General features: G+C 43.9%; 1 pseudogene; it reads right to left on the bottom strand.

Moving 5' to 3' along the window:
- Nucleotides 1-81,474: 81,474 nt before the first annotated feature.
- On the bottom strand, nt 81,475-116,406 carry LOC141083178 (E3 ubiquitin-protein ligase rififylin-like; annotated as a pseudogene).
- Between the last annotated feature and the right edge of the window lie 27,773 nt (nt 116,407-144,179).

Raw genomic sequence — 144,179 nt, 5'->3', positions numbered from 1 at the left:
CAGGATTGGATCTGTGCACCAGCTGCTGGCCTGGCAGGAAGGAGGAAAGAAGAAACCCACCAAACACAGGCAGAGCCCCTGCTGTCAGTCAGCGCTGGAGAAGAGCAGCAACATGAACACCAACATCATGTACGCCAGCAGGAAGAAGCGCAGACCCATGCAAAAGGCGTAAGTCACACCTGTACCCTGCTACAGGTCCCCGCAGACCTAATAAGGGTTAATAGGAACAACCTGAGAGAGGCAGAGTGCCACTGCTGGCACGGGGGTACAGGGCAGTGCTGGCATGGAGGGGATGGGGCAGTACTGACATGAAGGGGACAGTCAGTGCTGTCATGGAGGGGATGAGGCAGCGCTGTCTGCCCAGTGACAGTGTCTGCCAATGTGTGTACAGTATATAAAAGTTGTGCTGCAGAAAAATGCTGTGTATAAAGGAAGAGCGTGAGGTGCAGGAGGAGGCTGTGTAAAAACAAGGAGCATGATGTGCAGGAGGAATAAGGCCCCTTAACTGCCGCCGTTATTTGTTATAACTAACCACAGTTAGTTACTATGCCCGGGCAACGCAAGGCTCTTCAGCTACTAAGAAATAAAAATCAAATCAATATTTTGTGTGATGCCTTTTGCCTTCTGAACATCATCAATTATTCTAGGTATACTTGAAAAAAGTCAGAAATGTTATAGGATCATAGACAGGTGTATAACTAGGGTCATAATATTCACAGTTGCAAGGTACGAGGAGTAGTCCTGTCGGGACCAGTGGCATTTAAACTGGAGGTGCATCTTCTGACGCATTTATCCAGTTTAAGCTGTTTTGAAGAAGAATTAAGGGATAGACAATGTTGAGGATTGTAGATGCAGGAAACTTTGTGCTGAAGATGAAATACACAACAAGCTACTTCCCCTCAAAAGAATTGGCACCAACCAGTGGCATCCATCAACAGTTTGGAGAAGTCTGGCTATATGTGGTCTTCGTGAAAGAATTGCGACTAAGAAATCATACTTTCAGAATGGAAACAAGGTCATGACTAGTGTTGAGCATTCCGATACCGCAAGTATCGGGTATCGGCCGATACTTGCTGTATCGGAATTCCGATACCGACTTCCGATATTTTTTCAATATCGGAATTCGGCATCGGAATCGGAAGTTCAGTTGATTGACGGCCTGACGTCATCATGATGCGCGGTGTGTGCGCATCATGATGCGCCGTCATTTCGGGCCTTCCGGGGGTCTCTGCCGGCCTGCCGGGGGGCTGTGCCGGCCTGCCGGGGGGCTGTGTGGACTGCCCGGGGTCTGTACCGGCCTGCCGGGGGGCTGTGCCGGCCTGCCGGTGGTCTGTGCACCCTGTGGGGGTCTGTACCGGCCTGCCGGGGGGCTGTGCCGGCCTGCCGGGGGGCTGTGCTGATGTCCGGGGGTCTGTGCAAGCATCGTCCGATGGGACTACAAGTCCCATCGGGCGATGCCTGCTACCATGACAGTGATTGACACATTAGCCAATGATGGGACAGTAGTAGTCCCATCATCCGGCTAATGTGTTAAATGTTAAAAAAAAAAAAAAAAAAAAAAATACTACATACATACTACATGCATGCTACATACATAATACATGCTACATACATACTACATATATACTACATACATACTACATACATGCTACATACATACTACATGCATGCTACATACATACTACATGCTACATACATACTACATGCATGCTACATACATACTACATATATACTACATACATACTACATACATGCTACATACATACTGCATGCTACATACATACTACATGCATGCTACATACATACTACATATATACTACATGCATGCTACATACATACTACATGCTACATACATACTACATATATACTACATACATACTACATACATACTGCATGCTACATACATACTACATACATACTACATACATACTACATGCATGCTACATACATACTACATGCATGCTACATACATACTACATGCATGCTACATGCATGCTACATACATACTACATACATACCACATACATACTACATACATACTACATACTACATATATACTACATGCATGCTACATACATACTACATGCTACATACATACCACATACATACTACATACATACTACATACATACTACATGCTACATACATACTACATATATACTACATGCATGCTACATACATACTACATGCTACATACATACCACATACATACTACATACATACTACATACATACTACATGCTACATACATACTACATATATACTACATACATACTACATACATACTACATACATACTACATGCCACATACATACCACATACATACTATATACTACATACATACTACATACATACTACATACATACTACATGCTACATACATACCACATACATACTACATACTACATATATACTACATGCATGCTACATACATACTACATGCTACATACATACCACATACATACTACATACATGCTACATATATACTACATGCATGCTACATACATACTACATATATACTACATGCATGCTACATACATACTACATGCTACATACATACTACATGCTACATACATACCACATATATACTACATACATACAATACATTCATACAATACATACATAGACATACAGTACATATAACATAGAGTAACATACTTACCAATACTTGTCACATTGTTCCCCGAAGCCATTGTCTTTTCCGGAATAAATATTAACATAACAAACCACAAAAATACTCACCCACGATCCGAAGCAGTCCACGAGTGTGTCCCACGACGATCTTGGGTAGAGAACTGCAGCATCAGATGATGCTGCCGTTCTCTACGGGCTGCAGGAATCCAATGACGGAAGGTAGGTATCCTTCCGCACTGTATTCCTCCGCCACTTAAAAAAAAAAAAAGTCCCTAGTCTCACTTTATGCCATTGCTGTGTGGGAAATTCCCACGCAGCAATGGCATAAAGTGAGACTAGGGACTTTTTTTTTTTTAAGTGGCGGAGGAATACAGTGCGGAAGGATACCTACCTTCCGTCATTGGATTCCTGCAGCCCGTAGAGAACGGCAGCATCATCTGATGCTGCAGTTCTCTACCCAAGATCGTCGTGGGACACACTCGTGGACTGCTTCGGATCGTGGGTGAGTATTTTTGTGGTTTGTTATGTTAATATTTATTCCGGAAAAGACAATGGCTTCGGGGAACAATGTGACAAGTATTGGTAAGTATGTTACTCTATGTTATATGTACTGTATGTCTATGTATGTATTGTATGAATGTATTGTATGTATGTAGTATATATGTGGTATGTATGTAGCATGTAGTATGTATGTAGTATGTATGTAGCATGCATGTAGCATGTAGTATGTATGTAGCATGCATGTAGTATATATGTAGTATGTATGTAGCATGCATGTAGTATATATGTAGCATGTATGTGGTATGTATGTAGCATGTAGTATGTATGTAGCATGCATGTAGTATATATGTAGTATGTATGTAGCATGTAGTATGTATGTAGTATGTATGTAGTATGTATGTGGTATGTATGTAGCATGTAGTATGTATGTAGCATGCATGTAGTATATATGTAGTATGTATGTAGCATGTAGTATGTATGTAGTATGTATGTAGTATGTATGTGGTATGTATGTAGCATGTAGTATGTATGTAGCATGCATGTAGTATATATGTAGTATGTATGTAGTATGTATGTGGTATGTATGTAGCATGTAGTATGTATGTAGCATGCATGTAGCATGCATGTAGTATGTATGTAGCATGCATGTAGTATGTATGTAGTATATATGTGGTATGTATGTAGCATGCAGTATGTATGTAGCATGCATGTAGTATATATGTAGTATGTATGTTGCATGTAGTATTTATGTAGTATGAATGTAGCATGTATGTAGTATGTAGTATGAATGTAGCATGTATGTAGTATGTAGTATGTAGCATGTAGCATGCATGTAGTATGTATGTAGTATGTATGTAGTATATATGTGGTATGTATGTAGCATGCAGTATGTATGTAGCATGCATGTAGTATATATGTAGTATGTATGTTGCATGTAGTATTTATGTAGTATGAATGTAGCATGTATGTAGTATGTAGTATGAATGTAGCATGTATGTAGTATGCATGTTGTATGTATGTAGCATGTAATTTTTTTTTTTTTTTTTTTTACATTTAACACATTAGCCGGATGATGGGACTACTACTGTCCCATCATTGGCTAATGTGTCAATCACTGTCATGGTAGCAAGCATCGCCCGATGGGACTTGTAGTCCCATCGGACGATGCCTGCACAGCCCCCCGGCAGGCCGGCACAGCCCCCCGGCAGGCCGGCACAGCCCCCCGGCAGGCCGGCACAGCCCCCCGGAGCCTGCACAGACCACCGGCAGGCCGGCACAGACCACCGGCAGGCCGGCACAGACCACCGGAGCCTGCACAGACCCCCTGGCAGGCCGGCACAGCCCCCCGAAAGGCCCGTACAGACCCCAGAGAGGCTGTACAAGGGCAGGAAAGGGTTTTTCTTATTCCGATACCGGAAGTCCCATAGACTTGAATGGGACTTCCGGTATCGGAATCGGCGATACCGATACTTTTTTTAAAGATCGGCCGATACCATCCGATACGATACTTTGAAGTATCGGACGGTATCGCTCAACTCTAGTCATGACTCAATTAATCATGAAAACATAGGAACTGGGCTGCAAAAAATGGCAGCATATGCTCTGGACTGATGGGACAGAATGCTAAATAGTTGGCTGCAACAGAAGAAAGTTTTTTGCCAAAGGGCTGGAGAGAGGTGCAATAATGAGTGTCTGCTGGCAACAGTGAAGTAAGGTGGCGGGTCCTTGCAAGCTTTACTCAATGCAGTTGAAGATTTGTTCAGGATTAAACCCTTCCCGATACTGCACATACTAGTACTTCCAATGTCAGGTTCCCCTTCTTTGATACAATCTTAGAACCTGAGCTTGCATACTTGCGGGCAGACGATGGCTGTGTTATTCAGTCATCATCTGCCTCTAACAGCAGCAGATGGAGCAGCGCTGTGCACACTGCTGTTTACTCCTTAAATGCCATAGTCAATCTCTGCGAGCGGCATTTAATGTGAGCGATCTAAGGACATGCCCATCGTCTCTCTGTGATATGATCATGGGGTGCCGATCGGTTGATACATTACCAAGGGGTCAGTTGAAAACCCATATTACTGCCATTGCATTACTTCTGTGACACTGTGGTAATGCAGTTGTCACGCCGCCTGTCACGCCGCGCTTACCTGGGGGCGGGACCTCGGTCCCGACGTCACCTCTTCCGGAGCCGCGGCTGCTTCGGGGTCCCGTCGGGTGTGCACGCGCACCTCTCGTGCTTAGGTGCTTGTGTGCACTATGTTCTGTGTGCGCACGTGCGCTATTCTCAGTTCTGTCTCCAGGCCTGTCCTCTGTATAGTATTGGAGAACTTGACCCGGAAGCCCTAGTGATCATGTGCTATATCAGGCTACCTCTTCCTATGGGAGGTGCCTGATTATTGTTGTACTTCCTGGCTTTGTCTGCCGAGTCCCTGCCTGGCTGTACGCTGTATTTTGGTCCCCTGCCTTGTACTCTGTTGTGCCTCTTGGCGCACGCTCTGAACCTGTACTCTGCCTTGTACTCAATTGTGCCTCTTGGCACATGCTCTGAACCTGCACTCTGCCTTGTGCTCTGCTGTGCCTCTTGGCACACGCTCTGAACCTGCACTCTGCCTTGTGCTCAGTTGTGCGTCCTGGCACACACTCTGTTCCTGTGCTCTGTCTTATACTCAGTTGTGCCTCCTGGCACACACTCTGATCCTGTGCTCTGTTTTATACTCAGTTGTGCCTCCTGGCACACACTCTGATCCTGTGCTCTGTCTTATACTCAGTTGTGCCTCCTGACACACACTCTGATCCTGTACTCTGTCTTATGCCCAGCTGTGCCTCCTGGCACACACTCTGTTCCTGTACTCTGTTACACCTCCTGGCACACCTGCTGCCTAACTCAGTACTCTGACGTGCTCCTTTGCACGCGTCCTGCCTTGCTCACATCCGGACGTAGTAGTCGCTGCATGCCATATGTGCTCTCGTGTACCCGTCTTGCACTATCCTGTATCTAGCGCACTCCCGTGTACATGCCTTGTGTTCCCGAGTACACCCTGTACCGTCCTGTACACCACGTGTCCCTGTGTCCATGCTTTACACGTTCCCGCAGGCTCATTCATTCGTGTCTCTTGTGAGCCGGCCACCTGGTGCCAGCAGTCGTGGTATCTTACCCCCTTGGGCTTGCCCCTGACACTCCCTGTATAGGGGGTGGTCCTCACTAGGTCAGCTCGCCCTGGGAGGGTTGGTGCCACGACCCAGAGAGTCCACTCCAGTAGTCGTCACAGCAGTATGTAATAATAAAATGTAGCTTTCACTTAATTCAGCAATAAAAACAATTGTCACAAAAATCTCTAAAAAACCAAGTGGTTAGTCAACCATAAAACACATGGAAACAATCTGCCACAGATGGAAAAAGATTTTACTATATCAGTGACAGCTAGTAGAAAGACAGATACAATATACAGTAAGTATGTAATCAACAAATCATAAGAAATTGTAATTGAATGTCCAGACAGTGGATATGTAATGGGGGCCGGGTTGAAAGTCATGGTGAGGGGCTGCTGTTCCAACACACCCTGGCGCCCCACTGCATTAACAGTGTCGCTTCTCTGGTGTGATGTGTGTGCGGTGTATTTCACTCTCTTGAGAATCAGAGTCCTCCTCAGCTTGCAGGGTCCTGGTCTTCTGCAGCAACACACAATAATCATCAGAGCCCAAGTTCAATTCAAACGTAACAACTTTACTTTGCTTGTCCAGTTTAGATACAGACACCGCACAGGAATCTTCATACAGGATGGACATTCTTTTCCCTGAACTATCCCTGGTCCTTCCTGTCACCATTTGTTTCCGTACCGTATCCTTCGGTACCGCAGCTCCCTGAGTAGCCGGACTAGCTTGTTTCTGGTGCCTCTTGTCCATTTTCCCCATCCTGGGCAAAAGTAAAGGATGCCGCTGACAATCCTTGTACGTCACGGAAGTGTCCTATAAGCCTAGCCACTGTTTCTCTCATGCTGCTCAAATCTGCTCATGCCCTTGTGTTTGTCCACCCGTAGGGCCTGAATTCATGAGTCTCTGTCATAGCACAGCTCCGGTCAATCACCTCACTGTTCCTCTTCCTAAACACAACTAATTGTACCTCAGGACAAACTCTTCCCGCCACTACACTGGCTCCTCCCACTAGCTAACATCCTATTGGCTTAACTATTTCCTATCTTAACTCAATCTAATCTCCTAATCTAGAGTGCCTCCCACTTCTCTAGGTCCTATATTAACCCCTACTAACACTGGACCTTACTCCATTACTATATCTCCCTATCTCTATCCCTAACCCATAAAGATATATAAACAGTATCATTTTACATGAACATAAGTGCATTGTCTACCAGGTTAATACACAGTAAAACAGGATCACTTGACACTTTACATTACACATAAAATGTACCCAGTTTTATTAAGAAGATGCGCACAGGGATGCAGGGCACAAATTAGCCCCCAACACACCCCCTACAGATAGGCCTACCACAGCAAATATAACAAGTAAATGCCTGCACACTATGTGGACAGTGATCACATACCATCAAAATGCTACTAACCTGCAGATATGGGGTTAATCTGCAGGTTAATAGCATTCTAAAGCTGCGCTGCCACCATACTGAAAGTGTGGCTACTGAGAGGAAATGAAAATCCTACCAGCAGCCTCCGGCTTTCAGTTATATAGGGAACCTCTTATATAAAGGCAACTTGTTGTGTGCCAAAATGCTATTGACCTGAATATATTTGGCTAATCTGCAAGTTAATAGTGCTTTAAAGCTATGCAGCCTCCGCACTGAAAACCTGACCCACAGAAGAAAATAAACTTAGGCTATTGTCCACGTAGCGTTTTATTCCGGACACTAAAAACCGGACTCCTTCCCAGAAATCGCGCGATTTTTTCCTCGTGATTTTACCACGATTTTACCGAGATTATGATCGCGATTTTGCCATGATTTTCGCGTGCGATATTCAAGCACTTTCCAAGTGATATGAAGCATCGCTTGGAAAGTGATTGACAGGTTGGTCACACTCGTTAAACATAGTGTTTGACAAGTGTGAGCAGCATTTTACTATTGAGGCCACCTATGCGACATCAATAGAAAAAGATAGAATGTTAAAATGCTAAAAAAAAAAATAAAAAAATCGGGGTATATTTACCTTCCGGCATCACGCGCTGCATTCCCGGCCTCAGCGTTCCCAGTAATGCCTTGCGAGACCTGTGATGACGTAGTCTCGCGTTGCTATAGCGATCTCGCGAGACCGCTAGAGTCACGCGAGACTACGTCATCACAGGACCTTGCCGCAAGGCATTACTGGGAACGCTTAGGCCAGGAATGCAGCGCGGGACGTCGGAAGGTAAATATACCCCGGTTTTTTATTTTTTATTCTTTTTTTTACAGGGGTATGGTGCCCAGGGCCTGGAGGACAGTCTCCTCTCCTCCACACCGTGGGTACCAACCGCACATGAGACACTTAACTTCCCGCATGGTGGGCATAGCCACATGCGGGAAGTAATCGATTCTCATGCATTCCTATGGGTGCGGAATCGCGGCAATTCTTTGCGATTCCACACAAAAGAATGACCATGCTGCGATTTTTCCGCGATGTGATTCAGCCGCGGAAAAAAGCGCAGCATTAGCACAGCATGTGCGGAATGCCATAGGAATGCATGGGGGGCGTTTTGTACACGATTTTTAAATGTTTTCGCAGCGTTTTTGTGCCGAAAATTGCGGCAAAAACGCTTAAAAATCGCATCGTGAGCACATAGCCTTAATTCCTGCCAGCAGCCTCCGGCTTTCAGTCGTATAGGCGCGGCTTCTGTCTCATCTCAGTACATAGTGAGTGGCGGCTGTAACCCCGCCTCTTGCACTGACTGACAGCTGGCTCGGTACTGATGCAATGCTGAATCCGTGCCAGCAGTGCTTCTATTACTGAAAGTTAGAGGTTGCCAAAAGCAGGAGTAACGTTAATCTCCTCCAAGCAGCCCGGCGCCTTCAGTGTGGCGGCTGCACAGCTTTAGAACGCCACTAACCTGCAGATTAACCCCATACATTCTCTTGAGAGAATTAGATTGATTATGAACTAAAATTCTGAACTATGAACTCTGCTACGAGTTTGAGAAGAGTGCCAGCTTAGAGCGATTCGACTCTCTCGCATGACAATATCGGAATACAGGTGAGGAGAAGATGGAGAACTTAATTTCTCCATCTTCTCCATAGTCTGAGAGATTTTATCCAAATGCAATCCAATGTTTTACATGCACCCATAGAGTTGTATGGGTGTTGTGGCATCCAGTTAGTGGATCCACTCACAACATACTGAATCGGCATGAGGAAAAAGGGCTGATCAGCACTTCCCCCTAGAATAACATTGGTCTGAGTGCTATGTGATAAAACATCGGATAGCCCTCGTCGGATACATACGCTCAAGGGAGAGAGCCGAAAAGCTGACTTTTACAATCAGCAACAGATGTCGGAGATGAAAACAAATCATTTTGGGTTATTTAATGCCTGTGTTAGCAACATTTTTGTGAAAAATTTGTAAATCGAGTTTAGCCTTTTTTTCATGATGACAGGACTGGATTTATTCGCCATACAAGTTTTTTTGTGTTAAATATTTATTTTGATTTTAGTTCATAAAACTAGAACAAAGGTGAATTTTATAATTTTTTTTTTATTTTTTTCATTTCTAATTTACATAAACATTTTTTTTTAGAGGCAACCAGTAAGAAGAACCTCGATAGCAGCTGTAGATGCAAATAAAAAAGATAACATTATAATTCTATATTGGTATAAAATAAGTAATGCAAAGGTTTTTTTTTTTACATTTAATCAAAATGTGATGTACACTGCTAAATGTTAATTACGGCAGAAGTTTGTCTTATATCTCTGTCTTACACGTAGCACATAGCTATTTTATTTGGGAATGAGGTTTAAAGATCTTGAGATTTATTCTATTTTTTTGTTGTCATGGCAAGTTTAATTCTTCCTAGGAAATATTATACAAAAAAAAAAAACAGTTGGAATTTATTATACATGCTAATTTTAAGTACATCTGAGAAGTATAAAGCCATATTTTCTCTCACACAAACAATAAGATTAAGTGAGAAAAAGAATTACAATATAAACCATGTCAAATAACAGTGCTTTAATGGGTTTGTATCTCAGAGTCATTATGAGTTGCTCTGGGCGCAGTAAGCTTTTTTTTCCCCTTAATCTTCTTATGTCTAAAGCCCCTCATGTTCCTGCAGCATACAAAGAGTTGTCAGCATTGTCCTGCACCTACATATGTATTATTATGGGAAATCATGGAGACACTTTTCGAGGACAGTTTTTTGGTCACTATTTTGCATTACCATTTGTAAGTCAAATCTTAAGGTGGAACCTAAAGAGAAAGTATAATGGAAAGTCTTTACCTCTTGTGGTATAGTGACCACTGTGTCCGCTAGGGGGCGCTGTGTGGATGTCCAAGGAGAAAGGTTGAGTGGCAGAATACTGAATGACCGTTATATATCTCAAGGTGGGTGGCCTTGGGATGGAGACTTGTGCGTGTGTTGATCAGCAGTGATACTGCTGAGGTGCTGTTTCAATGTGTTTGGGAAGTCTCCAGGTAACTGGTGAGATGGGTAGGACCAGTTACCTACAAACGCACCCAGGGGTGTGTTTAAGAACGCTGTTGTAAAATGTGTATGAATGCTTGTAGGACCTGTGATGAGGTCATAGCCATGTGACCCGGTGGGCGTGGCTATGGACCATATAAGGTGGCCAGGGTAGGTCACATGGGGGGAATGCATGGACCTGCTTGGTCCATTTTGGAAGGTCCCTTCTGAGAGAGATGAGGCTGTCTTCCTGACAGCAAGTGAGTGCTGTGTTTAACCCCTTCCTGACATCCGACGTACTATCCCGTCCACGGTACCCGGGCCCGTATGACCGTGGACGGGATAGTACGTCTACCGCGATCAGCGGCGCCCACGTGGTGAGCGCCGCTGATCGCGGCCGGGTGTCAGCTGATTATCACAGCTGACACCCGGCACTATGTGTCAGGGGCGGTCACGGACCGCCCCCGACACGTTAACCCCTTGCACACCGCGATCAAACATGATCGCGGTGTACCGGGAGTTAAAGGGAAGCATCGGCAGGGAGGGGGCTCCCTCCGTGCTTCCCTGAGCCCCCCACGGCAGCGCAATGTGCAGCGCTGCTGCGGGGGGCTCCTATCCTCCAGGCCCCCGAATCCAAGATGGCGACGGGGGCCTTCGGGGACCTGAGGAAGCTGGCAAGAGGAAGTCTGCTTCAATGCCTGTGACAGATTGCTGATCTGTCACAGTGATCTGTGATGTGACAGATCAGCGATCTGTCACAGGACAGTGATGTCCCACCTGGGACTATGTAATAAAGTAAAAAAAAAATTAAAAAAAAATGTAAAAATAAATTAAAAAAAATCGCCAAATAAATTAGTAAAAAAAAAAAAATATTCCCCAATAAATTCATTTTTTGAAAATAATAATAATAAAAAAACAATAAAAGTACACATATTAGGTATCGCCGCGTCCGTAATGACCCGCCCTATAAAACTGTCCCATTAGTTAACCCTTTTAGCGAACCCCTTAAAAAATAAAAATAAAAAATGAAGCAAAAAATAATGATTTATTATCATACCGCCAAACAAAAAGTGTAATATCGCGCGATCAAAAAGACGCATATAAATATCCATGGTACCACTGAAAACGTCATCTTGTCCCGCAAAAAACGAGCTGCCACACAGCATCATCAGCGAAAAAATAAAAAATAAAAAAGTTATAGCTCACAGAATAAAGCGATGCAAAAATAATTATTTTTTATATAAAATAGTTTTCATTGCATAAAACCGACAAAAACATAAAAAAACGACCTAAATGAGATATCGCTGTAACCGTACTGACCCGAAGAATAAAACCGCTTTATCAATTTTACAGCACGCGGAACGGTGTAAACGCACCCCCCCAAAAGAAATTCATGAAACGCTGGTTTTTGTTCATTCTGTGTCCCAAAAATAGGAATAAAAAGCGATCAAAAAATGTCACGTGCCCGAAAATGGTACCAATAAAAACGTCAACTCGTCCCGCAAAAAATAAGACCTCACATGACTCAGTGGGTCAAAATACGGAAAAATTATAGCTCTCAAAATGTGGTGATGCAAAAACTATTTTACAATAAAAAGCGTCTTTTAGCGTGTGACAGCCGCCAAACATAAAAACCGCCATAAATAGTAAATCAAACCCCCCGTTATCACCTCCTTAGTTAGGGAAAAATAATAAAACTAAAAAAAAAAGTATCTATCTCCATTTTCCCGTTAGGGTAAGGCTGTGTGCACACGCTGCGGATTAGGTGCGGATTCATCCGCGCGGATTTTGTAAAATCCGCAGGTGAAACCGCAGGTCAAAAGACCTGCGGTTTTACCTGCAGATTGCTCTGCGGTTTTGTCCTGCGGTTTTTCATCTCCTCATTAGAGGAGATGGCAAACCGCAGGAGAATCCGCAGAAAGAATTGACATGTCAATTCTTTCTGCGGATTGAAAACCGCAGATAATCCGCGCGGAAAATTCCGCACCGTCTGCACTGCGGTTTTTGATTCCCATAGGGAATCATGGTACTGTACACTGCAGCAGAAACTGCTGCGGGTCCGCAGCAGCCAAAACCGCTGCGGAACTGCAGCAAAATCCGCAGCGTGTGCACACAGCCTTAGGGTTAGGGCTAGGGTTAGGGTTAGGGTTAGGGCTAGGGTTAGGGCTAGGGCTAGGGTTAGGGCTAGGGTTAGGGCTCAGATTAGGGTTAGGGGTGTGTTGGGGTTAGGGTTGGAGTTATAATTGGGGGTTTCCACTGTTTGGGCACATCAGGGGCTCTCCAAATGCAACATGGCGTCTGAACTCAATTCCAGCCAATTCTGAGTTGAAAAAGTCAAATGGTGCTCCTTCCCTTCCAAGCTCTGCCATGCGCCCAAACAGTGTTTTACCCCCACATGTAGGGTATCAGCCTACTCAGGACAAATTGCAAAACAATTTTTGGGGTCCAATTTCTCCTGTTACCCTTAGGAAAATAAAAAATTGGGGGCAAAAATATCATTTTTGTGGAAAAAAATGATTTTTTTATTTTCACGTCCGAGTGTTATAAACTTCTGTGAAGCACTTGGGGGTTCAAAGTGCTCACCACACATCCAGATAAGTACTGTGGGGGGTCTAGTGTCATAAATGGGGTCACTTGTGGGGAGTTTCAATAGTTTAGGTACATCAGGGGCTCTCCAAACGCACATGACACCCGCAGACCATTCCATCAAAGTCTGCATTTCAAAACGTCACTGCTTCCCTTCCGAGCCCCGACGTGTGTCCATACAGTAGTTTTCTCCCACATATGGGGTGTCAGCGTACTCAGGCCAAATTGGACAACAACTTTTGGTGTCCAATTTCTCCTGTTACCCTTGGGAAAATGAAAAAATTGGGGACTAATTGATCATGTTTCTGGAAAAAATACCATTTTTTTATTTTCATGCCCTGGCATTATAAACTTCTGTGAAGCCCTTGGGGGTTCAAAGTGCTCACCTCACATCTACATAAGTTCCTTAGTGGGTCTAGTTTTCAAAATGGGGTCATTTGTGGGGGGTTTCCACTGTTTAGGTACATTAGGGGCTCTCCAAAGGCAACATGACACCCGCAGACCATTCCATCAAAGTCTGCATTCAAAAACGTCATTACTTCCCTTCCGAGCTCCGACGTGTGCCCATACAGTAGTTTTCTCCCACATATGGGGTATCAGCATACTCAGGACAAATTGGACAACAACTTTTGGGGTCCAATTTCTCCTGGTACCCTTTGGAAAATAAAAAAATGGTGACTAAAAGATCATGTTTGTGGAAAAAATACGAATTATTTATTTTCACGCCCGGGCATTATAAACTTCTGTGAAGCACTGGGGGGGTCAAAGTGCTCACCACACATCTAGATAAGTTCCTTAGGGGGTCTAGTTTCCAAAATGGTGTCATTTGTGGGGGGGTTTCCACTGTTTTGGTACATCAGGAGTTTTCCAAACGCGACATGGTGTCCGATCTCAATTCCAGCCAAAAACGTCAAATGGCGCTGCTTCCCTTCCGAGCTCTGCCATGCGCCCAAATAGTGGTTTACCCCCACATGTTGGGTATCAGCGTACTCAGAACAAATTGCACAATAACTTTTATGGTCCTGTTACCCTTGGAAAAATAAGAATTGAGGGTGAAAAGATCATTTTTGTGGAAAAAATATGATTTTTTAATTGTATGGCTTTATGTTATAAACTTCTGTGAAGCCCATGGGGGTTCAAAGTTCTCACCACACATCTAGATAAGTTCCTTAGGGGGTCTAGTTTCCAAAATGGTGTCATTTGTGGGGGATTTCCACTGTTTTGGTACATCAGGGGTTTTCCAAACGCGACATGGTGTCCGATCTCAATTCCAGCCAAAAACGTCAAATGGCGCTGCTTCCCTTAAGAGCTCTGCCATGCGCCCAAATAGTGGTTTACCCCCACATATGGGGTATCAGCGTACTCAGGACAAATTGCACAATAACTTTTAGGGTCCTGTTACCCTTGGAAAAATAAGAATTGAGGGTGAAAAGATCATTTTTGTGGAAAATATATGATTTTTTAATTGTATGGCTGTATGTTATAAACTTCTGTGAAGCCCATGGGGGTTCAAAGTTCTCACCACACATCTAGATAAGTTCCTTAGGGGGTCTAGTTTCCAAAATGGTGTCATTTGTGGGGGGTTTCCACTGTTTTGGTACATCAGGAGTTTTCCAAACGCGACATGGTGTCCGATCTCAATTCCAGCCAAAAACGTCAAATGGCATTGCTTCCCTTCCGAGCTCTGCCATGCGCCCAAATAGTGGTTTACCCCCACATGTGGGGTATCAGCGTACTCAGGACAAATTGCACAATAACTTTTAGGGTCCTGTTACCCTTGGGAAAATAAAAATTGGGGTGAAAAGATCATTTTTGTGGAAAAAATATGATTTTTTAATTGTACCGCTGTACGTTATAAACTTCTGTAAAGCCCTTGTGGGTTCAAAGTTCTCACCACATATCTAGATAAGTTCCTTGGGGGGTCTAGTTTCCAAAATGGGGTCACTTGTAGGGGGTTTCCACTGTTTAGGTACATCAGGGACTCTCCAAACGTGACATGGCGTCCGATCTGAATTCCAGCCAATTTTGCATTGAAAAGTCAAACGGCGCTCCTTCCATTCTGAGCTCTGCCATGCGCCGAAACAGTCGTTCCCCCCCACAAATCAGGTATCAGCGTACTCAGGACAAATTGCACAATAACTTTTGCAGTCCAATTTCTCCTGTTACCCTTGGTAAAATAAAAAAAATTGAACCTGAAGTATTTTTTTTGTGAAAAAAAGTTAGATGTTCATTTCTTTTTAAATATTCAAAAAAATTCCTGTGACGCACCTAATGGGTTAATAAACTTCTTGAATGTGGTTTTGAGCACCTTAAGGGGTTCAGTTTTTAGAATGGTGTCACTTTTGGGTATTTTCTATCATATAGACCCCTCAAAGTGGCTTCAAATGTGATGTGGTCCTAAAAATAAAATGGTGTTGTAAAAATGAGAAATCGCTGGTCAACTTTTAACCCTTATAACTTCCTAACAAAAAAAAATTTTGGTTGCAAAATTGTGCTGATGTAAAGTAAACATGTGGGAAATGTTACTTATCAAGTTTTTTGTGTGCCGTATCTCTGTGATTTAAGGGCATAAAAATTCAAAGTTGGAAAATTGCGAAATTTTCAAAATTTTTGCCAAATTTCCAATTTTTTCACAAATAAACGCAAGTTATTTGAATGAAATTTTACCACTAACATGAAGTACAATATGTCACGAGAAAACAATGTCAGAATCACCGGGATCAATGGAAGCGTTCCAGAGTTATGACCTCATAAAGGTACAGTGGTCAGAATTGTAAAAATTGGCCCGGTCATGAACGTGCAAACCACCCTTGGGGGTGAAGGGGTTAATGGCTGCACGTGCCTGATAGTTCCCTGGGGGGAATGGACATCTGCGGTGAGCTGAAGCAGCCATGAGGGAACTCTGATGGGGTGAGATAACTGAGGCTGAAGAGCCTGCGTATGGAACATTGCATAACCTGGGTGACCACAGGGCTAACAGAGTGAAACTCTGTCATGGATGCTATGCTGTTTTCTATTGCTTTGATGGTTTATGATGCATGAATAAACCACATGGACTGTGATTGTTTTATGAAAAACCCTTGCTGGATCTGATTATTTGGCTGCCAAGTGAGTGTCCCCTATCTGAATGAAAGCGTTACTGTGGCGTCCCTGAGGGTTCAGTCGCCACAGAGGTATTGCACCTCCTCCTGAGGTGTGGTGTTCCACCAATCAGGTAAGGTGGAGACACCTGACCACGCTCCGACACCTGCATCCCACACAACATAGTAGTGTAGCAAAGCACCCTTTGGTGGCTCCCTGCTTGGAACACGAAGCGTGCTGGGAGGCAGGTGGAGTTTAGTTGGCACCAAAAGAGCGGGAAGAGTTAAGAATTTAGTCAGTCTGACAGAGTCAGAGGAAGAGTGAAGATCCCCTGAGTGGGATGGATGAAGGAAGTGCTGCAGCCGACCTCAGTGACCTGGGTCCGCTGGCACAGGAAAGGGACATTGATAGAAAGCCTGACTCTCTCCATAAGAAAGAAGGATTAGTACGGAACGTAAGGAGGACTAAGGATTAGGGTTAGAGCAGAACCCTTCCCAAGTTCACAGCGCAAGGCAGGGGTCCGGTCCCCCGAGGTTGTATGGATACTAATGGTCCTGCAGCAGACACCGGAGGAATAGAAGTTGTCACCACTTTATTCCCACACAAGACTTGGGGGCACAACAGCAACATGAGTGAGCCAGGACTTGGTAGCAAGGAGTCCCTGAAGCAGGCTACAGCTGTCTGCCGTACAAGTAGAGTTCATAGGAACATCTGACAGGAGGAACTCCAGTGTAACTCAGTACTGTGAGTACTTCACTATAGGTGCAAAAGGGAGACGTTCAAAAAAGGCACATATGTGGGTGGAGCGTTGGAAAGGAGTACTTCATCTTGCCTGGAAGTTGGCTGAGCTCCTGACCCGGAGGACACGGCACGGATGCGGGCACCTGTACCTGCAACAGACTGTGAGCAAAGCTTTGGAACTACATGCCCTGGTGTCCTCCGCTTATTCCTGCGTCAACACACCCAGCACTGCTACATCCTTGTGTCTAGCACTGCACCTTCCACGTCTCTCTCCTATCTCTTCATCTACATTGCCCTGGGACTCCAGCCCTGCCTTTGGAGGGCTACACCATCATTGCTGCACCACACCATCTGTCCCAGAGGATCTGTCTGCAGCGTCGGCGTAACATCTTCATTGCTGAATACCACAGGTGGCGTCACGAATCATTCATTAATAACCTTTATTCCATCACTCAACATTCCCCTTTTACAATGGATGCCCAGGAGGCCACGGACCAGGTCACAGCTACCATGACATCTCCCATTGAACCCCACGACCCACTACCTTACACTCTTCATGGTTTTTCTGGTCTTCTTTACTTTTTTGTAGCAGAAAGCCACTATTGAAGAAGAAAAAAAAAGTCATACTCTCCCTCCTGAATCTGCTCCAGTCCTGCTACTGTAGGGTCGGTAGTGGGGTGCCGAGCTGGGGGGTGGTCCTACTTTTATACCGCGCAGAGATGACAACAGAGACACGATGGAGGCAGATTCTGGGTACAACAGGTCCAAGTTTATTTCTTCACTTGCCGTACGACTGACGGCACACCACGCGGCCCTCCGTTTCCAAAGCCGCTTCTCACACCGTACACTGGAGACGTGTCTGCACACACCGTCCCCACCTTTACTGTCGACGCTCCTGAAAGTTCCGTCACTGTGGCCGCCTTAGGCCCATTAACCAACAGCGCTTCTACTGCTCAGTCGTCGTGTCACATACGGTGTCTTACACCCAGTACCTCGTCTCAACTGCGGTCCTTTCCTGTCAGGACCACCCCCCTGACGTCCTCTCTCCTCAGTCCCCCTGGTCTGGATTCTCCTCACAGTGCACAGACTGTCGTAGTCCTCCTGTCACTTGAGCTCCCCCTGGGGACTGGAACTTTCTGGAACCCTCCCTCAGTATTTATAACTCCCCCGGTTCCTTGAAACTGTCACTCCAACTGTCACCTCGCCCCCCATGACCAACGGTTTCTAAAGCCCTAAGCTGCTGTAAAGTCCTTTGCTCATACTCCTCCCTGCCATCTAATGGTCATCCCAAGGTACTGCACGTCCACTACACTTTCCTAGTTGTTTCCCCACTGTAATCACTGACTCCTACCTACACTGTGCAAACCTATCTTTCTTCACTCTGACTAGTCCGTCCGTCCGTCAGGTCACCTTCCCTACACTCCCCCTTCCTTTGTCCATTGTCGTCCTCGACAATTGTCATCCCTGCCTTCGTCGTTCTGAATCTACACCTACATTCTGTTGTCGGACCAGAAGTTGAGCCAAACCCACTATCTGCGGGGGCCGAACCATACTGGGAGCACTATGCTCTGAGCAGCCTACTGCTACTCACCAGCGCGCACGCCACATGACAACGTCTTTCAAATTGGGCAAGGTACACCCGTATTCTCTCTACGGCGTGAATCTTTCCCCTACTCTCCCCTACTGTTACCTTTCACTATCCGGTACGCCATGATCGAGGCCACTCACCTACCAGATCATTGCCGGCGCCCGCCTTTCCTTCTTCAGGGGTGTCCGTGGTGTTGGGGACCTGACCTAGGACGGCTGTCTTTCTCACGTCTTCCAACTCATTTTCCTTCTTTCAATTACATGTCATGGTCGGCGTCCCGGTCTCCCAGACCTCAACTCTTAGATCCCTACCGGATCTCACACTTTCCTTTGGTCCCGCAGACCTTCCCTTACCCGGACCTGTTGCATTTTACTTTGCATATTATACATCATACAACTTTATAATAGCGCAAGTACCCCATTTTTTATAAATTTTTTTTTTTCGTTTTCTTTTGCTCATTTTAAAACCAACATATAACAACATAACATTGCATGTCTTCTTTCTCCCCCCTTCCTTGGACATGGACACTCCCTCTCTTCTAAGTATCCCCGCTCTGTCAGTCTAACAAGTAAACACAAACTATCCTGTAAGAGGAACATAGAAAAACAGACATAAAAATCACAGATAAACATTTCTTTTTTTTTTTTAAAAGCTGACCGCGAACTGTCCTTTTGACCTGCACAACGGTGCAACGAACTCCTGACAGTTCAATCCTCCTTTCGGTGGTCAGTAGTATGGGACCCCACAACCGTGGAGCTCCCAGGATGCAAGAAGTGTCCCTTTCTGCAAGATAGTATAAACGAGCCGTCCCGGGGGTCGTGCAGCCGCCATGCCAGCCTCTCCCCTCTCATGGAGCAGGTTCCAGACTTCCTGCCTCCTGGCCCTCTTCTTCTCTATAACTCCTGCGACCCAAACAGAGGGTCCGGCATGAGCCCTGGAGTCCGGTGGGCGGGACTTAACCGAGGAAGGACGAGGATCAGAGGCGGCCGATGATTCCTGCGGCTCAACAGCCGCTGGGGCCAGGTGGCAAATGGGGACAACCGGGTCCTTGGAGGCTGGAATCACAAGGCCCACTAAGTCGGCCGCAGTCGACTTCAGCAGCGGCATAACCGCGGCCTCAGGACAGGCCTCATCCACTACTTCCAATGGAGCCGGAGTAACGGCCGGTTCCAACGACGCAGCTGCTATCAGCAGGGGGAACGCAGCAGCGTCTTCTTTGGATGACTTCCGCACTGGCGGCTCCAGGCGGGGTACCTCAGGGACTTGAGCAGGGGCCTCGCACAACTCTGCATACACCACTGGGCCCGATGTACCCAGGCCTTCCGGTGCGCAGGGGGCAGCGTGCTGCGGCGGAATGATGAGGGCCGCTGGCGGAGGCACTGGTGGTGCCGGGGGTACTCTCACCTTCCCCGGCGCTGCGGCCTCCATCACATCAATACGTGGCTTCACCCGCAGCCTCCGTCCCTCGCTCCACTGTCCCGCGGGTTTTTCCCCTAAACTCGGGGGCTCCGCTGAGAAGTCCTCTGCTGGTATTGGTGGCGGCCGTTTTCGCTGACTCCGCTCAGGCTCCGCTCCCCAGCTCAGCATCCCGCTGCTCTCCCGTGGCTCTGAGGGCGACTTCTGGCACAGCTCCATCCCCTGCCGCCACTGCCACTCTAGGCGGCCGATGCCCCGACACCTGCAGAGTCTCATACCGTCCGTTGGGCAGCACTCGAATGGCATCAGACAGCCGCAGCCAAGTTTTTCTTCTGTGCCACTCCCTCTGTGAGGTGAGGTGTCGGCAGGCCTCTCCACCATCCTGTCAGGCTCCAATATATGGAAGCGTCGATTTCCAGGCACATACTGCTTCCTTTTGGGGTACGTTGGAGGGGGTCCCAGTCCATTCAACACGACTGCAAACACCCGGACCTCTCCTCTGCGCTGAAGCAACACCGCCACACTGCACAGTACCTGGTACCGCCCCGGATCCTCTGCTGGCCACACAGATCCGCCACAGCGCTTCCCATTTGTATTCCACAGGTAGGTCATTTGTAATCCACAGGTAATTGTAATCCAAACAGAGTAGTCCAAGTCCTTTTCCATTCTTTGAGGCAGGTCTGCCGCAGAAGATGGGGTATTAGCGGCGGCGATCCTGCCGACTACGCCAAATGTAGGGTCGGTAGTGGGGTGCCGAGCTGGGGGGGTGGTCCTACTTTTATACCGCGCAGAGATGACAACAGAGACACGATGGAGGCAGATTCTGGGTGCAACAGGTCCAAGTTTATTTCTTCACTTGCCGTCCGACTGACGGCACACCTTGCGGCCCTCCGTTTCCAGAGCCGCTTCTCACACCGTACACTGGAGACGTGTCTGCACACACCGTCCCCTCCTTTACTGTCGACGCTCCTGACAGTTCCGTCACTGTGGCCGCCTTAGGCCCATTAACCAACAGCGCTTCTACTGCTCAGTCGTCGTGTCACATACGGTGTCTTACACCCAGTACCTCGTCTCAACTGCGGTCCTTTCCTGTCAGGACCACCCCCCTGACGTCCTCTCTCCTCAGTCCCCCTGGTCTGGATTCTCCTCAGAGTGCACAGACTGTCGTAGTCCTCCTGTCACTTGAGCTCCCCCTGGGGACTGGAATCTTCTGGAACCCTCCCTCAGTATTTATAACTCCCCCGGTTCCTTGAAACTGTCACTCCAACTGTCACCTCGCCCCCCATGACCAACGGTTTCTAAAGCCCTAAGCTGCTGTAAAGTCCTTTGCTCACACTCCTCCCTGCCATCTAATGGTCATCCCAAGGTACTGCACGTCCACTACACTTTCCTAGTTGTTTCCCCACTGTAATCACTGACTCCTACCTACACTGTGCAAACCTATCTTTCTTCACTCTGACTAGTCCGTCCGTCCGTCAGGTCACCTTCCCTACACTACTCCTATCTTCTGGGTCAACCCAAAAGAGATGAAGTCATGACCACCAATCATGAAGTGATAATTATGGGTCTGGCAGACATGACTGGGCAATAGAGTGAATTCCAGGGGTGAGAATGAAGTCTTTTTGGTTTTAAAGGAAGTTTGTCAACACAAAATGACTGTCGGAACCAAGAACAGGCACTTAGTGCGTCCTTGACGTGGCCAAACTATTTAGTTACTCTTCCAACCTACTTGGTTTCCATCTATCCCTGCCTTTGTCTGTCTGTCTCTTGCTGCTGGCAATCAAGGAAGAGGTGATCTAGATAGATGGAGAACATGTAGGTGGGAAGATACACGAAACTGTTTTGCCTTCCTTGCAGGTGCTCGGTATCAAAAGTAATTTTGTGCTGACAGACTCCTTTAAAAAGGGAATTATGGGACCTATCAGACATTTATGGCAAATCCAATGAATGAGATTTGAAAAACCTCTTTAACCAGTTCTCTATATCACAATCATAAGCATATGGCTTGCATAATATTCATTGAAATCATGCACACACACAGCAAAAAACACACACAGACATAGACATGAACACAGACACACACACATAAACATACACACACACACATAAACACACACATACATACACATACATACACAAACACACACACACACACAATGGGTATACTGAACATTAATGAGATATGTTTAAAGATATATTTCTAGAATGCTGTAGAAAGCTTATACCCTCTGGTAATAAAATATCCAGGAATAAAAAGAAACCATTAAATAGGTCAGTACAAAGTAAAATACTACAAAACCAAAAGGCATTTAAAATCTTGAAGGCAGAGAAATCAGAAAATCAGAAATAGCATTTCAGGAGCATAAAGATATCACTAGGAAATGTGAAAAAGAAATCAAGCTGAGGAATTAGTTACAGAGAAACAAGTCACCAATGAGTATAAAATAAATCCCCAAAATTTGTATACATATATCAATGCCAAAAAAGAAAAACATAATCATATATTTATAGGGGACAAAGAGAAGGCTGAGAAAAGTAAGCTGTGTTTGAGAAAATGAAATATGACAAAGCTCCCAGCCAGATGTCATTCATCCATAGATATTGAGGGAATTCAGCTCAGTAATTGACCGACCACTCACTGTATCTCATCTTTTTAGACTCTCTTGTAACAGAGCTAATTTCAAAAGATTGGAGGATTGCTGATGTAGTACCGATATTTAAGAAAGGTAAGGATCCAGGCAACAACCATCTGGTAGGTTTTACATCAGTGTTATGCAAAATATTTGAAGGCATTCTAATAGATGAACTGCAAAATATTGTGACGCTAGGCACTACTCACGGACAAACTTTGAGACTTGGGTAGTCAAGAGGTCCGGGATCAGATACCAACAGGACTCGCCATATACTAAGGGTTAAGGCAAAGGCTTAGTCAGGTTACAGTCTGAGATCAGAATTCCAGGAAGATAGAGCATCAAGACAAATGTCATGCAACAAGCATCAAATACAGGAACACAGAGAACAGAGAAAGTGCACACCATTTGAGCTAAGCTACAACTGGCACTAATTGAAAACATTAAGCCTCCTAAATAGCTGGGTAGTCACCTGTATGGTAGGTATATGCCCTGGCCCTGATTGGACAGCTGAACTTTCACTCAACACACTGACAGCTTAGGACCCCCCAGCATCCGATTGGATATCTGAGCTGTCCATCACTATATTGACAGCTCAGCATGACCCTGTTTTAGATTGGATGGCTAAACTATCACTCACTGCTTCCAGACACACCAGTTCATGTAATATAAGTTGTAGCTGATCAACATGTTGGATTTCTATGAAGAGGTAAGTGCAAATATGGATGATGGTAATGCAGCTGATGTATTTTATCTGGACTTTGCAAAAGCATTTGATACTGTACCACATAACAACCTTATACTGAATCTTCAGAAGCAGGTATTAGAGGGCACTATATGCATATGGGTTGAAGACTCATTAAGGGTCAGGAAGCAAAGAGTAGCTGTGAGAGGTACATTCTATCATTGGGATAAAGTCAGCAATGGGGATAACAAGCATCTGTGTTAGGACCTATTCTTTGTAATGTCTTTATAAATGATCTTGTGGATGGGAATGGGAATAAAGTTTCAGTCTTTGCTGATTACACCAAACTATGTAGAATAATAAAAACTGAGCTTGACTATTTAATCTTACAAAATGATCTGAATGGGCAAACAAATGGAAGATAAATAGTGATGAGGGCAGATGCTTGTTGCTTAAGTTTTGTCTAGGTTGCTCAGTTGTGCACCGAATATCTTGAGTGCTTGAATGACATGTTCGCATCCCCTCGGCCGCATGTTTCGTGGCTGTTAACCACAAAACATGTGGGCATTGCCTGGCAAACAGTGGCAATCCTAGGGTATTTTGTGGCTGTCTAACAGCCACGAAACATGTGGAGAGGGGAAGAGAGTATGTCACTTGAGCACCCACTTTACTCGGTGCATACCTGAGCAACCTAGGCAAACTCCAGTAATGAAAGATAAGTTTTAATGTTGATAAATGTAGAGTAATGCACCTAGGATGAAGAAATCCTTTTGCTGCATGCAAATTAAATGAAAATATACTCAGGATTACAGAACAGAAGAAGGACTTGGGTATTCTGGTTACAGGTGAGCAGTAGTACTCAATGTCAGTCAGCAGCCGCAAAAGCAAGCAAAATTTTAGAATGTATAAAAAGAGAGAGGAAATCCTGTGATCCAAATGTATAATTATCCCTCTATAATTCACTCATAAGGACTTATCTTGAATACGAGATCCAGTTTTGGGCTCCAAATTTTAATAAGCATATTGGGAAGGTAGAGTCAGTTCAAAGATGGGCAGCTAGATTATTACATGGCATGGAAGGCCTCTCATGTGATAAGTTTGTAAAAGCTGGGCTTTTTTTAGCTTAGAAAAAATACTTCTCCGAGAAGATCTCATTTATATGCATAAATATCTATGTGGTCAGCACAAAGGACTGGCGCATGACTTATTCCTTGCAAAAGCCTTACAAAGGACCAGGGGACATTCATTAATTGTGGAGGGTATGAGATTCTGGTGTCTAAATAGGAAAGGGTTTGGAGCGCCCCCAGGCCTGTGGGTTACTCGGTAACGGGCCTGTGTCTTAAAGGGATGAGTCACTGCAGCAGTGACCTGGTCCGTGGCCCTGAGCATCCATGAAAAGTGAGGAATAAAGTTTATCTGTAGATAAATTCATGACGCCACCTGTAGTATCTGATCAAATAGGGACCAGCGCTGCAGTACAGATCTTCTGGAACGGATGGTAGGTTGCAGCAAAGTTGGAATAGCTCTCCACAGGCAGAGCTGTCATCCCAGGGCAGTTGCAGTAGATGTTAAGGGAGATGATGATATAGTGTGAGGTAAAGGTTTTAGCAGTGCTGAGTTGGTGAAACAGGAAGGAGGCAGGAGACACAATTGTATGTAGTTCCCAAAGCTTTTCTCACAGTTCTGGTGCGCACAGTGGCCCGCTTAGTGCTATGTCCTCGAGGTGAGGGGTCCAGCAAACTTCCAGGTAGATGGAGAACACCTTTCCAGAACTCCCTTCAGTGTGTTCCTTTCCTGGCCGTCTCCCTGTGCTAATTTCCTCCCTCCTTCCAGCACCTTCACAAACAGTGTCCTAAGCCAGCAGACTCGGATCTTGTCGGGCATAACCTCTAGGTCCCTGGATCCTATGTGTCTGCCTTTTCAGCTATGTATTTGTGGATTTGGCTGCAGCACCTGCAATGCTCACAGCCTCTGGTTTATCTAGCTGAGTCCAATGCTCGCTCCACTAGTTATAGGGCCAGTCCCTATACTGCGACCTGATCCCTCCACCTGATGGCTATCAACGTGAAACGAGCCCCACGGACAGTTTGGTCGCTGTACCATGCCTCTTGGATCCCTTCCCTCTTCCAGGGAGCTTTCCTCAGTCCCTGTCCTTCCCAGCAGCTCCTTCAGCACAGGAGCTGTTGAACCACATGTCCTCTCACTTCTCCCCCAAGGGGGAAACTGAAACTCAATTCCTACAGTTCTCCCGCTCTCAACCTAAACTCCACCCAACTCCTAACATCCTTTCACCACCCAGGCAGAGATGAGATCCTCCTCCCGTGGGGTCCATCCAGATGCCCTGCTGCTAAAGGGTGGGAGTTGGATGCAGGAGTAGAGTACTGTCAGGTGTCTCCACCTTACCTGGGAAGTGGGATAATACACGTCTGGATGAGGTGCAGTACCTCTGTGGTGACCGAACCCCCTGGGGCGCCACAGGTTCTTTACAGTTAGAGCAGACAGATTCTAGAATGCCCGGGCTGAATGCTTTTCTCACAACAAATGGCATTGTGTTATAAATAAAAGAGAAAGTAGCGCTGGTGGAGAAAGATTGAACTTGCTGCACCTGTATCTTTTTTCAATCTATATTTCAATGGAAGAAAACAAAACTTAGATATACATATAGCACTAAGAAATAGTTATGCGTGCAACCATACACATTTTTTTGCAATTTCCAACAGTGTTTCAGAAGCCCCTCTTATCCTGCCTTAAGTCCCCCAACCTCTCAACCTCCTCACTGCATTAGTTATTTATAAATGTTATCAAATCTATTATTCCTAAATTAGCGTTTGAGGCAGGCCGAGGGTGAGCGGTGGTATTGATCTTCTCCTGTTTGATTACGATTGATTCCTTTTTCTGCTCTGTTTATTATAGATATAATAACTGTATTAATAATTTGCAGCAAACTCATTTCCTGTGGTGCGTACGTGAAGAGATGTAACATAAAAGTCCAGGCTACAGACAGCTTTTGATTTATACAACCCTGCCATTTTATTTTACTTTTTCATTTTCATACAAATTTTATGATAATTTTTCTTGTAAAAGATTATACTCTTAGGAGACTTAGAAGCTAAATGGTGACAAAAACAGCCTCATAGAGATCACATAAAATTTAGGTCAATGTACTGTATATAATGTTACGGCAGGTGGTCTTGGAGTTTGGCAATGTCGCGATTCATTGTACCTGACAACTTTCACATTTGTTTCATTGCCAAATAGTCAGCACTGTTGCCCTTCAGGACTTGATTCTAATCCTATCAAGGACAACAGCTACATGAAATTTTAATGCTCTCCTCATATTTGGGTGGGCTTCCTCCTACACAATTAAAATCTACTAAAATATCATTTATCTTTTGGTTAAATTTCCATGAAATCTTGTGTGAACCTAAAATTGCAAAAGTATGATGTAAGCATCATTGAAAGCATATGATTAGGAAATACGTGCAGTTTAGAAGCTGTGCTGATATATGAGCTAATGAAGACAACAGACTTCATATCCAACCTATATTACTGGGATGGAGATTCCCATAAGAAAATAATCTGAAACTTAGATCAGGCTACAAATAGCATATCAGGGAGTGATAATGAATAGAGATGAGCGAATTTGTTTGGATTTTCGCCCCAAATCTGATTTTGACATATTCGAATACTATTTGGACCGAATATACTGTATGTCTTATGATCGGTTCCGAACATATTCGGTCATTTTTTCTACCTTTGACTCTAATGAAGTTCGGCTGTGTTCGACAAATATTGCAAAAACAATATTCGATTCCAATCGTATTCGGAACCGAATCCGAACAAATTCGCTCATCTCTAATAATGAATGAAGAAATGAAGTTTGAAGGCCAAAACTTTTATTAACTAAAGATTAACATATGTAAAAATAATTTTTTCCATGTCAAATGTGTCCATAACCTATAAACATATACAATGATGCAGTAATTAAATAATAACATGCAATGACCAAAGAACGGCGCCATACATAAAGTAGGCTGCCAGTGTCTATACCTAATCCTAAATATAACTGCTATACAATTAACATTGTTGGTGATGACAAGCCTCAGGTGCTAGGCTATTAGCTGCTCGGCGTGGCTGACGTGCTCTGTGAATACTTGATGACCACTCCATTGACTTTGTGATTTAGAGTTAAGGTTGATGCACACTTCTCTGTAATTAATTACCCATAAAAGTCTATGAAGCTTCACTGCACTCGATATCCCTACCAATTCATTTAAAGGCATACATAGGAATCTGACTGAAAGAAATATTGTCATGCTCACAAAATGGGAAGCATATATACAGCACCATAAGTAAACTCTGTTAATCACGATGACAGCTGGTCCTTTATCATCTTCTGTGCATCAGGTTGCTGCGGAAACCTTATGTACTCTAATGAGGCTAGTCGATTTTGGCTTGGCTTAGGCAGTGGGATGCTTGAGCTGTACATCTACTGCTTTACTCCACTATGTTGAGGTTCCATTCTACTACATTGCTACTCAGACTGCGCTGGGCCAGCTTGCTACAGCAGTCATCGCTTTGCCCAATCGTCTACATCAGTCATAACTGGTCCAGCTCTGCTATAAACTGTTGTCACTATTCCAGCTCTGCTACACCAATTCAGCACCTTCTCTGCAGCCTGTTACATCATTAACACAACCTAACCCCAAGTCAGCCACCCTGCTCTACCAGTGTCACCTGTCTGTGTTGCTCAAAAACTGATCCTCCAGACCAGGGGCTCACCAGATGAGACATAAATGAGTCCATACATGGTCTGACATCTCATTGTATGGAGCTGTTAGGACTCTGTTTGACTTCATCAGATACATAAACCCTCACTATGTCTATTGGCTCTGTGCTCCATTCTGTTGATGATGTGAATAACACACAGAATGTTGATAATTTTGTAGACCTCATCTCTGAATTCAAAATATCTAAGATATCTTGTGTCAATTGGAAAGGTAAGACACATTTTTTGTTAACTTTTACGTTTTACAAAATTAAATTATTTGAGAGTTATATGAAGTTTAATTTCCTTCCAATCAGATGTGGTCAAAGTCATCTTAGACTTTTCTGTTCTTTTCCACTTGGATTATTTTACCCTCACGTCCTCTGAGCAATGGTCTAGTTAATTTTTTTTAAACAGCCTCTACCTCTTCTTCTTCTTCACTTTTTTCATGCACCAGAGACAGAGTAGACATAACTCACTCGCTTTGGCTCTCTGCTAAAATAAACATTCATTTTTCTAGAGAGTGACAGAATATAGACAGTGCCAGCCTACTGAATTCCAGTGCACACGAACAACTCAAGGTCACTGGCACTAGATTTCAGTATCCCGTTTCAGGTTCTGTCAACTTGTCACATGCAGCCTGAAAATATTCTGAATAGGATTGTTTAAAGCCCACCAAAAATGTCTGTTAATGCGTTTTTATAAACTGTGAATGTTCTGGGCAAGACAGCTTCTGTGCCATTAAAACAAGTGCAAAGTACAAGGAGCTGATGGGGATGGCTTGGAAATAACTGCAGAAACAGAATTCAATGTGTGCAGTATGACTCTAAAGTTTGACTTCATGATCAAACAAAAGGCCCGATTCATCAAGACTGGTATTGTTCAGAGACTGAAGTAAGATTTGTGGCATAAGGCATGCTGCAGCTCATCGTGAGTTAGACCTCTGTTCTGTCATACATCATTTTCGGGCATATATGCCCACTGGAGGAGGACACTCAGGTGTAGTAGACTGCATCTGGATTTCTGCCTACAGTAAGCATAAATGATAGAAAATTAAGTACAAAAGAGCATGCATTCACTATGTCTGCATCATTATAGTCAATGGTCCTCTTGACACAAATGCTTGAATCCCATTTTGTGGGTGATTCGGACATAAGCACAAATGGAACCACTGAACGTGGGACAAAGCTCAGTGTGAAAACACCCTTTGGTAAATCGGGGCCAAAGTGTATAGATGTAGACAAAAGACTGCCCTTAAGGCTATAAAAATGGTAAGATGTCATAGTCCTTTTCATCCAAGATGTTGGCAACAATCATGAGGACCCCTCTAACACAATTGTGGTGTATTATATGCCTCTCAAGGCCACAAGTACCTTCACCTTGGATCTGTTGCAGCTTATCTCATTTGCTTGAAGCTCAGTGATCAGTGATTCCAGGGACTGCAGCACTAGCCAGGGTGTAAGCTTCCCTTCATTATTGGTATCTTAATTCTGATCTTTCCAGCTGTCCCTTCTCCCATATAAACTTGCTATTTCATCTGGCACTTTGTTGGGGAGGAAGTCAACTTCTTCTTCCATGCTCTCCATGAATTAGGTAGCACTCAGGCCTAGCATGCAGTAGCCCTGGCTTTCTCCACATTGGAGAATAGCTTCCTGCATGGGGGAGTCCTACTTTCTACAGAAATCTCTCATTCTGCAGGTCACCGCTCTCTCTCTCTCTCTCACTGCTCACAGAAGTTCATGCAGTATGGAAGATCTGCAGCCTTAGCACAATCACAGTCACTTTTCACAACCAAAGGCGATGTTATCCTTCAAGGCCATCACTGTCTCAGCAGATGGTCTCCATAGCATTACTTGCTATGTCGATTCTTCAAACATCTCTCTTGTTCTGCCACAATTAAGAGACTACAGATACTCCCTCAACAAAGCAATGCAAACACTATGGGCACATGCCTAATCTCCCCAAGATGGCACTACTTTTGGCACTTAAATAAAACAGTAGTTCTCATTATGATAATTTTTTGCATTTTGTCATATTTCCAGGAATACTAGATTACCAGATCTCAGATAATTTTAATATTATTGTATTTAGTTTTCTGTTGTGTTGTTCTGGTTATATATTTGCTTTTCTATCGATTACAGCTATAGGAAATGTGGAGGTAGTCTAGGTCCTGATGTTAGAGGGGACTCAAAGAACCCTCTGCCACTTACGAAGACAGTTTTTACAATTCCATCCCTCAGTGTTTCTTAGGGTGCAATGATTGACAGCTCAGTCATCCAGTCTGGTGCAGTGGCATGCTGAGCTGTCTGTGAAGTGATAGACAGCTCAGTTGTCCACTCTAGTGCAGGGGCGTGCTGAGCTGTCTGTGTTTTTATTGACAGCTTAGCCATCCAATCTGAGACTTGGAGGTGCTGAGCTCTTGTCAGGGACTCCCGATTTCCTTGATTGTTCAGCTATTGCCGAGGGTTGGCTGCACCAGATAGCTACCAGCAGTAGCTTCAGCTAAGTGTGGTTTGGTTTCTTTGTGCCTAGTGCCTTGCTTTTTGATCTATCGCTGCGTGACCTTGGACCTTGTCTAAACATCTGTTTGCCTAATCCCTTTGCTCTGATCCACTATCCTCCCGGTATTTTGGCCTTAGATCGTTACCTGACTACGCCTTTGTCTCTTACCTCTGTTTATGACGTACCCTCCTGGCTATTGACGTCGGACTCCTTGACTATCCCGACTCACAGCTTGTCTATGAGAAGTGACTCAGCATCACAACAGCTCTATTAGTCATGACATTTGATAGTTGGGGTGTCCTGTTACAAATTTAGCATTTTGTTCCAGAACCTTCACGCTTCAGGTCCGATGTATAATTTGTGAATCATAACTGTAAAAATGTAATTGTTAGACTTTTCAAATTTATGAAGAGGCTTAATAAAATCTATATAGTTTAGTTATCAACTACATAGAAGTGTGAGACTTCGGTAGAAGTAATTAAAAAAAAAGATTTGTACGGCAGTTCTTCTCCTACACAGTGATTAGGAAGCAACTGAATTGTATGTATAGACCGAGATGAAGAGATGGCTACAGGGTTAATGAAAGAAAAAGCATGGTAGTGAATAGCCAAAACGGAAACGTGGAATTAGTTTTAGTAATGGCAAGAAGGATGTGGAGGGTGTGATATGGGGAGGTACAATGATTATAGACTCAGCAGGAGGATTTTTGTGTAACCATCACTAGTCTTGAGAGTGCAGTATCCCCATAAAACTTTTGCCCCTTACAGGAAATGCCTGGGAATGCCCCAAAGCAATACTTTGGGTGTGGTTTTTCCAAGTCCTACAATTTTTATGATCTAATTTGAAGGACTGTTTCATGTATGCTCTTAAATGTTTTTATAGAGTAGAGGCTATGCTAATAAGACAAGACTGTAAATTTATCAGAAAACATTATCAAAAACTATGGTATCTGCTAAAAATCTCTACAATAGATGAACATTCTGTAAAGAACCGTACAAACTGTGCTATGGACAGTAAAGTAAAGCAAATTGATTTTCAAGACATTGATCAAGTGGCCATCTCAGTATTCTGTGACTGCTGGACAAGAGGCCTGTGAACGTCTACCTTTCTGCTGGCATCGCACAGCTCCTCTTCTGATTAGAAGGCCCAGTACTATGTTATCATTGTTGTGAGAGGCACCCACGATGCGGCACTGGGCCTGGGATGCCAGCAGGTCTTCAAGAGATTTGCAAGCTGTGATCCAGGCCATCTTGTAGCTCAACACTACTAGACGAGGGTTCGAAAACACACCACTATGAGAATTACTACATCATGCACCCACTCCTCATAATTTGAGCTGGTTTTCAAGGTCACAATAGATACTTTTGTACTGAGGATCTTCATTCTTTCAGGCTCCTAGATTATCATGATTTGAAGGAAGCAGGCGGGGAGATCTACATATCAGGAGTATTGAAATTAAATACTTTTTTTTTTAGCCCTAACTAAAAATATTTGGTTGGAATTACTTTTCTGTGATCCAGCATTGCCATCAATATAACCCATTTCGCACCCATGTATCCAGTGATTTACATGTTATATCCCAAACCGAACTCTAGAAATTTCATACCGCAGCCATCTGAATGAGATCAGTGTTAATCTCCTGGCAAATTATCTTATATTCTTTAATCGGACACCAGAAATGTGAAACATTGCTGATAGATGGCATCAATTTAAACTGCTTAGCCATGCAATGTTAATTGAACATCACGACAGAAATGATAGCACAAAATACTATATTTAAGAGGCTTTTTAAACTTTTTTATACAGCTAAACAGTCCATAAAATGGAGTCTGACATGAAGCTGGAGATAAATCAGGGTGGGCCTCCCGCTCACATCTCTGCTGGAAAAGCTTTTATCAACTCTTATCACAGTTGGATCTGGAACGGAAATGATGAGCTTGACGTCGCATTTGCCTATTATTCACATGAGATGGGGCTAAAGGCTGGGAGTACCACCTCTCTTACATGTCTCTGGATGGCGGAGGGACCTCCTATGGGTGACCACACACAACCACACATTTCTCATCTGCACTTCACATCGTGTTTGATAAATATAGGTTTGTTAACTTGTGTTATCAGAATGTTTGTTATAATACATCTCCGAAAATAGAAGAGAAGATGAATATGATGAAATGATGAGTTATTTTTAGCTATTTATTTAGGCGCACGAGAGAGACATTTTTTCAGTCCAAAGGGAATCAGAATAAATGATAGACATTAAAGCTATAATCAGAAACATGAAATCATTGCAGCAAGCAGTTATGTTTTTGTTGAAAGTAATTTTTGGATGCCATGATATCACAAAAGGTTCTGTCAAAGCTGTGCAATCTGAAAAGTTAAAGTAGTGCCTTATTGAAGGACTCGTTCTACTATAAAAAAAGCATCAAAGATGCCCCTTGGGTCTTGATCAGCTCCAACTCCAAGGTTAGAAATCAAGATAGTATCTCCTGTGTTTTCGTGACATCAGTGCCGTGTGTAAAGGTCCGGGCTGATTGTCTCTTTCTAATAGCTATGTCCTTTTCTTTTTCACAGCCCATGCACAAAGAAAAAAGGTCCAGTTAGCCATCCACCATCACATAACTCAAAGATGATGTGCCAACACATTGTGTCTAGCCCAAACTAGGAAGTAGACCTGCTGAGACCCAGGACATCTTCTGATCGGAGCACCATTAATAATTGAGCCTTATTAGTAAATTGAATAATTTTGAAACTGTAAGGATAATATTTTGTTCAAATGTACAATCTTAGAGTTGGTACCAACTAATTTGCAGGATGAAGTACAACAGAAGGTCGGTAATCTGTGGCCATCAGACGGGAGCCCTGAGAACCACTATCTTCCTCCCGGCATTTCCTTACTTTCTTTTGATTAGCCGGTCTGATGTGACATCAACGTTTATAATGCACCAGGTCTACTAATAAAAATAGAGCCACGACTATGAGAAGGGAAGAGGTGGTCCTCAGGGCTCCAATCTGATGTTCACAGATTACTGACCAGTCTGTTGGACTGGATTCCACAAATCGATTTTCATCAACTATATAAAGGAAATATGACACGCCATGGTTTTATGATGCTAGAGCCACTATCTTTCATTTTAAAAGGGATTATCTTCATGAGACAATCCATTTAAGGGTGAAAATGTCAATCAAAAGGGATCCATATTCAAATGTGACAGAAAGTTTTTGTATTTATAGTAACGCTGGCCATACACATTAAATAGCTGAGGGCTATCAGAGTCATCCACAACAAATAAAAGAACAAGGTGATTTAATGCCATACACTCAATCATTATGGCCTCTGATATGATCTGTTAAGGAACAGTGGAGAGTCCCCCATACACATTAAAAGGTCAGCAGATCCTGACGGAATTGGCAGGTTTGACAAACTTTTATCTTTTATGCACACACACTGTTTTTTTCCTGATTGAATTGGAAAACTGCAGCAAAAATGCAGTAAATACCCAGCAAATCCTGTTTTTTTGTAAGCAGCTTCTTTACTTCCAGTAGAGCAAGTTTTACCTGCAGAAAACGCAGCAAAAAAGCATCATGTGAACATAGCCTAAAGGAACCTGTGACCAGAAAAAAAACACCATTATGCTGCAGATATGGAAGGGTTAATTTGTAGGTTAATAGCATTACTAACCTGCCTGGTGAGTTAGCTGAATGCTGCATTGAGAAAATTAACTTTATTCTTCCGAGCAGCGTTCCGGTACCAGTTATGGGGGCGGCACCGAGAGTGTTCAGTTACTGCTTTCATAATACAGAGTGGCGGCTGTAACCATACCAAAAGCCCTGACTGACACTGTCTCTGCATTGAGGCTGTCTGTCAGACAGGGCTGGGGGGGGCGCAGTTACAGCTGCCACACTGTATATTCAAAGCAGTCCCAGCGCCGCCCCTGTGACTGAAACCAAAATGCAGCCAGTAGAGTTGAGCGAAACGGGTCGGCCAAATTCAGAATCCACCGACTTTTGCTAAATTATCCCGCAGAGTGCGACCTTTTTCTCTTGGAAACTACATTCGTCTTACTACGAGGTCAAGCACCCGGGAGTCCTGGATGTGAGCTCTCCGCCTGCTGCCAGCCACGGACCTTAGTACGGTAACAGCGGTGCCGTCCGCTTTCTTGCATTGACTTCGCCAGCTCTGGACTGATGAACAATTGCGAGTCCGTCACTCAACACTCCAGGATTCATTAGTCCGGGCCTCAATCTACCATGAGACCCAGTGGCTATAAACCCAGGTAAAGGTTGCCAGAGTTTACAGTCACCGGTTTCCCTGTAGCTGTGAGGCCTGGAAACCTCATTGGAAACTTTGATGGACATTTTAAGGTTGCTGGAGTTTGTGAACTAAGGTTACATTGGATGTGTATTTTACTGCACTTGTTAATAAATAAATAAAAAACAAAAAACAAGGTGTGGAGTCCCCCGTAATTTTCATAACCAGCTGAGGGAAAGCCGATGGCTGGAGGCTAATGTTAATATTCTGAGAATAACCATAAAAGTTCCCAGGCTATTAATATCAGCTCACAGCTGTTTGCTTAGCCTTTACTGGTTATTATAGGGGTATCCCCCCAAAAAATTATGTGGCGTCCTCCCTATATTCAATAACTAGCAAAGGCAAAACAAACAACTGTGGGCTGATATTAATAGCCTAGGAGGGGCCATAGATAATGGCCCCCTCCCAGACACTACAAACATAGATTCACCAATTCTGGGGCTTATCCTCACTCTTCCCTCTTGCCCTGAAGCTGTGGCAAGGGGGTAATAGTTGTGGGGTTGACATCAAGTCCATAGGTTAGTAATGGAGAGGCATCTATAAAATTACTAATCCCATAGTCAGATAGTAAAAAATACACACACAGCCAGAAAAAAGTACTTTAATTGAAATAAAGACACAGATTCCTTTATTTTAAATAAATACTCCTCGTCCCTCTTTTCCCATTTATTACATTAAAATAAAGCATAATAAACCATCATATTCCTCACCTGTCCACCAAGAATCCCTATGTAATGCTGTCCCTCAAAGAAATCCAGCTTTTCTACATGTGGGTGGTTTGTTGAGTGCTGGCATGATGTTACGCTTAGCAAGCCACACAGAGCACACTGTGACAGGTGTGTGATTACGCTCCTGCAGTGTGTAGCGCTGACGTGAGAAAGATCACAGGAGTTCATAGCTGATGAACCCCAGTCAGCTCACTGATGTCACCGCTTGCTGCATGAGAACTTTCTCTTGATGGTAGCAGTGACGTCAGTGAAATGATTAGGGTTCATCAGGTATGAACTCCAGTAACCTTTTTCACGTCAGTTCTACACACTGCAGGAGCGTAATCATGTTCCTCTCACAGTGTGTTCTGGCTGGCTTGCTAAGCGGTTGCATCATGCCAATGCTCAAAAAAAACACTAAGATGTAGCAAATCTGGAGTTCTTCAAATGGATTGACGTTAGTCGAACAGGTGAGGAATAAAGTCATTTATTATTTTTTAATGAATGGGAAAAGTGTATTTATTTAAAATAAATGAGTCTGTGTCTTTCTTTAGATTAAAGGACTTTAATCTTGTATTTATTCTGTATTTTTTCTGTCTGACTATGGGGTTAGTAATGGAGACATCTTATTACTAGCCTGTGGGCTTGATGTTACCTGACATTGCAAAGCTGACATCAACCCCACAAATATTACTCTTCTTGCCACTGCACCAGAGCAAGTGGGAAGGGTTGGGCAAAGCACCAGAATTGGCGCATCTAATAGATGTGCCCAGGGCCGCCATAAGGGCATTACAGCCCTTTCTGGTGTATGGGGCCCCGTGAATTGGGGGCCTGGCCGCCCGAGCACGCTGGCAGCCCGGGCTGCGCGCTCGGGTCCCCCCGATGATTTGTTCAGGAAGCAGGAAGCAGGCGCTTTAAGCTACGGCCCGCCCCAGTGCATTATGGGTCCCATCCAGCCAGCCTCCCGTGACGTCACACGCTGCTCTGCAGCTCTGCTCCACTTCCTCATTCGGAGCAGAGCGTGCTGCATGTGCGGTGCCGGTGTGCGTGCACATGGGTGGCTGGAAGCGGTGGACCATCGGGCGGCAGACACCAGGAGAGAAGAGGAGGCAGTGTGCGCAGCGGACCAGACGTGGAGGCGTCAGGCAAGTGAGCAGGTGAGTAGTCTCAGGGCAGGGGGGCCCAGTGCAGCCAGCCAGAATACAGCAGTCCCACCATAGCCACAGGGCCCCAGGACAGGCAGGGGCCAGGGGGGGCCCAGCACAGCCAGCCACAATGCAGCAGTCCCAGCATAGCCACTGGGACCCAGGACAGGCAGGGGCCAGGGGGGCCCAGCGCAGCCAGCCACAATGCAGCAGTCCCATCATAGCCACTGGGCCCCAGGACAGGCAGGGGCCAGGCGGGCCCTGCGCAGCCAGCCACAATGCAACAGTCCCACCACAGCCACAGGGCCCCAGGACAGGCAGGGGCCAGGGGGGGGCCTGCGCAGCCAGCCACAATGCAACAGTCCCACCACAGCCACAGGGCCCAAGGACAGGCAGGGGCCAGGGGGTCCCAGCGCAGCCAGCCACAATGCAGCAGTCCCACCATAGCCACAGGGCCCCAGGAGAGGCAGGGGCCAGGGGGGGCCCTGAGCAGTCAGCAACAATTCAACAGTCCCACCACAGCCATAGGGCCCCAGGACAGGCAGGGACCAGGGGGGCCCTGTGCAGCCAGCCGTACGGCAGCATACCCACCACAGCCACAGGGCCCCAGATTAGGCAGGGGCCAGGGGGGCCCTGCACAGCCAGCCGCATGGCAGCAGTCCCACCACAGCCACAGGACCCTAGGGCAGGCAGGGGGGCAGAATATGAGACATGGGGCAGAATGTGAGATGGGGGCAGGGGGCAGAATGCGAGTCATGGGGGCAGAATGTGAGACATGGGGGCAGAATGTGAGACATGGGGGCAGAATGTATGACACAGGGGGCCGGGGCAGAATGGACATGGGGGCAGAATGTGACAGTGAGACACAGGAGGGGCAGAATGGATATGGGGCAGAATGTGACAGACAGTGAGACACGGGGGCAGAATGTGAAACACGGGGCCAGAATGTGACAGTGAGACACAGGAGGGGACAGAATGGCTATGGGGCAGAATATGAGACACGGGGGACAGAATGTGACAGTGAGACACAGGAGGGGCAGAATGGATATGGGGACAGAATGTGAGACACAGGAGGGGGCAGGATAGGAGACACATGGGGCAGGATGGATACGATGTAGACAGATGGGGCAGGATCGCAAGATCATATGGGGGCAGAATGGATACTCATGAGGGCAGAATTGGAGAAAATATGGCTGGAATCAGGAATGAGACAGGATGGGGATATTGGAGCCTAGGATGGGGGATATTATTACCATAGGGGCTAATTAAGGGATATTACTGCAGTGATGTATTTATTTTATTTTTTTGAGGATACTGTTTTAAATGGGGGGAGGTCCTGTTACTGTGCAGAGCAACACTATGTCACCTTTTTTTCTTCATCTGGTGTAGTGCAGAAGTTGGGAAAAAAGTTAAGTAATGTGTTTTGCAAGTGGAGCTCTAGATAACTATGTTATTTCCTGCAGAGATGAGCCCTGGCTGGAAGACGTGATGGCATTCTGTGCTGGATGAAAGATGAAAAGCGAAGATAAAAGACTTCATCTAGTCACGTCACTGGTGAGTCAGTGTGTTGCCTGTACACTGACACTATATACAGAGTGCCTTTGTACAATGTCTCCAGTGATCACTGTATAACCTGTGCACTGACACTGTACACTATATACAGAGATCCTGTATACAATGTCACCAGTGATCACTGTATTATCTGTACTCTGACACTATATACAGAGGTCCTGTTCATAATGTGCAAGTACTGATCTCCTGTGTATAATGGCACTTATGGTGATAATATCATGTTTTTTTATTAATGATCAGTTTTGTAGTATTCTGTCACTGTGGTGGTAAGATGTGGTCTTGGCGTGGTGCGGTGGTATTTGTCCTTTGTATGTGCTATTATTCTGTCACTGGTGGTAATGTGTGGTCTGGTCATGGTGTAGCTGTATTTTTTCTTGTATGTGGTATTATTGGTCACCATGTGGTGGTAATATGGTGTCTGGACATGGTGCGGTGGTATTTGTCCCTTTGGAGGTGATATTATTGGTCATTTTAAAAATTGAAAAATAATATATATACCTAAATTGTATTGGATATTTTAACAAATGTTTAATAGGTTAGAGTAGAGTAGGGCTTGGCCAAAAGAGTCTACCTTGTTGTGGTGGCAGATTTAAAAAATCTTTTGGCCAAAACAAGAGCTGCTGGCTATGAGTGTAAGCTGGAGATGGGAAATGTTAATGTGTGATTGGTGAGAAGTGGGGCTTTTCCAAGAGAGAGCGGTGGGACTGTGGACAGTTCGAGGGGTGGAGGGCGGGGTTGAGGTGTAGCCTGGGCGGAGTCTCAAGGGGGCCCCGAAAATTTTGCCAGTATGGGGCCTCAAAATTCCTAGTGGCAGCCCTGGTTGCGCCTTTTCTTGGACGGCTGAGGGCTGCTGTTTTTAGGCTTGGGAGGAATAATATCTATGACCCCTTCCCAATCTTAGAATACCAGCCCTCAGCTGTCTGCTTTAGCTTGGCTTGTTGTAAAAATGGAGGAATCCCATGCCATTTTTTAAAAATTATTTATTTAAATGATTTAAAAACCAGCCTGTGACCCGTTTATTATTGATAACCAGCCATGATAAAGCTGACAGCTGGGGGCTGCAGCCTGCAGCATTGGTTTTGCCTGTGCTGGTTACCATTAAATTTATTTATTGCACAGGCTCCGGCTGATGAATATTTCCATCATCGTACAACACCCAGGTGTAGGATGATGAAAGTAGTACTGTGATCGGCAGTAACCTTTTTTGCATGACAACGTGCTAACCACAGCCCTCTGTTTGGCAGTAACCTTTTTAGCGCTGATCCAAGCTAGTGTTTCTCACACTGCCACTCATATGACAATGTGGGAAACACCCAATGTTCAGGCCCCCAATTCATTTAAATAGAGTCTGGGTTCCAGAACAAAATCTTTTATTAAATGTTCTGCCGAACCTGCTGGACCCAAACATCCATGGGTTCACCCATCTTTCATTACAACTAAACTATATAGAGTCAATACAAACTGGAGAAACTGGAAGAAAGGACTATAAGACCTGCTATCTATAAGGTTTGGCTACGTGAACACAAGGTGAAGACAGCAGCAAGGAAAAATATGGCAATTGTGGAAAGGAAATTACAAGCCAATGGATTTGACTAGTAAGATCAGAAAGTCTCACTCTGAGATTCCAATATAATTCATTATTATTTGCACATGTTATACCATAAATGTAACTTATATTTCTTCTTAAGTTTTCTTTGAAATTGTTGTTGTCATCATTAATATTACAGTCATAAACTCCTGTGGATCATATAACTCTCCAGAAATGATAGTAGTAACATTGGGAGTGTTATTGTAACCACATGGGTCATCAATGTATCTATTATCTGCTCGTATAAAGCATTCATTGGAAACATTTGTATTGGAAATAAGATATTCCACAAAGCCATGAGACACAATGAAAGTGAATACAGATGGGGACACTCAGAAATGATCCTATAACAAGGCAAACATTTATCTCTAGATTTTTTTTATTTCATTTTTTTTTCTGAAGAGTATAATAAAATGTCATTTCTGCTAACAGTTTAGCCACGCGCTGGTTTCCAAAAGATAAAATATAAGATGGGATAAAGGGAATTGGATGCATGGGGGGTTTTACTTTATATTCTGGAAAGTTAGAAATACCAATATTTTAAGAATAACTGTTTTCACAAAAGTTTATGGGGAGTCCAATTCAGGTACATGCACACAAGAGGACCAGGGAAACAGGGAGGGGAAATCAAATTGCTATTTAAGGGTCCCTGATACCTGTAGACTTGAGGTTTACATGAATTCGGGCAGCTTAGCACTGGCTTCAAATGCCACCAACCAAGGATATCTGTTCTCCCTGTATTTGCGTGGGTTTCCTCCCACATTGCAAAGAAATACTGATAGGGAATTTAGATTTTGAGCCTCATTGGAGACAGCGATTATGTATATAAAGTGCTGGGGAATATAATAGCACTATATAAGCAAAGCATAAGAAATAAATACCGATAACAAGTGAGATTTGAATGCAAAATTGGGACAAAATTGGGTCATGAGTGGCAACAATTAGATCATTTGGTAAGATTATTCATATCTAGATGAACATTTCTATCCAATTCACAAGATAGCTGTCACATATCTCTCGTCATATTACCTGGGGCCAGGGACTCCTTCCATGTCCCTGACACTAGGGGCGCCCTAGCTAACCCTGCTACTCAGATTTCTTCTAATGGTGAACATACAGGGGCCATATACCTTGATGAACTCCTGAATCAGACCTATATCTGTCCCACTTCCCCACCAAGAGAAGTGGCTAGGAGTAGTATATACACAAACCAAACAAACAAGGAAGGACATGCAGGGATAAATGAATATATCATCCATACAAATATGCACTCATAGACAACAGCGAGGAACACTGGATAAAAAAGGTAGGGAAATTAAATAGGAGAGGTGAAACACAGTCTCAGATCAGCCCTTCAAATGCCTCTACCAATAACCTACTCCTCCGCTCCTCATCAAACAGTACAAGACTTAACACTGTCAATCCTTATTGCCACAGGTGAGTATATATAGGAAAGGGGAGTGGCCAATGCTGAAGAGCTGAGATCATCCAAGCAAGGGGGATTCAGAGACTCCAAGCTGAACAGATTAACCCTTGCATTGCTACAGAAACCTGCACCTTTTAATATGAAGGAAAAGTGCTTATGATCAGTGCATTAATACATGAAATCAGATGCTGTGGTCTTCTGAACTTTCTCTGTCACAGTAGACCCGTGACAATAGCTGATAAATGTATGAACTCTGGGGTTCCACCATGTGGAATGAAATGCTGCTCATACTAGTTGCCTTTTCAACCCAAAATCCTCTTAGTTGTGGTTGAATGGTGAGGATACCTTGTTATTTCCATTTGGGTGGGCAAAAATAGAACCCCCAGCAAACATATAATTGTCACTTGTCCTGTGGACAGGTGATACATTTTTTAGCAAAAATACTTTTTAATTGATCTATTGTCATGCAGAGTTTCAGTGCATGAAGCATGACTACCTTTTTATAAAGAGGTTATCCTGAATATCTCATAAATCTCTGAAAGATGTGGGTCCCAATACTGGGATTTAAAGCAATTCACCAAAAAGGACACTGAATCCAGGGCACATCGCAGAAAAAAAAGAGGCCATACTTACCGATAAATAGTGACCATTCCAATTTACTGCAGGATGCAGACAAACCCCAGTGATGAAGATGTCACAGATGGAAAATAATGAAAGACCACCTTTGCGTGTCTGCCCAATGTTTGCATGATATATCCACAGATTACTTAAATTGTTTTTAGAAAAATGATAAAGCCATAATAAGATTTTTAATAGCAAATATAACTTACTTGTTGACAGTTTCCTAGTTTCCTGGTAGCAACCGATTTTGTATTTTCTACAATACACGTAGTGAAAAAAAGACGAGAGTCATATTTATTGACTCTGCATGTAATATTAATCACAGGTAGAGCTTCATTTTAAGGTGTCTTGGCCTTCACACATAAAAACAAAAAGGAGTGCAGCTGGAAGTGCGTGTTATCTGCATCTAGTTTCACAAGCTGGTCTGTTCTAGTCCTAGGTGTGAATGCTGGTTGCTTGCATAAATGAGCGGTCGTAAAGTTTAAGAGAGGAAGAGCTGTTAAGGCAACTATTTCAAGAAAGCAATGAGATGTCTTGAATGGGACTTTGGAGACCACTATTTAAGCTTTAAATGAAAGTGCAGACACTTGCGGCAGCCAAACAAAGATTAAACACATACAAAAACCTTAGTTTCCTAAATGGCTGAAGTCTGTATCAGGAAATTGTGCAGTATGGGAATCGTTGTTAAAATGCTCGTATAGATGATATCCTCCAATTTCATAGTATAATAAATATAATCTCACAGATGCACAGTGGCTCATAGCAGCCAAACCTGGGATCTTCCTGTACACAGCACTGTTTAAGGGTTTTTGCCCCTCATTAGTACAAATTAGTATACTGGATGGCTGAATGAGATGCTGTATACTTATATTTTTTCACCATGGAGCATTGCCTTGTAAATAAGTCTCCATGCTTATCTGCATCTAAGGCATTAAATTTAGCCAACCAATAGTTTGCACTGTACTGATGTGGGGCGAAAACCTCCCAATAGTGTTGTCTACAGATGGCTCTCTTGTTGAACAGGTATGAGCTACTTTGCATATCTTTGAAAAGAACTTTCCATTCTGACTTGGATCTCTAAAATGAGATCTCCACATATCGATCCCTTCATCTCAAGAAATTACTTGTTTTATTAGTTGTGTTGATCTCCTTGTTTCATTGGTTTATTCAAAACATTCTTCAATTTTGCTAGCTTTAAGTCTCCTCACCTCAGAGTAAGAGGCTGCCAGGGCCGTAGTCATGGTTGAGCACTCCGGTGTATCTGTGCCCTGGCCTCCTGTTATGATTGAGTCACCATAGGAGGCAGACACAAAAATAGAAGCTACGTCCAGAAAACCAGAGAAGTTGGCAACTATCAGATTGCAGACCCCTGAACCTATCAACACAACTAGCAGTAGCCGTGGGGGGTTCCTACGGTGCCCTAGACCCCTCGATCACAGCCGGAGAGCTAAATAGCCTAAAGACAGAAAAGGAAATCTAAACTGCCCCAGAGCAGACCCCAAAGTAAAAGACAGCCCCCAACATATAATGACGGTGAAGCAAGATGAAAAAACACTCACACAGACAGAAAGATAGGCTGAGCAAACGATGGGGCCCAAGCTAACTAAACAGAACAGGAAAGGAAGGTTGCTGTCTGCAATCTGCCAAAACCCTATCAAAAACATAAGCCAACAAGCTGATATGGAAAAAGACCCTGAAGCAGCTAGGCTTCAAAAACTACATCAGCACTCAGGTATTTTCAGAAGACAGAGCTAAAGGAATTCAGCTCACCCCAGCAGGGAATGGCAGAAATCCAGAAAAACAAAGCAAAACAAAGTCAAAGCACAAATGCAAAAAGCCAAGCAGAAAACTTAGCTTTAGAAGAGCAGGAATTCAGACTGGTCTCCAAGGATCCCACAGAGAAATCACCCGCAGGGCAGAAGGGCGTCGGCGGCCTTATATCCAGTCAGTAACTCCACTCAGCCAGTCATCATCATTAGGCTCAGGTGTTTGATAATCAGGCTCACTACCTTTCTTTACCAGAAGAGGGAGTTCATCGGGCCTCAGTAGTGAAGGGGAAAATGAACTCACAACAGTACCTCCCCCTTGAGGAGGGGTCACCGAATCCTCATCCATGCCACCAGGGCGATCCGGGTGAGCCTGATGAAAGGCACGCACCAATCTTTTGGCATGAATATCAGAGGCAGAGACCAAGGAATTATCCTCCTGACCATAACCCTTCCACTTAACCAAATACTGGAGTCTCCGTCTAGCCAGACGGGAATCCAGTACTTTCTCTACCTCATATTCCATGTTACCTTCAACCAATACAGGGTCTGGAGGTGCCACCCCCGGAACAACAGGTTCAACAAACCTCTTCAACAAAGATTTATGGAACACATTATGGATTTTAAATGTGACAGGAAGAGCCAAACGAAAAGAGACCGGATTAATAATCTCCAAAATCTTGTAAGGTCCAATAAATCTAGGCTTAAACTTAGGAGAAGCCACCTTCATAGCAATATTTTTTGATGATAACCACACCATATCACCAACCTTAAACTGGGGACCAATGGTCCTATGTCGGTTGGAAAACCGCTGGGCCTTTTCCTGGGAGAGAGATAACTTATCCACCACTTGGTCCCAGATCTGGTGCATTCTCTCCACCACAGTGTCAACACCTGGGCAGGCAGAGGGCTCCACCTGCCCTGAAGAAAATCGAGGATGAAACCCAAAGTTACAAAAAAAAGGTGACATCAAAGTGTCAGAACTAGCTCTATTATTTAAAGCAAATTCGGCCAAGGGCAAAAATGAAACCTAATCATCCTGATCAGCAGAAATAAAACATCTCAAATATGACTCCAAGGTCTGGTTTGTTCTCTCTATCTGCCCATTGGTCTGAGGGTGAGAAGCAGAGGAGAAGGACAACTGAATTCCCGTCTGGCTAGATGGAGACTCCAGTATTTGGTTAAGTGGAAGGGTTATGGTCAGGAGGATAATTCCTGGGTCTCTGCCTCTGATATTCATGCCAAAAGATTGGTGCGTGCCTTTCATCGGGCTCACCCGGATCGCCCTGGTGGCATGGATGAGGGTTCGGTGACCCCTCCTCAAGGGGGAGGTACTGTTGTGAGTTCATTTTCCCCTTCACTACTGAGGCCCGATGAACTCCCTCTTCTGGTAAAGAAAGGTAGTGAGCCTGATTATCAAACACCTGAGCCTAATGATGATGACTGGCTGAGTGGAGTTACTGACTGGATATAAGGCCGCCGACGCCCTTCTGCCCTGCGGGTGATTTCTCTGTGGGATCCTTGGAGACCAGTCTGAATTCCTGCTCTTCTAAAGCTAAGTTTTCTGCTCGGCTTTTTGCATTTGTGCTTTGACTTTGTTTTGCTTTGTTTTTCTGGATTTCTGCCATTCCCTGCTGGGGTGAGCTGAATTCCTTTAGCTCTGTCTTCTGAAAATACCTGAGTGCTGATTTAGTTTTTGAAGCCTAGCTGCTTCAGGGACTTTTTCAGCCTGATCAATGGCATTAGGTTAGTCATACAACAACCCCAAGGCTTGAAAAAATGCGTTCACATTAGTCAGAATAGGATCATCTGCTTTCAAAGAAAACGCCCAATCCTGGGGATCGCCATGCAGCAAAGAGATGACAATTTTAACCTGCTGCGCGGAGCTCCCTGACGAGTTAGGCTTCAAGGCAAAAAATAATTTACAATTATTTTTGAAATTCAAAAATTTAGACCGATCCCCAAAAAATACATCAGGTGTAGGAATCTTTGGTTCAGCAGCATGTGAATGAGCAAGGTAGGCGGAAATTCCCCGCACTTCCGCAGCGAGCTGCTCCACACGATCAGACAATTGCTTTATCTCCATTGAGAGAAAAAAAAATTCCCCCTACGGCCTCAGAGATATAGAGGAAAAAATATACACACTTATTTTTTTTTTTTTTACAATTCTTTCCTGCTATTGAGTACCCTAGGATCTGCGGTATGGCGGGTGATTCTGTTATGATTGAGTCACCATAGGAGGCAGACACAAAAATAGAAGCTACGTCCAGAAAACCAGAGAAGTTGGCAACTATCAGATTGCAGACCCCTGAACCTATCAACACAACTAGCAGTAGCCGTGGGGGGTTCCTACGGTGCCCTAGACCCCTCGATCACAGCCGGAGAGCTAAATAGCCTAAAGACAGAAAAGGAAATCTAAACTGCCCCAGAGCAGACCCCAAAGTAAAAGACAGCCCCCAACATATAATGACGGTGAAGCAAGATGAAAAAACACTCACACAGATAGAAAGATAGGCTGAGCAAACGATGGGGCCCAAGCTAACTAAACAGAACAGGAAAGGAAGGTTGCTGTCTGCAATCTGCCAAAACCCTATCAAAAACATAAGCCAACAAGCTGATATGGAAAAAGACCCTGAAGCAGCTAGGCTTCAAAAACTACATCAGCACTCAGGTATTTTCAGAAGACAGAGCTAAAGGAATTCAGCTCACCCCAGCAGGGAATGGCAGAAATCCAGAAAAACAAAGCAAAACAAAGTCAAAGCACAAATGCAAAAAGCCGAGCAGAAAACTTAGCTTTAGAAGAGCAGGAATTCAGACTGGTCTCCAAGGATCCCACAGAGAAATCACCCACAGGGCAGAAGGGCGTTGGCAGCCTTATATCCAGTCAGTAACTCCACTCAGCCAGTCATCATCATTAGGCTCAGGTGTTTGATAATTAGGCTCACTACCTTTCTTTACCAGAAGAGGGAGTTCATCGGGCCTCAGTAGTGAAGGGGAAAATGAACTCACAACAGCCTCCCCTCACATGAAAACAGCATTCATCAACCAGCATACCTGTATCTTCTCCCACTGCGCCATCAGGGATACCACTGTGGTGGTGAAGCCTTTCTGCAATTGGTTTAGCAAGAATTGAGACACAGTCCGGTTCAAATGCAACATGTGAAACTTTATTTGAATAACTTATCTTTGCTGTGTCACTAACTGCCTCAGTGGATCTGAATCACAGCGTCGGCAAACTTCTAATTGCCAAACACCATGGGTGACGTCACGACTTAATCCCCTATAAACTATCCACCTTTCATTTTATTGCACGGCCAGGGCCACGGACAGGATCACTGCTGCCGTGACATCCCCTGAAGAACTAGCCAGCCTGAACAGACCCCCGTCCCTAGCGGGCATCGCAACTTGGCAGCACATTCTTGTCAGTAACAACATCAATAGCAAGTCCAGGCAGTTCTCCTTCTGCCCTTTCCATGTACTCAGTTGCACGTCCTCCAGTACATTACGGGGTAATAGCGCCTTAGGCGGTACTGCAGAGTTCACCCTGTTCAGACTCACTGTGGTTGGGGATTCTCTAGTCCGTTTCACCCCGGTCCTGAGAGCATCAGCCCATGCAATAATCTGCCACATGTTGAACAATCTGCGCCCTGTACTACCTGTACTATTCCGGACCTCTTTCTTTCTCTAGATTTGAACTGCTGCAATCCTGCTGTTTGATACCATACTTCTGTCCTATAGACTACAAATGGCTACTCTTCTCTTCTTCTAATGTTACGTGACTGCTGTGGGGTCCTGGGCCTAGAGCCCATGTGGACTTTTTGGGTGACCGGGCCCTTCTCACTGCTTAAGGGAATGTTCCTACCTTACTACACAGCAGCCCCTCCTATGGTTAACTCTTTCCTACACTATACACTAACTGAAAGCTCTGTACACTATAATGCCCCATCTAGTGGCCAGTGCAATAACTGCACTTTCCCTATACACTATAAATAGCAGCATTACAATGGTATAACATTATACACATATATACATTTAGGAAGACATGGTAATACACATAACAATGTAGCAGTACCATTGCATAGAAATGGTAATACACTTAATCGTGTAGCAGTACCATTATATATCTAATATATAAATCTCAAGTGTGTGTATGTATGTACAGTGGGGCAAAAAAGTATTTAGTCAGTCAGCAATAGTGCAAGTTCCACCACTTAAAAAGATGAGAGGGGTCTGTAATTTACATCATAGGTAGACCTCAACTATGGGAGACAAACTGAGAAAAAAAAATCCAGAAAATCACATTGTCTGTTTTTTTTTTCATTTTATTTGCATATTATGGTGGAAAATACGTATTTGGTCAGAAACAAAATTTCATCTCAATACTTTGTGATATATCCTTTGTTGGCAATGACAGAGGTCAAACGTTTTCTGTAAGTCTTCACAAGGTTGCCACACACTGTTGTTGGTATGTTGGCCCATTCCTCCATGCAGATCTCCTCTAGAGCAGTGATGTTTTTGGCTTTTCGCTTGGCAACACGGACTTTCAACTACCTCCAAAGGTTTTCTATAGGGTTGGTTGAGATCTGGAGACTGGCTAGGCCACTCCAGGACCTTGAAATGCTTCTTACGAAGCCACTCCTTCGTTGCCCTGGCGGTGTGCTTTGGATCACTGTCATGTTGAAAGACCCAGCCACGTTTCATCTTCAATGCCCTTGCTGATGGAAGGAGGTTTGCCCTCAAAATCTCACGATACATGGCCCCATTCATTCTTTTATGTACCCGGATCAGTCGTCCTGGCCCCTTTGCAGAGAAACAGCAACAAAGCATGATGTTTCCACCACCATGCTTTACAGTAGGTATGGTGTTTGATGGATGCAACTCAGTATTCTTTTTCCTCCAAACACGACAAGTTGTGTTTCTACCAAACAGTTCCAGTTTGGTTTCATCAGACCATAGGACATTCTCCCAAAACTCCTCTGGATCATCCAAATGCTCTCTAGCAAACTTCAGACGGGCCCGGACATGTACAGGCTTAAGCAGTGGGACACGTCTGGCACTGCAGGATCTGAGTCCATGGTGGCGTAGTGTGTTACTTATGTAGGCCTTGTTACATTGGTCCCAGCTCTCTGCAGTTCATTCACTAGGTCCCCCCGCGTGGTTCTGGGATTTTTGCTCACCGTTCTTGTGATCATTCTGACCCCACGGGGTGGGATTTTGCGTGGAGCACCAGATCGAGGGAGATTATCAGTGGTCTTGTATGTCTTCCATTTTCTAATTATTGCTCCCACAGTTGATTTCTTCACTCCAAGCTGGTTGGCTATTGCAGATTCAGTCTTCCCAGCCTGGTGCAGGGCTACAATTTTGTTTCTGGTGTCCTTTGACAGCTCTTTGGTCTTCACCATAGTGGAGTTTGGAGTCAGACTGTTTGAGGGTGTGCACAGGTGTCTTTTTATACTGATAACAAGTTTAAACAGGTGCCATTACTACAGGTAATGAGTGGAGGAAAGAGGAGACTCTTAAAGAAGAAGTTACAGGTCTGTGAGAGCCAGAAATCTCGATTGCTTGTTTCTGACCAAATACTTATTTTCCACCATAATTTGCAAATAAAATGAAAAAAAAACAGACAATGTGATTTTCTGGATTTTTTTTTCTCAGTTTGTCTCCCATAGTTGAGGTCTACCTATGATGTAAATTACAGACGCCTCTCATCTTTTTAAGTGGTGGAACTTGCACTATTGCTGACTGACTAAATACTTTTTTGCCCCACTGTATGTATGTATGCATGTGTGTGTATGTCCAGGATTGGCATCCGCACCGTCGCAGCTACAGCCACAACATTTGGCACAGTCACACGTCTGGACCCCGAGAGCATCCTAGGCTATGTTGTGAGGTGAAATTTTAACGCTGTGCGTTCCAATTCACCAACAATTTTGCCCCTATCTACATAATGGGGAAAAAGTGTGTATCAAGTCCCGCCCCTCATTATGATTTCATAATGGTTGCCATGGCGACGCTGATGTCATCATAGGTTGCAAGCCCCGCCGCTCATTATGATGTCATAATGGTTGACTATGGGATGGAGGATGTGTGATGGGTATATGGGCATTGGACTATGGGATGGAGGATATGTATGATGGGTATATGGGCACGGGACTATGGGATGGAGGATGTGTGATGGGTATATGGGCACTCGACTATGGGATGGAGGATATGTATGATGGGTATATGGGCACGGGCCTATGGGATCGTGGATATGTATGATGGGTATATGGGCACGGGACTATGGGATGGAGGATAATTATAATTTGCTATAACTAACCACAGTTAGTTACTACGCTCGTGCAGCGCCGGGCTCTTCAGCTAGTATGTATATATATATATATATATATATATATATATATATATACTGATAATATACAGCACCAGAATGCAAGAGAAAGGCAAAGGTATTACCATAGTATAGCATACCCCTTACATCAGCATGCTTAATATGTCACTCTCCGCAAGGAGAAACATTACTTCTTGGATCCCGGTCAGACGCCTCTCTCACAGCCAAACCAGATCTCACACTTTTCACTGATGAGGGGCAATACCCAGAAACACAGTGTCTGCAAATTGAGATTCTGGTTCTGGCTTTTATCCTAAGTCGTGTAACAAGGCTCGTTAAAGGTTTGACATTGATTTCTAGGATTGCTACTTTCTATAGGTGGCACTAAAGTACTAGTCCTGTTCCTCTCTGAAGAGACAATTTTCAATTTTGCCAGTAAGCCAAATTTGCAATGGGAGTTAAATAATTTTGCTAGCAGCTCCATTATTGGGAAAAGTTTCGTTTTCATACTGATACCGGCTATGAAAATCCAGTGCTGCCTGTAGCACTTTAGCATGCTTGTAGCATGCTATATACAGTATATGCACTAAATTGGTAGATAATAGGATATCCTTCTGTCTTGTAGAGATTTTATAAACATTTACCTAACGTTACATAAACTAATTGAATGTGGATAAAAAAGAGAAACTCAATTATTTCATGCAGCACTGCTCCTTTTGACAAGTTAAATAAACCTAACTATGACATTTACATGTATTTAAGCATAAGTCAAGTGCATCTTGGGTATGGATTACTCAGTCAATGCTATTGATTAAAGAAACAATTCTATAATATAACACAGAATAACATGTAATAAGCACACATTATTATTGCTGGTTGGCATTGAACCGTGATGGACTAGCATGAGTGTAAACACAAATGGCAAATCTATTAGGCTCGTTACTGCTGGGGTCTTTTTTTTTTTTAGAAAGAAAGTTCATCCGGTAACTAGGAAAAGAATAGTCCAGAATGCTTCATAATAAGACATGTGCAAAATATAATTAGTGTGAGATTGCCCGATGCGCTGATATTTTCTAATGTCTTGTTTCTTGAGAAAGCACTGGAGAGGACTTGCAATGATTAACCATCAAACATCCAATTATTTGTCAAAAAAAGAGAACATTTAACAACTGGTCGAGATTGACCACCGATGATGCAGGAGTTGGAAGATAGATATCCTGCAGTGATATCTATAGGCGTTTTTAGAAAATTTGGGGAAACGTGGGAAAGAGGTACAATATTAGCCAAAGCCTATTGACAAAACTACAGAACTTCTACAATTACTTTGTGATATGGCACTTTTTACTTAGCACATTGACATAAATGATCCAGCACCACTCTTAAAACAAGCTTATACCCCATTGTGTTTTTCAACATCAGAACTATGTAATGCTTCTTTTGACCTGTGGGAGTGCTGTAGAAAAATTGAATACTTGCAGTTACGCTCCCTTACAGATTGCAGTTGATCTGTCTAGCAATCCAGTGATCAACTTATTGTCAGCATTCCCTTTTATTGTCTCAGTTTTTCTTGCACAGGTGCTTTCTGGATTTTTAACAGATACCTACTATAGTCTATGAGTAGTTCAAAAGTCCATTTTTTATTTTTCTCGGACGAAGTGGTCCGTGCAGAATCGTGGAGAGTTTTCCGATTCTCGGATCAAGATCGCCAATACAAGTCGGATGCCATCGGCCTGGTGTCTGACTTTTATGGACTGTTCAGTAAGAGAAGCTTGAGAAGCCTCCAACAAATAAACTCTGATCCTAAGATCTGACGCAAAGTGGCTAAAGAGCTTAGCATAAAAGGAGAAGCAGTTAACTGGATTTGATATTTTGCTCGATAAAACTGAATATTAGTTTGGCAGGGAAACGCAGATGTGTAACGTTATCTAACTGAAAGTACATTAACTCTAAAAGTTTATTTTACCGCTTTGCTCTGTTAGCTGAAGCTTGACTGCACCGGCTCTCACTGAGGCTCTCCCATGCCTTCCACAATTACAGGAGGGAGATGGTTATCACAAGTTCATTCCAGACAGTAATTCAAGCACACCCTCTACATTTCTGCCAGTCCTGGAGGAAATTGTGATTTGGCACATTCTGTCTGTGTTTTTATAGACATAGGTTTATTTATATAGTACACCTGTAGTACATGCAACGCAATAGATAACAGGAACCCACTCTGTAAATTAGAGGTGTTCTCTACTTTTGGGATTTTTAAAAAATTTTTTTTTTTTTACTACTTAAGTGATATTCATGCCAAAAAAAAAACAACCTTTTTTCCATTGGTTTTCATTAAGCTTTTTGCACTATTTGCCTTTTATATGTAACACCCTTCAAGCCTCCTTTGTGTGCATGGTGTCCGCTAGTTGACAGGTCAAAATGGCACAGTGACTCCACCCGAATCGTTCTGAGAGCTCTAGAGAAATGCAGGAGGGTTTTCCTCTTCTACCGGGGGTCGACTCGAGAAACCCCTGTCCAAGTTCTGCACACAGTTACAAGAGATGAGATTGAAACGCTTAACAGGTTTATTTCAAAGTCGATAAATGGGGATAAATGCAGGGGGACTAACAAGGAACAACCAAAAAATCATACCACATGAACTCAGAAGATATCTTATTCTCTTAAAGGTACAAAATGGGCTTTGTGGCAAACTTGAATGTTAAGGATTACACTTTCCCTATATAATCACATTTAACCCATAAATGGCTGCATCAATGCAAATAATGCAGTCCAAAATAGGGACCCGGTTGCCGCGGATGTTTGCGCAGCTGTTGGTACACTGAACACAATGAGAACAAAATCCTCTCATTGGTGGTCCTATTAAAAGCTCTGTGGAACAGCAATTCCCAGCAATACCAACTTAACGGATAGTTCATTTATAACTTCTTCAACCACAAATCCCAGCAGTAGCTACTCACTTGGGATTGCAAGGTCCAGGTGCTTAGTTACTCAAGGAATGGATGGCAGGATCCTCTTCTGAGGTAGACCAGGCCTTGGACTCAGTGTTCACTCACACTGATCTGCAGAACTGTCAGCACTCAACCTGTGCTCCTTTCTTGGATCATCACTGTCTTTTTACAGCAATGGACGACAGCCTACAAGTTCCTCAGTAGAGTTAGCTCCTCTTTTCTTCTTCAGATGATCAGCCAATCAGTCCTTTCTGCTGCTGCTCCTCGTCTTCCGGGTTTGCAAAGAGCAAAGGTTTCTTGGAGTTGTAGTCCAAGGCAACCTAGCAAAATAGAGATTTCTGTCACTATGAACCCCTTGCTCTTAGTTGCAATACTTTCTGCATACCATGCTGTCCCAACAGCGGTTACATATAAACTCTGCATTACACTGTCTATTACTGTGTTAATTACGAATCCATCAGTCATCCCAATATAAGGGTCAAGAGGGAGAGTTCTAACTCTTTTACCTGTATTTTTCTGAACTCCTCTCTGCTGATTTAGTCAACATTAATTGACAGTAAAATAAAGAACCTGTAAAAGAAAAATGGCACAATATGTTGGCGCCCAAAATACATGCACTTAAATAAAGCATAAATTGTCCCAAAAGGTTCACAACCCCTTTTTTATATGTAGGCATTCATAAGGCAGGTCATATACAGCTGGCAAAATTAATGATTCAGGTTTTACTTAAATTTATGTGCAGTAAATAACATTTCTCATCAAATGATATATCTGTGTAAGGGAGGGACAGGACTGTAGTCGTGACCTGAATAACTGCTCTATCCATGTCCAGTCCTTCCCCTACAGAAAAATGTACTTTTCTCTTCAGCCTACCTGCATCTCCAGAATCAGCTTCCTCTGGGCACTTCCCAGGTGATAATGGTCCCTCTTCCAGGCGACCCCCAGTAATGGAGACACAGTCCAAGTGAACTTTAAAATTTTCTTTACGGAGTACTTCACACGTTACATCCACAGTCGATACATCATGACATTTACTGGATTCCTCATATTTCCCTTTCTAGCTGTCGCTTCTGTGCAGTACACGCCCGGACCGTACCGTCCTAGACTGCTCACCAGTTTCTTCCTGGCCTGACCTCGCCTTGATGCCACTTCCTTCAGCCTGTTTCACCCCAGACACGAATTCATCTGTCACTAGGTTTGGTTGTCTCTGGTAAAGCATCTGGCTTGTCTGTACCGATCTCGTCGAAGCTCCAGCTACCTTCATCTCTTTCGTCCAACCAAGTTCTGCCCTAAAAACATCTGCCCAGGCAATAAGACGCCACATGTTTCCTTTCTTATTCTGGCCCACTGCTATGATACACAGTGGCCGCGGGTAGCGTGGGCTACAACGACTTAACGTTTTGTGGCTGCCGAGCTTCTGGGCCTATAGCCCCTGGCCCTGTCTAACCTAACTTCCTTACCATCTCTGCTCTTACTACCCGGCAGCTCCTCTTACAATTAACCATCTATGAACTTCCTACAAGCTATACCTACAAGGCCCACTAGTATGCCCCCATCTAGTGGCCAACAACAGAACTACACTTACCCATATCTATGGAACTATATACTAAAAGTGCCCTCCTCTAATGTCCGCAAAGGATTCACTAACTTACCCTATGCTGTACATAAATATACATAACATTATACAACACAATATATTACAATCTTTACAGTATGGTAACACATATATAATGTGGCAGTACCAATAAGGCGTGCGGTAATACACGTACTCATGTAGCAGTACCGCTAGCATTCAACATATTAAATATCAACAATTAGAGGAAGGGAAGCAAGGAGGTCATGATACTTCACCTCTTTAGGCCTGCTTCACATTTGCGTTCGTCAGAGCTGCGGAGGGCTGCGTAGTTCCTCCGTGAAGCTCCGCCCACTGCCGCACATCCTCCAGTCAGCTCCACCTATGTCTGCATGCAGCTTGCGTACCTATTTTAAACATTGGGTACACAGGCCTTGTGAATGTATGTGAATGCGTCCGCATGCGTCGTTTTGACAATGCGGCGACCTGCGGCGAATGCAATGTGTTGCAATTTTTTTGCGATCGCCGCATCCTCAAAACGATGCATGCGGAGGCATCCACGTACATCTGCATGGCCTGCGTACCCAATGTTAAAGATAGGTACGTGGGCTGCATGCAGACGTAGGCGGAGCTGACCATAGGAGATGCAGCAGTGGTCGGAGCTTCACGGAGGAACTACGCAGCCCTCTGCAGCTCTGCCAAATGCTAGTGTGAAACTAGCAAACAATAGATCAATTCTTTGAGCCGCCACATCATGGCATTCTCATATGGGGCAGTCCTGCTCTACATTTTTTATATTCGCTGTGCCATTACGGCCTCCTAAATGTATTAAAAGCAAAATAATAGTAAATGCAAAATGTACCTGAAGCGTTTCTGAATCACTCCCATGGCGCCAGAAAGGGCAAGCGCAGATAAAGGTAGACCAGGTCCGGACATGGACATTTCAGATCTGACCTCCACACTGCCAAACCATATGCATATGCACTTTATGTATTGCGTTCTCACCATAGGCAGCACTGGCTTCTCCCTTTTTATACAAAATGTATGGCAAAAAAAGTGACAAAGGACAAGGTAGTGTAAAATAAATACCATGGCTATGACTGTGGGAGTTGCAAACAGCAGCAGAAGCACCAGTTACCCCACTTGTTCCAGTCATTAGGGCAGTAGTAGTAGCAAACACAGTTCACAGTTGGCATCAATTGCCTCTGGCAACTGCGCTGATGAGGAGCAGTTGGAGGGCGTGATGGAATATATGGAACATCACTTGTCTCAATCACATCAAGATGATGTTAACTCTGACAGCAACACCATCAGTTTGAGTACATGTTTTGCACAGTATGCTCTGCCTGTTCATAAATGACTAAAAGAGATTTTTTGGACAGGGTTTTAAGTTTAAATATTCCATAAACCACTGAAGTCTTTATAGCTCCTGCTGACAATTCAATAACTAGACACAATGTCACATGGCCCATGTGCTCTAATAACAACCACAGAAAATTATGCTCTTATAGAATTTTTTTTTACTGTGGTCTACTGCTAATGAAGGAGTTGAACACAAGACCTGACAACGCATTGATAGAGTGCCACAGAGACTACAGAGATTCCAGGGAATAAAGGAACCTAAAGTACGGGAAGATTTCCTAAGATATGCTTATTGCAATACGATATGGCGGCACAGTGGCTCAGTGGTTACCACTGCAGTGCTGGGGTCTTAGGGTTCAAATCCCACCAAGGACAACATTTGGAAGGCATTTGTATGTTCTCCCCGTTTTTGCGTGGGTTTCCTCTGGGTACTTCGGTTTCCTCCCACACTCCAAAGACATACTGAATGGGAATTTAGATTGTGAGCCCCATCGGGGACAGTGCCAATAATGTCTGTAAAGCACTTGGGAATTAATGGCGCTATATAAATAAGTAAAATAAATGAATAAAATAATATGTCAACTTTTTAAAAATATGTTCAAACTACCTCTTGACTAAGACTGGCATCAAATTTGGCATTCGACCACTTTGCAACTCAATCATACAGTAAACGATACATCTAGCAATCTATTGCTTATAGAATGTGTTCTTGGCAAGTCCAAACCCAAAATGATGAATAGGGTGTATGATGCCTGATGCTCGTACTTCCATTTTACAATGTAGGACTGCAGATGTTTCATCTTTTAGTAGGTGAATGACAGCCTTGTAGAATAATTTTTTGTGATTTATATTTGATGTTCTAACTTGGCCAGAGATTTAGCTTTGCATTAATAACACATGCTCTTTCAAAAATGCAGAACTACGCTGATGTATTTTGTGCCTAGAGAGTTTGATTCAATGTAGAATAAGTGCATTTTATCACCATCACGGAATTTTTCTGAAGCACAAAGCAAAGCACAGAGGAGAAAGTGCTTATGGCAGTTTCCAAAGCTTACTTTCAGGTTGTATTCTACAACTATAGCTTTACTAGATTATGGCCCGATGCTATCGCATCGGGAGGATGCGATAGCATCACACCTCTTGCCATGGTAACCCTCAACACACACACTCCTCAACACACACTCCTCTCACCTTTCACCATCTCCACTCACTCTTTCACTCCACATACGACCCCTTCTCTCACTCCGTCTCTCATACTCACGCCGTCATCGCCGCTGCTCCACGATCCCCGACATCTTCTTCCGCTGGCGCCATCCTGGATCCAGACGTTGTCCACGCCGGCGACATGTTCTTGCGGCGACGCCATCTTGAGTATCGTGAAATCCCGCGATAGTCAAGATAGCGTCGCCGGAAGAACATGTCGCCGGCGTGGACGACGTCGGGATCCAAAATGGCGTCGGCGAAATCTCGCGAGTTTTCGCCGACGCCATTTTGGATCCCGACGTCGTCCTCGCCGGCGACATGTTCTTGCGGCGACGCCATCTTGACTATCGCGGGATTTCGCCGATCCAAAATGGCGTCGCCGCAAGAACATGTCGCCGGCGTGGACGACATCGGGATCCAAAATGGCGTCGGCGTAATCTCGCGAGATTTCGCCGACGCCATCTTTTTGGATCCCGAGTCGTCCACGCCAGCGACATGTTCTTGCGGCGACGCCATCTTGAATCTCGCGGGATTTCACGAAATCCAAGATGGCGTCGCCGCAAGAACATGTCGGCGGCCTGGAGAACGTCTGGATCCAGGATTGCGGCGGCGGAGGAAGATGTCGGGGCAGCGACGATGACGGTGTGAGTATGAGAAACGGAGTGAGAGAAAGGAACGTATGTGGAGTGAAAGAGTGAGTGGACGTGAGTGGAGGTGAAAGGTGAGAGGAGTGTGTGTTGAGGCGGTGTGGTGTGTTGAGGGTTAACATGTGCGTGTGTGTGGTGACGTCACCGGTTACAACTGGACGGAAGTTGTTACAACCGGAAGCTGCTTAGGGCATTTATTATTATAGATGATGAGGAAGAAGCCGTCTGTTGTTGGCGGTGATGGCGTGTAGAGGCTTCTTCAGCCAATGTAATAGATTTAGAGTTAGGGGATTCGTGTGTGAGACGACGGCGTTTATAAGCCTTAATCTTGTCAAGTCGATGCTGTTTTTCCTCAGGAGTCTCATTAGCACGGCGTTGTTTTTGTCGTAGTGCTAAAGCTGCTTTCCTTTCACTGGCATTGGCATACTGTGCATCGGTATTGAATGGTGGTATTGATAGGGCAGAAACAGATTGCTGATTAGTTATGTCAGTGAACGGCATATGGGATGAAGTGTAGCAGTAAATTGTTCCACATGCTGATGTGGAAGCATCCTGTTGTGAGTCTAATAATAATGATGAGGAAGAGGCCGTCTGTTGTCGGCGGTGACGGCGTGCAGAGGCTTCTTCAGCCAATCTTATGGATTTAGAGTTAGGGGATTCGTGTGTGAGGCGACGGCGTTTATAAGCCTTAATCTTCTCAAGGCGATGGTGTTTTTCCTCAGGAGTCTCATTAGCACGGCGTTGTTTTTGTCGTAGTGCTAAAGCTGCTTTCCTTTCACTGGCATTGGCATACTTTTTGTTATGACTCATGTTGGCACAGGTAAAGGAGTCTATTTGGCAGTTATCTGGCAGTGAAGAAGGCGTCCTGGAGTATTGTAGAGTAAACAGATACTAATTGACCCTGTAATTGCCCAGCAGTAGTTATGAAGTGGTAGTGGCAAATTGGCCCTGTAGTTAGACACCGGCAGAGGAGCAAGGCAGCAGTAGTTATGGCGGAAGAGGCAAATTGGCCCTGTAATTAGACACCGGCAGAGGAGCAAGGCAGCAGTAGTTATGGCGGTAGAGGCAAATTGGCCCTGTAATTAGACACAGGCAGTGAACAGTCAGAGGAGCAAGGCAGCAGTACTTATGGCGGTAGAGGCAAATTGGCCCTGTAATTAGACACCGGCAGAGGAGCAATGCAGCAGTAGTTATGGCAGTATTGGCAAATTGGCCCTGTAATTAGACACCAGCAGAGGAGCAATGCAGCAGTAGTTATGGTGGTAGAGGCAAATTGATCCTGTAATTAGACACCAGCAGAGGAGCAAGGCAGCAGTAGTTATGGCGGTAAAGGCAAATTGATCCTGTAATTAGACACCGGCAGAGGAGCAATGCAGCAGTAGTTATGGCGGTATAGGCAAATTAGCCCTGTAATTAGACACCGGCAGAGGAGCAAGGCAGCAGTAGTTATGGCGGTATAGGCAAATTGGCCCTGTAATTAGACACCGGCAGAGGAGCAAGGCAGCAGTAGTTATGGCGGTAGAGGCAAATTAGCCCTGTAATTAGACACCGGCAGAGGAGCAAGGCAGCAGTAGTTATGGCGGTAGAGGCAAATTAATCCTGTAATTAGACACCGGCAGAGGAGCAATGCAGCAGTAGTTATGGCGGTAGAGGCAAATTAGCCCTGTAATTAGACACCGGCAGAGGAGCAAGGCAGCAGTAGTTATGGCGGTATAGGCAAATTGGCCCTGTAATTAGACACCGGCAGAGGAGCAATGCAGCAGTAGTTATGGCGGTAGAGGCATATTGGCCCTGTAATTAGACACCGGCAGAGGAGCAAGGCAGCAGTAGTTATGGCGGTAGAGGCAAATTAGCCCTGTAATTAGACACCGGCAGAGGAGCAAGGCAGCAGTAGTTATGGCGGTATAGGCAAATTGGCCCTGTAATTAGACACCGGCAGAGGAGCAAGGCAGCAGTAGTTATGGCGGTAGAGGCAAATTAGCCCTGTAATTAGACACCGGCAGAGGAGCAAGGCAGCAGTAGTTATGGCGGTAGAGGCAAATTAGCCCTGTAATTAGACACCGGCAGAGTAGCAAGGTAGCAATAGTTATGGCAGTATAGGCAAATTGGCCCTGTAATTAGACACCGGCAGTAAACAGGCATAGGACCAAGGCAGCAGTAGTTATGGTGGTACAGGCAATGCCAAGCGTCCGCACAGCAAGTCGGCGTGAGGTAAATGACGCAATTTCACAAATGCAAGATGGCGTCGGCGAAATCTCGCGAGATTTCGCCGACGTCGTTAAGGCTGTGTGCACACTCTGCGGATTAGGTGCGGATTCATCCGCGCGGATTTTGTAAAATCCGCAGGTGAAACCGCAGGTCAAAAGACCTGCGGTTTTACCTGCGGATTGCTCTGCGGTTTTGCCCTGCGGTTTTTCATCTCCTCAATAGAGGAGATGGCAAACCGCAGGAGAATCCGCAGAAAGAATTGACATGTCAATTCTTTCTGCGGATTGAAAACCGCAGATAATCCGCGCGGAAAATTCCGCACCGTCTGCACTGCGGTTTTTGATTCCCATAGGGAATCATGGTACTGTACACCGCAGCAAAAACTGCTGCGGGTCCGCAGCGGCCAAAATCGCTGCGGAACCGCAGCAAAATCCGCAGCGTGTGCACACAGCCTCACACCTCTTGCCATGTTAACCCTCAACACACCACACCGCCTCAACACACACTCCTCTCACCTTTCACCTCCACTCATGTCCACTCACTCTTTCACTCCACATACGTTCCTTTCTCTCACTCCGTTTCTCATACTCACACCGTCATCGTCGCTGCCCCGACATCTTCCTCTGCCGCCGCGATCCAGGATCCAGACGTTCTCCAGGCCGCCGACATGTTCTTGCGGGACACCATCTTGGATTTCGTGAAGTCCCGCGATATTCAAGATGGCGTCGCCGCAACAACATGTCGCTGGCATGGGCGACATCGGGATCCAAAATGGCGTCAGCGTAATCTCGCGAGATTTCGCTGACGCCATCTTTTTGGATCCCGATGTTGGCGGCCTGGAGAACGTCTGGATCCTGGATCGCGGCGGCGGAGGAAGATGTCGGGGCAGCGACGATGACGGTGTGAGTATGAGAAACGGAGTGAGAGAAAGGAACGTATGTGGAGTGAAAGAGTGAGTGGACATGAGTGGAGGTGAAAGGTGAGAGGAGTGTGTGTTGAGGCGGTGTGGTGTGTTGAGGGTTAACGTGCGTGTGTGTGTGGTGACGTCACCGGTTACAACTGGACGGAAGTTGTTACAACCGGAAGCTGGTTAGGGCATTTATTATTATAGATATGTAGCATGATGGCTCAGTGATTAGTACTGAACCCTTGCAGCCAGTGCCAGACTAGACTGCCAAGGGCCCACCAATAACATCAACTCCAGAGTCACACTTTTCAGCAACATGCAAATAAGATTTTATCCTCAATTACAAATTTCTATAGCAATAAAATGGGTTGATTGTTGAATAAAAAATATGCTAGCTTTGTCTGTACATAGTGAATCAAGTGTAATGTGCCAAGTACTGCTAATATAAGAGGGTGGTGGGCCACTCCTGCACAGTGTCCACCAGAGGATTCTCCTGTTCTCCTTGTAGGCCAGTCCGAGCCTGCTTGCAGCACTGAGGTCCTTGGTTTAAAACCCACCGAAGACAACATCTACATTACCAGGAATTTGTATATTCTCTCAGTGTTTGTGTAGGTTTCCTCCCATACCCCTAAGGCATTCATTTAGAGATTTACAGATTTAGATTGTGAGCCTCAATGGGGACAGATGATGATGTCTGTATTGTGCTGAGAAAATTAATGGTGCTATAAGAGCAAGCAAAATAAATACAAAACCTTTGTGCTAGGGCTTTTAAAATGCATGATCACTACTCAGACAACCCCTTCTTCTTCCCTTTGTTGCCACCTTGAAAAATCATAACCCCTATATTGACCTCTGGCGCCGGCACGGTTCCAGTAATGTCGGCACTGGTTCTCCCGAGGATCGCGTGACATTTTTATGTCACATGATCCCTTGTTTCACTTCAGTTGTCACCTCCTCTGGATGTATGTGATATGTCTAAAGGAGGGGAGCGTGAAGCCAGTGCTGATTGGCTGCAGGGATCATGTTACATAACAACATCACGTGATCGCCGAGGGAGCCAGTGCCGACGCCACTGGAACAGCATTGGCATCGGAGATCAGTATAAGTGTTATTATTTCACAAGGGGGAAACATAAGGATTCAAAAGGGGTTGTCAGTATAGTGGACAACCCCTTTAAGATTTTGCTATATTTATGGGCATTATAAGACACACTAAAGAGATTCATTGACCTGACTATTTGTGGTGGAAGTCCATAATATAATTTAAAATACTATAAAATTTACATTTTATTTGTCTCTGTAAATATAAATAATTTTATAATATAACTATAAGTATGGTAGTGCAGCCTGTGTAACCCATAATCTCTTAAGCGAATACCATATTTCGAGTTGGTGCCTTCGAATGAAACCCACCAGGGTACCTAAAAAAATGATTCATACCTTTGACATGAAACTACTTTATGGCCAAGATTGAAACTGTGAGGTGTGCAAATGTGGAAGCAAGGGCAAGTTCACACAACCGATTTCTCCACATTCGAGAAAAAACATCTTATTATGCTAATCAGACTCTGATCAGAGTTTTATCAAAGTTTGATCAGAGTTGCATCAGTTTTTTTCCAGCGCTGAGAATAAAAGTTTCTCTACCTTCTCTATTCAGGCAATCCGGGATTTTTTCACTGACCCATAGACTTGAATTGCCGATTTTGATCAGACAATTGAATCAAAGTCATACATGTCTCTGATTTTTTTTCACAGATGACTTGGCCTGAGAAAAAAATCAGATGTATGCATACCCCCATAGAATATCATAGATACGAGTGAAAACCATGGATAGATCTCATCAGAGGAAATCGATTGTGTGCGCGAGCCTTAACACAAAGGCCAAGGTGAGACGAATATTACACATTGCTAAATATAGAAACTTCCAAAGGGTAACAAATAAGACAAACCTTGGAATAGAAACAGGTTTACCATGTGTAGTGCAGCAGTATCCGAAATGTGCAGTTATGAGGCAGTGACCCAAAAAAGTTCAAAGCAAAACGTCTCTTTAATGTTCAACTCACAAAAACACAGCACACGATATCCCCCAGATTGCCGTAGGCGACTACACCGCTATGTTAATGTTCTACTCCCAGCACTACACAGTGCATGATATCCTACAGATCGCAGTCGAGAACCATATTCTCCAGTTTGAAACCAATAAACACGCCAGTCCACCTCCGAGACCTGTTGTCGTGGGCAACTTCACCGCTGGGTACGCTGTGGGTGCCAGGCCTTCTAGATGCCTTGGCTGTTTAGCTCAGCTTGCCTTTGTTGCCTCACACAAGTGGAACTCTGTACTCCTGCCAACACCAGAATGACACTGACACTGAACCTGACCCATCCAAACCCTTTACTGCAGGGTTTTGAAATGGAATCTGTTGCCTTCAGTCACATGGAAAACCCGACCAGTAATGAAACGGACTGCATGACTAACATCCTGCTGTCTGTTTCAAAACACAAAATCCCAGAGCAGGTTTTCCTTAAATCTGCCTTGGACAACTAGCATATCCAAGACCTATACTTAATTTTATTCTGCATTGCAATCACAGCTACGCCTGTGACTGCAATGCACTCCCGTGGCCTCAATATGCATCCGTGCGCATCCTGGGGGGAATACATAGCGACCCTTACAAGTGACACTGGTCACTGCCTCACACATGCTAGAAGTAGCAAAGCCACTGAAGATTTGTGTAAACAGAGGAGAAGTAGGCACCTGGTGTACCAATATCAATATTTAACAGAAGAGTTCAGACACTGCATTGCCACCCAAATTCAGAGACTTTAGTGTTCACCTAAGGAGAATGTTAATTGCTGAATCATTTTTTGTTTGAATAGTCAAGGTGAGATGTGTGAGTTCCTGTGTTTGCCTTTCCCCTATTCAGCCCCAATATTACTATAACCAGCATAACTAATGTGGCCATATTCATGTGCGCTATAATATGCTATGGCACTAAATAAAACATTATCATGCTGCTAATAAAACACAAGTAAAAGGTTTGTATTTTGCTATTTACAGTCCATAAGCAGATTCCTTTATGGGGATACAAAACATTTCATTATTTTAAAGTTAGCAATAAAAACAAAAATACACCCCAAGAATATACCCCAAGAATGAACCTATCTCCCCAGCTACAATCAAGGAGAGTCTAGTGATACAGGCATATGCAAAGATTAAAAAAGATGAGGAGCTACAGTTGTGCTCAAAAGTTTACATACCCTGGCAGAATTTGTCCTTTCTTCAGAGAATATGAATGATAACACCAAAACTTTTTCTCCACTCATGGGTAGTGGTTGGGTGTTATTGTCAAACTACTGTGTTTTCTCTTTTTAAATCATAATGACAACCCAAAACATCCAAATAACCCTAATCAAAAGTTCACATACCCTGGTGATTCTGGCTTGATAAAATGCACAGATGGATTTGAATGGCTACTAAAGGTAACATCCTCACCTGTGACCTGTTTACTTGCAATCAGTGTGTGTGCATAAAAGATGAGTGAGTTTCTGGGATCCAGACAGACTCTTGCATCTTTCATCCAGCCACTGACTTTTCTGGATTGTGACTCATGGGGAAAGCAAAAGAATTGTCAGCGGATCTACGGGGAAAAGGTAGTTGAACTGTATAAAACAGGAAAGGGATGCAAAAAGATATCCAAGGAATTGATAATGCCAGTCAGCAGCGTTCAAACTGTGTTTAACAAATGGAAAATCAGCGGCTCTGTAAAAACAAAACCAAGGTCAGGTAGACCAACAAAAAGTTCATCCACAACTGCCAGGAAAATTGTTCAGGATGCAAAGAAAAACCCACAAATAACATCAGCTGAAATACAGGACTCTCTGAATACTAGCGGTGTGGCTGTTTCAAGATGCACAATAATGAGGCAATTGAAGAAAAATGGGCTGCATGGTTCAGTCGCCAGAAGAAAGCCATTACTGCGCAAATGCCCTAAAGTTTCTCGCCTACAATACGCAAAACAGCACAGAGACTAATTAGGTAATTTGTAGTGATGAGCTCAAATTTGAACTGTTTGGCCAAAACCATGTTTTGCTCATGGACCCAGGAGCTTCAATTAACACCTCTGGTCACATGGAATACTAATTTATTTTTTTAAGTGCATGAGGATCAAAAGTAACATTAGAAAGGAAGAAAATGAAAAATCACCTTGGAGCAGATGTCATCTTTAGCATGATGGTGATGTGTAAAAGGTCTATCTATTTTTTCATATTTCTGTTGTGTTTTCTCTTTTTTCCTCTTGAACCTCAGCCTCTTAATGTTAAACCATCTTCTTGAAGATCCTAAGTTAAGTTCTGAGCTGCTGTCATAAGCAACGATTCCTAAATTCCCCTTTACAGTAAACTGTTCGTTTTATCACTGACATCTGTACTGTTTCTGAAGGAATTTATCCAATTCAATCTCGAGCTTCTCTAATGAATGAGTCTTTGCCATTTACTGTGAAGGCAAATTGAAAAGTCTTATTCCGTGTTCACTTGTCAATCTCAAGCATTCTTTGACGAGTTTTACTGGACTCTTTAAGGACAGATTTCCGTTCTGCTCTAGCAATTTCTTCACATTTCAGTTAATATTTCATTTATTCATTGCAGAAGATCGTAGGTGCTGGCTCTTTAGTTTTAAAAAAACCTTACATAAAGTTACTATATATACTCTCTTGGTCTTGGACAGGTATTGCAAAGTATGGCTCTGTTCTCTTGAAAAATGTTAGATACATCCATAGAGGTTTATATACATATCTACAATTGTATACTGTTGCAGTGTAGCTGCTGGAGAGGTAGTGTTCATTTTTTGAGGCAATGACTCTATGCAGCAGATAAAGAACTGTTTTTTACAGAATTGGGTTGAGTTTAAAATTCTAAATATTGCTTGGTTTTTGGAGTTTGTTGATAGAAGAGTAGACCATCACTCCACCCATACTGATATCTAGCTAGAAATTTGGAGCCAGCTGAAGGACCTTATCCAACAATGCTCAAAGTGTAAAAACACCATCAGGTGTCTTTATAAATCAGTTGGCGATCAGAGCACAATGCGTGGACTACCCGGTGGGTTTCCCAACCTGAACGTGACAGCTATTTTTAATGCAGCTGTCACGCTCGGGTAGGGAGACCCACCAGCCGGTCTAAGGGTTGCGGTCGGATTTTGAACAGATTTACATGGTAGTCTCAGTGCTCCCTAAGCAAGAGGAAGGACAACCTGTGCCAGTGATTATGGGAGTCACCATCATGAGGAATGTCAATGTGCTTTGATTGGAGATGCTGGGCACTAAGAACTCATCAATGATGACAGTTGTAGGTAACGCTAGACACAGACAGCAACCCCTTACTGCAATTGTCATCAGTCTTGCATGGTCTCGCTGATCGTAGGGAGACCAGGCGACAATGATGACAGTAGAATTCAGCACTCGGCATATGGGAGCAACGCGAACTGTACAGCTTTTTTGCCAAGTGCCGGTACGTCACACTAATGACACATGGATGCTATCCATGTGTCATCAGTGTGCACGGGTGCAGCGCACATTTTGTCCCTGCTGCGTTAAAAAAAGAACATGTCTGTGGGTTTTTCAAATGGACACAGAGTCCATGTGAAAAACCTGACATGTGCGCACCACCAATGAAAACAATGAGTTTCCTTATGTCTGCATTTGCGGTCCTTAAAAAATGGACTGTATACGGGCATAAAAACAGAAGACCTAATACTGTGCACATAGACATAGAGCATGTCAAATGCCCTAAATTACTTTATTTCTTGACATCTCATTTAGTAAAGAAGAAATAATCTAATTATAGAATTTGCTAAGATTGCACAAAAAAACCTAAAATTTTTTTTAAAATATTTATTTCTTTTTCCTTAACATTTAGAAGAGCAACAATAAAATCGGTCAGCATTCATGGTGTATGAGTAATGATCATTAGCATAACTTTTCATCTGTTTTTATAGAACATAGCAACGCTTTGCTGTTCCCTGTGGCAATAAATTGGCCATGTTCTGTGTGGGATTAATAGAGCATAAACCTTTTAAAAAGTTGGTGTCCATGGAGCATTGGTATTTTGTTTAACAGAATTGCGTTTTCCGGCTATGATGATGGGACCTTTCATTTGTAAATGGCATTAGCCCTAACTAGATAAATTGCAGAGATGATTCCAGCTGTGAGCAGAACATAGGAGTTTTCTTTATGAAAAAAAATCTACAAAATTAATTTATTTGGTTGTGACATGTAAAATTTGGATACATTAAAATGTCTATTTTTATCTTTCATCTTACATTTTGACTTTCAACTGTAGAAAATAAAAGTTCACTATCTCATTTTCTGCTCATCAAAGCAATATACAATTTGCATGGACAAATGTTTTACAAGAAATTGAGGCTTTTAATGGTTAGCTGATGAGATATATAAAGTGGGGAAAATAAGTATTTGATACACTGCCGATTTTGCAAGAATTCCCACCTACAAAGGATGGAGAGATCTGTAATTTAAACACATGTTCACACACCCAATCACACTCCAAACACTCCACCATGGCCAAAACCAAAGAGCTGTCTAAGGACACCAGAGACAAAATTGTAGACTTGCACAAGGCTGGGATGGGCTACAGGACAATAGACAAACAGATTGGTGAGTAGGTATTGACTGCTAACAGTTAATAAAAAATGAAAGAAACATAAGATGACTGTCAATCTTCCTTGGTCTGGGGCTCCATGCAAAAGGTTGTGGGTCGCCCTCCCAGGGCTGTGGGGTACTCGGTACCGGGCCTGATGAGCTTCAATGGGAGATGTCACGGCAGCTGGGACCTGGCCCATGGCCCTGGGCGCCCATTGTAAAAGGGGAATGTATTCAGTGTGCTTATGATGATTAGAGTTTATGAATGAATGAGTCGTGACGCCACCTGTGGTGTTCGGCAATGAAGATGTTAAGCCGACGCTGCAGACAGATCCTCTGAGACAGATGGTGTGGTGCAGCAATGATGTTATAGCCCTCCACAGGCAGGGCTGTAGTCCCAGGGTAGAGTAGGTGAAGTGACACTTAGATGGTGTAGTGTCGGGCGCAGGGGATGTAGCAGTGCCGGGCAGGTTGACGCAGGAATAAGTGGAGGACACCAGGGCATGTAGTTCCAAAGCTTTACTCACAGTCTGTTGTGGCACAAGAGCCCGCATCTGTGCCGTGTCCTCTGGGTCAGGAGCTCAGCCAACTTCCAGGCAAGATGAAGTACTCCTTTAGAACACTCCGCCAACATATGTGCCTTTTCTGAACGTCTCCCTCGTTGCGCCTTTAGTGAAGTACTCACAGTACTGAGTTACACTGGAGTTCCTCCTGTCAGATGTTCCTATGACCTCTGCTTGTACGGCAGACAGCTGTAGCCTGCTTCGGGGACTCCTTACTACCTAGTCCCAGCTCTCTCACGATGCTGTTGTGCCCCCAAGTCTTGTGAGGGAATAAAGTTGTGACAACGTCTATTCCTCCAGTGTCTGCTGCAGGACCATTAGCATCCATGGAACCTCGGGGACCGGACCCCGGCTTTGCACTTAGAACTTGGGAAGGGTTCTCCTCTAACCCTAATCCTTAGTTCTCTTCTTCTCCTCACATTCCGTACTAATCCTTTTCCTTCTTATGGAGAGTCAGGCTTTCTATCAATGTTCCTTTCCTGTGCCAGCGGACCCAGGTCACTGAGGTCGCCTGCAGCACTTCCTTCATCCATCCCACTCAGGGGATCTTCTCTTACAGACAGACCTCGTCAGACTCCTGTGACAAACTGACTAAATCCTACACTCTTCCCGCTCTTTTAGTGCAGACTAAACTCCACCTGCCTCCCAGCACGCTTCGTGTTCCAAGCAGGGAGCCACCAAAGGGTGCTTTGCTACACTACTATGTTGTGTGGGATGCAGGTGTTGGAGCGTTGTCAGGTGTCTCCACCTTACCTAGATGGTGGGGTACCACACCTCAGGAGGAGGTGCAGTACCTCTATGGCGACTGAACCCTCAGGGGCACCACAGTTGCGTCGTGGAGTAAGGATGATTCTGGGAAAGGTCAGGAATCAGCTGAAAAATGCACAGGAGGATCTGGTCAATGACATGAAAAGAGCTGGGACCACAGTCTCAAACATTACCATTAGTAACACACTACACTGTCATGGACTAATATCCTGCAGGGCACGCAAGGTCCTCCTGCTCATGTCAACACATCTACAGGCAATTTTGAAGTTCACCAATGACCATCTGAATGATCCACAGGAGGCACGGGAGAAGTCATGTGGTCAGATGAGACTAAAATAGAACATTTTAGTATCAACTCCACTCACTGTGTTTGGAGGAAGAAGAAGGATGAGTACAACCCAAAGAACACCATCCCAACTGTGATGCATGGGAATGGAAACATCATACTTTGGAAAGCATACCGTGTTCAGCATAATGGTACACGCCCTCTGGGTCATAATCTCAGGGTCACATCATTTGTGGCATAATGTTGACATGCGACCGCTTGCTTCTCTCCCAGCATGGGCCACCAACAACAGCGAACAGCGCACATAATAGAGGCATACCTTCCAAGACCTTCCCTGAGAGCCATATCATCAGTAACGTGACATGTCAAGTGACCGCAACACACTCCGCAACATGGAGTCTGGCCCATATTGCCGGAATGCCTCTTAAAATACTGTGTTTCTTATGAATGAGGAGGGCGAAACGTCACCCATTGTACTGTACTAGTTAGGCGTGTCATGAGTATTTCTCAATTTTATAAAAAAAAGCAAGTTTAAAGGTACAGGTCAAACATTTAACCCCTTCACACAGCAGCAATATTTTCGTTTTTGTGTTTCTGCTTTCCGCTCCTTCCCAGAGCCATAACTTTTTTATTTTTCTGTCAATATGGCTTTGTGAGGGCTCGTTTTTTGTGCGACGAGTTGTACTTTTTAACTACACCATTCGTTTAACCATGTTGTGTGTTTGAAAACGGGAAAAAAAATCTGTGCGGTGAAATTGCAAAGAAACTGCAATTCCACAACTGTTTTTTTAAATTTTAATTTACCATGTTTACCAAATGCTAAAACTGAACTGCCAATATGATTCTCCAGGTCATTATGCGTTTGTAGATACCAAACATATATAGATTGGATTTTTTTTTCACCATTTAAATAATAAACAAAGTTTGTTAAAAAAAATAATTGCGTCATTTTCCAAAACCCGTAGCTTCTCCATTTTTCATGATATGGGGCTGAGTAAGGGCTTATTTTTTGTGCGCTGAGCTGATGTTTTTAATGACTCCACAATGGTTTGGATGCGATATTTTGATCACCCGTTATTACATTTTAATGCAATGTTGTGGGGACTAAAAAAACGTAATTCCGGCTTTTTGACTTTTTTTTCGATACGCCATTTACCGACCAGATTAATTATTTTTATAGCTTGATAGATCGGGCAATTCTGAATGCGGCGATACCAAATACGTCTCTATATACAGTATATTTCTTATTTGTTTTATTTTGAATGGGGTGAATGTGGGGTGATTTGAGTGTTCACTTTTTTATTTTTTTAATCTATTCTATTATTTCTAAACACTGTTTTTCGGTGATTCATTTGTATCCCAGTTCATACTGCACCCACACACACAAATGATACACCATTTGAAAGGTAAACTTGCCTCCTTCAGCAAGAAAATAGCCAAACAAACCACACATCCACGATTTGATCACAAAATACAGTTTAAACATTAATTTTCAAAACCTGCAGTAAAGAAAAATGACCTGCAGGTGGCACCTCAACCGGAAAACATTTTTTGGCCTCTACTTATCAAAACAATTAATGGTATTACCAATCTACATATATAAATACCTGTCTGTGTTCATCAGCTCATGAAATACATTTACATTTGATCAGCTTGCTTTTTCTGAAATTGCCTGCGCCCCCGATGACCAAAATTTTGCATGGACCAAGCTAGTGTTTCTTAAAACATTTTTTTTACTTTTCACTTGCTTCAATAGCTTCCATGTGAGACTAGAAGCTGTGGTAATCCGATTGCCTCTGCTACACACAGGCGATGATCAGATTGTCTGTGTGTAGCAGAAATACTCACTTGCTATGAGCGCAGACCACCGGACGGCACTCATAGCAATCTGGCTATGACAACCATAGAGGTCTGCTGGAGACTTCTGGTTGTCATGCCAACACATCAGTGACCCACGAACATGTGATGGTGTCACTGATGGGTGGGATTAGTGACTCGCTTCTGGCACTATCACATAAAATGCTGCAGTCAGAGATTGACAGTGGCATTCCGCCGGTGGATTGCTATTCCAACTGCAGCTGTTAGGGACACATGTCAGCTGTTCAAAACTTGGGATGATAGCTGAGCCAACTCAGGAGTGATTTACTTGCCGTAATGTTCCTATAGATTGATGTCACCAGATATCCTTCTGCCATGTTTCTGATGCTCACATCTTGAATTAGAAGTGTATCTGGGCTTCATTCAAATGTGAAGTGCAGCCCTGGGTCATTCTAATTCCGACAGGCGACAATTTGATACAACTTGTCAGGTGAACCCTTCCAAATAAAAAAAATGTTGTCTATGTAATGACTCCACATATCGATCTTATATGTATGCAACTCCTTGCCATCTGTAAAGATGACCATTTCTTCCAACCAGCCCAGGAGCAAATTAGCGTAACTGGGTGCGCACGGGGTACCCATCGCTGTGCCCTTGAACTGATAGTAGTACTTGCCATCAAAGGTGAGGAAGTTTTTGGTAAAGCAAAACTCAAGTATAATGAGAAGGAAGTTCTTGTGAGATCGGTATTAACAACCCCTAGTTCCCTACCGGTCTCACAAGATAGTGTCTGGCAGCATGAAGATCCCTCATGTGTGAAATTGAGGAGTATAGGGATTCCACATCTATGCTCGCCAGAATGCATTCTGTGTCAACTTAAGCACCCTCCAACTTACTCAAGTCCATGGTTTCTCTTGCAGAAGATCAAGGCACGTCATGCAATCCAGGACTACCACATTGCCACCTTTGTTGGAAGGTTTAATGACAGTATGGTGGTCCTGCACAAGACTCCTGATTGCTGCTATTTATCTGTGGCTGCAATTATACCTTGGAGGGGAGAACACCTTTTGGAGGGAATGAAAATCCTCCATTATATTTTAACAAATATGGTGCGCCCGCCTGGGCCGTGGGGTACCTGTTCACTTCTTAAAGGGGCAGTGTCACAGCGGTGATGACGCAATACGTGGCCCTGGGCGTGCAATAAAAGGGGATATATTTACAGGGGATGAAAATAAAGAATTTTTGTGGTAAGAGTTCGTGACGCCACCTGTGGTATCTGGTCAGAGGCAACCAGCGCTGCAATGCAGATCCTCTGGGACTGATGGTATGATGCAGCGGAGTTGGAGTAGCTCTCCACAGGCAGAGCTTAGTCTCAGGGCAGATGAAAGTTGTTGGGAGATATGGTGATGTAATGTGGAGCAAGAGATGTAGCAGTGCTGAGTGGGTTATGCAAGAAGAAGGCAGAGACACAGCTGAATGCAGTTCCAAAGCTTTACTCACAGTTCTGGTGCACACAGATGCCCTTTTGGAACTATGTCCTCCTGGTGAGGGATCCAACCAACTTCCAGATAGAGAACACCTTTACAGAACTCCCTGTCAGTATGTGCTTTTCCTGGCCGTCTCCACAGTGCTGATTTCCATTTTCCTTCCCTTCCTCACAGTCAGTGTCCCAGGCAAGCTGCCGTGGATCCTGTCGGATAACGGACCCAAAACGTATCCTTGATTCTATCTGGCTGCCTTGATCCTATCTGACCGCCCCCCTGTGAGTATAATATAACTCCTTTTTCTTCTCTTTCAGGTTACATCGGGGGCTTATCTACAGCATTACAGAATGCTGTAGATAAGCCCCTGATGTCGGTGTCAGCAGCTCATATTCGAAAAAAGGGGTGACAGATTCCCCTTAAACTACTGAACCTTACCTGAGTGATAAACATTTGCTCTTAGAAGTTCTTGTGATGTGACACCAATTTACCTTAGTGAGGTTCAATTATGAAATTACAACACCACACCTGGGTGCCATCTTTTTATCTATGGTATATATTCATATGCAAATGATCTCTTCAGTGAAGAAGAGGTTAGAACTCTAGAGCCACCTATTGGAAGCAGTGATCCAAAAAGTCAGTATTATCTCTTTAATGAGCCTTACAATATGTCTTAGGTCAAAAGCTAAACTGGAATCTCGATTTGCAGATATGGTGTTTCGGTAGTGTTACCCCTCATCAGTGCTAGGTAGGTGGCACTAGAATTCTAATCCTCTTCCTCTCTGAAGAGACAATTTGCATATTTATTTTCCCAGAGGAGCATGCATGACCAATAAGTCTATTGCACAGAAAATAAAAATAAAAAATGATATTAGATGATAACAACATCTCAATAAAGTGCATGGTGTGGTGTGCAGGAGACAGTGAAGTGAGCAGGTGAACAAGCCTGACGGACATCTAAGTGGCCAATAAGTCTTCTCACTCTGACATTCCAAGCTTGGATTGCACTCTGCACAAAGAGAAATGTTAACCCTTATACACCTACCTAAATGTTCCAAACTATTTGAGGAATCAAGAATTTGATCCTATATCATTTGTCTTTGTTTTTTAAATGTATGAATGAGAAGCAGACAGGAAGAAACATTGTAGAAACATTTCCTGTCTGAAAAGAACAAAAACACGTCTTTCCTCGGCATTTCAGAGATGACTTATTCAAGATGCTTAACCTGGAGTTTGTGTTAACAGGAATGCTGTGCTGCTGAGTAACCTGTCTTCACTGAACAGGACTAGATAGTGGCAGCAAGCTGCTCCTGTTTAACCAGTCTAGACAGCAGGGCCACAGGGTCTTGTGCTGTGTAAACATGAAGTGTTTGTTCTTACTTTATTTCCCATGACTGCAGCCATTTTAATATACAGCATGTACCAGGCAATCTCTGCTATCACTTGAAGAATGAAGAAACATTTCGTCAAAAGAAAATGTTTGGACATGACCAATGGACTTTGTGCCTTAAGGCCCCTTTACATTTAGCGATGCACCAGCGATCCGACCAGCGATCCGACGCGGTCAGGATCGCTGGTGCATCGCTAAATGATCGCTAGTGAGCTGCCACACAGGCAGATCTCACAGCGATGCAGCAGCGACGCAACGCACGATACTCACCTTTCACACACAGCGATCCTGCGTCCTCCCCCCCGCCTCCACGCGTCGCTCGTCGGCGCCAGCAGGAAGCCAGAGCAGGAAGCGGACGACGAGAAATGGAGCCGCCCGATCTCACGCGGTCAGCGATGGACAGCGGGGGAGCCGGTCGGAGGTAAGTATCACACATAGCGATATCGCTAGCGATATCGCTATAGCGTCAAATCGGTGACATTATAGCGATATCGCCATGTGTAAAACCCCCTTTATTCACAGGATAACGGACACTTTAATATGTATATATATATAGTCATGGCCATAAGGGTTGGCACCCTTTTTTGTTCTAGAAAATTTGCTATACACGTTTATATACAGTTTTGTTATATACCTGTTTATTCCCTTTGTGTGTATTGGAAAAACACAAAAAAACCCAGAAAGAATGGATAATTGGACATAATTTCACACAAAACCCTAAAAATCGGCAGGACAAAATCTGGCACCCTCACACCAGGGTCGTTTTCCATTTAGCATTTCTGTTTTTTGCTTCCCTTCTCTTTCCAGAGCCACAAGGTTTTTACTTTTCTGTCAATATGGCCATGTGAAGGCTTGTTTTTTGCGGGATGAGCTGTAGTTTGTACGACACCATTGGTTTTACTATATATTGTACTGGAGAAAAATTCAAAGTGCGTTGAAATTGCAAAAAAAAGTGCAAATTCACAACTGTTTTATGTTTTTTTTTGCTAAAACTGACCTGCCATTATGATTCTCCAGGTCATTACAAGTTTGTAGATACCAAACATGTATAGGTTCCATTTTATTTAAGAAGTGAAAAAAATCCAAAGTTAAAAAATTAAATGAATAAAATTGCATCATTTTCTGAGACCCGTAGCATCTCTATTTTTCGGGATCTGGGGCTGAGTGGGGGCTTATTTTTTTTGAGGGCTGAGCTGACATCTTTTATTGATACCATTTTGGTGTAGATACGATGCTTTGATTGTACGTTATTGCATTTTATTACAATGTGGCGGCGACAAAAAAAAGTAATTCTGTAATTTTTACTTTTTTTCTTGTTACGCCGTGTACCAATGGAAATAATTATTTTTATATATTGATAGATCGGGCAGTTCTGAACGCGGCAATACCAAATATGTGTATTTTTTTATTGTTTTATTTTGAATGGGTCAACGCCGGAGCCCACATCAAAGGACTCCAGCATATGGCACATGTCATGAAGGGGTTACTACAGTATTTGTTTGTACACCTTTTGTATTAAGTAACTGCAATCAATCACTTCCTATAACCATCAACAAATTTATTACACCTTTCAACTGGAATTTTGGAACACTCTTCTTTTGCTCCAGGTCTGTCATATTTGGAGGGTGCATTCTCCCAACAACAATTCTAAGATCTCGCTACAGATTTTCAATGGGATTTAGATCTGGACTCATTGTTGGCCACATTGGAACTCCCCAACACTTTGTTTCTATCCATTTCTGGGTGCTTCTTGAAGTATGTTTGGGGTCATTGTCCTGATGGAAGTCCCATGACCTAGGATGCAAACCCAGTTTTCTGACACTGAGCACTTCAATTGAACCAAAAATCCTTTGGTAGTCTTCAGATTTCATGATGCCTTGCACACAGTCAAGGCATCCAGTGCCAGAGGCAACAAAATAACTCGAAAACATCTTTGAACCTCCACCATATTTGACTGTAGGTACTGTGTTCTTTTCTTAGTAAGCCTCATTCTGTTTTTGGTAAGCAGTAGAATTATGTGCTCAAGCATTCAGCTTTTTCTTGGTCACATCTGTCCACAAGGTGTTTTTCCAGAAGTATTTTGGCTTACTCACATACATACTGCAGTCAAGCTTTTTTCTTGTCTCTGTGTCAGTAGAGGGGTCCTCCTGGATCTCCTGCCATAGCGTTTCATTTAATTCAAATATCGACGGATAGTTTGTGCTGACACTGTGTTGCAGCTGTTTGTCCACCATCCAAACTATCTTGTGTTTCAACTTTTTATGAATTAGATAAGCTCCTGTGCCGTGGGTTGTAAACCTCTTGATGCACACCATGGACAAAAGAACATCAAACTCTCTGGAGATGGACTTGTAACTTTGAGTTTGTTGTTTATTGTTCAACGATTTTGGTTCTCAAATCCTCACACAGTTCTCTTCTTCATTTCTGTTTTCCATGCTTAGTGAGGCACACACAGACACACAATGCAAAGATTAAGTCAACTTGTCACTTTCTTATTCTGGTTTCAAGTGTGATTTTCAAATTGCCCACACCTGTTTCTTGCCACAAGTGAGTTTGAACGAGCATCACATGCTTTAAACAAAGTTTTTTACCCACAATTTTTAAAAGATACCAACAATTTTGTGCTGCCTATTGTATTTTTTTTTTTTAAATTATGTTCAATTTGCCTTTCTATGTCTGTGTTTTTTTGTGTTGCACCAATATTTAAATTACACCTGCAGGAGCTGACCTCCCATTCTATATCCATCTACATAAATATGGAGATGATCCACATTCTGCAACTATAACAGCTCCCACTCTCTTAGGAAGGTTATCTACGAGTTTTTATAGGTGTTAACTTTTTCCCATTCATCCATAAGAACAAATGTGAGGTCAGACATTGATGTTGGAGAACAGGACCTGGCCTACAATCATGAATTTTGATCGTCCCAAAGGTGTTGGATGGAATTGAGGTCAGGACTCAAGTCAAGTGACCAGTCAAGTTTTTCCAAACCGAACTTCCCCAATCATGCCTTTGTAGACCTTACTTTGTGCACTGGGCACAGTCATGGGGAACAGAAAAGGGCCTTCCACAAACTGTTCCCTCAAAGTTGGAAGATACAATTGTCTAAAATGTCTTGATATACTGAAACGTTAGAATTTTCACTCACTGTAACTAATGGACCTGAAAACCTACCCACCAGCATTATCCCAACTCCATTAAACTTTACAGTTGGCACAATGTAGTCTGTCAGGAAACGTTCTTCTGACATTCATCAAACCCAGACTTATCTGTCAGACACCAGGTAGAAGAGCGTGATTCGTAATTCCACCGAACACATTCCACTCCTCCAGAGTCCAGTGGTAGCAGCTTTACACCACTCTTCCTGACATCTGGCATTGTGCTTGATGATGTAAGGCCTGCATGCAGCTATTTGTTCATAAAATACCATGCTATGAAACTCCCGGCCAACAGTTGATGTTAATGCCAGAAGAATCAGAAGAGCCTTTGTGAGTTTTATGCACTATGCTCCTCAGTATTTGGTATTCCTTCTTTATAACTTTCCATGTGGTCCCCATATTGTCACTGAGTTGCTGTGATCTTTCTCCACTTTTGAGTAATACCACTCACAGATTATTGTGAAATACTTGAAGAAATTTCTTGAACTGACTTCAATAATGACACTCTACTACATTAACACAACCCTAAACAGTTGTTCAATACTTTTAACTCCCTCCTCCGCCCACCACTGCCCCCTTCAACTTCCCTAATCTCAGCTGATGACTTCGCCATGCACTTCAAAAACAAGATAGACCAAACACAGCAAGTGTTTATTATTCAACCACCACAACCCCTTTGTATACCAGACCAATGCCCAAACTCCGTAATCTCCCTCTCCAACATCACTGAAGGGGAGCTTGCTCATCTTCTCTCACCTTCACATCTCACCACCTGTACACTCGACCGCATCCCATCCCACCTCCTCCCCAACCTCGCCACCACTCTTATCCCATCTCTAACCCACCTCTTCAACCTATCACTAACTTCCGGTTACCTTCCCTTCTGCTTTCAAACATGCGACAATCACGCCTATCCTCAAAAAGCCAACCCTCGACCCGACCGCTATGTCCAGCTATCGCCCAATAGCGCTGCTCCCATTCGCTTCCAAACTCCTGGAGCAACACGTCCACGCTGAACTTTCCTCCCATCTCTCATCTAACCTGCTCTTTGACAATCTACAATCTGGTTTCCACCTCCATCACTCCACTGAGACAGCCTTGACCAAAATTACTAATGACCTACTTACAGCCAAAGCAAACGGACAATACTCTATACTCCTGCTCCTAGACCTGTCCTCTGCCTTCGACACAGTTGAACACCGCCTCCTACTACAGATCCTCTCCTCCTTTGGCATCAAAGACCTCGCCCTATCCTGGATCTCCTCATACCTCTCCAACCGCACATTCTGCGTCTCCCACTCCCACACTACCTCCTCATCCCACCCTCTCTCTATTGGAGTCCCCAAAGGCTCTGTTCTAGGACCCCTACTCTTCTCAATCTATACACTTGGGATGGGGCAACTCATAAAGTCCACGGATTCCAGTACCACCTTTATGCCGATGATACTCAGATCTACCTCTCTGGTCCAGACGTCACCTCTCTGCTCTCCAAAATCCCAGAGTGTCTATCAGTCATATCCTCCTTCTTCTCCTCTCGCTTCCTCAAACTGAATGTGGACAAATCTGAACAGATCATCTTTCCCCCATCTCACAGATCTTCCTTACCTGACCTATTTATAGCAATTGACGACATCACGCTTTCCCCCGTACCTTAGGTCCGCTGCCTCGGAGTAACCCTTGACTTTGCCCTGTCCTTCAAACCGCACATCCAAGCACTCTCCACCTCCTGCCACCTCCAGCTCAAAAATATTTCCAGAATCAGTCCCTTCCTCAACCCTCACTCTACTAAATGCTTGTGCATGCCCTCATCATCTCCCATCTCGACTACTGCAACATCCTTTTCTGTGGCCTCCCAGCTAACACCCTCGCACCTCTCCAGTCTGCTGCCTGACTAATTCATCTCTCTCCTCCCTACTACTACGCTTCTTCTCTCTGCAAATCTCTTCACTGGCTATCATTCCCTCAGTGTATCCAATTCAAATTACTAATACTGACCTACAAGGCCATCTATAACCTGTCTCCTCCATATATCTCTGAACTGATCTCCCGATATATTCCCTCACGTAATCTCCGATCCTCCCAAGGCCTCCTTCTCTCCTCCACACTTATTCGCTCCTCACCCAACCGCCTCCAAGACTTTTCCCTAATAGTCCCCATCCTCTGGAATTCTTTGCCCCAATACGTCCAGCTATCAACCACACTCGGATCCTTCAGACAGAACCTGAAAACCCATTTCTTCAGGAAAGCCTACAGCCTGCAATGATCCCCGCTGCCTCCTCACACTACTGGAGCTACCGCCTTGCCATCACTGGAGCTGCTGCAACCTCCCAACCTACTGTCTCCTTCCCCATCATCCTGTAGAATGTAAGCCCGCAAGGGCAGGGTCCTCTCTCCACTCTGTATCAGTCTGTGATTGTTAGTTTGTTTACTGTAAGTGATATCTGTAATTTGTATGAAACCCCTTCTCATGTACAGCACCATGGAACCAATGGTGCTATATAAATAATAATAACCTTAGGTTCATTGGGCTGCCATTATGTCATGCAGCTAGAAGGAGGTAGTACCAGCCTTAAGAAATGATTAACACATTTTTTTCTGCAGCTAAAACCTTCATTTTTAGCAGTATAAATGCTATGTATAAAACAGCTTTATGCTCCTCTTTCGGGGTGCAGACTGCATGCTTTAGGTGTCAAGTTTCTCCCACTGCACAGGGGGAGCTTCGAGCCATGTCCTCTGCGGTCTCCCATTCTTCTGCAGCCACAGAGGTTCCTGCTCAGCAGAGATGTCAGTCCCAGCATCTTGCCCAGGATACTGTTAGGTGTTTGCTTGCTCCTGCAGGCTCAGCTATTCTCCCAACCTACTGTCTCCTTCCCCATCATCCTGTAGAATGTAAGCCCGCAAGGGCAGGGTCCTCTCTCCACTCTGTATCAGTCTGTGATTGTTAGTTTGTTTACTGTAAGTGATATCTGTAATTTGTATGTAACCCCTTCTCATGTACAGCACCATGGAATCAATGGTGCTATATAAATAAATAATAACAATAATAATAATAATAATTAACATGCTTAGTAATCTCTTTAGAACCAGCCATTCTATCACAAATGTTAGTGAATGCATGGTGAGACGCTAGATGTTACATACCAATGATAATGCTCAATGAAAAGGGCAGAGCGGTTCCTGTACCACACCATTCCTGTATGGATTTTGAAAGATATGTATTTGTAATAAAGCTTGAAGAATTTGTTATAATTGGATGTGCCTATCCCCCTATTTTCTTGCAATTCAGACATTCTTGTAATAGCTTTTATTTTGTAATTTTATTGGTCACTGTAGTGTGTTCTTCTTGGGAAACCATTGTTTTCTCCTGGCTTACTGACCTTGTTGTTTTGTCCAGTGGTGTAACTTGAAGATTGTGGTCCCCAATGGAAAATCTCCAACAGGGCCCCCAACTATTGCATTTCTTATGGGCTAAACGGAGTCAGTTGGTTACTGATCTCCCTGTACCAGAAGTCCATGCAAAAAAAGTAATTCACCTTATCTCCTGAGTTTCAAATTGTTGCATGACATATAATTATGTCCAGAAAATGTCTTAATATGAAATATAACTCAAACACCACATCTTTCAATATCATAATGTCATATTCAAAATCTCATCTATTTCTTCTTTTGGAAAAAATATTAAGTCCTTGATTCATCAACGCTTTTACGTCAGACTCCTAGTGTAAAAAACGTTGAAAACTCACAACATTTTTGTGCATCATGGGACTATAAAAACATTTAGCAAAATGTCACTGTCTTCAACTCTGAAAAAGTGTCAGGATTGGGGAAATAGTGGATTGTGATAGGCTTATCTAGAACTCCACTCATCAAATTCATAATGGGAAGTTGTGTTCTTTATAATGCTCCAATAGGAGGCATACAAAAACGCCAGTCTTGGTGAATCAGGGCCAATGTATGCAAGCACAGAATTGTCATTATTTGACTAAGTTTTCTGGTTCACAAAATTTTACAAGGTTTAGGTGTTTGGCACATATCTGTATGCATTTAGCGTCAAGTGTAAAAGAGAGAACAGGTGATGGAACTATGCTAAAGAAATGTGTCGCACATGCATGACCCATTTTCGGTAAAAGCATTCTATGTAGACGTGATTGAATCTGCCAAGATTTGAATTCCCCAAATTGTGCAGATTTTACAGGGAAATTCCTTTTGCAGCGAAGTTATTCAATGCAAATTCAGTGTTTCTTATTATGAATGTTCCTTAGTATAATAGACAAAAAAGTAGAAAAGAAAAAGAATTCTCCACTCATTGCTCTCCTTTCCTGCTGTCCCCGAAGCCATCAGGTCCTCCACATTCTCCATCTTTTTCCTCTCCCTCATCATTCCCGTCTTCTGCGAACTCATCATCACTCCAAACTGTGGCTTGCAGTGATGTCAGGGGCCTAGTAGAACCGGAAGCAATGGCCTGGAGTAAAGAGTCCGAAAAGGATGAGTGCGATGAGGAAAAGGGAAAAGAAGAGGTGAAGACCACTGAGCAGTGGGTCACAGGGGCTGGACAATTGGGTGGTGAGTAGAGTTGAGCGATACCGTCCGATACTTCAAAGTATCGTATCGGATGGTATCGGCCGATCTTTAAAAAAAGTATCGGTATCGCCGATTCCGATACCGGAAGTCCCATTCAAGTCTATGGGACTTCCGGTATCGGAATAAGAAAAACCCTTTCCTGCCCTTGTACAGCCTCTCTGGGGTCTGTACGGGCCTTTCGGGGGGCTGTGCCGGCCTGCCAGGGGGTCTGTGCAGGCTCCGGTGGTCTGTGCCGGCCTGCCGGTGGTCTGTGCAGGCTCCGGGGGGCTGTGCCGGCCTGCCGGGGGGCTGTGCCGGCCTGCCGGGGGGGCTGTGCAGGCTCTGGGGGGCTGTGCCGGCCTGCCGGGGGGCTGTGCCGGCCTGCCGGTGGTCTGTGCAGGCTCTGGGGGTCTGTGCAGGCATCGTCCGATGGGACTACAAGTCCCATCGGGCGATGCCTGCTACCATGACAGTGATTGACACATTAGCCAATGATGGGACAGTAGTAGTCCCATCATCCGGCTAATGTGTTAAATGTAAAAAAAAAAAAAAAAAAAAAAAAAAAAAAAAAAAAAAAAATTACATGCTACATACATACAACATGCATACTACATACATGCTACATTCATACTACATGCTACATACATGCTACATTCATACTACATAAATACTACATGCAACATACATACTACATATATACTACATACATACTACATACATGCTACATACATACTACATGCATGCTACATACATACTACATGCTACATACATACTACATGCATGCTACATACATACTACATGCTACATACATACTACATATATACTACATACATACTACATACATGCTACATACATACTGCATGCTACATACATACTACATACATACTACATACATACTACATGCATGCTACATACATACTACATATATACTACATGCATGCTACATACATACTACATGCTACATACATACTACATATATACTACATACATACTACATACATGCTACATACATACTGCATGCTACATACATACTACATACATACTACATACATACTACATGCATGCTACATACATACTACATGCATGCTACATACATACTACATGCATTCTACATGCATGCTACATACATACTACATGCTACATACATACCACATACATACCACATACATACTACATACTACATATATACTACATGCATGCTACATACATACTACATGCTACATACATACCACATACATACTACATACATACTACATACATACTACATGCTACATACATACTACATATATACTACATGCATGCTACATACATACTACATGCTACATACATACCACATACATACTACATACATACTACATACATACTACATGCTACATACATACTACATATATACTACATGCATGCTACATACATACTACATGCTACATACATACCACATACATACTACATACATGCTACATATATACTACATGCATGCTACATACATACTACATATATACTACATGCATGCTACATACATACTACATGCTACATGCATGCTACATACATACTACATACATACTACATGCTACATACATACCACATATATACTACATACATACAATACATTCATACAATACATACATAGACATACAGTACATATAACATAGAGTAACATACTTACCAATACTTGTCACATTGTTCCCCGAAGCCATTGTCTTTTCCGGAATAAATATTAACATAACAAACCACAAAAATACTCACCCACGATCCGAAGCAGTCCACGAGTGTGTCCCACGACGATCTTGGGTAGAGAACTGCAGCATCAGATGATGCTGCCGTTCTCTACGGGCTGCAGGAATCCAATGACGGAAAGTAGGTATCCTTCCGCACTGTATTCCTCCGCCACTTAAAAAAAAAAAAGTCCCTAGTCTCACTTTATGCCATTGCTGTGTGGGAAATTCCCACGCAGCAATGGCATAAAGTGAGACTAGGGACTTTTTTTTTTTTAAGTGGCGGAGGAATACAGTGCGGAAGGATACCTACCTTCCGTCATTGGATTCCTGCAGCCCGTAGAGAACGGCAGCATCATCTGATGCTGCAGTTCTCTACCCAAGATCGTCGTGGGACACACTCGTGGACTGCTTCGGATCGTGGGTGAGTATTTTTGTGGTTTGTTATGTTAATATTTATTCCGGAAAAGACAATGGCTTCGGGGAACAATGTGACAAGTATTGGTAAGTATGTTACTCTATGTTATATGTACTGTATGTCTATGTATGTATTGTATGAATGTATTGTATGTATGTAGTATATATGTGGTATGTATGTAGCATGTAGTATGTATGTAGTATGTATGTAGCATGCATGTAGCATGTAGTATGTATGTAGCATGCATGTAGTATATATGTAGTATGTATGTAGCATGCATGTAGTATATATGTAGCATGTATGTAGTATGTATGTGGTATGTATGTAGCATGTAGTATGTATGTAGCATGCATGTAGTATATATGTAGTATGTATGTAGTATGTATGTAGTATGTATGTGGTATGTATGTAGCATGTAGTATGTATGTAGCATGCATGTAGTATATATGTAGTATGTATGTAGCATGTAGTATGTATGTAGTATGTATGTGGTATGTATGTAGCATGTAGTATGTATGTAGCATGCATGTAGTATATATGTAGTATGTAGTATGTATGTAGTATGTATGTGGTATGTATGTAGCATGTAGTATGTATGTAGCATGCATGTAGCATGCATGTAGTATGTATGTAGCATGCATGTAGTATGTATGTAGCATGCATGTAGTATGTATGTAGTATGTATGTAGTATGTATGTAGCATGCAGTATGTATGTAGCATGTATGTAGTATGTATGTAGTATATATGTAGTATGTATGTAGCATGTAGTATGTATGTAGCATGCATGTAGTATATATGTAGTATGTATGTAGCATGCATGTAGTATGTATGTAGTATGTATGTAGTATGTATGTAGCATGCAGTATGTATGTAGCATGTATGTAGTATGTATGTAGTATATATGTAGTATGTATGTAGCATGTAGTATGTATGTAGCATGCATGTAGTATGTACAGTGGGGAAAAAAAGTATTTAGTCAGTCAGCAATAGTGCAAGTTCCACCATTTAAAAAGATGAGAGGCGTCTGTAATTTACATCATAGGTAGACCTCAACTATGGGAGACAAACTGAGAAAAAAAATCCAGAAAATCACATTGTCTGTTTTTTTTTCATTTTATTTGCATATTATGGTGGAAAATAAGTATTTGGTCAGAAACAAGCAATCAAGATTTCTGGCTCTCACAGACCTGTAACTTCTTCTTTAAGAGTCTCCTCTTTCCTCCACTCATTACCTGTAGTAATGGCACCTGTTTAAACTTGTTATCAGTATAAAAAGACACCTGTGCACACCCTCAAACAGTCTGACTCCAAACTCCACTATGGTGAAGACCAAAGAGCTGTCAAAGGACACCAGAAACAAAATTGTAGCCCTGCACCAGGCTGGGAAGACTGAATCTGCAATAGCCAACCAGCTTGGAGTGAAGAAATCAACTGTGGGAGCAATAATTAGAAAATGGAAGACATACAAGACCACTGATAATCTCCCTCGATCTGGTACTCCACGCAAAATCCCACCCCGTGGGGTCAGAATAATCACAAGAACGGTGAGCAAAAATCCCAGAACCACGCGGGGGGACCTAGTGAATGAACTGCAGAGAGCTGGGACCAATGTAACAAGGCCTACCATAAGTAACACACTACGCCACCATGGACTCAGATTCTGCAGTGCCAGACGTGTCCCACTGCTTAAGCCTGTACATGTCCGGGCCCGTCTGAAGTTTGCTAGAGAGCATTTGGATGATCCAGAGGAGTTTTGGGAGAATGTCCTATGGTCTGATGAAACCAAACTGGAACTGTTTGGTAGAAACACAACTTGTCGTGTTTGGAGGAAAAAGAATACTGAGTTGCATCCATCAAACACCATACCTACTGTAAAGCATGGTGGTGGAAACATCATGCTTTGGGGCTGTTTCTCTGCAAAGGGGCCAGGACGACTGATCCGGGTACATGAAAGAATGAATGGGGCCATGTATCGTGAGATTTTGAGTGCAAACCTCCTTCCATCAGCAAGGGCATTGAAGATGAAACGTGGCTGGGTCTTTCAACATGACAATGATCCAAAGCACACCGCCAGGGCAACAAAGGAGTGGCTTCGTAAGAAGCATTTCAAGGTCCTGGAGTGGCCTAGCCAGTCTCCAGATCTCAACCCTATAGAAAACCTTTGGAGGGAGTTGAAAGTCCGTGTTGCCAAGCGAAAAGCCAAAAACATCACTGCTCTAGAGGAGATCTGCATGTAGGAATGGGCCAACATACCAACAACAGTGTGTGGCAACCTTGTGAAGACTTACAGAAAACGTTTGACCTCTGTCATTGCCAACAAAGGATATATCACAAAGTATTGAGATGAAATTTTGTTTCTGACCAAATACTTATTTTCCACCATAATATGCAAATAAAATGAAAAAAAAACAGACAATGTGATTTTCTGGATTTTTTTTTCTCAGTTTGTCTCCCATAGTTGAGGTCTACCTATGATGTAAATTACAGACGCCTCTCATCTTTTTAAGTGGTGGAACTTGCACTATTGCTGACTGACTAAATACTTTTTTTCCCCACTGTATGTAGCATGTATGTAGCATGCATGTAGTATGTATGTAGCATGTATGTAGTATGTATGTAGTATATATGTAGTATATATGTAGCATGTAGTATGTATGTAGCATGCATGTAGTATGTATGTAGTATTTTTTTCTTTTTTTTTTTTTTTTTTTTTTTAACATTTAACACATTAGCCGGATGATGGGACTACTACTGTCCCATCATTGGCTAATGTGTCAATCACTGTCATGGTAGCAGGCATCGCCCGATGGGACTTGTAGTCCCATCGGACGATGCTTGCACAGACCCCCGGACATCAGCACAGCCCCCCGGCAGGCCGGCACAGCCCCCCGGCAGGCCGGTACAGACCCCCACAGGGTGCACAGACCACCGGCAGGCCGGCACAGCCCCCCGGCAGGCCGGTACAGACCCCCACAGGGTGCACAGACCACCGGCAGGCCGGCACAGCCCCCCGGCAGGCCGGTACAGACCCCCACATGGTGCACAGACCACCGGCAGGCCGGCACAGCCCCCCGGCAGGCCGGTACAGACCCCGGGCAGTCCACACAGCCCCCCGGCAGGCCCACACAGCCCCCCGGCAGGCCGGCACAGCCCCCCGGCAGGCCGGCAGAGACCCCCGGAAGGCCCGAAATGACGGCGCATCATGATGCGCACACACCGCGCATCATGATGACGTCAGTCTGTCAATCAACTTTGAACTTCCGATTCCGATGCCGAATTCCGATATTGAAAAAATATCGGAAGTCGGTATCGGAATTCCGATACAGCAAGTATCGGCCGATACCCGATACTTGCGGTATCGGAATGCTCAACACTAGTGGTGAGGTTAGTAATATTATTAAAAAAATGTTTATTCCATTCCCGACATGACCAATTTCCGTTTTTGTTTTTTTTTCAATTTTATTTTTTCCTCCACATTTGCAAGAGCCATAACTTTTTCATTTTTCTGTCCATAGTTGTACAAGGGCTTGCTTTTTTTATTGGTACCATTTTGGAATAGATATGACATTTTCATTGCTTCTTACAGCATTTTTGTGGTATTGTACTGACCAAAAAACCTGCAATTTTAGCATTTTTAATTATTTTCTGTTTACCAATTGGATTAGGGCAATTATGTTTATATTTTGATAGATCAGACTTTTCTGGACTTGGCGATACCATGTATGTGTATTTTTAAAATTTTTATTAACTTTATTTTTTTATTTATTTATTTTTTTAACTGTTTGCATTGTATTTGGTAGTCCCCTTAGGGGACTTGAATCTGTGATCATGCGATTACTTGTGCTACCGTATATACAGTAATACCATAGTATTACTGCATATATTAACCCCTTTCCGTCGTTGGGCATAATAGTGTGCCCACATCGGACACCCTTCCTTTGACGTGGGCTCTGGCAGTGAGCCCACATCTTTCCCGGGACATGTCAGCTGATTTTTTGCCCGGAATAGCCGCGGGTGGAATCACGATCCTCTCGCGGCTATTAACCCGTTTAATGCCACTGTCAAACTCTGACAGCTGCATTTAACAAGTGCATCCAGCCATCGGGCCGGAAATCACCAGTGGGTTGGCATGACAACTGGTGGTCTCCTGGAGACCTCTATGGTTGTCACTGCTGGATTGCTATGGGGGCCATCTGGTGGTCAGCGCTTATAGTAAGTCAGTAAATCTACTACATACAGGTGATCTGATCATCGCCTGTATGTAGCAGAGGCGATCGGGTTATGGCCGCTTCTAGTCTCCCATGGAGACAATTGAAGCATGCCGAAAGTAAAAAAAGTTTTTAAAAATATAAAAACATAAATACAATATAAAAGTTCAAATCACCCCTCTTTCGCCCCATTCAAATTGAAACAATTTAAAAATCAAACATACACATATTTGGTATCACGGCATTAATAATCGCCTGATCTATCAATAAAAAATTATTAACCTGATCACTAACTGGTGTAGCAAGAAAAAATTCAAAACGTCAGAATTATGTTTTTTTGGTCACCACGACATTGCATTAAAATGCAATAACGAGTGACTAAAAGATTGCAGCTGCACCAAAATGGTGTTATTAAAAACGTCAGCTCGGCATGCAAAAAATAAGCCACCATCAAACACGAGATCATGAAAAATTGTGATGCTACAGGTATCGGAAAATGGCGCAATTTTTTTTTCTTTTTTTGACAAAGTTTGGAATTTTTTTCACCACTTAGATAAAAAAGAACCTAGATATGTTTGGTGTCTTTAAACTCGTAATGACCTGGAGAATCATAATGGCTGGTCAGTTTAAGCATTTAGTGAACCTAGTAAAAAAAAGCCAAACAAAAATTAAGTGTGGGATTGCACTTTTTTACAATTTCATCGCACTTGTAATTTTTAAAACCAATGATGTCTTGCAAAGGTACAACTTGTCTCTCAAAAAACAAGCCCTCACAAAGCCATATTGACAGAAAAATAAAAAAGTTATGGTTCTGAGGCTCTGAGAAGAAGGGGAGCAAAAAATGAAAAAATGCAAAACCAAAAATAATTCCTGTCATGAAGGGGTTAAAAATAATGGCTTCTTTTACAGCCCGACCATAGGCTGGGTTTCAAGGTAGCTCCATGATGATAAGCATGTAGGTCTTCAACAGACCCCCGGCTGTCATAGTAACCCATAGGCACCCCTTTGTCACATCACGGGAGTGTCCATGGGTGTGTAGAATAACAAACCTTATACTGGCGCTCTGTTAGTTTGAAAGTGGCATTTAACAGGTTAACAATCACGAGGTTAGCCCCACCTGTGACTGTTATTGGGAAGGACCCGGTTGTAACACACAGGCTTTACTTGTTGGGTATCGGGCAAGCTCACCTCGTGAGCCTGCTCCAAAAACCTGTTACTAACTTGTGCTGTACATGTACGGCTGATAGGTAAGGCGTTAAGCGTTCGACTGCACTTGCATCATTCAGCAAAATGACACCCACTCCAGGCCACAATTTTGCCAAATTCATAGAGTGAATTGCAAAAGTATTTATTCTTGGGAATATGATTGTTTGTATAATTTGAGGATAATTCAGTTCTTCTGGAATAAATTTGCTCATTTCTAATAGAAAATATGATTAAAAACCAAATAAATCTGTTTTTGTACATAAGGCAAGATCCAAAGTGTGATAATCAAACATCTACTGCTGAATATCCTTCCAGTAATTTCATTTTATCCTGATATATATTCTGGTGATGTCCAAGAATTGGAAATTTCCTTTGTGGATTATTGGTTTTGATTTGTGACAGTACTGATTACAACCCATAAGCTTTTGTGCCGTCGGAGAGTGTCTCCGCTCATTCACAATAATTCTCATACAATATATCTTAAAAGGATTATCTGGGCATTTATAACTGATATCTATCCTTTTGATAGATAATCAATATCAGATCAGTGGAGGTCGCCCACCTTGCACTCCCAACAATCTGCTCCGAGCGAGACGGGCAAATTTGCTCCTATTCTCGCTGCCAGAGCTAATAAAATCTGATTGGTGAGAGCGCTGGGAGTCAGACGTCCACTGATTTTAAATTGATGACCTATGCTATAAATATCCAGACAACACCTTTAATTGCACAAACTCACCAAAGTCATAGTAAATATTAAAATGATATAATCCAGAGGTACAGTTGTGGCCAAAAGTATTGACACCCCTGCAATTCTGTCAGATAATACTCAGTTTCTTCCTGAAAATGATTGCAAACACAAATTCTTTGGTATTATTATCTTCATTTAATTTGTCTTAAATGAAAAAACACAAAAAGAATTGTCCTAAAGCCAAATTGGATATAATTCCACACCAAACATAAAAAAGAGGGTGGACAAAAGTATTGGCACTGTTCGAAAAATCATGTGATGCTTCTCTAATTTGTGTAATTAACAGCACCTGTAACTTACCTGTGGCACCTAACAGGTGTTGGCAATAACTAAATCACACTTGCAGCCAGTTGACATGGATTAAAGTTGACTCAACTTCTGTCCTGTGACCTTGTGTGTACCACATTGAGCATGGAGAAAAGAAAGAAGACCAAAGAACTGTCTGAGGACTTGAGAAACCCAATTGTGAGGAAGTATGAGCAATCTCAAGGCTACAAGTCCATCTTCAAAGACCTGAATGTTCCTGTGTCTACCGTGCGCAGTGTCATCAAGAAGTTTAAAGCCCATGGCACTGTGGCTAACCTCCCTAGATGTGGACGGAAAAGAAAAATTGACAAGAGATTTCAATGCAAGATTGTGCGGATGTTGGATAAAGAACCTCGACTAACATCCAAACAAGTTCAAGCTGCCCTGCAGTCCGAGGGTACAACAGTGTCAACCCGTACTATCCGTCGGCGTCTGAATGAAAAGGGACTGTATGGTAGGAGACCCAGGAAGACCCCACTTCTTACCCCGAGACATAAAAAAGCCAGGCTAGAGTTTGCCAAAACTTACCTGAAAAAGCCTAAAACGTTTTGGAAGAATATTCTCTAGTCAGATGAGACAAAAGTAGAGCTTTTTGGGCAAAGGTATCAACATAGAGCTTAAAGGAGAAAAAAAAGAGGCATTCAAAGAAAAGAACACGGTCCCTACAGTCAAAAATGGCGGAGGTTCCCTGATGTTTTGGGGTTGCTTTGCTGCCTCTGGCACTGGACTTCTTGACCGTGTGCATGGCATTATGAAGTCTGAAGACTACCAACAAATTTTGCAGCATAATGTAGGGCCCAGTGTGAGAAAGCAGGGTCTCCCTCAGAGGTCTTGGGTCTTCCAGCAGGACAATGACCCAAAACACACTTCAAAAAGCACTAGAAAATGGTTTGAGAGAAAGCACTGGAGACTTCTAAGGTGGCCAGCAATGAGTCCAGACCTGAATCCCATAGAACACCTGTGGAGAGATCTAAAAATGGCAGTTTGGAGAAGGCACCCTTCAAATATCAGGGACCTGGAGCAGTTTGCCAAAGAAGAATGGTCTAAAATTCCAGCAGGACATTGTAAGAAACTCATGGATGGTTACCGGAAGCGGTTGGTCGCAGTTATTTTGGCTAAAGGTTGTGCAACCAAGTATTAGGCTGAGGGTGCCAATACTTTTGTCTGGCCCATTTTTGGAGTTTTGTGTGAAATGATCAATGTTTTGCTTTTTTCTTCATTCTCTTTTGTGTTTTTTCATTTAAGACAAATTAAATGAAGATAATAATACCATAGAATTTGTGTTTGCAATCATTTTCAGGAAGAAACAGTATTATCTGACAGAATTGCAGGGGTGTCAATACTTTTGGCCACAACTGTATAAGAATGCCTGGTTCTATCTTTCAGGCAAGGTTCACCACCATGTCTTGCCTTATGTTAAGTGTCTCCGTTAGGGTTACTTCCGAACCTCCGCAAAACAGGATTCGGGCATGTCAACTACCTCTTGTTTCCCATTTCAACTAGGTGTGCATGGCTGAAAATGATGTTCGACAGAGCACACTGTGACTTTGGCTGAATCATAGTAGTCAACGACCCTTTGTACAAATCCTGTTTTGTGTAGGTTTGGAAATAAGCCTTCACGGAAACGCTGAACGTAAAAGTAAAAATGTGATGGGAACCTTGCCTAAGATGTTCAGTAGGGTGTAAGTCTGATTTGCAGGATGGATAACTCAATTTACACTTGACTAACTGAGCTAATTCATTTTACCAAAAAATGTACTGAAAAATGAGGAAAAAAATTCCAAGCGTGCTTAAATTGTATAAAATAATGCAATTCTGAAATAGTTTTTGGAAATTTTTTTAATGGTGTATATTTTGCGGTAAAAATGACCTCACAATATGATTCTTCTTATTAGCACGATTATGACGACACCATTTTTGGATAGATGTAAAATTCGAATAACTAGACTTTTTCATAGGATTGTCATTCAGCTTGCTGATATCAGAGAGGGAGGCTCTCCTTCTTCCAGGCACGAGCAGTTCTTCTGAGTCCGTGGAGTCGTCCTCATCTTCAGGTGGGTCATTTGTCACTACTTGCGGGTGGTCTTTTGATGTTGAAGATACTTTTTGGTTTGCTATTGGAATGTCTTGATTTGTCTGCATTTCCGTTGAACCCGTCATTTGGCTGTTCTGATTGGATGGAAACAATTTAATATTCAACACGTCTGAATAGGGAAGCAGGCCTTAGAGTCAATACAAGCTGCACCAGGTCTTCTTTCTCTCGGTACAAGACTGTGGGTATATCTCTCATCGATAAATAGTCCTGAAGATCCTTTAGCTTGAGTAACTCCTCTCAGGTGAAAGAAGTGGAGTGTATCCTCCAGCACAGCTGACAAAGGCCGTCGTGTAACTGTGCTACACACGTGGTGCAGAAGTTATTCCTACAATCCAAGCATGGGATTTTTCGACTGGTGCTTTGCATCCTGGTACCTCAAACTGTACAGGTAGTTTCTGACACTGGAGGAGATTGTTTGATGTTTTCATTTGGGTGATCAGGTGTTCTTGCATTCTGGGAGACCCGGTCAAGCAGCACACACCTGCTGAGTAGATGTCAGGGGCACAGCAGCCCATCACTGCCCCTGCTCAGAGCGCTACCGCTCACGCATCCATATGGGTCCCAGCAGTGGCATGTTCCGACCACAAGGCAGCAGGAAGAGCCGAGCAGTGGCTGAACGTGGGCGGCAATCAAAATAATGTAGTTTTGGGGTCTTGAATTTTTTTCTCTTTATAGTGTTTATTGATTGGGTTAATTATTTTTACATTTTGATATATTGGCCTTTTCTGAATGCATTGATACCACATATGCATATTTTTGTTTTATCTTTAATTTTAATGCGAGAAAAGTGAGGTGATTTGAACTTTCAAGTTTTTTTTTATTTTTTTTCATATTTTGTAAAACATTTTTTTATACTTTTTACTTTACTTTTTAGACCTCTTAGGGCATTTTAAGCTGAGATCATCTAGTCGCTTGTGCTAGGGAGCTCTGTATTGACAAGTATGGAGGTTTTCAATTGACCCTCTACTGTCTTAGCAACCGATTAGCGATCGGTGATCACGTCACGGGCGCACCGATGATTGCACTGAATAATATACCCCCTGCCGGCGTGTTTTTATGAGTTTGACGCTGCAATTAACAGGTCAGGTTAACAATCACAGGTGATGCTTCACGCAGTGTATATCTACACTGTGTGCAGAATTATTAGGCAAATGAGTATTTTGATCACATCACCCTTTTTACACATGTTGTCCTACTGCAAGCTGTATAGGCTTGAACACCAACTGCCAATTATGTAAATCAGGTGATTTGCATCTCTGTAATGAGGAGGGGTGTGGTCTAATGACATCAATACCCTATATAAGGTGTGCTTAATTATTAGGCAACTTCTTTTCCTTTGGCAAAATGGGTCAGAAGAAAGATTTGACGGACTGTCATGATCTGAATTTGATCTGACAGCTTTAAATTGCACAGGGTGAACTTTTTTTACTTTGGCAAGTGACTCGACTGTCCCCGGTGGTGGTTAGTGGTATCGCACTTTAGGTTTAATGTGCACGTAATTATGAATCAGGTGTGGGGCTCTATAAGTGAGTCTCAGGGTGTGCAATCACTGCTGGTGATATTGATTGATTCATTCTGAGTTTGTGAAGCCTGGGTGAACATGGAGCTGAAGAGGAGTCCTGCGCAGTCAGCCAGAGGAGACGAGTGGCAGCTAATGGTGTCTGCAGGAATTGCTGGCATGGCGTGGAGGAGTCGCAGTTTATGGTGTCGGCGGGAAGTGCGTGCATGGCTTTGTGGAGTGGCGACTATGGAGAGAGTTGCACTCGGCATGCTCGACTTGGTGGCCGAGAGCTGGACTCAAGCATGCTTAGAATTTTGGCAGAGGCTGACTCGTCCTTGGGACTTTGTTATTGGACTGCTGCAACTGGAGATGGACTCTGCTCCAAGGCTGCACTATGGTGTAGGATCCAGGATGGTGATGGATCCAGGTGGAAGAGAAGACGCACGCAGGTGGTGGGGCTCTGTTGCAGGAGCATAAGCACAGAGCCTAAAGCTAAGTGCTGTTTCCCCTGTACTGTCTTCTTTCCTCATGTGTGTTGTTAGTGCAGTGGTGGGATTAGTCTCTGCACCGACCAATTCCCTAGTGAGGGTTTAGGGTCAGGGCGAGCAAGGGTTTAAGGTTCGTGTGCGGCGACAGGTGCGGAGCCTGTATAGGGAATGTAAGGAGTGCAGGGACACTGGCTCAGGGGAGCTAATGAGGTCTCCACGTCCCCATTCCCTATCGCAGGGCCCACCATTGTTAATGTTTCCCAGGTTCACCTTAGGCTACTTTCACACATCAGGTTTTCGGCGTCAGGCGCGATCCGGCGTCGTGCCGGAACGCCGGATCCGGCAAATGTTTAGTAAAACCGGATGTGACGGATCCGGTTTTCTGCCGGATCCGTCTTTTTCTTGACAGACAAAACCGGATCCGTCTCATCCGGTTCATCCGTTTTTCTATCCGTTTTTCGACGGATTACGCCGGATCCGGTTTTTAAAATTGACCCTTGTGGCCTTCCGAACGGGATTGGCTACTGGAAAACTATATATAGCATGTTCCTACAGCCCTTCTTTGACAGGTTGTAGAGGAGAAAGTGCAGGTTGGAGAGAAGAGCAAGTTTACTGGCGAAGATGGATGTTGTCATTGGAAATATTTTGAAGAATTTGGCGGATTTTACAGCGGAGGCAAATCGTTTGAGGGTGATTGTTCTGGAGAAGGAGAGAGCGAGACAGCAGCGCATCAGGCATCGTAGACGACGTTTGTGGATCCACCCCATCACAGCCAAGAGAATGACGCGTGGGGTCTATTCTACACTATGCATGGACCTTCGACGAAACCCGGATAAATTTTTTGGATATGTTAGGATGAAAATGGAGAATTTAGATTACTTGGTGGAGCGCATTGCACACCTCATAAGAAAAGCGGACACCTATTGCAGCTTCTCCGTTTCACCCGCAGAGCGTCTGATGGTGACTTTAAGGTAAGCCACATTTATTGGATATGATCGCATCAGAGCACACTTTCACTGCAATCTTGTTGGTGGTAATTTGTATCTCCAAGTGTTAGGTCAGTTTTGGTATAATGCTGTGATTTAAAACTAATTTATTGTTTGTTAATTCCCCACAGATTTCTTGCAACTGGAGAATCACTTTCGTCACTGCATTTCCAGTACAGACTCGGGATTTCCACCATATCTGGAATTGTGAAGTACACATGCCGTGCACTGTGGGACTCCTTAGCTGAAGAGTTTTTACCAGAGCCCACAACAGAGAGGTGGATTGAAATTGCTGACAAGTTTCAACAGATATGTCAGTTTCCAAACTGCTTGGGCGCTGTGGACGGGAAACATATCCGCATTGTAAAGCCAGCTGGATCTGGATCGGAATATTTCAATTACAGGAAATATTTTTCAATTGTCCTCATGGCCATCGCTGACGCGGAATACAAATTTATTGCGGTTGATATTGGGGCCTATGGCCGCTCCAATGACTCTCAAGTTTTCAAACTGTCTGCCATGGGGCGTAAACTGTATGGCAACACCTTCCAGTTCCCACCACCTAGACCGCTGCCGCAAACATCTGGTCCACCTATGCCATTTGTCTGTGTAGGGGATGAAGCCTTCCAGCTGTCAGAACACCTTTTGAAACCGTACTCTAGCAGAGGATTGACAAGACCAAAACGCATTTTTAATTACCGCCTCACAAGAGCAAGAAGAATGGTTGAATGTACCTTTGGTATTCTGACAGCCAAATGGCGGGTCCTATTGACTGCGATCAACCTCAAGACAGAAACTGTGGACGAGGTGATCAAAGCGTGCGTGGTACTCCACAATTTTGTTATCTGCAAGGAACCCATTTCCATTGAGGACACCTCTGAAGAAACCACCTTGCAAGATTACCATGACATTACCACTAGAAGTTCTGTGACGGTTTCAGTAATGAGGGACAATTTTGCACTATACTTTATGTCACCTCAAGGCAGAGTACACTGGCAGGATGACAGAGTGTGAAAGATTTGTGCCCCAAACTTGTGTACCTTCTGTACCAACAGTATATACCTTTGCCAACCAAAGTTGGCTATCTTGTCATGGTCTCTATTTTTAGCTTTAGGCCACAGGTGTGTACCTGGTTGTGTTTTATGCAAAGTATTTCACCTTTTAACAAAAGTTGTGTACATTGTTAGGAAATCACCAACAATAAACACAACTTTTTAGGTGAAATACTTTGCTTCAAACACAACCAGGAACACAACTGTGGCAAAAAGCTAAAATTTACCCACAGTTATATACCTAGTTTTGAATACCATTTCACCTTTTAAATACCCTGTATTTAACCTTTTTCGCCGCAGAAAGAAATGACAGACAACCAGTGTAAAATAATTTAACTTTTATTGAAAAATGTTTTTTTTAGTAAACTTTTTTAAAATTTTAATAAACATGTTTAATAAAAATTTGAAACTATAAAACTGAAACCATAAAACTGGTCATTTTTATTTAAAAACACACATTATAATTCTGTGTAGTGTGTGGTGGAAATACTGCTGTAGGGGCTGCGGGACACTTCGACACTGGGAGTGTGGAGAGAGGACTGGGATCGTTGTGGGGAAGGAACAGTTAGAGGTGAAGGTGTGGAAAAAACTACAGAATGGGTGGACATGTGGGAAGCAGAAGAGGTGGTGGGTGGTGGAGTGGAGGGTTGGGCAGGGACTGTAGGAGCAGATGATGTTGATGGCAAGTTGTATGGGGAAGGAGTTTGGTACGGGGCAGGTTGCTGGAAGTGGGGAGATGTCTGGTACGGGGCAGGTTGCTGGAAGTGGGGAGATGTCTGGTACGAGGCAGGTTGCTGGAAGTGGGGAGATGTCTGGTACGGGGCAGGTTGCTGGAAGTGGGGAGATGTCTGGTACGGGGCAGGTTGCTGGAAGTGGGGAGGTGTCTGGTACTGGGGAGGTTGCTGGTACTGGGGAGTTTGCAGGTACTGTGGAGGTTGCTGGTACTGGTGAGGTTGCTGGTGCTGGGGAGGTGGCTGGTGCTGGGGAGGTGGCTGGTGCTGGGGAGGTGGCTGGTGCTGGGGAGGTAGCTGGTGCTGGGGAGGTGGATGGTGCTGGGGAAGTGGATGGTATGTAATAGGAGGGGGAGGATGGAAAGTGGCTGGAGGTGGATGGTATGTAATAGGAGGGGGAGGATGGAAAGTGGCTGGAGGGGGTGTAGATGTAATAGGAGGGGGAGGATGGAAAGTGGCTGGAGGGGGTGTAGATGTAATAGGAGGGGGAGGATGGAAAGTGGCTGGAGGGGGTGCAGGTGGAGGAACTACTGTGGTGGGAGGAGGAGGAGGAGGTTGGGAGGTAACTTGCTGGAGAGCAGCGTGGCATGAATGCATTACATGCATCTGCTAGGCAGGAGAGAGCGTTTCCATGCGCTCCACAACAGACCTGAAAAAGGTGTGGTTTGGCGAAGATCTTGCTTCTGAATGCATGGTTTGCAGAAGTGTCTTCACCTCCAGAATGCTGGAGTTGATCTGCTGATAGCCTGCGGAGATTTGCTCTGACAAGACTTTTAGACAGTTCTGGAAAGATGCATTCAGATGCAAGAACTCTGGCGCATAAGTCTTTTCCTGACCCCTCTGCCGCTGCCGCCCAGTACCCGCAGGTGTACTAGAGGTGGCAGGGGCAGAAGGGTGGGGTAAAGGGAAAGCGATCTCCTCACCAGCAGCTTCATGTAATGTAGGCGGCCACGATGCTCCTGTGCTGGTGGATGGGACAGATGGGTCGAATGTGTGGGAAGGCTGGGAAGGTGCAGATGTACCGGGGCGGTCGAAGTGTCCCTCGGTGCCGGTCTCCTCAGGGATCGCCTCAGAAGGGTCCAATCGTGCAGGCTCCCGAGTGCTGCTCACCGTGCTGTGGAATAAAGAGAAAAAAAAACAATTAAAATACTGACATGGTATGGCCCTGGCTGAAAAAAAAATTTACATCTAACATTTTTTTTCACATGTGGTGTGTAATATTTACCTTCTGGTGACCATTGTTTCACGGAGGAACGACAGGGCTTCTGCGTACTTGTACTTGCTCCTGCGTCCTCCAGATCCACTCGGGGCCCGCATCTCTTTATTGAACTCCTTCTTGAAACGATCCCTCACAGACCGCCACCGATTCACAATTCTGTTCCCTGAAACGAGAAAGGAGTGGTTAGTATACAACATCAGTGTTTCCCAAACTCCAGTCCTCATGGTCCCCAGGGGTCATGTTTTCAGGATTTCCATAGTAAATAGAAATCCTGAACACATGATCCGTGGGGACCACGAGGACTGGAGTTCGGGAAACACTGGTTTACATCAAGCAACCGGTACTGTATATACTTACGCTCTGTAATCTGGGCCCGAACATCGAGGTCCTCCCAGCGGCCCACAAGGAGCGAACAGATTTCCTCCCAGAGTCGTCGGGTAACGATCAGGTCAGCGTGGCGGCGGTCAGCCATATTCCAGAGCGGCTCCCTTTCTCTGACAAGATCGATGAGGCGGTCCATATCAATCCCTCCATCCTCAACGTCAGAGTCGGGAGCACGCTGTGAAGGCTGTTAAAGAAAAAGACAAAAATAACATAATTAGCCTCCACAAAAGAAATGAAATAAAAAGTGCAAAAAAACAAAGCAAAAATATTTATACTTACACGCTGGTAACCGCCGCGTTGCTGTCGCCGACGACCCTGGGAGGCACTGCGAGCACCTCTTGGCCAAGCACCAGATTGGGAAGACTAGAGAAGAAAACAAAAAAAGTTATGTCTTTGGATGTAGGCATTTGTTTGCTGTGTGTGGTCTGCAGAACATTGTTTTCTATGTGTTGTGTGTAGTGTGATGTTGTGTTTCTGCGTTTGATGCAAAAAACTTACCAATTGTGAGCCCACTCCAGGTGTCTGTCCACCCCTTCCTTCTTCTTCTGGGAGCTCCTCTTCATCTTGTGATTCCTGTTTTGAAATAAAAGGCCATGAATAGACATATATTACAGAGAAGATGGATTTTGGAAATAAAAACTTACCGTCAAACGCTGACGATGCGAGGGAGGGCTCCCAGAAGATGATGTGCTGTCTTCCTGGTGGCCATACTCCATGCCTGTGGGTGGTGTTGAAGCTGCTGCCATTGCTGCTGCTGCTGCTGCTGCATCTATTGGGCGGCTGTTGAATAAAGAGAAACAAAGGGCCAATGAATATCTTGATATTCAATAGCCCTAGTTTGGAGGAATGGGTTATTTGATAATTACCGTCTCTCCTCTACTGCTGGCCTCCCCTCCTCAGCATGTTCTATTTGCTGCTCCATTTGGGGTGGTGGTGGTGCGGATGGTGCTGCAGTGGTCTCCTGCCTTCTCCTGTGCCTGGTTGCTGTCTTGGGTGGCATGTTGGGTGTGGCTGTGGGTCCCACTGTCTTGCTTTTATATATGTCTTGTGGGCAGAGCTACTGAGCATGCTCAGACCAAAAAACCGGATCCGGCCGCCGGATCAGGCTTTCGCCGGATCCGGCGCATTGCGGCGCTCATAGGCTTTCATTGTGTGAAAAAGCCGGACGCACCGGATCCGGCGTGTCCGGCTTTTTCGCCGGAGACAAAAAACGTTACAGTAGACGTTTTTTCCAGACGCCGGATCGCGACACATTGCGACACATTGCCGGATCCGGCGATAACCGGATGAAACGCATGGCCATCCGGCGCGATCCGGCGCAAATGCAAGTCAATGGGGGGGAAACCGGATCCGGCATTGCATTTCGCCGGATCCGGTTTCTGTCAAAAGCGCCGGATCGCGCCTGACGGCGAAAACCTGATGTGTGAAAGAGGCCTTATTATTTAAATTCGCCACTGGAGGCGCTGTATCCAGGGTCACGTGTGTTATGGGTCCGCCTTGAGGTATCATCTGCGTCCAGACACACGTGACCATGACACGGACTCTGAAAAGTAAAAAATTGTGAGATGTCTTGCAGAGGGATGCAGCAGTCTTGAAATTGCCAAACTTTTGAAGCGTGATCACTGAACAATCAAGCGTTTCATGGCAAATAGCCAACAGGGTCGCAAGAAGCGTGTTGATAAAAAAAGGCGCAAAATAACTGCCCATGAATTGAGGAAAATCAAGCGTCAAGATGCCATTTGTCACCAGTTTTGCCATATTTCAGAGCTGCAACGTTACTGGAGCATCAAAAAGCTCAAGGTATGCCACACTCAGGGACATGGCCAAGGCAAGGAAGGCTGAAAAATGACCACCTTTGAACAAGAAACATAAGATAAAATGTCAAGACTGGGCCAAGAAATAGCTTAAGACTGATTTTTCTAAGGTTTTATGGACTGATGAAATGAGAGCGACTCTTGATGGGCCAGATGGATGGGCCCGAGGCTGGATCAGTTAAGGCAGAGAGCTCCACTCTGACTCAGACGCCAGCAAGGTGGAGGTGAGGTGCTGGTATCGTCAAAGATGAACTTGTGGGACCTTTTCTGGTTGAGGATGGAGTGAAGCTCAACTCCCTGACCTACTGCCAGTTTCTGGAAGACACCTTCTTCAAGCATTGGTACAGTAAGAAGTCGGTATCATTCAGGAAAAACATGATTTTCATGCAGGACAATGCTCCATAACATGCATCCAAATACTCCACAGCGTGGCTGGCCAGTAAAGGTCTAAAAGAAGAAAAAATAATGACATGGCTCCCTTGTTCACCTGATCTGAACCCCATAGAGAACCTGTGGTCCCTCATAAAATGTGAGATCTACAGGGAGGGAAAACAGTACACCTCTCGGAACAGTGTCTGGGAGGCTGTGGTGGCTGCTGCACATTGCAATGTTGATCGTAAACAGATCAAGCAACTGACAGAATCTATGGATGGAAGGAAGGTGAGTGTCATCGTAAAGAAAGGTGGCTATATTGGTCACTGATTTTTTTTTTTTATGTCAGAAATGTTTATTTCTAAATTTTGTGTTATATTGGTTTACCTGGTGAAAATAAACAAGTGAGATGGGTATATATTTGGTTTTATTAAATTGCCTAATAATTCTCCACAGTAATAGTTACCTGAAAAAACAGATATCCTCCTAAGATAGCCAAATCTAAAAAAACCCCACTCCAACTTCCAAAAATATTAAGCTTTGATATTTATGAGTCTTTTGGGTTGATTGAGAACATAGTTGTTGTTCAATAATAAAAAGAATCCTCTCAAATACAACTTGCCTAATAATTCTCCACGCAGTGTAGTTCTTCTTTTTCCTTGTTTCCATTTGCTGCTTATTTGCTTAGGATCCTATTCAGTTATCGACAGCCATCCCTGTATATCAATCACTAAGTAGGACCTCCCACTGGACTCCTAAGCAAACTCTAAAATAACCTAACGTTATACTGAATCTTTTCCTACAAAACTAAATGTTCATCTTCCCGGCTCCTCCAGTGCTACGACCTGACAGATAGAAATGCATATATAATGTGACAGGTTCCCTTTAATCTGCAGAAAGAATAGGCTCGGACATCATATACTGAATATATACTAGTGCAATAGATAAGCTCAGGTGGTTTTATTGTGATTTCAATGGCAGGATCTGACATTTTGTAGATTGCCTAAGTGTCCTGACAACAAAACCCAAAGAAAAGACGAACAGTTCTTTATTGGTCAAGCCGAAGGATTCAACTCACATAGGAGAAACGCTTGTAATCTTAGACGTAAGTTCTAAATATTTCGGTGTAAAACTTCATAAAAAAAATTAACCAATTAAAAGTATTTTCCTTGCTTTTCTTTAGTGTAATTAAGCATTAGAATAACTAGGGGCCGACAGGGAACCAGAATTCTCTAGGAAAACCAGAATACACGGAATTCGGCTAAAGAAAATGCAGACAAGAAATGGAAATCTGAAGATATAGCCATGAAACGCCAATTCTGCAGGTACTGTCGTAAACTCAAATGCAGTAAAATACAATTTAATTCCTACTAAATCCTACTATATATTTCTAAAATATAAACGTAAATTCATTTTTAATTCTTATTTTTTTTTCCTATCGTTTTGACATCTTATTTATAGGTTCTACTGCTATTAAAAAAAATTCCGGCAAAACATGTGGACATAAAATAAAATTTGGTAATGGGATAGTTACCCACAAATTTTCATTATGAGGAGTTATGCCAATGACTATAATACATTTGGCTGCTGTATGGTTTTGGCTGGATTTGGGGATTTCTGTCACGCAGCTACACTGGGGAATCTGTCACCAGAATTTTGATACCCCATTTGATACCCCATAGTATGATGTAGAGGCAGAGAGCCTGATTCTAGCGATATATCATTTACTGGGATACTTCCTGTAGTTTTGATAAAATCACTGTTTTATCTGCTTCATAGGCTGAGCTGTGTATAACCACACCCCCATCACTGATTGGCTGCTTTCTGTGTACACTTTGCATAGGCACAAAACCGCCCAATGAGTAGTGTGGGCGGGGTTCTATTGCGCTCATAAACATGGCAGCAAGTTTACTGCTGCTCTGATGAAAATCTTCTGACAACACTGTGATTCTATGAAAACTACAGCAGGCAGCTTAGTAAATGACATATCGCTGTAGAAAAGGTCTCTGCCCCTACATTATGCTGCTCTCAGATTAGGTGGCAAAATCCAGGTGACAGACAAATCATAATGGGATGTCACTGATGGTTTGGATCCATAATTGCCTCTTCATATGCAACAAAAGAATCAAAAGTTTATTACCGTAATTGGGCAGTATTATATTTGCACTTGATGAAAGAATTTAATTAATCCATCATTACCTGTCTAGTTTTAGTTTTTCCATCAAACGTACTGTAGCCATATGATCATTTGTGTTTTTGCGGGACAAGTTATAGTTTTGCATGTTGCCATTCACTTTACTAGATAATGTATGGAAAAATGGGTAAAAAGTCGAGGGAAATCTTGAAAAAAACAAAATTCCCTAAATTTTTGAGGTTTCATTTTTACATTAAAAATGAACTGGTAACTTGATTCCCTAGGTATGATTGCAGAAACACCAAATGTATATATCTAAAAATAAAAAAATATATATACGGTATTTTGCGAACGCACCAGAACTTAAGACACGTCCAAAATTTTGGGGAGGAAAACAGGAAAATTATTTTTTCAAACAAAATGGTGGTGTGTGTTATAGTCACATTTTATAGTAGCTTACCAGGGTGGGTGGGTGGCAGTGGAGATGGCTCACAGGAGGCAGGATCACTGCTTCAGGAGATTGGCCAGCGGCAGACGGAGTGGGGTGATGCTGAAGGCTTCAGGCTGGGAGGTAGGGGTGTTCTGGCGCTGCAAGGCTGCAGGCACTGGGCTCTCCTAAGATGCTGTTGCTGGCTGCAGTCCTCCTTCCCATTGATTATCCCGTGGTGGGCATCGCGAAAATTGCCACCAGAAGCGGGTACCACAGGGTAATCAATGAGTAGGAGGACTCGGGTCAACGCTGACTTCTCAGGAGAGCCCAGGGCCCACAGCCTCACAGTATCGGGACACTCCCTCCTCCCATCCCGGAGCCCGTAGCATCACCTCACTCTTGTCGCCGCCGACCTCCTGAAGCAGTGACTATGCCTACTGTGACCTCACTCCACCACAACAGCCCACCAGTTTTTTTACCTTCGGATTATAAGACACACCCCCATTTTCCTCCCAAAATTTGTGGATAAAAAAGAGCATTGTATAATCCGAAAAGTACAATGCAGGGGTGGGATTCAGTGGGTTCTCCCCGGATCGGTGGAACCGGTTGTTAAAAAAGCAGCCGGTTCCCCGAATCGGGGAGATTCAGAGCCGCAATCCGGTTCTGAGGACTATACAGGGGCCGGAGCTGCAGCCAGCACAGTGCAGGGATCGCCGCGACACATCCACAGGGAGCACAGAGCTCACCTCCAGCCCAGCCCCAGGAAGCAAGAACCCAGAACTACAGCTACCGTATATCACCAAGGAGACGCGCCCCCGTCTCAAGTGCCCAGAGAGCGTGTGGTGCTGTGAGGATGCGGTCAGGTGCTCAGGTACACGTCGTGACGGAACACGCTGAGTCTGGGGGGGACAGTGGAGTCTCGGGGACAGAGAGGTCTGGAGAGGACAGAGAGGTCTGGGGGGAGAGAGAGAAGTCCGGAGGGGATAGAAGGGACAGAGGACTAGAGGGGTCAGATGAGTCCAGAGGGGACTGAGGAGTCTGAGAGAGAGAAAGGAGTCCAGAGAGGACTAGAGGGGACAGAGGAGTCTGGGGTGGACAGAGGAGTACAGAAGGGACACAGGAATCTGCGGTGGACAGAGGAGAACAGAGGAGTCTGGGGTAGACACAGGAGTTTGGGGTGGACAGAGGAGTACAGAGGGGACACAGGAGTCTGGGGTGGACAGAGAACACAGGAGTCTGGGGTGGACAGAGGAGTACAAAGGGGACAGAGGAGCACAGAGGGGACACAGGAGTCTGGGGTGGACAGAGGAGTACAGAGGGGACACAGGAGTTTGGGGTGGACAGAGGGGACAGAGGAGTCTGGGGTGGACAGAGGGGACAGAGGAGTCTGGGGTGGACAGATGGCACAGAGGACCGGTGCCTGCCTATTGGGGACCTGTGCAGCACTGTGCTGCCTATTGGGGACCTGTGCAGCACTGTGCTGCCTATTGGGGACCTGTGCCTGTCTATTGGGGACCTGTGCTGCCTATTGGGCAAGTGTGCTGCCTATAGGGAACAATGCTGCCTATTGGGGACCTGTGCAGCCTATTGGGGACCTGTGCTGCCTATAGGGACCTGTGTTGTGTATTAGGGACCTGTGCTGTGTATTGGGATCTGTGCTGTGTATTGGGGACCTGTGCTGCCTATTGGGGACCTGTTCTGCCTATTGGGGACCAATGCTGCCTACTGGGGACCTGTACTGCCTATTAAGGAACAATGCTGCCTATTGAGGTCCTGTGCTGCCTATTGGGGATCCATGCTGCCTATAGGGGACAATGCTGCCTATTGGGGACCTGTGCCTGCCTATTGGGGAACAATGCTGCCTATTGGGGACCTGTGCCTGCCTATTGGGGACCTGTGCCTGCCTATTGGGGAACAATGCTGCCTATTGTGGACCTGTGCTGTCTATTGGGGACCTGTGCTGCCTATAGGGAACAATGCTGCCTATTGTGGACCTGTGCTGCCTATAGGGAACAGCTCCTTGACTGCGCCCCTACTTGTATATGCTTGAGGAAAAGGTGCGTGTAAATGGGTGTGGTTTAATAATGGGTGTGGCTTAAAATGGATGTGGTTTTCCTACAAACAAGCACAGAACCTGTTGTTAAAAATTTGAATCCCACCACTGGTACAATGTATCTAAAAATTAAAAATATTGAAAAAGCATTTCTAGTATTGCTTTGTCCATAAAAGACCAATCGTTAAAAAAAATCAATTCTGTTACTTAAAGCCTTCCTCCTCCTCCTCCCATCAAACTTTTTATCCTCTTACTATATTGCAGTCACCATATTATATAGCACTGTGTACTTACAATTGCTCATTTTGCCTTTCTCACCAGCTAATTTTTCTCTTTTCTTTCAAGTCTGTGACATCATGTTATTAAAAACTGTCTAGCTAAATCCTTCTAAGTTCTATGTAGAAATGGAAGGTCAATTTTGCCTGTGTGAGCCAGGAGTAACTGAAAAAGCTGGGAGGAGCGCAGTAGATGGGTGAAGAGCTGAAGAAGGGAATGATAAATGCAAAGAAAAGAGACTTAGGCTAAGTGCACACGTACCGGAACTCTCGCGGAAATTACCGTGAGAATTCCGGAATTCCAGTCCGCGGGAAAATCGCATTTTAAATTCCCGCGATTTTCCCACGGAAAAACTAGCATTTTGCAAGCGTATTTAGCTTGCAAAATGCTAGCGTTTTCCAAGCGATCTGTAGCATCGCTTGGAGAACTGATTGACAGGTTGGTCACACTCGTCAAACATAGTGTTTGACAAGTGTGACCAACTTTTTACTACTGAGGCCGCCTATGCAGCATCAGTAGTAAAAGATAGAATGTAAAAAAAAATAAAAAAATGGTGTTATTCTTACCTTCCAACGTCCCACGCAGGCGTTCCCAGTAATCCTTTGCGAAAATGCCCGCGATGACGTCAGTTCTCGCGGGATCGCGACATCTCGCGGTTATTCGCGATGACGTCGCGCGAATGACCGCGAGACTTCGCGATCCCGCGAGAAAGGACGACATCGCGGGCATTTTCGCAAAGGATTACTGGGACCGGGAGCGTGGAGAGAGGCGGGAATGCTGCGCGGGACGTCGGAGGGAGAGAATACAATATTTTTTATTTTTAAATTCTATTTTTTACAGGGATATGGTACCCAAAGCCCGGAGGACAGTCTCCTCTCCTCCGGACCGTGGGTACCATCCGCAAATGTTCTGCTTACTTTCCGCATGTTGTGCACAGCCACATGCGGGAAGCAAGCGGAACAATGCATTCCTATGGGTGCGGGATCGCCGCGATTCCGCAAATTAATGAGCATGCTGCGGCTTTTACCGCGAAGCGATTCCGCCGCGGTAAAAACCGCAGCATTAGCACAGCATTGCGGAATCCCATAGGAATGCATGGGATGCTTATTTTTCGCGTTTTCGCGGCAAAATCGCGCGGTTAAAACCGCCGCGGAAACGCGAAAAAAACGCCACGTGTGAACTCAGCCTTACTGTTTTTACATAGAGCAGAGAAAAGAGAAGAATTAGCTGGTAGAAAGACAAAATGAGCAACTGTAAGTACACCGTGATATATAATATGATTGCAATATGCTAAAAGGGTTGTCTGGTCCAAATCAACACTGCATGTGACTGCAGATTTTTCAATTCCTCCATTGCACACGCTGCTCGCTGCTGGGATTCGCTGGTTTCGGACCCGGAACCAGAGGGTATAATACATACCCCCTTCCAGTGGCCGTGGCCTCTTAGCTATCATTGTACAAAATTGGCCTCGTCAAGACACAATTGTGAGATCTTCCTTCCCCATTCCTTAATTACTTAAACGCTATGGTCATACATAGATTAACAGTGGCATCTAAGTGGTCAAAAAGTTGTGACTACTGCTGACTTCGATCAAAGCTTTCATAGGTCGGTACCATTTTGTTAGTCATCCTGATAATTAGGGAAGGTGCATACAATGGCTCACCCATCCATTCTTTATGAAAGACATTAGTAAAGGAACTGATTTGCTCTTTTTCTCCTCTCTTTCTTATGCAAGAGAATTGTAGTTTGTTCTGCTTCTCCCATAAAGCAGGAGGAGTTGGCACCGGGCAGGAATAGAGCTGGAGTGACAGAGGCTTCAGATTTACAGCCTCATTTGCATATAAATTCAAACTCTGTTTTTTTCAGTAACGGAGGAACTGATCAACCTTTTAAAGGTATTGATAGACTTGTCTATGAAAATACCATATTTTTTTTTCCCCAAAATTTTTTGGGAAAGTGGGGGGTGCGTCTTATAATCCCAATCTGTGTGTTGTGCTGTAGAGGAGGGGGGGACGGCTCTGTAGTAGTGTCAGGAGGCTGGGGTGGGCTGGCTGCAGGCTGCAGAGACAGCAGGAGGTCAGTGCTCCCGCTCATTAGCCTCATGTAATATTCACTGCACCTGCTGTCCATCACCTCGGTGCTGAAGCTGCACAGAGTTGGTTGACAGGGGAACGGCACATATTGCATGTGCCTGCACTCTCCCCCCTCCCATCATGGATATGCCCACCTCCCCCGGTCACTGGCACTGCCCTCCCATGTGCTGGCACGCATATGGCCCCCCGTCACTATATGCCCCCCTGCTGGCACACACATGATAAAATAGCAAACAATTAGCTCACCTTCTGATGATGTCTCCATGCTGCCAGCTCCCTCGTGGCTCTTCCTGTCTCTGTGCCGACATGCAATCAGCACAGTGATGTCATCACTGTGTGCCCAAGTCACATGATCCGATGCCCAGGAAACAGGAAGCGCAACTGAGGAGCTGGGAGCACGGAACCATCATCGGAAGGTGAGCTAAGTTTTTATTTTATCATGTGTGTGCCAGCAAGGGGGCATATGGTGACAGGGTGCATGTGCATGCCAGCAGGGGGGGCTATGTGCCAGCACAAGGGGTGTTAGGAGTCGGATTTTTGTCGCTGCACAATGAGAATCCCGAGCCTTACTTCCAGCGGTCTCCCATTCCTCTCCAGCCGCAGAGGAGGTTGCTCAGTAAACTCGTCGGTCCAGGCGCTCTGCCCAGACCAGCTCCGTGGGTTTGCTTGCTGCTGCCACCTCTGGCACAGCTATGTCAATACATGCTGCTCAGCAGCGAGATTCTCCAGGGACTAAGTCCCCATGTTGGGCCACTGAACATCCCCGTGGAGTGATCTCCCATTGGAGATCGAAGGTCAGGTGCTCAGATCCTGCTCCTGTTCGGATTGGCCCATCCGAGAAGCCAGGAAGGTCCCGGACGCTCGCGGCTATAAAAGGTTTACATGGCCGCTTAGGCATGCACTAGGATAAGACTGTATTTACAGACTATGTGGAGTGAGTGATGTATGCACGTATGAATGTCTCTAGTGAATGACTCATTAAGAAACCCCTACCATTGGTACGCATGTGTTGTGCAGCCTAGCCTGCTAGCGCCCAGGCTTAGGTGTAGGTAGGACAGAGGTTGAGTCAGGCATCAGTCCTCACCAGGGACTAGGCACGCCTCAGTGCACGTGCTACACTTCATAGCCAGCGTCTATAGCTGCGCTCACGGCAGCGACGCCGTGCGCTCAGTGGGCCTAGAGGGACTCTAACCCCATATCTTTGGGGTAGAGTTCTGTGGCCGTACACTGTGCGCTCTTTTGGCCAGGCTCTGTGAGCTGAACAGGCTCTGGCATTTACGTTCAGCGGTTATGCGACTCTGTGCATTAACAGAGTTCGCACCTGTTCACATTGGGTGACGTAACCCACATGTGACTGTTTTTACGCCGCTCTATTCTTCCGCCATTACTTAGCAGTAGTGTACCACCTCTGCACGGTGGACCCCGGGCTGCGAACGCACCTACTATTATTTTATAATTTGGTGCGTTCCGCCAGCCCTAACATTATCCTAGCGCCAGGGTATGGCTAGTAATGGCGGACGAACAGCGACTGCTGCAGTACATCCGGCAGCTGCAGGGCAGGTTGGCGGCTCTCGAGCGTCCAGCCTCAGCTGCGGATGTTACTGCGGTCGCTGTTCAGGCAGCCACAGAGGCTGTCTCCCGTGTGACCACTGATATCCATGCCCCGACTTTGTCCCGCCTTCCACTGCCCGAGGAGTTCTCGTGTGATAGTTCCTCTTGTTCCTCTTGTAGGGGTTTCGTGAGCCAGTGCTCGAGACAGCTGGAGCTGCTGGCAGCACGATTCCGCTCTGAGCGGGCCAAAGTGGGATTTATTATTTCCCTCTTGTCGGGCAGGGCTTTGGAGTGGGCCACACCGCTGTGGGAGCGTGGTGATCATGTGGTGCAGAGTGCCTCTTGGTTCCTGGACACTCTGAAGCATGTCTTCCAAGGACCGCGAGTCACCCATGACACCGCGCTCCGGCTGTTGGCATTGTCACAGGGTTCGTCCACGGTCAGCCACTTTGCCATCCAGTTCCGGACGCTGTCCTCAGAGTTAGAGTGGCCAGATAAGGTCCTCATTCCGGCATTCTGGAGAGGTTTGGCTGGCCATGTGAAGGACACTCTGGCCACCAGGGAGATTCCTGCTAAACTGGAGGAGCATATCACCGTCTCCACCCGTATAGACCTTCGCTTTGCCAAGCGAAGGTTGGAGCGGACCCAGTGTAGGCAGAGGTTTAGGTTGGCACCCAGTTTTGCTAAATCTCTGGAATCTCCCGATCGGGCGTCCGAGCGTCAGGGGGCTTCCTGCGAGAGATCCAGGCCCCGGCCCGCTCGAGCCCCTGTGATCTGTCATGGTTGCCGGCAGTCCGGTCACTTTGCCAACCAGTGCCCACAGTGGCTGGGAAGACGCTCGCCCCTAGTGGCCGTAGGAGGTGGCTCACTAGAATCCACGGTGTTTTCCTCCAAGTTGTCCTTTATGGGGACACTTGGGTTGGGTTCTTCCACTCTGGCCGTGGAGGTTTGCGTGGATTCCGGAGCGGAGGGCAATTTTATGTCTTCTGCCTTCACTTAACGGCACGCTATACCCCTGGTTAAGATGTCTACACCAGTCACCGTCAGAGTAGTGAATGGCGTGACTCTGCCCTCACAGATTACCCACCAAACCACTCCACTGTTACTCTCGGTGTCTCCATGTCATCAGGAGACAATATCCCTCCTCGTCATGCCCAAGGGAATCGACCAGGTCCTTTTAGGGGTCCCCTGGTTGCGGTATCACTCTCCCCATATAGAGTGGTCCTTGGGGAGAATTCTTGGTTGGAGTAAGTCATGTGAGGGTAGATGTCTGAGGGAATGCATCCAGGTTGCCTCCACCGAGGTCCAGCAGATCTTTCCTCGCTTCCCAAACACTATCGACAGTATGCGGACGTGTTCTCCAAAAAGGCGGCGGTGGAGACACTTCCACCGCATCACCCCTATGACTGTCCTATTGACCTCTTGCCTGGTGCTGAGCCTCCTCGGGGTCGAGTCTATCCCCTATCTCTCCCGGAGACAGAGGCCATGTCTCAATACATCAGGGAGAATCTGGCAAGAGGATTCATTAGGAAGTCAGTGTCACCAGCGGGGGCGGGATTCTTCTTCATCCAGAAGAAGAGTGGGGAACTACGTCCTTGCATCGATTACAGGGGTCTTAATGCCATCACCGTTAAGAATAAGTATCCTCTACCCCTCATATCGGAGCTGTTTGATAGGCTACGGGGAGCGAGAGTTTTTACCAAACTTGATCTGCGACGGGCTTACAACCTGATTGGCATCCGTGATGGGGACGAATGGAAGACGGCATTTAACACCAGAGACGGGCACTATGAATATCTGGTTATGCCCTTCGGGCTCTGTAATGCCCCAGCCGTCTTCCAAGACTTTGTGAACGACATCTTCCGGGATATGCTTACCACCTCGGTAGTAGTCTATCTGGATGATATTCTCATCTACTCTCCAGATATTGACTCCCACCGGAGAGATGTTTGCAAAGTTTTCGACCTCCTGTGGGCAAACTCCCTCTATGCCAAGTTGGAGAAGTGTGTGTTTGAGCAGGAGTCCTTGCCTTTCTTGGGCTATATCATCTCAGCCCAAGGTTTGGCCATAGATCCTGCCAAGCTACAGGCGGTGATGGATTGGCAGGAACCCCATTCTCTCAAAGCGGTGCAGCGCTTTATGGGGCTCATAAATTACTATCGCCAATTCATTCCCCACTTCTCAACTTTGGTAGCGCCCTTGGTAGCCCTCACCAAGAAGGGTGCAAACCCCAAGTTGTGGTCAGAACCTGTCTCCAAGGCCTTCTCCTCTATTAAATCCCATTTCGCTAGCGCTCCCATTCTACATCACCCTGATTTGAATAAACCATTCTGGAGGTGGATGCCTCTTCCGTCGGTGCTGGAGCGGTCCTGTTCCAGAAGGACTCGCAAGGTTGGAAGCACCCATGCTTCTTCTTCTCCAAGACCTTCACACCGGCGGAGAGGAATTATTCCATCAGGGACCGGGAGTTGCTAGCAATGAAGTTGGCCTTTTCAGAGTGGAGACAGCTCCTGGGGGGAGGCTCGCCACCCTTTCCATGTGTTCACCGACCACAAGAATTTGGTCTATTTACAAACAGCCCAGCGGCTGAATTCTCGCCAGGCCAGATGGTCCTTGTTCTTCTCCCATTTCCACTTCACCCTGCCTTTTCTCTCCGGGGAGAAGAACGTCCGGGCCGATGCTCTCTCCCGCTCCTTGGTGTCATCGGAGGAGGAGCCTTGGCTGATAGTCCCGTCTGAGAGCCTGACGACCATGGCTCCGGTCGCCCTAGAGTCTGTACCTCCGGGCAAGACTTTTGTCCCTGCCCATCTGCGACCGGAGGTCCTCTCTTGGGCTCATTCGTCCAGGCTGGGTGGACATTTTGGGACAAAACGTTCTTCTGAGCTTCTGGTGAGGATGTACTGGTGGCCGCATATGGCCCGTGACGTGAGGGACTATATACGGGCGTGCGTCTCTTGCGCCCAAAATCGGCCCTCCCGGCAGCAGCCCGCTGGGTTACTTTACCCTCTGCCGGTTGCTGACAGGCCAAGGGAGATGGTCGGTATGGACTTTGTGGTGGGTCTGTCCAGTGGCAGCACCGTCATTTGGGTGGTCACCGATCATTTCTCTAAGATGGTGCATCTGGTACCACTCTCTCGGCTACCTTCGGCACGGGGCCTGGCAGCGTTGTTTATTAAACATGTTTTCCATCTGCACGGCATGCCGGATAAGATTGTCAGCGACCGGGGTCCTCAGTTTGCGTCTCGGTTCTGGAGAGAGCTCTGTTCTCTGCTCAGCATAGAGATAAATCTTGCCTATCATCCCGAGACGAACGGGTTGGTTGAGAGAGCCAACCAGACCCTGGTGACATATCTGCGACATTTTGTCTCGGCCAGGCAGGATGATTGGGAACCCTTGCTGCCGTGGGCGGAGTTCGCCTTGAACAATGCTGTGGCTGACTCCACCGGTCAGACCCCATTCCTCTTAAATTACGGCCAGCATCTGCGTGTCCCCGTGCCCATGCCCGTGTCGTCCACCGACTCTAGGGTGGCAGACTGGGCGGTGGAGGCACGTGACATTTGGGATCGCACGCAGGATGCTATCCAGGCCTCCAAGGAGAGAATGAGGTCCTCCGCTGACACTCGCCGGCGCCCAGCTCTGACCATCGCTCCTGGCGACTTAGTGTGGCTCTCCGCTCGAAACATCAGGCTGGGGGTGGAATCCACTAAGTTTGCACCGCGCTATATTGGCCCTTTCAAGGTCCTCGAGCAGATCAACCCTGTGGTCTACCGCCTGGCTCTTCCACCACACTTGGCTATCTTGGACACATTTCATGTGTCTCTCCTTAAGGCAGTGCACATGTCCCGGTTTTCTGAGCCATCTGTCGGGACATCAGACATGTCGTCAGACGAGATTGAGGTCAATGCCATTGTGGGATGCAAGATGATGTGGGGCAAATAGTTTTACTTAGTGGATTGGAAGGGTCATGGTCCAGAGGCTCGGACCTGGGAGCTGGTGGAGAACATCCATGCGCCTCTTCTCATTGCGGAGTTTGAGCGCAGTGAGGCTAAGAGGGGAGGTGGCCCTAGGAGGGGGGTAATGTTAGCCGTCGGATTTTTGTTGCTGCACAGCGAGAATCCCGAGCCTTACTTCTAGCAGTCTCCCATTCCTCTCCAGTCGCAGAGGAGGTTGCTCAGCAAACTCGTCGGTCCAGGCGCTCTGCTTAGACCAGCTCCGTGGGTTTGCTTGCTGCTGCCACCTCTGGCACAGCTATGTCAATACATGCTGCTCAGCAGCGAGATTCTTCAGGGACTAAGTCCCCATGTTGGGCCACTGAGCATGCCCGTGGAGTGATCTCCCATTGGAGATCGAAGGTCACGTGCTCATATCCTGCTCCTGTTCGCATTGGCCCATCCGAGAAGCCAGGAAGGTCCCGAACGCTCGCGGCTATAAAAGGTTTGCAAGGCCGCTCGGCCATGCACTAGGATAAGACTGTATTTACAGACTATGTGGAGTGAGTGATGTATGCACGTATGAATGTCTCTGGTGAATGACTCATTAAGAAACCCCTACCCTTGGTACGCATGTGTTGTGCAGCCTAGCCTGCTAGCGCCCAGGCTTAGATGTAGGTAGGACAGAGGTTGAGTCAGGCATCAGTCCTCACCAGGGACTAGGCACGCCTCAGTGCACGTGCTACACTTCATAGCCAGCGTCTATAGCTGCGCTCGCGGCAGCGACGCCGTGCGCTCAGTGGGCCTAGAGGGACTCTAACCCGTATTTTTGGGGTAGAGTTCTGTGGCCGTACACTGTGCGCTCTTTTGGCCGGGCTCTGTGAGCTGAACAGGCTCTGGCATTTACGTTCAGCGGTTATGCGACTCTGTGCATTAACAGAGTTCGCACCTGTTCACATTGGGTGACGTAACCCACGTGTGACTGTTTTTATGCCGCTCTATTCTTCCGCCATTACTTAGCAGCAGTGTACCACCTCTGCACGGTGGACCCTGGGCTGTGAACGCACCTACTATTATTTTATAATTTGGTGCGTTCCGCCAGCCCTAACAAGGGGGCAATGTGCCAATGTTCCAGCACAAGGGGGCAGTGTGCCAGTGTGGCAGCACAGGGAGGCAATGTGCCAGCAGCACATGGGGCAATGTACCAGCACAAGGGGCAGTGTGCCAGAAACACAGGGGGGCAATGTGCCAGCAGCACAGGGGGGCAATGTGCCAGTGTGCCAGCACAAGGGGTCAATGTGCCAGTGTGCCAGCACAAGGGGGCAATGTGCCAGTGTGCCAGCACAAGATGTCAATGTGCCAGTGTGCCAGCACAAGGGGGCAATGTGCCAGTGTGCCAGCACAAGGGGGCAATGTGCCAGTGTGCCAGCACAGGGCGCAATGTGTCAAAAGCACAGGGGGGCAATGTGCCAGTGTGACAGCACACGGGGGCAATGTGCCAGTGTGCCAGCAGCACAAGGGGGCAATGTGCCAGTACAGGGGGGGCTATGTGCCAGCACAAGGGGGACATGTGCCAGGATGGGGGTTATATAGATACCAGGATGAGGGACATATATAAGATTTGTAAGACGGTCACTGGCATTATAAGACAGACCCCCATTTAACATAAAAAAATATTTTTTTCTCTTTTTCTTAACCAAATTTGGGGGTTCGTCTTATTATCAGGTGCGTCCTATAAAGCGAAAAATCTAGTTTGGGGTGGGAAATCCTTCTCTCTTTAAACCTATTGCCTAGTCCCCTCTACCTACTGAGAAAGTCATCCTGGGTCCCATATACCATAGGAATTATTAGACAGGGGGTTACAAAATAATAATCACCAAACCTCCATTTCCTACTGTGTAAAGGTTCTAGGGGCCAGTGTATCATATGGGAAATTAAGGGACATCAAAGAGAGAATTCATGTCATGTCCCATTCTATTCACCTCTGAATTAGGCATTACACACTATCAGTTTTGCCAGTACTGATTTTTTTTTAAGGATTGAGATGGACAAACTGAAAAAAACAGATTTTCTATATTTTTCGTAAGCAATTGGGAACAGTTAATGCTAAACCTTTTTACTTTTAATTAAATACATGAAGAAGCATTTAGACATTGTAAAGTGAATAATTGGTTTATTACCGGAAATAATATTTGTCTCGATTTATTTTATTGTTTATTGTCTGAGAAGAAAAGGATAAACCTGCGGTATTCTCAGTCATTTGCAATACATAAATTAGGTTTATTTTATGGAGCAAAGAATTGGATATACAGCTAAGTGAGCCTAATGAGTGCTTCATGAAAGGATCTTCGACGTATCCCGAGCGACTTCAACCAACATCTGTAAAGTAAGGCTTTTAGGCAGAGACTCATAATCTCAGACGACGATGAAAAAGAAAAAGTTAGGAAACTTAAGACTGTGTTTATGAAGTCCTTGGAAGTACTTTCTAGCACATCTTTTCACATCTTTAATGGACAGTAAGGATTAGTAGCCAATAGCTCATTATCTCCTATCAAGCAAACGGTGCGGAAATACTCGCCGAGACAAAAGTTGAAAAAAAGGAACCATAGACTTCATACTTTAGCTTGAATTTTATTAATTTAGCGTTTGAAAACACAGAAGAATTAATATAAAGGTAAAAGTTATAGAACTAATAAGTTTACTGCTCTACCAGGGTCAGGTTAAGGAAGGTGTCAAGGAAAGTTGTTGGAAGGGTCTTTCGAAAGTAAGCCAATCGTAGAGCATTCCACTGATGAGAGCTCTGAGGAACATCTATAATTAGTGAAGGAACCTGCCAGAAAGTGTCAAATCCCGGCAGCACCACCACCACGTGGAAAGTGACCCATGACATGGTTTCCTTGGAAATCAAAGGGTTACCAATGCCCAGAAGCTGAATTAGGAAAGCTCTAAATGAAGGACTATCTTCCATTAATTCAATATGCCCTAATAGGATATTTGAACATTGACGTTTTAAGGAAAACAGCCCCATTAATTGCATAGTAAAAAGCTTTATAACTGATGCGACAATTAGGCGTAGCTAGTCTGGGAACCTGCCAACAACAGTTGAGCTCCCCTTTAGCACCACCTCAGGGCAAGTGATGCATTACACATTATTTTTAATCAAAGGGGTATCAACCTACAGAAGGGTATATCCTGCAAAGAAACAACTTCGGTACATGTTCTCTGATCCAGTTAATTCAGGCGGTTTTGAATGGATGACTCCTTCATTAATTCAGGATGCCATAAAAGGACATTCTAAACTAGACAGTATAATGGAAAGCTATACAATTTGCTATAGATACTTAGAGGTAATCTGTCACCAGGTTTTTGCTACCCTATCTGACAGGGGAATAATGTAGAGTCAGGAACCCTGATTCAAGTAATATGTCACTTACTGAGCTGCTTGCTGTAGTTTTGACAAAATTACAATTTTAGCTGATGCAGATCTACCAGTTCTCTGAATGCTGAGCTCTGTATAACTCCTCCCACAATACTGATTGGCAGCTTTTTGTTTACTCCAGCAATATGCTGCCAATCAATGATGGGGGCAGGGTTATACAAAGCTCATCAATATGGAGGGCTACCTGACAGTAGGCTTACTAGTCCTGTAGGGCTAATGTTCTGACGATAAAGTGATACAGTGATTTTATCAAAACTACAGAAAGCTGCCCAGTAAGTGAGACATTGCTGCAATCAAGGTGTCTGCCTCTACACCATACTTCTCTCAGATTAGGTGGCAAAAACCTGGTGAAAGAGTCTCTTTAACCCTTTCATACCCTGGTAAATTTCTGTTGCTTTTTTTTTCATTTTTGTTTTTTCCTACTCTTCTTCGAAGAGTTCTAACTTTTTTATAATTCTGCCAATAAAACCATATAAGGACTTGTTTTATGCGGGATAAGTTGTTCTTTTGAATCGTAACATTTATTTTACCATATAGTGTACTTGAAAATGGGAAAAAAATCAAGTGTGGTGAAATCACAAAAAAAAAGTGCAACTCAACGATTGTTTCTTGGGATTTCTATTTACCATGTTTACTATATGATAAAACTTACACATCAATATGATTCCCCAGGTCAGTACGAGCACATGGATACCAAACATGTATAGTTTATTTTTTTTTTTATTTAAGTGGTAAAAACAAATTCTGAAATATGTATGAAAAAAAGTTTTTGCGCTTGTCACCATTTTCCGAGACCCATAGCGTTTTCGTATTTCTTGATCTGGAGCTGGGTGAGGGTTTATCTTTTTTTTTACCCTGAGCTGATGTTATTATTGTTTCCATTTTGCGGTAGATAACAAGTTCTGATCGCCTCTTATTGGATTTTATTGCAATGTTGCGTTGGTCAAAAACTTGGTGGGCCCTCCCCTCACTTCTTTTGGTATCTGTTGAGCTATGAGTTATTCTGTAATGTCTTTATTGTCTGTACAAATCAACCTCTAAAATTTTAATTGCTGCGGAATATGATGGTGCTATTGAAATCAAAATTATTATATAGTTTTTGCGGCGCAAATATATATGTGCCGAGTCAGCAGCGAGTATCGACAATCCCCTGCCACAATGGGGTATAATTCCTTAAAAATGTGTACATATATAAAAATACTCGTGCTTTGACTCAGTCACAACAGTACATTACTGATAATATTCATCCAGAAAAAAATACCTGTTTTTTATGAAGAATGTCCAATTTTTGAGATTACACCGGAACTGCTCAAATATAGCATATTATACAAAAGAAGCAGATACCCTTAGTAATAAATTTATTAATAAAGGCTATGAACAAAAACATTTGGAGGAGATTAACCCTCCGTCAGGAACAATGGATCTGACAGGCGCAGCTCTTCTACTTTCATTTCTCCCTTCTCACCAGATTTTCAGGAAACCCCCTCCCTCTAGATAGTCTCCTGGCTCTAGCTGCTGTGTGAAACCTGATACCACAGTTGGTCTGCAGAGCTTCAGGAAGGAAGATATAGCTGTGCTGGCTTCTCAGGCTCATTGGTCCCGAACACATCACACTTTATAAGATTGGTATGTAATGTTTTTAGTCATTACTATTGTTTATTTAGCTTGTTTTATGAATGGATAGAGAAAGGTTTGTGGATATTTCATATAAATAAGACAGATTTTCTTACAAATGAAAGTGTACTTCTCAGGAGTTTTGAAATTTGTGTATATCAAAGTTATTACTTTTATGTTGAGTAAATGGGTTTGTTTTGCACCTGATAATGTGTAGTCTCTTTTATTACATCCCTATGAAGGTCTCTGATCACTTTTAGATCACTGAAATTGAGAAAATTAGATATTCTAGGCATTTTTCTAGCCTGCGCTTGACAGGCACATTGTTCCATTACGAGTTAGTGCGAATATTGTTCCTGACGGAGGGTTAAAGATAGGGTTAAAAACATCCCTAGAAATGAATTGCTGATTAACAATAGAGATAAGGCTAAAAATCAGGCAGAAAATATAAATATAATAACGGTACCTATTATTGTACAGTAGAATTCAAATATCCATCTTTTAAAAAAAATAGTAAACAAACATTGGGAACTCCTAAAAGAGGATAGAGGATAAAATTATTGGTGATAAATTAACACAATGTCCCCAATTCATTTTTCGGAAAGCAAACAATTTGGGTAATATTGTAGCACCCACAATAAGAAACCCCAAATGTCAAAATAATAAGAACGTCCTTTTTGGATCACAAGTAAAGGGTTTTTATCCATGCTATAAGTGCCAAATGTGCAAATTGTTGCATCCTACTAGACAGAAATTTGTTATTTCACAATGCGGAGCAAAATTTGAAATACAAGATTTTATAACATGCAATACCGCAGGAGTGATTTATGTTATCGAATGCCCGTGCCATAAAAAATATGTGGGGCGAACTATACGCCCCCTCTGTAGGAGGATTGGGGAACATTTGCGGAATATTAGAAATAATGTTGACAACCATCCATTATCTAGACACTTTAAAAAGTGCCATAAGGGCTCCATCAAAGACGTTAAAATAATGGGCATTAAAATAGTTAAAAAAGATTGGCGCAAAGGCAGCTTTATAAAGCAAATGTCTAGAGAAGAAACAAGATGGATCTTTGAATTAGACACACTCAAACCGAAAGGATTGAATAATGAAATTGAATTGTTCGCCTTTGAATGAGAGAAGAAAGAGTTAAAGAGCCGATGCTATAAAGGAGCCACGCATGCAGGAGGAGCCATCCCTGATGAAGGAATCCGCAGTGATTCTGAAACGCGTAGGAACAGAACTATTGGCTCCTTTTTGCATACTACACTTTGTTGGCAGATACCACGTGATATTGCCAGTCATGCCATCTGAAGACGCCGCATAAGCTTTCATTTAAACCTGCCGACGCCTACCGCGTCCTTCGCGGCCACTGCTCACTTCAGCAGCTAACCCAGCGAGGCTATCTTGGGCTGGGACACAACTCCAGGATCATCCGCTCAAAATTGAGCAAAAGAACAGCAATGGATCCAGCCATCCATATAAGACGCCTCTTTTACAAAGGTACTGGACTCTGCCTGTTTATTTAATCTTAGTACTCACAGCGCTTTTCACAATGAGACGCTCATACAAACTTATAACGCTGGTTCTTTATGTCTAGGAATGCGCTTTTATGTATGAGAGTTTAATCTGGGAGTTTAATCAATTGAATTATTTGGCACGTTTGCTTAATAGTGCCAAACTAACTTTTATCGCTATCAAGGAAGTTTCGAGTTTTTTATATATATCTCAATCTACGGTTAATAGTGCACCCTCAGGGGATTGGAGTCTAATCTGGAGGATGGGTTACTTAAAATAATTAGGCACATTTCTGCTGAATAGTGTTTAAAACACGTTTAGCGTATACCAAGGGAAGTTTGATTTCTTTTTTTTTCTTTCTTTCACAATCTGTTTATTTAGTGCCTTCGTTAAGGTCTCAAGTAACTGTCTCACTTTTAAATGTTCATTTGGTTATTTTAGGCACTCGCTGAATAGCTACGTTCTCTTTCATCCACTACTGGACATTCTTCATTAAAAACAGGTATTTTTTTCTGGATGAATATTATCAGTAATGTACTGTTATGAGATCAAAATTATTATCATTATTATTTGTTACCGCAACGGATTTACTTATACCAGAGTCATATTGTTCGACTGTTGAACATTTTCCACTGCCTAAAGGGGGTTTTACACATAGCGATATCGCTAGCGATATCGCTAAAGCATCACCGATTTGGTGACGCAGCAGTGATATCGCTAGCGATATCGCTATGGGTGATATTTACCTCCGACCGGCTCCCCCACTGTCTGTCATTGATCGCGCAGCTCCATTTCTCATTGAGCGCTTCCTGCTGGGCTTCCTGCTGGCACCGACGAGCGACGCGTGGACGCGGGCGGGAGGACATCAGGATCGTCTCGTCTGAAAGGTAAGTAACGACCGCTGTATCGCTGCTGCATCGCTGTGAGATCTGCCTGTGTGGCAGCTCACTAGCCACCATTTAGCGATGCACCAGCGATCCTGACCGGGTTGTATCGTTGTCGGGATCGCTGATGCATCACTAAATGTAAAGGGGCCTTAAGTCAACACACCATTAGAGGAAGACTTTTCAGCATTCCTATAGAGTTCCCAGAAAGATTCTGCAGTAGGCATTACACTATAGTTATGCCTATAACTCATCTGTTTATCTAGTAATGTGTGGAACAGCTGTCAGCACTAGTGATAAGCTAACATGCTCGGATAACGTCTTATCGCGCACACTCGGGTGTTATTCGAGTATCTTGGGCGTGCTTGTATATTATGTTCGAGTCCCCGCGGCTGCATGATTTTTGGCTGTTAGACAGCCTGAATACTTGTGGGGATTCCCTAACAGGTAATACCCGCATGTGTTGTGTTTGTCTAACAGCTGCAAATCATGCAGCCGCAGGTACTTGAGCACAATATACAAGCACGCCCAAGATAATCGGATAACACCCAAGCATGCTCAGATAAGACATTATCCGAGCACGTTCACTCATCACTAGTCGGCACCACTTCTGAAAAACATTTTTATGAATGAAATGCACAGTGCTTATTCGTGCTATTATATATTCAGTTAGTTATCCAGTGGACAGGGATAACTATTAGAGACCAGTCATTGGTGGGAGGAGTGAAAATGGGCACACAGGGTTCATTTCCTGTTTGTTAAAAGTTGGGGAGCAAGTTCTGAAGGAGTAAGAATTATTGCTGTTTAGGTGAAGTCCATAAATGGAGAGTTTGTTTAGTCCAGACAAATAAAAGATAGCAAGTATGAGAACAAGTTCTTCCAGCAGCTGATTATTAATTATATGGCTGGAGTGTGGTGTTAGAACGAATAGGATGGAAGTAACCACTAAAGCTTTAGGAGGTCAAATTCCCCCAAAGCAGTTTGATGGAGTGGGCTACAAAGGCACCATGTTATCTGGTCCTGGAAGATAGTAGTTGCTTCTCCTACCGGCAGGGGAGGTAGAGGTACACCTCTCAGAGTAGTAAATGAGAAGGGTGTAGGACAAAGTAAGGAAGCTTGGAAAGTACTCCAAAACTTGCACAATCAAATTATACCATCAAAATTCCATTTCTGTTACGTATAAGAAGAAATCCTCTTTATGATACAGAAGAATTATACTGACAGTGTATTGCCTGTTATTGATTGTTATAAGTATTTTTAAGGAATTCTTTTAAATATATTTTTATCTTTTAACATTGGACTCTGGTCTCCACAATTCTTTGCATATTTTAAGGTCTCTATACCATCAAACTACTTGCGGCTTGAATTGGTGTCAATAGCAAACCCCCAGATTATTTACACACACAAAAGGGAATCATAACCAGGTGTTTTGGGACCGCAAGGCAAACCTTGCTACAAATGATCCCTTACATGATTACAAAGATATGTTACACAATTACCTATTAATACAGTTGTGGCCAAAAGTATTGACACCCCTGCAATTCTGTCAGATAATACTGAGTTTCTTCCTGAAAATGATTGCAAACACAAATTCTTTGGTATTATTATCTTCATTTAATTTGTCTTAAATGAAAAAACACAAAAGAGAATGAAGCAAAAAGCAAAACATTGATCATTTCACACAAAACTCCAAAAATGGGCCAGACAGAAGTATTGGCACCCTCAGCCTAATACTTGGTTGCACAACCTTTAGCCAACATACCTGCGACCAACCACTTCCGGTAACCATCAATGAGTTTCTTACAATGCTCTGCTGGAATTTTAGACCATTCCTCTTTGGCAAACGGCTCCAGGTCCCTGATATTTGAAGGGTGCCGTCTCCAAACTGCCATTTTTAGATCTCTCCACAGGTGTTCTATGGGATTCAGGTCTGGACTCATTGCTGGCCACCTTAGAAGTCTCCAGTGCTTTCTCTCAAACCATTTTCTAGTGCTTTTTGAAGTGTGTTTTAAGTCATTGTCCTGCTGGAAGACCCATGACCTCTGAGGGAGACCCAGCTTTCTCACACTGAGCCCTACATTATGCTGCAAAATTTGCTGGTAGTCTTCAGACTTCATAATGCCATGCACACGGTCAAGCAGTCCAGTGCCATTGGCACAAAAAAGGGAAATTCCAAGACAGTAGTGCTTATCCTGATTGAATATATTACTTATAGTAAACCAATTTATGCACATCAAATGGACAAATATAGGATGATTCGGAAAACTAAACAAAACAAACTGCGAAAAACCGAACTGATATCCAAAAATATTTTATTATTAAAACAGATGTATATATGTACACATATATATATAAAAGAAAGGGTGGTAATCCCAATACCCGAATGGAGGAATACCGGGAAACAATATGGCATTAATTATAATAAAGTGTCCCCAAATAGAATAATATACTATAATTTAAAAACATGTGTACAACATAGCATAATTGAATCGAATGGTGTAACCACCAATAATGTGTAACAGGTAACAGTACCCAAAAATATGGGCATGTATTATATTGCAAGCTAGTGCTAACATGAAAAAATGTGTATAAATATATAAACGTACAGTTACATGTTACACATTTATATATTGTAAACAACTTGATAAGCACCAATGTGCTAGCGGCTAAATTGCCCTGCCATATTGCGCACACCTAAATCAAATGGAAAACACTGGAGTATATGATGCCACAATGCACTTAAGTATATTTGAAACTAGTGCCTCTTTATATGTATCGATACCCCACAAGTAGAATAGCCGTGCCATGAGGCCTACAATTGTAATGGACACATATCCAAAGAGAAAGGCTATAAATACCTTGTAACTGTTAATGCCAAGTTCCCAGTATACGTCCGACCCCGACGCGCGTTTCGGCGTCTGCCTTCATCAGGGGGTGCATTGGCAGCAAAGCAACCCCAAAACATCAGGGAACCTCCGCCATGTTTGACTGTAGGGACCGTGTTCTTTCTTTGAATGCCTCTTTTTTTCTCCTGTAAACTCTATGTTGATGCCTTTGCCCAAAAAGCTCTACTTTTGTCTCATCTGACCAGAGAACAATCTTCCAAACCGTTCTAGGCTTTTTCAGGTAAGTTTTGGCAAACTCCAGCCTGGCTTTTTTATGCCTCGGGGTAAGAAGTGGGGTCTTTCTGGGTCTCCTACCATACAGTCCCTTTTCATTCAGACGCCGACGGATAGTACGGGTTGACACTGTTGTACCCTCGGACTGCAGGGCAGCTTGAACTTGTTGGATGTTAGTCGAGCTTCTTAATCCAACATCTGCACAATCTTGCGTTGAAATCTCTTGTCAATTTTTCTTTTCCGTCCACATCTAGGCAGGTTAGCCACAGTGCCATGGGCTTTAAACTTCTTGATGACACTGCGCACGGTAGACACAGGAACATTCAGGTCTTTGGAGATAGACTTGTAGCCTTGAGATTGCTCATGCTTCCTCACAATTTGGTTTCTCAAGTCCTCAGACAGTTCTTTGGTCTTCTTTCTTTTCTCCATGCTCAATGTGGTACACACAAGGACACAGGACGGAGGTTGAGTCAACTTTAATCCATGTCAACTGGCTGCAAGTGGAATTTAGTTATTGCCACACCTGTTAGGTGCCACAGGTAAATTACAGGTGCTGTTAATTACACAAATTAGAGAAACATCACATGATTTTTCGAACAGTGCCAATACTTTTGTCCACCCTCTTTTTTATGTTTGGTGTGGAATTATATCCAATTTGGCTTTAGGACAATTCTTTTTGTGTTTTTTCATTTAAGACAAATTAAATGAAGATAGTAATACCAAAGAATTTGTGTTTGCAATCATTTTCATGAGGAAACTGATATTGTCGGACAGAATTGCAGGGGTGTCAATACTTTTGGCCACAACTGTATATATCTATATAGAGAAGGGGATAAAAATGTACCTGAAGTGAACCTCAAAAAATGCGCAACATATAAACTCCATTCAGTTGTTGACCTTGGTTTGAATTAAATCCAGGACCATAGTATATCAAGACAACATTCTAACTAGTGAGTTCCTTTGGTCGATTCTTGAGTGATACTGTGAGTTTTGGTTAAGTCAGTGGCTTACTTATCAACATGTAGAATGCAAAAATCGAGACCTTTAATTTCTACTCCAGGAAAGCTCCCTAAATACCCAATTCGCAGGACTTGTCCCAGCAAAATACAAAAATATTTAGAATTGAAAGTCCTCAGTGGTTGATAACTTTTATTGGCTGAGGCCGGGGTCACACTGGCGAGGAATACGGATGAGGGAGAGGCGTTAAAAGCGCGCATTAGACACGGACAAATTATTCTCTATGGGGTACCTCACACCAGCCGTATATTTCTCAGGCGTATTCTACGGTCCGTGCCAATCGCAGCATGCTGCGATTGTCAGCCTACTACGGCCGTAGTACGCCAATGCAAGTCTATGGGTGCGCAAAAAATACGGAATACACACGGACCACACATGTGACTTGCGAGAAATACGCACCCGGTGTCTTTTATAAAAGCCGGCAATTCAGTGCGCGATACAGTAAACTCACACTGACAGGTTTAATAAAGAAAAGAAAGAATAGATATATACACATAGAATACATATATATATACATACATGTCATTGTGACAAACATATATATATATATTTCTCAGAGTTCTTCATAGCAGAATAGCTGCTAATTAAATTGCCGGCTTCTATCAAATCATTCCCCAACCCGACATGAAATGACACATAGTTTACATTCAGTAAAGCATTTTATTTCATGATTTTTTATATGTCCCTGACTAATAATTTGATGAGGGTTTTTGTGCAAAATTTGGGAGGTGTAGTTGTTATTTTAAGGGGTTAATTCGTTGTTAAATAATGCCTGGGATTCCCATAGCCCTGTAGCGGTGGTGAGTGGGTTAAGCTAACAAAGTTTTAATGTCACCACCCGATTGTAAGGTGACATTAACCCTTTGTTATATTAACCCATTCGCCACCGCTACAGGGCTATGGGAATCCCAGGCATTATTTAACAACGAATTAACCCCTTAAAATTACAACTACAACTCCCAAATTTTGCACAAAAACCCTCATAAAATTATTAGTCAGGGACATATAACAAACATGAAATGAAATGCTTTACTGAATGTAAACCATGTGTCATTTCATGTCGGGTTGGGGAATGAATTGATAGAAGCCGGCAATTGAATTAGCGCCTATTCTCCTATGAAGAACTCTGTGAAATATATATATTTATATATGCATTCTATGTGTCTTTATCTATTCTTTGGTTTCTGTTGGAAACCCTGTCATAGGGCTCCATTATATGTCCATTTTGCAAGGCTGCGAGAAAATCTCGCCATACGGATGCCATACGGATTACATACGGATGCAGACATGCGCAAAATACACGACCACACCTTGCTTACAGATGACCTACGGAGCACTATTTAGGGGTCATTCATCCGTATTACGCCTGTAAACTATGGACCGTATTTTGCGTAGTTTAGTGTGACCCCGGCCTAACTGAAAAGATGGTAACAAATTGCAAGCTTTCGAGACAACTCAGGTCTCTTCATGAGGCAAAGACTAATACAACATCTGAAGAATCACATATTTATGCACAAAACAGCACAGAAATAACGCAGTAGATAAGACAAGTGACGTGAAGCAGAATTGTCATTATGGGAGCGGGATAAACATAAATATTGGAACAGTTCATAGATAAGGAGTCTGAATGTTTTATTATCCTCTGATTGGGGTCTGGTTCTGTGTTGTGTGATGCCCCCAGAAGGTCTCAATTCTAAATATTTTTCTATCTACTGGCTAATATGGTACAAAGATATATATCTTCCCCAGCAAAATAGGAATTATTAGCAAGAATACAGTTGTGGCTAAAGCCATTATTTAATAAAAAAAATTGTAACTAGAATGAGAATACTATTGTGGCACCCCTTAGGGTCCAGTCGCCACAGAGGTACTGCACCTCAGACAGAGGTGTGGTACCCCACTCTTTGGTAAGGAGGGGACACTACCCAGTACCCACACACTAGCACCCAACACTAGAGCTCTCCAGGCCAGGGAGGGACTAGGTGGAAGGTGTGGGTGGAGAAAGTGGACAACGGTAGGAGCTTAAGGGAGGGACAGTTAGAGCAGTGTGTTCACTTTGTGCTGGGAACTAAAGCAGTGAGGAGCTTGTCCCTAGACTAGAGAAGAGTGCGAAGAGAAAGAAGGGGTCCTAAGGGCATGGGAAGTGAGGAATCCACCCATGGCACCCGAATCCACGCTGACTGTAGTCGGGTGGAGAGACCCAGTCGCAGTAGGGGACTGGCCCCAGACTAGTGGAGAAACTGAGGACTCAGCTAGAAAACCGAAGGCTGTAGTATCTCTGTATGTGCGACATCCAAATCCGCACACATTCGCTGAAGAGGCAGCCGGATAGGATCAAGGGGACCAGGATCTCAGGCTGCTGGCTTGGGACACTGTGTGTCAGGCACAGGGCAGGAGAGGCCTGAGCCAGCACAGGGAGATGGCCAGGGAAGGAACATCAAAAGGGGGCTCTGGTACAGTGTACCCCAAATTACCTGAGAGCTGGCTGGACCACCGACCCCAAGGACACAGCATCCCAGCTGGGGACTGTAACTGGAAGAACTGTGAGTAAAAGTGTGAAGACTGCACTCCACTGTGTCCTCCGATTTATTTACAATGTCACCTGCCTTGCACTACAACCACCACCATCACATTTAACTCCATAAATGCCCTGGGGCCTAGCTCTACCTGTGGAGAGCTGTGCCAACTCTGCTGCATCACCAACTGCCCCAGTGGATCTGAACTGCAACATCGGCCATATTATCATTGCTGAACCCACGGGTGGCATCACAAATTATTCCCATCTTTATTCCCCAAAATCATCTTTATTTCCATTGCGCTCCCAGGGCCACGGACCGAGTCACTGATGCCGTGACATCCCCTGGAGAACTGACCGGTCCGGTATCAAGTACCTCCGGCCCTAGCGGGCTCCGCACTATGCACTTTGAAAAATTCTTTATTGATATGATTTGGTAACATCGTGCTGATATTTTTATGGTTAGGTAAACAGGTTTTTTTAATCAGTTGGTCGGTATATTACATGATGAGATGCATGTAGATTTACGGAAACAGAATACTCACTGCAATGGAAGGTGACAACAATACATACTCAGATTCTAATGATAGCTCTCTGTAAGTCCATGCTCTGCATTCCAAGGTCCTCCAGTTTAATCCTGCCATTGTTATATGCTCATAGACAACAAGTATTGAAGAAATCCATGTGTCTTCCTTCCTACTAAGATTCCGGACTACTTCCTTCCCAGCTGTATACTGTATGTGTGTATGCATCTGTTTCCTGCACTACGTCCTTAGAGGGTATAACTTGTAATGGTAAAACAAAGTGAAATGAAGAACAAAGTGTGAATAAGAAATACAATGGACCCTCGCAAAGGCCCCATTCAGAGTTGTAGTCATCTTAAGTGGAAAACGAGGCTATAATTACAGTACAAAGTTTTGGGAATGAAGCAGAAATATAATATTTTCCTTTTTATTACTTGAACCTAATACACATATCATACTTATCTAACACACGTACCATGAGCTATAGAAAAAGACATCAACTGCACATCCCAAAATTAATACATTGATCTATTGCCACTAGATAATGTTTTTAGCTTAACATTCTGGCCAGGCTATGTGACACCCACTGTCATGTCATGGTGAACCTCTCAGTGGGTCATGGCCTAAAAGGTGCAGCGCCGTGCCCAAACATACCGTTATATCCACAGTGTAGAAGGAGGGTGAGTGACCTGGTGCCGCAATGCACAAATGCTGTAAGGCAGAGTCCCCATTATTCCAGGCCACACTGCCCACTAGCCCAAATCTACAGCGACAATGGCCTCCACCGAGACCCAATTACCAGGTGAATAGATGTAAAAAACGTACCTTCCACAATTCCACAATTTCTCAGATGGTGAGCTAAAAACTTAAATAGGCATAACCTCTCTTGCAGTCTCCTGCTAATAAAGACATACCATGAGCTTCTTCTCCACAGTGCTCCAACTCAGTATTTTTCAACTGCAACCTAACGTAACCCTAAAAAATCGAGACATCAAGTATGGCAGTAGCAAATACATTGACGTTAAGGAATCAGGATTAAGGAAATTCTCAATACATGACCTGTTGTGGGTACGTGAAGACAATTGTTGAGAAAATTCATGTAGGCACTAGTTCACTACTACAGATGTGCTCACCATTACCTTTTTGCAAATTTTGCTAAAGCACAATTCCAGCATTTTTTTTATATCACCATTGGAGTGGTTATACTAGCGTAACATCCCTGCGCCTAAACTATACTCACCACCTGCCGTCTTCAGCTCTTCCTGGCACTGCTTATGTCCCATGGAGTCACTGAAAAGTGACCCAAGACTCGCTCCAGCAAACATTGCAGCGATCCAGGAGGCCAGACACTGCTAAGGCCAACTGAAGTGGCGCATATAAAAGATGAATACGATGGCTGGTTAGTATCAGGCTATGGGTAGACACCTTACATTAGTAGCACCACTTCAACACTGCAACAAAAACAAAACAAAACACTGCTATGGTGCTTTAAGGACTCCAACTTACTCTAAATTTACAATTTCCTTCTAAAAAGTCAATGCATTCTTGCAGTATTCATTACTAGAAAAACCCCTGCCACCCAAATCCCAACCACTGGGTGGCCACATATAGACACAGCTCCCACCAGAGTATCACAAAACCATGTTTTGCTTTTTTTTCTTTAAATTTCAAAGCTGGTTATCCCATGGCACTCGTCACAGGATATTTTGAGCCAAAATGGTAGGTAAAAAAGGACACAACTATATGTCATATTGGGCGTTCAACTTCATGTTGTTTGCACCATTATTGAACAACTAAGGTACCAACTGAACTGAAAGCCCCTGGGCCATATTGCAAAAGTTGCATATGTTATCTGTAGCAGTAATCTCTTTTTGGTCTCCATAGGCTTCAAGGTGCCAAAAATTATGCCCCTATATTTTGTGGTTAAATTCGATTGCACCCCCAGCTTGTAGATGACAAGAACTGAAAATCCTAAATAGATAAGAAAAACTATTGCTATTTTTGAGCTATAATATTGGATTGGAGAAGAAGTTTGGGTTCAAAGTGGAAGGCAAAGAAGTGCAACTCGCCAAACAATAACTAAACTTTCCACTTGCAAACTAATGACCGGAATGAAACTTTGGGGAAGATTTATGTGTTAAGACTGACATAGTGTATGCTGCAGCACATCTTTTCAGTGGCATGTGCCTTTGTGTGCAGCGCCAAAAATGCAACTTCAGCTGAGAACTGAAGTAGCATTTCTAGCACATAAAAAACTCGTACTTTTAATGAACTGTTGAGGTGGGCAAAGCCATGCTTCATCCCGTCCCAAGACCTCTGCAGATTTACCCATTGTGGGTTGATTTAAACTTGTGTGAACACAAAGGGTACCGTTACACCTAGCGATGCACCAGCGATCCCGATCAGAGATATGACGCGGTCAGGATCGCTGGTGCATCGCTAGGTGGTCACTAGTGAGCTGCCACACAGGCAGATCTCACCAGCGACATTGCTGGGGACGGGGATCGCTACTTACCTGTCAGATGCGGCGATCCTGCGTCCTCCCGCCCGGCTCCACGCGTCGCTCGTCGGCGCCACAGGAAGCGCCGCAGGAAGTGGCCGACGAGGAATGGTCCAGGAGCTTCTCGCGCGATCAGCGATAACCAGCGGGGGAGCCGGTCGGAGGTAAGTATCAGACATAGCGATATCGCTAGCAATATCGCTGCAACGTCACAAAGCGATATCGCAGTGTGTAACGGGGGCTTTAAAGTTGCAAAATTATTCCGTTGCCCAAAAATCTAGTGACTTTTCAAAGCTTTGATGAATGGGCCCCTTTGCCTTAAATGGTTTTCCAGGTTTTTCACAAAAGTCTGCAGTCACTCTGTGTGACTGCAGTCTTGTGAATCTTCACATTGTGCGCAGCGTGCATTTTGAAGATCCTCCAGTGATGGCCAAGACGCAAAGCAGCCATGTGAGTGCAAGTCTGCGATGTGCATACTCCTGGCCACATTGTGACTAGACCTGCAAGGCATCACTGAATTCATTTGTATTGAGCGAGGGTGTAAACATCTAGTCGTAATGTGGCTGGAAGTATTGGTACTTGCAGTCATATAAATACTCAGTCACCGCACTGGCACTGGATCCTTATCGCATGCAATGTGTGCAATATGAGGATTCACAAGTCTGTAGTCACACAGAGTAACTTCTATTCACTCTGATTCTTTATTATGTGTTACATCCGTGGAGTGTGATAATTTTCCAGTGTTTACACAGAATATACAGCTCTGGCAAAAAATTAAGAGACCACAGTTCAAAAATTTGTCTGATTTTTCTCTTTTTATGTATATTTTTAAGTAAAATGTAAATTGTTCTTTTATTCTACTGTATAAACTACTGACAACATGTCTTTGAATTTCCAAGCACTAAATTTTGTATTTATTTTCAGAAAATGAGAAATGGTCAAAAGAACAAAAAAACTGCAGTGCTTGCAGACCTCAAATAAAATGTGAAGAAAACAAGTTCATAATCATTTAGAAACAATAATACTTATGTTGTAACTCAGGAAGAGTTCAGAAATTAATATTTTGTGGAATACCCATGATTTTTAGTCACAGCTTTCATGCGTTTTGGCATGCTTTCCACCAGTCTTTCACACTGCTTTTGGGTGAACTTATGACACTCTTGTTACAAAAATTTAAGCAGTTCTGTCACGATTCATTTTTGGATCTGTGGCAGATCTGGATTCTCACATAAAAACTTTTTTCCTTTCTGGCCATCGGGGGTTAATGTCTGTTTTTCCCCCTGGTGGCCGCTGGTGTAACTACATTGCTGGTGTATTTGCTGATGCAGGTGGTGACCACTCCCACCTTCCTATAAAAGCTCACCTGATGCATCAGCTGACTGTTGGTTATACAAGTCCTTTTGGATACCAACCGTGCTGAAGACAGGAGGTTGCTGGTGCAGTGGTGCTTCAGCTGAATGCTGTTATCTGATGCTTTACTCTGCTGTGCTGTGCATTGCAGCAGAGAAAGCTAAGTGAGGTTTTTGTAACCCTGTTCCTTTTGCTGTCTGTCTATTCTTACCTTGTGTTGTATTAGTGCAGCGGTGGGATCAGTGTCTTCACTTGCCAATTCCCTACTTAGGGATAGGTGCTGGCAAGCGAGGGCTAAGGTATCCTGCTCGGTGACAGGTTGAAATAATATGTATAGGGACACTAGTAAGAGCAGGGCACATCCTCAGGAGAGTGCAGGAGGTGTCCATTTTCCTGTTCCCTATCGCAGGACGCACCATTGCAATTGTGTCCCCGGTGTTCCCTTGTTTGTTTGCTGTTTGGTGACCTACCAATCGTTGGGTCGTGTCGCACTGGTCAGTCACTCTACGACAGGTTCTTTGTTTGATGGCTTGTGACTATCCATCTTCCTCTTGATTATATTCCAGAGGTTTTCAATGGGGTTCAGGTCTGGAGATGGAGATGGCCATGACAGTGTTTTTATGTGATGGTCCTTCTTCCACACATTGATTGGCATAGTTGCATACCATGGCACATTGTCCTGCAGGAAAAAACAGTTGTCAGAGTTGGGGAACATTGCCTGAGCAGAAACTGTTTTTCCAGGGTAACCTTGTATGCGTCTTGATTCATACATCTTTTGCAAAGATTAACCTGCCCAATTCCAGCCTTGCTGAAGCATCCCCAGATCATCACCGATCCTCCCCCAAATTTCACAGTGGGCGCAAGACACTGTGGCTTGTATGCCTCTCCAGGTCTCTATCTAACTATTAGATGACCAGATGTTGGGCAATGCTGAAAATTAGACTCATCAGAGAAGATTACCTTACTCCAGTCCTCTATGGTCCAATCCTTATGGTCTTTGGCAAACTTCAGCCTGGCTCTCATTTGCTTCTCATTGATGAAAGGCTTTTTTCTCACTTTACATGACTTGAGCCCTGCCTCTAGGAGCCTGTTACGAACTGTTATTGCCATGCACTTCACCCCAGCTGCCATTTGCCATTCCTTTTGTAGGTCACTTGATGTAATCTTGCAGTTGCTAAGTGACATTCGAATAAGATGACGGTCATCCCGGTCAGTGGAGAGCAGTTTTCACCCTCTGCTGGTTTGTAGCTATATTGTCCCCAATTTCTGCTGCTTGACCTTGTTGTAATGGACTGCCGTCTTAGAAATTTTAAGGATGGAGACATCATGATGCTCACTGTATCCCTCTTCTAGTAAAGCCAGAATTGAGGACTTCATTTCCTCACTCAAGACTTTTCTTTTCAACTCCTTTGCATGGTTAAAAGTTATTTTTTCATTCTTATTACTTTTGGGATATTGCTAGCACTTGTTTTGCCATCCAGCTTGTCCTATTGTAAGAGTATTGTGAACACCACAGGAGGGTTTTTTTTATACATTCCTTTATTAAATAAGATTTGGTTCAAGTGATCACCTAATCAGAAGCACATTAAGTAGAATGAGGTGTACTCTGGCTGGAATTCAGCTGACACTGGAATGGAATGGCTGTCAGACATGTAGAGAAGCTGATTTTTATAAAACTGTGCAGTGGTCTCTTAATTTTTGCCAGAGCTGTATTTAGTGATGTTGGTCTTTGTCTCTTGAGGGACCTACAATATAATTCCCTACCTCAGGCATTCAAGCAAAGGCCAATTTAATAGGAATCCAATTGACCTAGGTACTTTTAACCCCTTAATAATCTCTGATACGCATTAAAATAGTGGCTGTTAAGGGGCCTTCATCCCTCATTGCCATTTTAAAAAGGTGATCAGGAGTAAATGAATAGCACTCGCCCCCACGGGCGCAATTCCCGAGGGTGATAGCTGTAAAGGATGGGTAACCACCTGCAGTATCGACCTCGGACACTTTTGGAGTTGTTCAGCGCCGATTAGCCACAATTAACCACGTAAATACCGCTGTCAATCACAACAGCAGTATCTAAGTGGTTAAAAGGGGGTTTAAAGACCCTCTATGGCAGGATCACTGACAGGTCTTGAGCACTGCAGTATACGAGGCCTACAGTGCATGAGACCAATGATCAGAGTAAAAATTATACATTTCCCACAGTGGGGCTTAGTGGAAAAGTGAAAAATAGTTAAATAAAATGTGTAAAAGTAAAAAAAAAACAAAAAAAAGCACAACAAAGCACACAGATATCACGAAAAGCTGTTTCGCCACTAAAATCACAGTCTTTGTGATAAAGCAAAGATAAATGAATAAATATACAGATAATTGGTATTGCCGCATCCAGAAATACCTGATCTATAAAACTAGAATTTTACTTATTCAATTTGGTGAACATCGTAAAAAAAATAATAAAAAACACCCAAAATGTCACTTTTAGGGGTTTTCTGCTATTTGGGTGCCTTAGGGGCCAGGTAAATGCGGCATGGTGCCCTATCTTTTTCAGCCAAATTTGTGTTCCAAAATTCAAATGATGCTCTTCCCTTCCGAGCCCTGCCATGTGTTCAAACAGAACTTTTTGACTACATGTGGGGTATCGCCATGCTCAAAAACAAGTGGGTAATAAACTGTGTGGTCCACTTTTCCGTGTTACCTCTTGCAAAAGGGAAAAATTTAGGTCTAAAGCAACATTTTTATGAAAAAATGAAAATTTTAATATGACGATGTAATGTTATCAAATTCTGTGTAATACATGTGAGATTAAAATGCTCGCTATACCCCTGGATAAAATCCTTGATGAGTGCAGTTTCCAAAATGAGGTCATTTGTGGGATTTTTTTGGCTTTTTGGGTGCCTTAGGGGTCATGGAAATGAGAAATGGCACCCTTAATCTATTTCAGCCAAATTTGTGATTGAAAATTCAAATAGTGCTCCTATTTCCAAGCACTGCCATTTGTCCCAACAGAGGTTTCTGACCACATGTAGGGTATCAGTGCCCTCAGAAGAAAGTAGGAAACAAAAAATTGGCATTCATTTTCTTGTGATATTCATTTTAAAAGTGAAAAAATGGGGGTTAAAGTGAAATTTTAGAGTAAAAGCTACCATTTATTTTTTTGCCATTCGACTTGGCATTAATTACTGTGGAGCACCTCAAGGGTTAATACATTTCCTGACAACAGTTTTAAAGTATTTGAGGGGTGCGGTTTTTAAAACAGCGCCATTTTTGTGGAGTTTCCCATATATAGGCATCTCAAAGTCCATTTAAATCTGAATAGGTTCCTAGCGAAACAGGTTTTGTACATTTCTTGAAAAAATTAGAAATTGCTGCAAAATTCTAAACTCTTCTAACATCCTAACAAAATTAAATAACGTTTGAAAAATGATGCAGATGTACAGTAGACATATGGGAAATATGTTATTCATTAATTATTTAGCACAGCATGACTAACTGGTTTAAAGATATGAAGATTGAAAGTTACGAAATCTTTCAAAATTTTACCAAAATTCTGTTATTTTCACAAATAAACACAAAACATATCAACCTAAATTTACCACTAACATAAAGTACAATGTGTGACGGAAAAATATTTTCAAAACCATTGGAATACATTGAAGCGTTCCAGAGTTATTACCACATTAAGGTTAAAATTGTCTTGGTCACTAAGGGGTTATATGTAATAAATATTGCTTCATAGTCACACTGTAGAATATTGATACAGATGTCATTATATACAATAAATCTGTATATTATTTTCTTTTCACATGTTGCTTACGAGACATGATAAAAGTAGAAAATGGAATAGAGGGGTATTGTTTCCTTACAGGCTGTCATTCTATTAGAAGGATCAACTTTATTCTCATTTGCACAAGGAAAGACTAGAAGCAATGGGATGAAGCTGAATGGGAGGAGACACAGATTAGATATTAGAAAAAACTTTTTGACAGTTAGAGTGATCAATGAGTGGAACAGGCTGCCACGAGAAGTGGTGAGTTCTCCTTCAATGGAAGTCTTCAAACAGAGGCTGGACAGACATCTAACTGGGATGATTTAGCGAATCCTGCTTTGAGCAGGGGGTTGGACCAGATGGCCCAGGAGGTCCCTTCCAACTCTACGATTCTATGATTCTATGATTCTATGATTCTATCTCCATCGTCTATACACCTAGTATGACAGTACATTGTTATATGTCCTCTTGTTGTCATTCCTTAGCATCTCCTCTACAGCTGATGCACCAGACACTGTTACATAGAGAAGATGTCTGCCTTGCTCATCTAAAAAGGGATCTTCCCATTTGAAAACAGTGATGGGCGTGCGCGCTCTACACCTTCGTTCATTGTTTTTGCCGATAGCCTAGAGTGGTACTCTGCCATCTGTTGGCAGTAAGCCATCTCTATGGGCAGTCAGGTCATGGAAAGTTGAAACAAATGATACCTTGCTATCTGCGATCTGAAGAATGGTTCCCGATAAGTCCACATTATTCTGGTAACAGAGATCTTTTCAGCTTATTTGCATAACAGAAATGTGTGGGAACCATTCGTCATATTGTAGATATCATGGTATCATTTGATTCAACTGCCTATGACCTATGTGTTCATATAGAAGGCTTGGGAGAGTTGTTCTTGCTGACAGATGCCCCTTAAGAGTGAATTATGCGTTTTGGAGCCAGGGGAAGAGAAGAAATGGCTCATAAGTGGAGAAAGAAGCATATTAGAATATATTAAAAATGTTCTAATATTTACTTATAGTATTGATTTCTGCAAAGTTTATTGAAATGATAGTGACCATTTAGAGGGAATCTGTCAAAAGGTTTTTGCTACCTCATCTGAGATCTGCATAAAGTAGGAAAAGAGACCCTGATTCCAGCGATGTGTTAATTAGCTTAGTGGGTGAAGCAGTTGTAACACAATCAGAGTTTTTAGATGTAGTACCTAGCAGAGCTCAAAAAGCTGCCCCCGCAGCTTTTCACAGAAGGGGGTGGAGTCGGATGCCTTGGCAGGAGGCAGCTAGTCCCAGCAATGATAATATCCCAGTGATAAAACCTTCATTGTAAGTAAATAACATCACATAGCCTAATAAGTGACACATCATTGAATTCAGCGTTTTAGCCCCTACCTCTTGCTGGCAGATTACATAGCAAAAACTTGCTGACCTACTCCCTTTAAGTATTGGGCGTATTAATGTCATTTTTATGGCCTGAATTGATATTGCAATTTCATCAATTGGGCTTTCAAACCCTACAATATTCATGGACTGCCCTTAGGATAGGCAATTAATATTGATTGCTAATTAGTTTAGTGATGCTACCACTGCGTTTCAGCAAGTCGCACACCACATTCATTGTTACCAGGCACGGCGCCATACATATGGTTGGGGCAAGTAATTGGATCCATATCATCAGGTACTTGGGGTGTGTCCTAGAAAAACCTTGATATAACAGAACCTGCAATTACCTATTAATATCACATGGAAACAGTAACAATCAATATATATTTGTTCCATTCATTAGAGTTGCAGTGACTAAAACTAGTCTTTTCTACGGGCCTTTATTATGTGATCGCACTTCATTACATCTTGTATTAAGTGTTACAGTCAGTGAGACAGCAAGGTTTATCCCGATTCTCACTGTGGGGATGATTCATAACGATCTAATATTAGTAAAAGTCTGTAATTTGTAGTGACTTGAATGCTGAATGCATAACCTTCCTCTAATGGAATGATTAATTACCACCTCTATGACTTATATATAATACATGTACATGTAAGTGGCCATGTAGAAAATGCAAAGAATCTTACACATGCCTTACAGAACAGATATCACAATGCAATATGTCACAACAAAAAATGATAATGTAATTATGAGTTCTTAAAAGTAATAGTATACTGTTACTGTCCGTCCAGTTACTTCCTAAATATATGTATTTATAGGGATTAATTACAAGGGGTGTAAAGGTTTACTTGACCCAGGAATATGAGATAGTCTATCTATCCTATAAACACTGCCTTGGCGAAGTATTCATACCCCATGAACTTTTCCACATTTTGTCATATTACACCCATAAACTTTTTTAGTTTACAAAATTCTTTAGGATTTTATGTCCTATACCAACACAAAGTAGCAAGCATTTGTGAGGTGTAAAGGAAATAATACACAGTTTTCTAAATATTTTAAAAATCTAAATTTGAAAATTGCAACATGCATTTGTATTCAGCCCCCCCCTCCGAGTCAATACTTTGTAGGACCACCTGTAATTACTGCTGGAAGTATTTTGGGGTACATTTCAGTTTTGCACATCTAGAGGCTGAAATTTTTGCCTATTCTTTGCAAGCTATCCCTAGCTCTGTGAGATTCAATGGAGGTGTCTGTGAGCAGCAATTTTCAAGTCTTGACACAGATTCTCAATGGGATTTAGGTCTACACTGTGACTGGACCAGTCACACACATGAATATGCTTTGATCTGAACATTCCATGTATCTATGGCAGCATGTTTATGGTCATTGTCCTGGTGGAAGCTGAACCTATGCCCCAGTCTCAAGTCTCTTGCAACCTTTAGCAGGTTTTCCTCCAAGACTGTTCTGCATTTAGCTCCATCCATCTTCCAGTCAACTCTGACGGCCCCCCGAAGAAGCCAACGTGAAACGCGCGTTGGGGCTGTGTGTTCTGGGTGTCCTAAGGAGGAACTATGGGTAAGAGCAATTATTAATATTGTTAAGATGCTTCTCTTAGTTAGAAAGAGCCAATAACGGTGCAGGCAGTTGCTTGTGGATATTGGTAGAGACCTTACACTTTGTGGCTAATGTATAAGATATTAATATCCCTGGCTTGCACTTAGCACATGCACTTTATGATGAGACTGATATATTGTTTTTTTATATTGATTGCTCCCCCACCTCTGGATGTTACATTAAGACCCACGCTATATACCTGTTTGTTTATCGGTCCCCTCTGTTGTTTTTCATTAAATTCCTTGTTGATTTTTGTGATATATTTACTTGAATTTTATGTGCCTTTTATGATATAATAAAATATTTCCTTTTATCTGGATTTTTGATCGTGTACTCCTTGTTTTTGTGTATACCATGTTGTAGAGAGTGTCCATTTGGGTATTTTCTTGGTCCTTTCATTGGTGAGGCAGAGGACCTATCTTGATATGTCTTGAAAATGTATTCTGTTCTTACTTTTTTGTATGCTACACAGCATGATGCTGCCACTCCCATGTTTGGTGCTGGGGATGGTGTTTTCAGGGTAATGTGCAGTGTTAGTTTTCTGTCACCAAGCGTTTTGCATTTAGCCCAAAAAGTTCTACTTTGATTCCATTTGACCAGAATGCCATCTCCCACTTGCTAGCTCTTTCCTCTATATAACAATTAGTTTAATAAGAGGTTGTCCTAGTAGTGTACAACACCTTTAAGGCACAGGTAACACACACACTCACCCCACTGGGGTGGCCCGCCAGGTCAGTACATGTCAATTGCTGGTTGCTGTCTTTGCTCATGAGGTAGTCGGGATAGTGTGTCTGTGTGCAGTGGAAAAAGCATGCTCACTTACTAGAGATTTTCCTAAAATGGGACTCCTCCTTGTTTTAAAGTTAGGTCCTGTTTCTCTTGTGCATGTCAGCCTTTTGAGTGCACGAGCAGCACAAACTATGTATATGAAAAAAAAACTGATCCTAAATTTACAGATGTAGAAACATGTGATTCGACATCCCCTTCATCTGCCTTCAACTGAAAAACACTTTAAATGGTGTGAGGCAGTGATGGGAGTCATATACGAGGGTCATTAAGTACGAGTTACAGTGTGAGAAACACTGGTGACTGATCAGTGGTAAGTTAGTTACCAACGGTCAGAGCGCTGCAGTTCCGATTATGTCAGATGACAGCATGTGAACCACAGGCGTTGGCTAATGAGAGCGTACTACTCTCATCAGCGTATGCCTGCTGTCGCTAATAGCAGTGAGAACAGGCGTACAATGATGAGAGTATTCATCATCTGGTGCCTGTGCTATAAATAAATAAATTAATTAATAAAAATGACGTGGGGTCTCTTCTATTCTTGATAACCAATGTAGGCAAAACTGACAGCTGTCGGCTGCAGCCCTCATCTGTCAGCTTTATTATGAATGGTTATCAAAAATGGAGCAGTCCCACGCCATTTAAAAAAAAATATTTAAATAAATGATTAAAAAACAACATGGGGTCCCCCCATTTTTGACAACCAGCCAAGCTAAAGCATATAGCTGGTGGCTGGTGTTCTCAGACTGGTAAGTGGCCATGGATACTGCTCCCCCAACCTAAAAATAGTGTCTCCAAATCATGCCACCAACACATTTGGTAAAAAAATAATAAATTGGTCAACCCCTTTAAGATCACTAAGTGTTCATTTAACCTACCAAAAACTGTCACGAAAAGTAGAAAATGATCAATAGATCATTACACCAAGTGTTGCTCTATCTCCAGGGCTGTGACGCTTCTTGACCACTACCATTTGTGAGAGAAATGGTGAAATAATGTCTCTGCCGATAGTTTTGGCTTTAGGACATATGCTTGTTAGCACTGCTCAATGAGACTGATCTATGCATCCTGCTGCTTCTTAATTTTAGCTCTCAAAGTTAATAGCTTTCTATTCGATCATCGCATTAAAAGGAGATTATACAGAAATATAAACAGCAATCTATACTCTCCATGCTGAGTATATACAAGTGCAGTTATGTGTGATGGATATTGTATGACTTGACTGAACTTCGACAGCATCCAAGACATGAGGTGATCAAACCGCTTGGCTTCATTATACCACTGTCTTATGACTTAGGCTCACAATAAGTTTGGATATATATTGAATTTTTTTATATGGAGTAACTAAAAAAATTATTAAAGAGAAAAAGTACAGGTTTTACAGGTATAGAGGCCAATAAGTATAAATGACCATTTCTGTATTTAGTCCAATACTACAATTAGAGATGAGCGACTTTGCCTTTTTTCGGGTCGAGTCGGATTTCGTGAAACCCGACTTTCGCCAAAGTCTGGTCGAACGAAATCGGCCAATTATCGTGAAAAGTCGAAGGCCGACTGAAACACGAAACCCAATGAAAGTCAATGGAGAATAAAAGTCGGCAGTGAGAGGCGAACAGGAAACACACCTACAGTGCTCATTTTAATGCCAAAAACATTATTAACAATTCTTATTACGGTACTTAAGCTTGGCAACGTTAATTTACTTCCTAACAATTGTTAGGCATTGAAAACTGTTGGTTATTTGGCTAAAGTTGTGGGGGGGTAGGGCTGGCTCCAGATTTTCGTGGACCCTGGGCCAAAGAGTGTCAATGGGCTCCTTTAACACATGCCACAATTCATGATCCTCTGATACGGCATAGAATTAGTGGTATAGTACAATGAAAAATGCTTCACTTCTTACATCACATGACTGATATCCATTTTAAATTCTCCAATAGCTCCAAAAACAGACAATATATTTACTCCATACAGTATTATGGCCACCGCATAGTGCACTATACAGAATAATGAGGCCCATATATTTCTCCATACAGAATCATTGGTCCTATATAATGTTCCATACAGTATATGATGAGCTCCACATAATGCTACAGTATATGTTGGTCCCCATGGATGAAGCTCCACTGTCTTATAGGCCCAAATAATGCTCCATATATAATGGGCCCCATATCTAATGCTCCAGTGTATAATGGGCCCTGTCAATGCAGCTCCAGTAATAAATAACAATAATCTTTATTTTTATATAGCGCTAACATATTCCGCAGCGCTTTACAGTTTGCACACATTTTCATCACTGTCCCCGATGGGGCTCACAATCTAAATTCCCTATCAGTATGTCTTTGGAGTGTGGGAGGAAACCGGAGTGCCCGGAGGAAACCCACGCAAACACGGGGAGAACATACAAACTCCTTGCAGATGTTGTCCTAGGTGGGATTCGAACCCAGGACTCCAGCGCTGCAAGGCTGCAGCGCTAACCACTGAGCCACCGTGCTGCCCCTGACTGATGTCCACCTTTGGAATGCTCCAGTGTATATTGGGCCCCAGATATCATTCTCCAGAGTATCATGCTCCCCAAAAATTGCTCCCAACCTTTAAAACAATAAAATAAGTCTCCTCGCTAGGGAATCCCTGTACTAGTCTGGACTCCTCGTCGTCCCCATCTTCCCTCTCTCTGCACTTGGTCTGTTTAGGCAGAGGGCATACAGACGTGATGTCATCGCGCTCTTTGACCAGAATGTCAATGTCAGGAAACGCGCAAGACGTCACGGCGGAGGAGCAAGGAGAGGTAAGTATTTCAACTTTGTAAGTGCTGTGATCCTTACAAAGCAGGGGGGGCCCACTCGTTGGCAACAGCACTGGCACAGGGCCCCTCATAGTATGGTGGTGTGTCTGACGGCGGGTGGGCCGAACCTGCACTTTCATCTGCACCTTCCTCTTTGTCACCGTGTAAGGTGGTATAGTATGTGGGAAGGGTAACCTGAGTTTCATCAGGGTCAGATTCTGGCAGTGTAGAGTGCGAGGGGAATGTAGTGGTCTGGGTCAATGTTCCAGCAGAATCATCTAGCATTGGCTGGGCATCTGCACTTGTGGCGCCCCAAGGAGTACGTTCGCCACAGTGGCATAAGCTTCCTCCTAGGGAGTGTGATGTCATGCTTGTGAGCAACGAAGGATCTCTCTAACAGGTAAACCGATTGGGCGGCGTTATTCCCACGAGTCACGACCCTCCAAACAGTGTCCATGAAGGCAAAGTGTTAGTTTTCTGGGGGCAGTATGGTTGCAAAGCTGAACCTTAAAGGAATGTCCAGAAGGGCACCACCAAGAGTGGAGCCTGCGGCTTAATTTGACTCAACACGGGCAACCTCAACCATCCAGCCATAGAAAAGATGCCCACATTGCAAGCTTAATTCCGTTAACGAACGAGACTCCGTCATGCCCCCGCGGTCCGCGTCCAGCTTACTAGAGGGACACGCGAGGCTCCGGCACACGAGATCGGCCAATAACAGGTCTGTCATGCCCTTACCTGTCCGTGGCTGCATGCACGCTACACTGAAAGGACCAGCGTGTGTCGCTTACAGGTGCCGATAACCCGCTGAACACCGTTAGTGATGGGGATCTGTGATTATAATTCTTCCCCGCGAACGAGGATTTCACAGTAAGTGCAGGTCAACCGGATTTGCAGAAAAAAGGAAAAAATTAAGTGTCCAAACCAGAGGTGCTGTTGCTTGCTTAACAGCTGGGCTCTTCTGCTGAGTAGCACACAGTTCTTACCTAAACAGGCGGCATAGCTTTGTGGCCAACTCTGCTGAGTAGCATACACAGTTACTAGGCCCAAAGTATTAAGTGGTGTAAATGTAGTCAAAAACTGGTTCTTATATAAACAGGCGGCATAGCGCGGTTCACGGGTGGGCTCCTCTGCTGAGTAGCAGGCACAGTTACTAGGCCAAAAAGGATTTTCATGACAATATGCGCTATAAAATTATTAGGAGCACACACGGTGTAGCTCCTTCTCCTTCACAGGTGTACTACACTGCTGGCTACCAGACACCGCTACTATGGCCTGAAACTGTCTATTATCTTTGAAAACCATTATTAATGTGAAAATATAGTTACACGTTTGTTTAATGAAACTTTCTGGAACGGAAACTCAAACAGCGGAATTGTAATCAAAGTTTTGTTGTTCGACTAACGGATCTAACACCGCTAGAATTTGAACTTGGCTAACAGTTCCACTCAAACACCACTCAGCTGTAATCAGGAGGCAGACTCAGATGGTCTCAGGCACAGTATGGATTCGACAAGCCTGCAGAAAGTAGAGAAAGGGTACAGTATCACCGGATTACAGGTATATATAGCATAGTTTACACATTACAAATATATGTCTATAAATCAGGAGGCAGACTCAGACGTTCTCAGGCCCAGTATGGATTTGACCAGATAGTACAAAGTTGAGAAAGGGTACATTATCACTGGATAACATATATATGTAGCATAGTTTAAACATTTAAAATTTCCGTGTTTTCAGTATGAATTAGACAACAATCTAAAAAGTAGGAAAAAGGAAATTTATTTGAAGCGTACACCAGTATACACTTTTAGTGGTATTTTTAAATCTTCATATATATATTTCTGTCTCAGTAAGACAGTCCAGACTCTCCGCAATAGGAAAATGAGAAATGAGATGCATAAAAGTACAGACATAAAGTCTAGT

Source organism: Dendrobates tinctorius, unplaced genomic scaffold, assembly GCF_039654945.1.
Source record: "Dendrobates tinctorius isolate UK_male_01 unplaced genomic scaffold, ASM3965494v1 ptg000020l, whole genome shotgun sequence".
Taxonomy (NCBI): domain Eukaryota; kingdom Metazoa; phylum Chordata; class Amphibia; order Anura; family Dendrobatidae; genus Dendrobates; species Dendrobates tinctorius.
This window is presented reverse-complemented; position numbering and strand designations above follow the sequence as displayed.